The 144,179-nt window shown below is 41.5% G+C and overlaps 1 protein-coding gene and 7 non-coding genes across 9 annotated transcripts; all 8 read right to left on the reverse strand.

Moving 5' to 3' along the window:
* Positions 1-24,964: 24,964 nt before the first annotated feature.
* LOC146966800 (cadherin-20-like) lies at positions 24,965-111,936 on the reverse strand. Of its 2 annotated transcripts, none has more exons than XM_085763149.1 (12): positions 111,628-111,936; positions 56,593-56,882; positions 51,303-51,597; positions 49,807-49,926; positions 45,128-45,295; positions 43,475-43,662; positions 42,401-42,654; positions 37,202-37,338; positions 35,393-35,514; positions 34,802-34,919; positions 29,461-29,712; positions 24,965-27,014 (listed from the first exon to the last, which is right to left on the reverse strand). In XM_085763149.1, the coding sequence occupies exons 2-12, from the start codon at positions 56,809-56,811 to the stop codon at positions 26,494-26,496; spliced, it is 2,394 nt and encodes a 797-aa protein (XP_085619275.1). In that variant the 5' UTR covers positions 56,812-56,882; positions 111,628-111,936; the 3' UTR covers positions 24,965-26,493. The 2 variants fall into 2 exon arrangements, with proteins under 2 accessions (XP_085619275.1, XP_085619276.1); XM_085763150.1 differs by lacking the exon at positions 111,628-111,936 and adding an exon at positions 62,007-62,326.
* On the reverse strand, positions 31,226-31,297 carry trnae-uuc (transfer RNA glutamic acid (anticodon UUC)). The gene has a single exon. It is a non-coding gene; the product is annotated as a tRNA-Glu (tRNA).
* On the reverse strand, positions 31,583-31,654 carry trnae-uuc (transfer RNA glutamic acid (anticodon UUC)). Its single transcript has one exon. It is a non-coding gene; the product is annotated as a tRNA-Glu (tRNA).
* Positions 31,882-31,953, reverse strand: trnae-uuc (transfer RNA glutamic acid (anticodon UUC)). Its single transcript has one exon. It is a non-coding gene; the product is annotated as a tRNA-Glu (tRNA).
* trnae-uuc (transfer RNA glutamic acid (anticodon UUC)) lies at positions 32,252-32,323 on the reverse strand. Its single transcript has one exon. It is a non-coding gene; the product is annotated as a tRNA-Glu (tRNA).
* trnae-uuc (transfer RNA glutamic acid (anticodon UUC)) lies at positions 32,728-32,799 on the reverse strand. The gene has a single exon. It is a non-coding gene; the product is annotated as a tRNA-Glu (tRNA).
* trnae-uuc (transfer RNA glutamic acid (anticodon UUC)) lies at positions 34,013-34,084 on the reverse strand. Its single transcript has one exon. It is a non-coding gene; the product is annotated as a tRNA-Glu (tRNA).
* trnae-uuc (transfer RNA glutamic acid (anticodon UUC)) lies at positions 34,262-34,333 on the reverse strand. Its single transcript has one exon. It is a non-coding gene; the product is annotated as a tRNA-Glu (tRNA).
* Positions 111,937-144,179: the final 32,243 nt, after the last annotated feature.

Consider the following 144,179-nt stretch of genomic DNA (forward strand, 5'->3'; position numbering starts at 1 on the left):
AACAAGAGCATTATAGGCCTACCGGAATTGTTGTTTGGACAAGAGAGGAGTCACCCAGTCACCTTCCATCTGTCCTCCCTAATACTTTGCACTTTTTTTTTTTTTTTTTTCATTCATTAGGCCGAAAAAAATACCGAGGTCATGACCTCGGTGTCCTCAATGGTAGCTACGGCCTTGGTGACAAACTACTATGAGAAGTTGAGACGGATCTTGCCAACCACACAATTGTATTCAAGAGAACGCATGAAGGTTTGGAGAGGCAAACCGAGAGCTCATCAGGGGGACGGTAAAAGACGGAAAAAAATAGGGCCTTGTAATTGCATATACTGGCTCCCATGTGTTTGGCTCATTTTCTTCATGGAGGATGCCCACAAGGTAACGATGGGGTATAAACAACAGATGGCACGGTTTATCAACGGCGAGCACTCAGCTCCTCGACTCAGCCCCCTTTCAGAACATGCTATTCTTTGAATGTGAGTATTGTTTGCTTCGAGTGTAGCCCTGGACTGGCTTCCTTCCTCCCTGAGCTCCAGGACCTGAGGTGTGTACAGCCAGTCATTTCCCTGTCCCTTCCTCTCCTGCCTCGCTCTTGGAAATCCCTCTCTGACGCTGACAATACCCCAATTCCCTTGTGCAATTACACTTCAAGGACTTAATCAAACCGGTTGACACTCGCCGCATTTTGTGCCCCAGGATTCTCCTCTATTTTACTTCTCCGATTGACTCCACAGCTCTGACTTAATTACTGATTTAATAGACATGGGTTCTTTCTTTCTTTTTTTGTGGCTCATCTGTCTCTGTGTTGATCAGAGTCTTCTTATCTTCAAGGAGGGGTGTCAGGGATAGCAGGGATTCCCGTAAGAGAAGGTTTAATTAGGAGTTAAGACAGCCGAGAGCGTTCCCAGTGTAAGAGTAAGAGGTAGCCTTTTTCTTGGATGGTTCTGTCAGGCTTCACAGGGATGGTTGAGCTGGTTGGAGGTGAAGTTGGGGAGAGAGCAGATGAAATGGCTTCAGTGTGTAACCTGTCATTTTATCATTTCCACTGCTGGGCCTCGTTATGTTACCTCGTTTGTACGACAATATGCTCTCTGATTCTTAGATGTGCCACCTTCAACAAAAAGGTTTCTGTTGTGAAACAGCCAGTTACTATTATGGTTTAGAGCTGATATCTCAGAGAGCCCCACCGGTCCGGTTAAAGGCCATAGGATGGGATCTGACCTGCGGCCCTCTGCTGCCTGTCGACCCCTCCCTCTCTCCCTGACTTTCCAGTCTTGTTGTCATAATAAATGCTCCTGATCTTTCCCTAGTCCTAATGGCCAGTATTATACTGTAGTAACCATGGTAGTCGTCACGCAGTGGGGATGACTTGTGGTCCTCTCACTTATTGAAAAAAGAAAAGAAAATATTGTGTCCATCTAATCCTGAGAGGACGTCAAGAGTGAGGGGACCTGCTTTAAATGAGCTGCAGAATTATCATGATCATTTCCATAATTTATCTTAGGATGTCAGTGTGTAATAGCCTTGAAACACTGGTGTGAGTGGTCAGAATCCCTTTTATGCAGAAAATCGAACCTGTTCCCAAAACTTATTGACGGATTAAAGTTTTGGAGTCAGTGTATGAACATGATTGACACAATATGAGGTCTATTTATTTTTAAACATGCGGACAAAAAAAATGGACTTGGTGTGCAAAGGCCTTTAGTCCATGTGTTTGTTACTGTAACCATGACAGCCAAGGTCAAAGCCAATAAAATGAGATACAATGAGATAAGAAAAGATGGGATAATAGAGTTAAAACCGAAGAAAGTGTAAAGTAAAACAAAGAGCATCTGAGTATGTTACTATTATGTTGAATGTTGTTTGATATATAGAGACTAAATGATCACAAATCAAAAATCAAAATTGACATAGACAATCATTTGATGCATCAGGATTTCTGTGCAGACATTCATGATGCGCGCACACACACACACACACACACACATTACTACACACACTTGGACTTGGTCCATCAGACTGTTTTGATCTGCAGACCACAGCAGAGCTCAGAGGCTTGTTTCAGTCTGACCTCTGTGGCTTGGAGAGTAAACCATCCATGGGACCACTCATCCTTCATCGCTTCAACACCGTGTCTCTGCAGATGACAGCCAAGGTGCTAAACTAACAGTAAGCACTTTGTAGAGAACACGCCGATGCACTGCAGAACAAAGGGATCATTATTACGCTTTTTTCCCTTCTTTTTGCTAAATTCATCCAGTGATCTTTATTGATAGCTTGTGTTCAAGAAAACAAAGAGAGAATAGATGAAAAGGAGGAGGATGAAAAGTAGAGATACTACAGCATCAAAATCCACAGTGAACTCTTTGTTATCCTCATGTAATTGTTATTGTCACAAGGTCATGCAACCATCAGCAGGGACCACAATCAAATATTGTTGCCAAAATCTGAGCTGCTATTGTATATTGTATTGGCTTAGATATTAATGAAACCCAGTAGACAAACAATAGACCTTGGTTTTATTAGATTTTTTTGTTACATCTAAAGAGGTTGTTGCTGTTTGGCAGTCAACTTTAAAATGTCAGAGCATCCTTGAACACACCGTTATAGATCCTGCAGGTTTTGCTCAAAAATGCATGTTGTTGTTGAGCATTGACCGAAAAAAGGTAGAAAAATATGTATTAAAAATATGTTGGGCTAAACTGTGGAAGTTTTTTTATGAACAATCATTTTTATGAAAAAGTTAAGTTCCCTTAAGGTTGATACTTGTTTCGAGTGAAATTTCCCAACAATTTTTGATTGAAATTGGTGCAAAGTCCCCTTTTTATCACTCACCTGTGTTAGGGACCTATCCTGGATGTCTAAAACTGAAGAGGTTTATTAGGCTCGATCAAGGATAACAGAAGAGTCATCAACACAACATAAGTGCGTGATGCCACCTCAATTCTGAGGGCCAAACAGCAAAGCTCAGATTCTTATACGAGAAAGGTGGACTGAGCCTGAAAAAAGGGGAGATGCACTAACATCCTGTTGGCTATGGGGAATAAACATTAAGATAAAGATTCACACCAGCTAGGAGATGGCAGAGCAACAATAGTTTCTCTCCCCCCATGCAACAGTGTTATCCAGTGACAGGGACCGTTATCATCTGCACCCACGAGATTTCAGATGCCAGGAGGGACCATGGCCTTGGCATGTTCCTCAGAGAGAAAGTATAGGGCAGATAACTGTCTCCAGCAGTCATCTAACAGAAAATCCTCAAATTCATAGCTCTCCACCATAAACACAGAGGGATTTACCATTAACTAGACAAACAACATATAATATATACTGTATATATAATAGAGATGTGAAATTCTTCTCTAACAACCTGGAAAACAGAACAACTCAGTCCAAGGCTGACTTCACTCTCTTTGCCTCACTGTTCATATAGATCAGCTATAAACACTTTTGATTTCCAATGCTGATGGACAACACGTCATTGGAGCTATTTCTTTTCTTTTCCTCTTGTAAATACCTGCAATTTAGAAAAATGCAGCAATGCAAAAACACCCAATTGAAATCACCAACCTGACTCTTTAAATAACCTAACGAACCATTTCCACTTGGCTCAACCTCCTCTGACTGTTTTCTTGCTGATTGAGTTCCTGCAGGGGCTCAATTGTCCAAAACTAGCGCTCTCACTTGTTTCTGATGGACTGTTTTCTCCCCCCTCCCCCTCTCAGTCCTTTAAATGGCAGGTAACCTCCCCTGACACACGACATCCCAGCCGGCTTTTCATCCCTGCCCCGGGAAGCAGCCCACTCAGAATGGCGAGCCTGACGCACTCAGAAATCACTTGCTCCTCTGCTCTGACCTGAACAGACCCTCAGACGAGTCCACTTGTCCTCTTTGGTCTCTTACACCCAGGAGTCCCACTGGTTGGCAGATTTCATCCATTTTTCAACTCTTTCAAAGCCTGTGTATTGATGGAGAGACACAATGTGGCTCTTATCTCTTCTTATGTATTTATCTTCACCTACGAAACAGGTGCCATATCAATTTTCTTCTACTTCTCCTGAATTCAGCAAAGAAGTGACAAGCTCGATGAATTCAGTATTGATCCTCGCAGCTCCCAGGAGGGTATTTAAAGGAATTTGTCTACTGGCAAAACACTTCATTCTCAATTAGATTGTTTTCTTAATTAGATTTGTGGCACAGATTATTTGCTGTAACTTGTGACAGAGCTGTAAAAAAACACACACACACAAAAAGCCGATAGCACGTGGCAGGATCGATGCTGCTGGGAGCTGACCTTTGCTGCAGGTGGTGGAAATGAAGATTTGCATTTTCTTTTTCCTCCTAGAAATGTGGGCCTGCATTTAATTTGCACACTCTCCCACCCACACACACGTGCTTATGAGTATGTGCGTGGTGTTTTGATAGTTCATAGAGACGTAAACTGAGATTAATCCTGTCGGCGCAGATGGAGGAGCAAAGTGCTTGCTCTCTCCATTTCACTGACACTTTTGCCATTTGCCCATGCATTTTCCTCAACTGTCCCATCGCCGGTTTAATTTATTTACCCACTTATTGATTCGGATAGTTCCCAGCGATGCATGGCCCTGTGCAAATTATTGGACTATACTGAGGTATTGACTGTAGAAACCTTTATTGTGCCATCATCACACAGGCCCGCGAGCCAAATTCTGCTGGCAGTGCATTTTTTATGCTCACAATCATAAAGGCAGACAAGCAAAATTATGCAGGCGCACACACACACGCGCGCACTTGCAAGGCACGCAAACACCTGCACCCCTATACCCTCACACGCACAAACACACCAAATGCACAGCACACTTGTTTCTTTCATTCCCAGTTGAAATGAACCATGCAGTGAGGCTTGCTCAGTGTGAGACGGGGGCCGCTTTTCTTCGCAGCCCTGCTCCAGCTTGTCTAATCCATCAGTTGTGGAGAAAGCGCTAGGCCAGCCATTTTCACTAAATCCCCTACCGTCAAAGTCATCAGCCCGGCCCGTCTGTCTGTCCCCACCTCAGCCCCCAGGAAAGATTTCAACACTGCATATACAGTTGTTTTTTGCCACTTGTGAGGACATTGATTTTCAACTTGTACCCAACTTTTTAAGTGTCATTTCCCCTCAGAATCACAAAAGGCACGATTTAATATTACCCACTGATGTGTGTAGCCACCCTATTACATCCATCTATCAAGTACCCCCCTGCTTATTCCATGCAGGGCTGCAAAGTGGCTGGAGCCGATCCCAGACAAGCATCCAACCTCCCATCTGCATCCATGTGGAGCTTTTAGAGTCTCAAAGTCACCTAATCTGCATGTCTGAGGACCGTGGGAGGAAACTGGAGCGTCATGCAAAAAGAGTGGGTTAATGGTCGATTGGAAGCTATGATGTTTGTCCTGTTCACAGCGTTTCAAAAACATTGCAATAAAATATATAAAAGTCCCTTTTTCTTTGGATAATCCACACACAGCTTTTACTGGCACAGCTCTCAGGAAAAACAAAACAGTTCCAATGAAAATCGTACTGAGGTCTGTGTATTATCCAGAGTAGCCCACACAGTGTTTCTGGGAAAAACAAGTTGGATTTGTCATAGCTTTAGACACAACAAATTAAATTCCCTTCACCCATATTAGGAGAGGTGGAAACAAACTTTTCAGATCAGGATCTCTGAAAACATGGGCACAAACAAGACTATTGGTCTGTTCTCAGGCTTTAAACCACATTACACAAGGGCTTAAACGTCCCCTATAAGTAAATGTCCACCTCCTCTTTGATTATGAAAACGCTCTAGGTTCTCAAGCATCAAAGCCTCAGTCCACAGAGAAATACACACAACCTGTGTTCCAGAAAAACTCAGCCTTAAAACCAGCGGGCAGGACTTTTGTAACCTTGTGATGTCACAACAATGCAGTCGCTGCTCTCTGTCACATCCTTGACCCCGCCCACCTGGACCCGCCATTCAACATCACAAGATTTGGCTTGACAGAATGTTTGCCTGAAATCTGAAATGTATCTTTTCACTCAAACATATCTAGCCAATCAGAGGCTCAGGGTCTCTTATTTTATGATTTGAATATATGAACCATAACTGTCTCGCTTTAACCAGCGTTAACCAACCATGACCTTTGTGTACCTTTAATTAAAGCCAACTCAAAAAATAGAAACATAACCTTACATGCACACGATTTTTGTCCCCAGAAGGGACACATGGTCCACACATGCACTTAGATATTTATGCTACACACAGCAGGAAATGATATAGACACATATATACACTTAACACACCTGCTCACAGTCAGGAGGGCCCCGTCAGCTTTGATGTAATCAGACCTGACTGACTGGGAACGGCCTGCTCTGACATTTACACCTCACCTGAGCACATTGGTGCCAACTGTCAGTCTGTGTGTGTGTGTGTGTGTGTGTGAGTGTGTGTGTTCACAGCCTCAAAATAAATCATTTGGGAGCAGCTTCAATTCAATGAGCCCTCCTGTCGTTTTATATTTGTACGAGCGGCTCCAGTGGGAATAGAGCAGCTCAACCCTGTCACGTTCACATCAGGGCCCGGAAATAACTGGATTAGAATAAAGTTCCTGTTTTAAATATATGAATATAAGTGTATGGTTTATCCCCTATAGCACCAAAGCTATGCCATTTTAACTTTTCATGCATCCATTTAATGGCATTTGAGACATGTCAGAATTCATTAAAGGCCCTGGCTCCTCTTATTGAGCTACAAAACCCTCCAGGATAAAATGTGATATATGTGTATACGCATGAACTGATGTGGATGTCGCTGAAGAAAATGTTCAATATACTGCACCAACAATCACAAATGGCTCATCAGGCGTGTCCAGCTGTCATATTCACACTTTAAACATAATAAAAACAACATGTTACAAGGTGAAGAGACGAGTGTGTCAAGTGTCTCTGCTTTGCTCGGCTACAAGACAAAGTATGAGCTCTTCTTTCCACTGGAATGCAGGAAATGTGCATTTTATGAGTTTCCTCCTTTAAAAAGACACGATTGCTATTTCAAGACTGTGCCAGACAAAGCCTGTAATTATCCTTTGATCAGATGGCAGAACAGAAGAGAACACAGATATGGCTAATAGTCTGTATGCATGCCTTTAAAGATAAGAGAATGAGTATCAACTAAAAAAAAAGTCTCATGAGCTTTAGCTCAGATTTAATGTCCCCAGAAACAAAAACTGAATAATAATAATGATGAAATAATAAAAGAGTTGCTGCATCTCCTTTACTTTAAGACCACATTTACTGTATGAGAAGTACAAAAGAGGCAAAGTAGCTCATGACAGACAGAGTCATTTAAGGGTGCTTTGACACCTATCTCGTTTTATCTTTTCAGTTTGATCCAAACCTAAATTCCAGATGTGAAAGGTGCCGCGGGCTGTGGTCCGCACCAAAGGACCAAAATTTGGTCCGACCAAAAGAGGTGGTCTCGGTCTGGACCAAACAAACTGACCTTTTGCAATGTGAAAACAACTTTTTGTATAGTTTGGACCTTCGTATCAATGACCGGAAGTTTTTTTCTTGTCCTGCTCTTGATTTACGCTACAGGAAGTTACGTCACACTAACCAGCTGTCTCAGCAAAACAAAACTAGCCTAGCAGCGTAAATCAAAGACATTGCATATGACAAAATGAGCCGCGGGAGTAGTATTACAACTCTCTGTACTGACAAGATTTCAGGTTTCTTTAGCCCCACCCCCTATCCCTGTGACTGTACAGGATTGGTTCCTTAAGTTTGTGACCTATGAAACTCTGACTGTCTGAATCTGTTGTTGTGAGACTGGCACAGGTTAACTGCAACAGAAACTGTCATGGTGTTGACTGATTCATTCTCTCATAGCTCTTGTATTATATAATATAACAAAAGATTGAAAGTTGATTCAGACTGGAGGGAGGTTTTATCTGTGGCTTCTGACCACTAGAGAGCAGAACATCTCACTCTGAGTCTGTTCTGTCTTCCCAGCAGATTCTGGTTCTGGTTCATTTGTGGTTTGAAAGCAAAACAGAGCAACCACAGGATTTTATAGTGTGGTTTCAGCATGAATTCAAAAGCTTAACGACCAACCTGCTGTTTGCGAACTGTGCAGGAGCACTGCAGACAAAATACAAATAAATCGGAGCATAATTAATTCAATCAAAGGGGGGTTCCTTTCATTATAACATTTATTACAACTTCAAAGTACAAAATGTTTGTACTTTCATGTTGCAGGGATTTCATATAAATGTAATAAAACAAGACTTTGGCTTTGGTCACTTATTTAAAATAACAGCCCAAGAAACAGAGGGGCAATCTGTGTGTTTACATTATTATTCAAACGCAGCTTCAAGCTTATTCCAGAGATTCAGAATATTAACATGTTTCTCATGTGTAGCCTCAGATAAATCAGATTGTAATTTAATGTAAATGTCATCTCGGCTGTCGCACCATCAGCTCATATTTGTGTTCATTTCCAGTGTTTTCCCATGTATACAGCGACTGCATTTGACCCTATTTGCAGCTCCATTTCTAACTGTTCTCTGCCCATCGATCTGTTTACGCCTGTCGGCCTTAATAAATGCACCGGGGGAGGCTGGAGAGGCGGCATGACGGATTAAAGGAGGTCATACTCAACTCAAAACAAATGTGTCTAATCCTGGGAATATGCATCACTGCTGCTGGTGTGTGTGTGTGTGTGCGTGTGTGTGTGTTTGCTGTGCCCTGACAAGATGCTTTCTCACGATGCGCTGAACTGTGTCCTTCCAAATCCACCTTCATCCTGGCATCAACCTGACACATGCCTCAGACTGGATTATCAAGGTTATTCAGCTGTGGTGCCCTTGAGCAAGATCCTTGAAGGCAGAAGAAAACAAGTTCAGTGGAGAAATAAAACTCGATGCTCCTTGAATATGGAAACACGACGGCAGAGCTGTGTTGTACTTGACGACAGGATCTATAGCGGCTCCTCTTGTCCTTGTATCTGTCACTGGAGTTTGGTGGGAGAGGCCGTGACACCGCAGGACTGCTCTCTCCCTGCCTGGGTTTGGTTGGAGGGATGTGGAGTCAGAGGTGAGGCGAGACGCTTCGCTTCACTTGTCTCGCTGGGAGAAGGCGGTCTCAGGTCAGAGTAGAGTGTTGTGAGTCTGTGTGTTGGATTGTATACAAAGGGAGAGATGGAGGGCAGAGGGCAGAGTGAGGGGGCAAACTGTAGCAAAGTCACCGGGAGGAAACAGGAACACGTTACAATGACTTCTAATTCATAACCTCCCACAGTTTGTTCCAGCCACAGAGCCTCCACTTCAACACAGTGTCATTTGGTGCCTGTAACACGCACATACACACAAACACACTAGTATAATATATATATATATATATATATATATATATATATATATATATATATATAGCAATATCACAGCTCAGGACCAAAAGCTCATCAAAAAGACAATAAAAACCGCTTCAAAAATCATTGGTTCACCACTGCCAGAGGTAACAGATATCTACACCACCCACTGTAAGAACAAGGCTCTATTATCCTAAAGGAATCTACCACCCAGCCCCCAGCCTGTTTGCCAGCCACCCTTCAGGTGTCTGAGAAGCATCAAGGCAAGCACCAGTTGCCTCAAGGATAGCTTCTATCCACAGGCCGTCAGGCTGCTTAACAGTAGCTCTTAGTGCTATAGTGCAATTTTTTTGGACTTTTTTTTTATATTGAATGTTGTCTAACTATTCTATGATATGTATTTATTAATTGTCTTTTATTGTGTTGAGGGTTGAAGAGGTGTCTGGCACACTGCTTGTCATTGCATTGAACTGTACACAGTACCTTGAATGTATATGACAATAAACGAACTAACTAACTAATATAATTTTACAACATGGAATACTAATAGTAAAAATCATGTACATTAAAAATATCTATATCATGAATAATATAGCATGTTGTAAAATATGTATACTTGTGATTATTTATTATAATAACTATATATATTAATATGATAAAAAAACCATTATATGCTTATGTTTAATATTGATTTCTCATTGATTTGAAACATGTCTGGGGTAGTATGTCAATATACTGTTTACATGCTTCATATATGGTAATTCAATATTTGTATATTTGTGTATGGGGAAGTTTGAGTGTGTTATAATTCAAAAATTTCTTGAAAGTTTCCTGATCCAAAGACAAAAGGTTTTGATATATTTCTATAAAGAAAATCTCCAATTCTTCTTCTTCTTCTCTTTTTATTACTGTAAGTGATGGCAATACAAGACAGGTGAAAAAAAATAAAACAGAAACATACAAAGACAAAAAAAAATCAACCTAAAGGGTTAGATAAGACAGATAAACAAAGACAAATGCTATACTGGTACAAAATGTGCTGTACATACAGTATACAGATATGAAATGATGTTGTAGCGGAAGGTGGTCTGTGCGTATGTATGTGTATGTGCGTGTCTGTGAGCGTGTATGTGTTTGTCTGTGCGTGTGTATGAGTGTGGATATCTATGTGTTGGAAATAATGGGGATGAACTGGAACGATTGTAACATGAGAAAAGAAAGAGAAGGCAAAGAAATATATATGCAAGATGGGAGAGAGAGAAAAAAAAGTGACAAAGGAGAGAAAAAAGTGAAGACAAACAGCAACCCCCCCCAAAAAAACCAAAACAAAACAAAACAAAAAAAACAGAAAATCCCCATTTTAGACCAATATGAATATAAATTAGTCTTTGGTTGATTATTCATTTATGAAACTTCATTGAACATTTCTGTTGATCTGTTTTGTTGAAGCTTCATATTTTGCAGGCGTCCCTGTTGTCTAAGAGTTGTGTTGGCTTAGCACCAGCTAATCAATAATCTGTGTTTTACTTATAATTAGCACCAAATCACAGGCTTCTTTCCAGGAAACTTCTTGGGTGTATATGTGAAAATAATTGGAGTTCACAGATCCAAGACGTGTGTGCTCACACTCTGAGCTGGTGCTGGGCTTCAAATTTACACCTTTTCCAGACAGTATACACAGTGGATGAAGAAGCCGGCAGGTGGGACCACGGCCGAGGCAGCTGCTCCTCACTCACATGGCAGGATCTCCACAAAGTGTGTCTGTGAGTGATGTGCACTGGCAGCTCCTGTGACGTATCGAGCGCGGGCCGGGCTTTCTGAGGAGTAATCCCATACCCCCCCCCCCACCTCGCTCTCCATCCCCATCCTTCTCAGACGATGTACAGCCCGAGGCGTGCCCTTCTCTGCTCGCCCTTCAATGCCCCCGCCGGCTCCATCACCTGAGGATGTGGAAGTCAGCGCTGGTCATGGCTGACCTCTGTAGCTCTGCATCAGCTGCCCCTCAGCTGCCCTCCAGGCCTCCTCCTCCTCTGGTAGCTTGTAAAACCTTCTTGGCTGTCAGCAGTCTGATGATGTGACTGTATAATCAAATGAACGTTATGATTTATTCACCAGGTTTGTTTCTATTTATCACTGCTTTTGATGATACACCAACTTTAACACCTTGTCCAACTTTTTTTTTTTTGCTTATTATTTATTTTTTGAAGAAACTTAAAGATGGGTATATCTCTTATTGGACAGAACACCTGCTTGAGACTCAATGCAATGGATACGAAAAATGTGACACATCTACCTGATGGAACATATGACTGCTCTGCCTATGAGGAGATGGTCACCTACTTGATACCTCAGTTAAGGTATTTTTCACCCTCTGTGTGATAGATGGTGTCATTTTGACCTATCTATTCTATTTAATTTACATCTACTTTAAAGAGACCCCGAGGAGTTTGCTTTTGGTTATAAAAGAGTCTCATATTAATTTGGATGAATCTGCATTACCCACACTCGTTACTGGGTCCATTTTTGATAAATATATCGTTTTGTCTTTATAGTTATTTTGATATTATTATTTAGTGGTCAACTAGCCTGGCATTTCCTGGTTTCCTGGTTTCTCGGACGCAGGTCATGGGAACGCTGCCGGATCGCTAGTTGGCATCGTTTATGGTCGGAACTACGACGGTATCTGATCGTCTTCGAACCTCCGACTTTTAATGAAAACATTCTTGACAAATGATTTCGCTTATGTCTGTCTTGTGCCAGTCCAAGAATTTAATTTGAGAATTTTTAATTTAACCGTGCACGCGGAGGCTCATGGGAAATGTAGTGTGAAAACATTTCGTAGTCACTTTAAATATGTGTGGAATGAAGCCCAGTCTCAAAGTGATTTTACTCTGTTCTGTAATTAACATTGCCTGTTAACATTTGTGAATGGTAATAAATTAAATAAATTAAATAAAATAACTCAGGAGGAGGACCACTCATACTGTTGGTTCAGAGTCCAGTATGGAAGATTCAACCACACCACAACTATCATTGAGTGTTTTTGCGGAACATGATGTCACAGTGAAGTTGACCTTTTGGACCTATTAAAGTAAATGTTTGTGCCAAATTTGTATTCCCACAAAGTGTTGAGAAATTGTATTCAGAAAAATACACAACCTGAATATATTCCTGTTGCAGAGGCGTAAAAAGTCACTGCAGCATCACAACACTAAACATGGTTTGGTGTGGCATGTAGCTGATTATTTGCAGAGATTCTAGGAGGTCTCTCTTAGCAGAGACTGCTGTGTGTCATACTTGAACAGTATTTACCACACAGGTAGATAAAAAGCCTTTCTTCAATATAGCTATACAGCTGGACCCTTCACTCACACCAGCTCATTTTAACACATCAAACTTGCTGCTTCATCCACTTTTCTGCTCTGCTGTGATTTACTCGACACTCGAGTGCATCACAAGTGCGTGCACACAACAACCGCCATCGTTCTCTACACTTAAATGCACCAGATGTGCCTGCACAGCTGGGTTTTACATGTGTGCGTGATGGAGATGGCACACAAGCTGCATGTCCGCTGCCCTGTCTTCTAAGCCACGTGCGTGTTTGCTGGAGGTCCCTGGAGGACGGCCAATCATGCGCTGAGGAGGGTTGAGAAACCGCAGGATTTAATTCAGACCTAAAAAAAACACTCCACCTGCTGATTTCACTGACACACACAACTGCAGTAGAAATCAGCTTTGGCGGAGTCACCTGCTGAGGTGGAAACTGCAGGCTTGTTGGCACATGGTCACAGTGGGGACATGGCTGTTCCTCCCAGGCGGTTGAATGGGCCAAAGAAGATTATAAGGAAGAGCTGAAGAAGCTGCAAAGAAGCTGCTAACTTCTACGTTATTAGGATTAATTGTTGGCTTTGCTCTACACATGAGCAACCAGGCGTTAAAGGATTTGGTAGTTCCCAGTCCAGACTTTAATAAACTCATAATACTGCAGAACACAGCTTCTCTCAGTGCAATCCACCCTATAGGAGATTCACTTCTACTTTCACAATGTTGTTGTCTTGGTTACATCTGTTCTGGATTATGTGTTAATGGCTAAATTGAATTTTAACAGATGAGTTATATAAAATTTCACCACCACACAGTTGCCATGAAGAAGAAATTAGCCACAGAGACTAGCTGTGTTTCGGAGTGGGGGGGTTTCGGAACAGCAGTGTGTCGGAATGGAGGTGTGTCGGAATGGAGAGCCGTCCCCGGGGCCTTAAGGCTACGCTCAGACTGCAGGCAAAAGTGGCCCAAACCGGATTTTATTGGGGGTCAAGTGACCAAGTCAAATCTATTTTTAAGTAGTCTCAACAATCAGATTTTTTAAAATCAGATTTAGACCACTTCCATATGTGGTCCTGAATCAGACATCATTCAATGCGACCCCAGTGTGAACACCTGAAGCGGATTTGATGCAACTGTTATGTCGCTTTACAATGTTGCCTCTAGAATTGTTTTTAGCGCCGCCGGCGGCTGCCCACACGCACACAGAGCGATAAAAAATGGCTTGATAAAATATTGGATAATTTTACGTGCAGTGGCGGTTGCAAAATCATCTGTGTTTACCGACAACAGAACGGCGTGTAGTGAGAACATGAAAGCTGAAGGAGAGGAGATGACAAACAAAAAAGGACACGTGATGTTAAACAGGGCTATAATAACATTGTTGACGTTGTTAATTGATAAACCGAATGAGACACTTATTTAGGATACAAAGTAATGGCAGTAGATTATTATTGTGCATCTGCCCTGACCCGATTCTGAAGTGGGGAGAAAATTAAGGAGGGGTGGTGGCAAAAATACAAAGTTTGGCTCTCTTTTTCTTCATTAGTTTCCTCCTCAGCACCTGCTCATTTGTCAGCTTCCATTGCCACTTAGAAATGAAAGTGAAAATGCTTATTCCATCTATGTTTCCTGTACAACAGCGTGCTGCACCTGACGTCATTGTTATTGTCCTTTTGGGCCTGCTGGACCTGTACCATTCACCTCCATTGTATTTGCTGAGCAGCTCATGTCTCTGCCCCGTGGATCTCAAAACAACATGCACCGATGATTAAAGGTAATAATGAACCTACTGCTATGACTATAGGGATTATGGCGACAGGCCAATTTGCCAAAATGTTGAACTATCCCTTTAAGACTTGCAATCTATACATAGCCTAACACTACTTTTGTACCAGGCTCTTAACATTTCACCATTTTGGTTATAAAGGAACTGCAATTCCCTGCCCTTCTGCTGCTTCATTTATCAGCCCTGGACATTGCTGCTTTGGTTTAGTGGGTCTAACTATTTACTTTGGATAAAGCCAAACAGATTCTAAAGTGACTCACAACTACATTTATATTTGATAAAAACTTATCGAACTCCAGCCGTACTCAGCGGAATAACACTCCAGCCAGTATGTCAAGGATATATTTGTTATTTAAAAAGGGAAAGCAAGAGTAAACATGAGACATATAGGCCTATAGATTGGTTGATTTAACCCACACTGAAAAACTCGATCTCTGCGGTCTCACAAAATACAAAGCGCGCCGGTAAACACCCAGTGCTGCTGAGATTTCCTGGATCAGTAGCTCAATAAGAAGACCACCGTGGGGACAACAACACGGCGCTGTATAGCCGTCTCCCAATCCAACTCTGATTTAACAAACACTTCATATTTACCCGCTCTCAACCACAGGCCATCACTTCCCCCTCTGGTCCCCCTGCTCCTTTTCTATTTGTAGAAAGTGGCATTCATCGTAAGGGTCCCGGATTCCTAATACACTGTGTGCCAAGTCCAATTTGTCAGATGGAGTTTGTGCTATCATGCTTCACTTTTATTTATTTATTTATTTTTATCGAAGCAGGAGGAAGTGCTAGTTTCTCCTCCCGGGATAAAGGAAAACACCAAACAAATTGGTCATTGCAAAGAGGATGAGAGAGAGGGGGAAGTAGCAGGATGGAGAGGAGCAGCAGGGGGATGTTTTTCATTTAGCCCCCTCCCTCCCTTTAATCCACCGGCCCTGACAACTGTGGTTAACACCTCCCGGATTATGTCCCACCTCAGTCCGCCCGGCTGGTTCGTTTCAATAGGCTGAAGATGAAGGTGTCTGTCGCTGCCATTAATAATAAAATGTGCAAAACAGGCAGGAGTGAGCGTACATGGACAAGAAAGACAATTACGAGACAGGAAGTGAAACGTGCACAGAGTTTCTGCTGAAAAATACTTGATGTCCTCTGAACGTCTCCTGTGAGGATGCTTCAATGTTCTGTTTTATTCCTCGAAGTGGGAGGAATAACGGATGCTCTGGTTCAGCTTTTGATTTTCTCTGTTTTTGTGCTGCTCCAGGCAAACACTCGCCAGACGATGGGGATTCATGAGATATTTCAAGTAGCCTAATAATCAGAGGTATTTTAATCCAAATAAATATTGATTTTGCCGCTTAACACAGTTTGAGCATCAAAGTCTGGTGTGTGTCCTCTGGAAACTGATTATTCAAATAAAAAAACAGTGAAAAAGAGGAAGAAACAGACAGGAACACACTGCCTGTGGTTCACTGAACGGTTTGTGGTTTGCATTTGTGTGCGTGTTCACATCCCTGCCACTTCAGTCTACATCTCTACAGTTTGCAAGTAACTTCATGTTAGATTTGTTTTCATTATAAATTCATCTCTTCTCTCTATTTTTAAACTGCCACCATCTCCACATGCAACTGCTTAATAATACTTTCCTCTTGTCTATGTCAAATTCAGATTCAGACACTGACAAGAGTTATGGTGAAAGGTGTCACTTTTACAGGTGTGATGTGATGAAGAAATGTAATTCTAAATCACTTTGATGAAATAACAGAATTAAGGAATAATTGCAATTGCATGTGGATAACATAAGGTGAAGTTTATTCAAGTCTTATAAAATATATTTACATAGTATAAGAAAGAAAATGTCTAAAATGTTGAGATAAAAAAGGTAGAGAGTACACTTTCCCTTATTTCCCTCTTTTCCCTCTGAACCTGCTCTCAACCAGGTCCTGCATGTCACACAGGTGAGTGTTTGGCTGATTACACCTCCATCTACAGCCAGACTCCCTGTGGCTTGATTGTGCTGCTCCCACCACCTCATCAACCAGGTTTCAGAACAAATGTAGAAAAAAATCAACTCAATTTTCAGGAAATCAGAAACGAAAATGAAAGGAAAAGAAATAGATATGGAAATAACTTCACGTCTCGTTGTTAAGAGATCACTGTTTGGTTTGGATAAAGTTCCCAAAGCCTCATTGATGAGTGGGTGGGCCATCCCAGTTATCGTCCCAGGCTGTGTTCAATATTAACATGCATCTTAACCTTCTGAGACCCTGCGTCCTCATACGAGGACATTACATTTTTGCCTCTTAGCACCATGATACTCCATTTTTAAAAACTTTGACCTATTAGCCACATTTAGGGACACTGCCTGCACCAACTTGTGGTGATATCACAAATTACACCATTTTCTTTGGGGGAAAAAAATGGCGGGAATTTCAGCCGAAGCCTTCTATGGCAGTTCCCGGAAGATAAAAGACCAAGGCAAGAATTAAATCCAAATTTTATGAATGAAACCAGTGTATTTATGTACAACAATGTCTCTGTCTTCATATGGCATTAAACTTTGACACATTTTAGTAATAGTAGCAGACTAGGACATCAATAAATGCCACGTCCTCGTTTGAGGACATTGGGACTATGTTACGTTATTAAAGTACCATGTTGTTGCCTTTTTTTTGTGATATCACCACAAGGGGGCGCAGGCAGTGTCCCTAAATGTGGCTAATGGGTCAAAGTTTTTAAAAATGGAGTATCATGGTGCAAAGAGGCAAAAATAATGTCCTCGTATGAGGACGCAGGGTCTCAGGAGGATTCACATTTCTTAAAAACTACTCGTTATTACTTGACCGTTCCACTTTAGACTGATGGTACTTGACCTCAGGATGACACTCAGAAAAAATCAGGCCAATCTGATGTGGCATTTTAGAATAAAACCCCTCTGAACTTCCATATGTCACTGTATTCTATATACAGTAGGAGTCATTGTTTTTTGACCCAATGTCCTCGTATGAGGACACTGATTTTTGAGAGAACTACTTATTGTAGAAAGCTGAAATTTTGAATTTACACAAATTGGGCCCTTCTGGTCCCAAACAGCAAATACAGTTTTTTTATGTTGAGATAATCCCAGTGTCCTCATATGAGGACATCATTTTTTGCAAAAACTACTTCCTGTACAAAGACAAACTTTAGGTATTGTACTTATACTTATCCCAGATAGCAAGGAGAAATAAAAAATGCACACCAGAAAAAAGTTTGGGTCTCAGGAGGAGGTTCACACCTTCCACTCCATCCATCTCAATTGACCACTTCAACCTTTTCATGCAAATCATGCCTCCACTTATGTACAGTAGAGGTCATTGAGTAGGTCGTCCTTCAGTGTGGCCCGGAGTGTATTTGCATTCACACTGCTAAAATAACATGTCTACATTTCTGGTGCATCACTGTTCATGCTGGCCATCACAAACAGCAAATTTTTTAAAAAATCAAGGCGTAATGATGAACAGCAAATCACCAGCAGAAAGGCAAAGTGATCTTTTGTTTACATTTGAATCTCACTTTATACACGACTGTTATCACGTTAGCTAGTATAGTGCTCCGTGATATTGTGATTTCGGGTCTCCAGCTGCTCTGGATTCCAGAGACGAAGGGCAGATGCAAGACATTCAGCAGGTGAGTGTTTGATCTGTCAGTCGGAGCAAAACCGCAAGGGAGGCGATACAGAGTGGAGACTGAGGTGCTGGTGTCTGTAGAAGTAATGTAGCACAGAAAGTTGCCTGTATCCATGGGAAAGAAGACGATGCTGTTATCTTAATTGTGATTGGCCAAATGACGTCAATGCTTAGCTTGCAGACATTACTGAATGACGCGCATCAAGGCAAGGCAACTTTATTTGTATAGCCCATTTTTACAAACAGTGTGTATCAAAGGACTTTACATAGCATCATAACAACATCATCAGAAGGGAATGAGAAGTGGGTAAATATAATGCTGGCTGAAACATAAGTGGGTATATGCCATTATGCCCACGTATACCCTCCACTACATTACTGGTCGCAGACCAATCTGATCTCAGTGCATCTTGAGAGGGTTCACATCTGTACCTGAAGATGGATGTTAATACTGTGTAGGCAAAAACCAAAGGGAGCAACCAGTAAATAATAAACAATAACCATCAAAATAAAGACAGAGTCTTATTATTCAGCTGAATAGAGTGCAGCTTCTCTCAACCACAAAGGCCTCAAGAGTCTGAACACCCACTGTCAGAATGACTGAGCCTTAAATAAAAGATAGTTACAGGTAAACAAACAGTACAAAGTACATCATGTCTAGAAAGACAGTCCAAAGTGACTGACGACAGCAGCTGACCCTTATTGATTAAACAATCATTCCTCTGTTTCTGAGGTGATTAAACAGATTCAAACCAAAATGTCTCCTTACAAATACCAGGCCTGAGCTGAAGAAGAGTTTTGGATGAACCTCAAGGAGGTTCAGTGACCTTCATGTAACACAAAAGAAAACCAAACCGACAATTTAAACCCTCAACATGATCCTTTGGTATTGATCCTCTGGTTTTCATAAAGACAGCTAAAACAGACAGGACAATTACGATTTTTGAAATGTGTCCCACATGTCCATACTATTCAGGTTTGTTGTCATTGTTGTCTTGTCAATTGCCCCCTGGGGACAAATAAAGTTTTGTGATTGATTGATTGATTGATTCAGAATATGGAGCAGAACGTCCACTGATCAGTATTTCGTTGTTGATGCCCGGCTCCTTCGGTATGGGCGTGTTGTACAGTACTGTATGTGTGTATAAGTTACAGTAATAGGGCATGTTTTCTATAGTGCTGTGTAAGTGCAGTCTATCTATGTTCAGCAAATCAGGGTCTGATTTATATGTCAGTGTAATTTGTAATCAGGTTTTCCTAATTTTTAGAAAGGATATTTAGTTTGTTTAGTTTTGTGTCATATGACTGATATGTGATTCTCATCACATAAGAGTTAGGCTATCAAGTTTAACCCTGTAGAATTAACCACTTGGCGCCCAGGATTTAACTAGCAGAAGAAGAAAAAAAATCCAAAACAAAGCGAGAGAAAACAAAACAAATTAGCAGATTATTTCCATAGAGTAGAGCTGAGCACCATCGTCTTCAGCCGAGTGTGAAGTTACTGTAAACCTCTGAGAGACTCCGATGATGTGCCGCTCAGGAGACGCTCTGTTCTCAGCAGCAAAAGAGCCTGACGGCGAAAGCTCGTGTTCTGCTGCAGCTTAAAGAGATAAAGCGGAAATAACCCATCGCTGTGCTCATGAGCCGGGGCTGAGAGGAGGACGAGGAGGGAAAGACAAAGACGAGGAGGAGGAGGAGGAAAGAAACGGCCCAAAGTGAGGGAGAGAATTAAAAAGACATGGTGGTTTATTTGTGCAGGAGAAAAACGGAATGAAAAGGTGGAGAGAAGCAGAGGAAGTTAAAATACAAGGAGGAAGAAGGAGGTAGAGACAGACGGAGATGAGAGGAGGATCAGAGCGGGAAAGCCCTGCAGCGATCTGGGTCTGTATGTGTTTTCACTCTCTAACTCCACATGTCAAATGGGTTGGACCTGCTCCTCTCTCCCAGGGCCTGGAGTTTGCCTTTCTTTCCGCCCCTCAATTTCCAGCAGAGCAGAGTGTGTTTTTCCACTTCGCATTAGGGGATGATTCACTGGGTCTGCTGCGGTTTACCCTCAGCAGGATTAGAGCTGGAAGGCTTCTTATTATCTTCTACCGTTTGAGCTCCTTCGTCTGTTAGAAAGAGCAGCGGAGCTTAAGACAAATTGCCCCCTCAGTGGCTTTCGGATGGCACCGCTCCGGCCTGGAAATGGCCCTGGGAGAGGCTGGCAAAGGGGGCAAAATGGGGAGGAGGCGGAGTGGAAGGAGGCAGCGATGGGGGGTGGGGGTGGGGGTGTATGTGTGTGAGGAGTTGTTAGGATTTAATTTATGTGCAGAGAAGGGCGCTGAGGAGGAACAAGACTGCAGGACATGAGCTCCATACGCTGACAAATGCTCTTGACGAGAGATTTATGGTGATAGATGGGAATAAGGTCACAGCGAGCACATATCCTTCTTGTCTTTGAGATTGAAGGAGTGCTTGAAGAGTGTGCTAACCTAGAGAATAACATTCACAGAATAACAAAACAGCCTCTTGGAGAAAAAAAAAAAAAAAAAAAACTAGAAGCAGAAGCATGAAGTTTCCTTTCACACAAAGGCTTGTGTTGACTTTGGACCAAAAATGATAGTTCATTAATTTTTCAGTGGATCAACAGACAAGAGTAAACAATTTTAATAAGCAATTAATCCTTTCAGATCAAATAAAAACAGCAAAAGTTTGCATTGCCATTGTGAGGATTTGCAGCTTTGAAATGAAACCCTTTAGGTCTATAAAGTTTGTGTTAACAAAAATACAACACACTGCACAGAAAAGGATGCTGGATGGCATATGGCTTTTTTTTTGAGAGAGAGAGATTTTTCTCTGTGCCAGTCTCACTGCTTTGAAATGGTGCAGTCTCAGTTTGAGAAAGGCAATGTCATGAATTTCCTATTAAATAAAAATAGAAAACATTTGCAAGTTACAGCTTTTTCCAAGGTGAAGAATTTCCTGTATGAACTGAACACTATGAATGTTTTACTTAAATCACACTGGTACCCCTTTGGTGCAAATTATTTGGGCAGGTGTGAAAAAAAGTAATCGCACATGGGTGCAGATCAGAACATCTGCACTGAGACCCTTAAGGGGAGGTAGTCCTGGTCTGGTCCCAGAAAAAAAAAAAAAACAAACTCTGGAGTAGTTAGTCTGTGGTGGGAACATGATCTGACCTCAATTCCACTCAAACAGCAGGTGTACTCCAGACAGGTGTTATTTGTGCAGCACCAGAACCACAACAGAAGTTCTCTCAAGGCACTTTTCTAATAGAGGAGGTCTAGACCTTGGTTTTTTAAATAATATGTACAGAGTCCCTACAGTGTAGGTGGACTGGTTGGCACAAGTAACAAACAAGGTTAATAACAGAACTAGTTTTTGTCAATGCTGGCAAATTTAGCAGGTGTTAAACAGGGTCATGAAGAAGGTAGTTTGCACTTTCAGATCCAGACTCTGTAACTCTGAAGACAAGACGACCTGCTGCAGAGAGTAATGGGAGAGAGAAGGAAATGGATATAGGGAGTAGATAAAACCAGGTGCAGAGCCTAAAAAATGAAGTGATTTACAGTGATCTGAACAGCAGGACATTGACCTAACTGATTATTTGAGACTGGGGGCCACCAATAGGTGCTATACTGTAGGTGGTAACAGGAACAAACGCCTTGATTTGTAAAATAATAAGCTGCTAACTCAAAGAAGACAAAATTTAAATTTGGATTTGAAAGCCTGAGTCAGACAGTCTGATGTCAGCAGGGAGGTTGTTCAAAAGCGGAGGGACCTGCGGCCAGCAGGTGTCTTTAAAACTGTAATAGACAAGAGCGCTAAATTCTTGGAGCAGGGAGCAGGAAATAGAGTATAAGGTTTAAGCAGATCAAACAGGTATGAAAGGGCAAATCATGTCAAAGCACCTTGAGGTCTGATTCCAGTAGGAGGTGCTGGAAGGCTCAAATTGGAGTCATAGCTGCATCAGTTCGAATCATTTTAAGACTTTTACTTTGTCAGACAAGAAAACAAAGAGTTACATTAATGAAGCTTGGGTGAAACAAAGGCATGAATTAGGATTTCAGTGGCATTCTCAGCCAGGATTCTAGATGTTACTTGATCAAACTGGTTTGTGTTGGGTTGGGCCAAAAACCAGCATTTGAGTTGTGTAAATCCAAATTAAGGTACAAAACATTATAAGACTTGTAATCTTTTCACAGCAGACAAATACCCTCCAAATTAGTCATCTGATAATCACCAGCTTCTATAGGCACATACAGCTAAGTGTAACCTCAGTGGAACCACTGGGTTGAATTCCATGACTGTGAATGATTTGGCCAAAGGGTGAAATATGGAGAAAAGTAGAGGGACAAGGAGAGAGCCATGTGGTACTCCATATTCCCATAATGTTATTATAGGTGATAGATAAAATAATTTGATATCCATTTAAATCTTACCTTCAGAGAGTGTTTTCTGCAGTTTATCTTCCTTTCTGGCACTTCATGTTTTCACCTGCTTTGCACCACATTTTTCCTAGATGCAAACACACTAAAAATATTCCACAGCCACAGGTCAGCCAAGTGAATCATAAAATTGCGTATTAGTGCCCTTTTGATGCGACAGTAAAACACAGCTCTGTTATGCTGCTGGTTGGCTCTCCTATCTAGGAGCATAGTATATTGTCCAGATCATTACCTCAGTTATGAGCAAATGCCAACTCTGCACTTGCCCAGTGTATACTCCATGTACAGTATAATGCTCCTCTTGCAGACATACTATACACTGGTTCAAAATGAGACCTCTTCCGGTGTTTACATAATTGCCTTGTGGTTTGTAATGATTCACTGTGGTTTGTGTGGATTATTTTCTTGTGTGAACATAAACTGAACCAAGGGGAAACCCTTGAAGTTCACAAGCTGATATGGCCTGAAGCACATGAACTATAGGTGTTAAAACAGCTTTTGGTGTCACAAGCAAACTAAGACAAAAAAGAGGAGACCACATGTGAACTGGAATCTCATTTTACTTACTAAAAGACAACTTACGGATATCAAACCCCTGGGCTGAAAGCCTGAGGAGACAAACAAAGAGAGACTGTGTAACTGCCTCTGGCTTACCTGCAGTGACCTCCATGATCCTCCATGAGAGATCTGTCCACGGGGTTTTCACAACAGAAAAAAAACTGATAAATAAGATAATAATAACTTGCAACCACAAATGCATAATGCATCTATTTTTTGAATATTGCATAAGTTTATAATGACTCTGGACATGCAACAAAAAGGTTAAATGGATCTAACATGAAGCAACTTAGATGTGACACAACTACAACCTTAAAATGGTTTTCTTAACGTTTTTAATTCAATTACTGTTATGTTCTTTGTCACAACTCAGCATAATAATATATAATCAGTCATCTGGGGGTGATGGTGTTCCTTGTGTCCAGTCTACTCTGTAATCTCGTTTTGCTGCTGTCACTGCAGAAAACTCTGCTTCACAAAGATAATAATGTTTGTAATGGAAGCAGGTTTTCAGTGCTGTTGTGGCGATCTCAGGAAATTCTGCTATAATCCAGAACGTATGGAGATTTTAAGCAGAGCCGGTCGCCAGATTTTTTGCACATAAGTGTCAATGTTTTATTTAACTCTATAAATAGGGCATATACCCGTAAGTGTCATATTATTCCTTCATGCTGGGTATTTATTATTCTAATATTTTAATGTAATTTATGTGTTAGCTAGTGGCCTTTTTTTGTAAGTACAATTAGCTGCATAGAACCACCTGCGACAACTCAGTGGCAGAAATACAAAACAAAATGGCCGACACAGCTGGTCCTCACACAGACTTAACTTTATCGGTGAATTAAAGTTAGAAGGCGTTAAAGTAAAAGGCTGAGAAACGTTTAGATATTGTGGAGCCATTGGGGGGCAGTTAAGACAAAGAGACACAAATGAGAGAAAAACCTCCGGTGTGTAATTGAAGTGTGCTGCTTAGCATGCAGAGGGTGGAGAGGCGTTTAAGTGAAACTTTAAATCTGGGGAATATTATGAGATTGTCCTCTGTGCAATTTCACTGCTGAATGGGGCCCAGCAGGTACTGTAAGCCAAGACCACAGATCTCAGAGATATTTCTCGGGTTTTTGTTTTGGCAATGGTAATGGAAATTCAAAGTAGTAGAAAATATCACATGGGGTAGATTAACATTTTGATTCTCCATTTCTTTTTTTTTTTACATTTCCTAAACTCGTTCTCTTTTCATCTTCTTTTTTTTGCCTGTCCTTCTATTTCCTTTTATATCACCCCTGCTGTCCTTCATCACTTTGATTGACACAAGCAATTAAATGGAGGCTCCTGATTGATTGCCATTGGCAAATATATCAATCCTTCATATATACATATATAATGTTACGGTGAAAGCAATTGCATAGGGCAATTTTGTGAGGTGCTACAGAGAGGCTTGAGGCTCAGGTACTGCAGGCGTTGTGGGGGATGTGCCTTTAATCAATGATAAGCATAATCACTGCAAAACAAAATAAGTCATGCAAATTAAGTACTTTAAAGGGAAACTGTAATGAAAACTGAATCATCTGCAATAACACTTTGGAGGACAATTTAGCATGTGATTGCAGATTTAAATAACTACATCTTTTGAAGGACTGGTATTTCTGTCATGCTTCAGGGGATTGCATAATGTTCTCTACCGGCAAAAGAAGTAGTTTATTATTCCAGACCAGTCTGAAATCTTCACCATGGAGCTGCTCAGGATGGACGCTTTTCTCTTCTGGCATCAGTGCTGCGAATCTGACAATTTGCTCAATATGAAGACAGAGAAGCAATATCATCTTTTAACTTTTTATTACCAAGAATACAAAAAATATCTACATTCACATACCACTTACTGTAGCATGACTGACCACATAGATTTCAAGTAAAACTTCCACCCGGTCCAATTATCAAAATGTACCATCATCAATTCCCTTCAACTTCGTAAAATCCTTTTGTCTTTTGGTGTTTGTGTTTTGCGCATTTTCATTTATTGTTTTTCTTTTCTTTTTTTTTTACTTCCCAAAGTGTCTTTTTTTTGTCCTTTTTACATTTGGCACTTAATGCAGATTATCAGTGTCTCTGTAGTCCACAGGATTCATGGAGGATTAAGCCACGTCTGTGTGGTGGCAGGAAAAAAAAACAAACACAGTATCTCTAACAGGACAGATCAAGCCTCACTGCTGTCGGACTCTTGTTGGCACGGCGGTGGATCCGAAATGAAAGGCGACTCGGTCATGTGCTCATCCAGGTACAGGGATGCATCTTGGGTAAAATTTTGACCGCAAGGTCCATCTAAAGATCTTTTTTTCAAAAGGAAATGGCTTCCCACTCTCTCCTCTTGAATGGTTTAACTGCTTTGTGTTTTTGGGGACAAAAAAAGAACTGCTACAATACAGAGAGCTACGGATGATACAAAAACAATAATACAATAAACATCTCAACTCGGAAAACAGCCCACATGGGATTACAGCATCATCTCCCGCGCATGTTAGCGACATTCAGAGATGCTTTTTTTTCTCACATAGACTGAAAACAAGGGCAGTTACATCATGTATGTTACAACAAATATGTGATCTTTCAAAGATTTTCCTCATATAGCGGCAGTTTTTAAGTACAGGGTTGGTTTAAAGTACCCAAATAAGTTAGCAAAAAATATAAATACAGCACATGAAACAAAGAAATAAATTAAGACCTCCCACAGATGAAACAGAAAAAGAACAGCACGCCCCCCCCGATTGCATGCGATGACGCCTCACTTTTTTGTCCGTCTGCGTTGTGGCTAAAAAGCACCCTACTCAAAAACAGAGGCTCAGCATTTCAGAGTTTGTCTCCTGTGCTGCTGTGAGTAACGTAGCCCCCGCTCTCTTGTTTTTTCATCTCTGGCATAAATCGCTCAGCACTTTGAACCAAAGGGGCTCTGCCTGTGGCTGGGTCAGGCGGGGGAGTTAACATGTGCTTTGAAGCCGTTCCTTTTGCGGGGCCCCGTGAGGCTGCCAATCCAGCCCGTCTCTGAAGCCCCACCTCTGGGGGAGATTTAAAAACCAGCTCACAACTGCTGCTGCCGCCGCCGCCACCGTCGCCGCTGCTGCTGCTGCTGCTGCTGCTGCTGTGGGTATCTCAGGCCTCCAAAGCTGTAGAGAATTGAGGCTTCGGCAGGAATTCAAGTGCTAACAGTCATGGATGTGGACGTAAGCAGATCCTGGCTTTATTGTTTCTTCCTCACACACTGTTTGTCACCTCTCTGATTTGTTTTTGTCTCTCTTTTTCGTCTGGTTTTGTCGGTCTAGTTTGTTTGAGATTAAAAATGCAAAGGTTCGGGAGTCCTACCACATGGGAGGACTGTTTGTCTCCAGCACGCCGTACATCTCGGCGAGCTTTTTGAAACGAGGTCCCCACTCGTTGAGATAGTCGTACTCGTGGTCGGTGTTCGAGGTCCCCGACTGTAGCGAGCTGAGCGACTCGGCGACCGAGCCCTCGCCCTCGTAGGCGTAGGTCTGCAGGGAGTCGTAGGGCGGGGCGCACGGGTCCATGTCGGCCTCCAGGAGCTTGGCCAGCACGTACCCGTGGACGTTACTGTCCCCGCCGCCGCCGCCCATCACGCACGCCTGCGGGACGTAACGCGACAGGCTTTCGATCTCCGGCAGCATGTCCTGTCTCATCTTGCCCAGGTGGTGGTGCGCCTCGCGGGGGTTCCACATGGCGGCGATGTCGAAGGCCTCGGTGTCCTCCTCGCCGCCGCCCTCGTCGTCGTAGCGCACGATGTTCTCGTGGACGTTCTCCTCCTCGTCACACAGGTAGGGCTTTTTACGATGAGTCCGCAGGGAAAGCATCAGCAGGATCATCACTGTTGTAAAGAAAAAAATAAAACAATCAATGTACTGTAGTACTAGTCTTCTACAAAACAGCTTTATTGTGGAATAACAATATCTTATGAAGCTGTTTATATATTGTAATGAGTCTAATTTTTATATTAATACTGTGAAAGTGTTAAAGGCTCAGTCCACAGAGAAATACACACAGCTTGTATTAAAAAAAAACTGAGCTTTAAAACATGCCATCAGGACTTCTGTAACTTTGTGATGTCACAACAGTCTCAGCCACGCCCCCAAACCAGTCAATGGCCACCTGGACCCACCATCCAACATCGCAAGAAAAAATCTATATCATTCTAAACATGCCTTGTTTGTATTTAATGATTTGGACAAAATGCTTAATTGACAACATCAATGTAGAGTGTGTGTATATATATATATATATATATTTTTTCTTCTTCTTATAATTCATTAATCATACTCTATTACAAATACTGCTTTCTTTTTGCTGCTGTTGCTATTCGGTATTTATTTTCTGTGCTATACAGTTCTTTGCTATTGTCCCCACTGTCCCTACTGTAGGACGAATAAAGGATTAGCTCATCTTATCTTATCAAGATACATGAAAAATTAATACAGAATTTTCCTGGTCAGACTGTATTTTTAATTGTTGTAAAAAAAACAAAACAAAAAAAAAAACAGAGACCCGGGAGGAGGCGGCCTTGTTTTAAATCATCTTCAGTATATGTGATACTTCCTCGAAAGTGAAAAAAAAATCAACTTTGAGGTAGACTGTAAACATGAACTGTGCTGGACTGATGAGTATGAATGTTTTTAGGGCGTTTTTCTTTCTTTTTTTTTTTAGCATTTTATTAGATGAGAAGTTACTGGCTTATTGCTGCAAACTTGCTCACAACATAAGAACAAGATAGAAGAGGGATGTGAAACACAGGGAAGTAGAAGAGACACACCGCAGGAGCGTGAGAAGCAGAAGCAGCTATAAGGCATCTCCCAGTGTGACACGATTGGTGCAGGATTAAATACGGCTTTCTTTTTGCATCCTGGCAAAAGTCTAGCGTTCATTAGCACCGGCTGCCCTGTGGCATCACACTGTCTTTTCCCCTTTGGATGCTGATGTGAACCCACTTTATCTCTCCCTGCAGACTGGTGACTGTGAGCGGGACGGCTCAGCACGTTGACTCACTCTGCTCCGCTGGGAGGGAGGGAGCAATAAATTAACTTAAAACATCTTTGGCTGCTCCGAGTGTGAGCTCACTGTGTCGAAGAGACGTAATAATTCTGATTTCAGAGGAGGAGGGGATCCATCTACGTGTTATTTAGTGGTTTCACCTAAACTCTCACATATCACTGGTTGTGCTGCTGTTTGAGGGGAACCCGCCAAACATCTCACGGACATAGTCATATCAGACATTTTCATCATTACATCCACATCTGAATCTTTACAGTGACTTGTCAGTATTTCTTCTTCAAATATATAATGTTTTTCAATATGTGAGACTCAACCCAGTGAAAAAAAGGTAAAACTGTCAGAGTTGTCTGCCTACACTACTCAGACTAGTTTCAGGTTACATCCCTGTTCATCCAGAGTCTTAGCCAATAATAAGTGTTTGTCTCTGTGTGAAGTTTTGCAGTGACAGTGACCTTTGACCTGTGACAGCCAAATTCATATGAGTCCATCCTTGAATCCAAGTGAATGTTTGTGCCAATTTTATTACTGAGATAAGGCAGATAGATTAACAACCTAAAAACAAAATGTATCCAGCCCTGACATGACACACTTGTTCTTGGCCTTTGAGAAAATCTAATTAAAATCTGATAAAACCCAAATTGAGTTTAGTATGGAAGGTGACTGTTTTCACCTTTTTGAAAACAAAAACACAAAATCTAATATTGCAAAGGATGGATTAAAGCCAGGTCTGACAGTTGACTCATCTTGCTTTAGCTTCTGTTTTAGTTTTCTATTCTTCTCATGCAGCAGGTCCTTTGATCAGCTGAGTCTGGAAATAACTGGTCTTGGTCCTGATGTTTTCTGGCATTCTTTTCACATTCACCATTGAATTAACTTGTGACCACATCCCATTAACTCTTCTATTTTCAAATAAATCACTTATTTTTTGTCTTCATTCTGAGCCTCACTCACTTTTGTCATTGTTTGAAAGGCTGGTCCTGACAGTAGGGTTTCTGCAGGGGTCTAAGCTTTCTTACAAAGAATTAATTTTAATACATCCTTTTTGGTCATTCCACAAAGTAAGAAATGTAAAAAAAAAACAGAATTCTTAACAGCCTCTGGTTATTTCCTAAGTGTTTGAATCTTTTTCAGGCATTTTGAAACCTGCAGGAGCCGTGTTTGCTGTTTGAGGTTTTGTCTGACTCTGAATCAGATTAAATATCATTACATGACAAAAAGGCCGGTTGGCTCCTCTCTGCACACTGACACAGCGGCACATCACAACTCACCCAGCAGGACGAAGATACAGGCCAGGATGGCGATGAGGGCTCCTCTGCTGAGGCTGGCGGGCAGGCTGTAGGCCTCGGCGTTGCATGACATGACGTTGCCCTCGTGGTCGCAGCTGCATACTCGGATGGTCAGCGTGCTGGTGCTGGTCTGGACCGGCTGCTCGCCGTCGGAGATAAAGATGGGCAAGTAGAACACGGTCTGGTCCTGCTGTGACCAGCCTCCGCGTCGGGTCAAGATCCATGCTGTGTTGTCTAGAAAGAGACAAAGAGGTCAGGGAAAGGTTGAGTTAACACACTGAGACACTGAGACGTTTGGGAGTCTGCTGAGCTCAGATCACTGATGCTGCAATGGCTGCCTTTTACAGATAACAGGGTAGAAGCAGTATATGTCCACGATTACAGGTTGTGGTGGGATGAGCACGGTCATGGTAGATACATGTAAGGGATGCTGTGAACTGAACATTTGTACAGCTTCGAAGATGAGGTGATGACTGAAGTTGTTACATGGAGCATTTTAACAGCGATTCCTCACTGCTTGTTATTCTGACACATACTGTCAACTTATAAAACCAGCTGAGGAGTCTCTCACAATCAAAATCAACTTCATCTCTATTGTATGGCGTCACATAGAAAATGTATATTCTTCCTGGTTGATGCTGTGTTACAGGCTGTTAAAGGGATAGTTCAACATTTAGGCATTTCACCCATTGCCATAATCCCTAGTCATAGCAGTAGGTTTGTTACCTTTAATTTTTAGAACGGCGGAGCAGAGCCACTAGCTGCTCAGAGCTACGCTACGGATGGGATTTCTTGGTTTCCCTCATCAAACTCATCAAATACACAATCCAACAACTCCAACACGCTCTTGTGGACAAGTTGTGACCTGCAAATTCACCACGCTATGAGATAATAATGGAACGTTACAAGACAGAGTTGTTTTCGTGCAAAACCTCTGATGCACGTTCCCATCGGGGGCAGTTTCTTTGCAAGCAGTCTCTGCATTTGCCTCGAAAACAACTCTGTCTTGTAAAATTCTAAATATAGCTTGTACCAACAATTACAGGTAACAAACCTACTGCTATGAGTATAGGGATTATGGTGATGGGCCAATTTGCCAAAATGTTGAACTATCCCTTTAAAAATACTTTAGTTAGGTGACTAAATGCCTATGTGCAACATTTCTGATAACCCCCTGGGATTTAACTGTACTCTATATTACCTTCATTCCAGCTAATATTTATGTATTTTAAACTTCAACAACCATCTATTGTCTACACAGTTTATCTGTGCAGGAGTGCTTGGGAGCTGGAGCCAATCCCAGTTGACGTAGGGTGAGGGTGGGGTACATCCTGGACAGGTCGCCAGTCATTCAGAGACTACAACAACCATTTATTCATTATTTGTTGAATGTAAACAGGTCCTTAAATCTCCATTTTTAACCTTGATAACTATCATAACAGAGGGTTCCTGCAGAAGTCAGTCTCCCTGTGATGTATTTATAAAGCTTCAACAAGAGTTCCCACACTGGGAGTTGAACCCGGGCCACTGGGTGAAAACCAGGGATCCTATCTGCTAGAGTAGACCATATGGATAGTTAAGCTACAAGCCGATGCTCAAATGTAGAGTAAAGCCAAATGGATTATTGGTGCAGTTGCCATCTTCATATACAAGTATGCTGTATTGTAGCTGGCAATGCAAATGGCCTTTTTGAGTGGGTTGTGTGGTAATACAATCAATGGTTGAATGGAAGTCTTGCAAACAACAGTTCCCATACCGGGAGTTAAACCCGGGCCGCCTGGGTGAAAACCAGGAATCCTAACCGCTAGACCATATGGGATTACACACTGCCTCCATAGAGGTGCTCCTCTGCCAGAGCAACATGATTTGTGCACAAAGTTACAAGACTTGATGTGGAAGTCCTTTGAACTGCATTACTGGGAGGTGAACCATAATCACATGGATAAAGTTCACTATTCATAACCTGCAGAACACAGAAAATGTTCATTCATAGATTATGACCCACTGAAGTTGCTTTTATACAGTTACGCACACAGGTAAGGTGGAGTTGAAGAGAGGAACAAGTGATTTAACTTGTCCCTAATGAATGAGGTAATTTCATAACTTCCCATACCGGGAGTTGAACCCGGGCCACCTGGGTGAAAACCAGGAATCCTAACCGCTAGACCATATGGGACTACACACAACCTCCATAGAGGTGCTCCTCTGCCAGAGCAACAGCACTGAAGCTTTGATTCATCATAAGAGTCATGAGGAAAAATGTAAAAAATCACTGCAAAAAAAGTGACAAGAAGGTCTAAATGTGGAGGTATGGGAAAGATTAGACATGCCATTTCCAGAGCATATTGTGTTACATACGTTTTTAATCTGATGCCAAGAACACATACAGAGGTAAGACACAGATTCCCATACCGGGAGTTGAACCCGGGCCGCCTGGGTGAAAACCAGGAATCCTAACCGCTAGACCATATGGGACCATATACCAGTCTCTTGAGGTGCTCCTCTCGCAGAGCAACTTTGAAGCTATAGTCATGAGAAAAAACAAGATTTACATAAAGCCTTAATGTGCATGTAGCTACTTAGAATTTCTGTAATGTTGAAAGCCTGTTCCAATACTGGGAAGGGAACTATAGCCAAGTGGATAAAGTCTACTATTTATAACCTGCAGAGAACAGCACATGTTAATTGTACTTGAAATGGAGTAAGCTGGAACAGACACTGATTTGTAAACCTGACTCTGAGAGTATACAGTTACGCAGAGGTAAGACATAAGTTCCCATACCGGGAGTTGAACCCGGGCCGCCTGGGTGAAAACCAGGAATCCTAACCGCTAGACCATATGGGATGACATCACCCTTACTCTAGAGCAACTAGACAGAAGCTACAGCTTTGATTCATAGAAGTTGTGGAAGTTCTTTGAACTTTCTCACAATATTGGACAGTTGTTGGGAGGGAAGTGATTTTGGGTGTTCTGCAGAACATAGGATGTGTTCATCATACTTCAGACTATGACTTATTGAGGTGGATTTCAAGAGAACAACAATCTCAAAGTCAGAGTACTTAGAATTTTCTCAGTGTTGGAAGGCTGCCCCAATACTGAGAGGGGGGCTGGTCATTTGGGTCAAAACACTTTGTAGAACACATCATAGCTCAAGTGGATTTCAAGACAACAACCACTGTCTTGCTAACTTTTCTCTAAGACTTTTCTTAGACTGCATTGCTGTTATTCAGCAGAGGTAAATCAATAAGTTCCCATACCGGGAGTTGAACCCGGGCCGCCTGGGTGAAAACCAGGAATCCTAACCGCTAGACCATATGGGATGACAGGCTCTTGTCTTGAGGTGCTCCTCTTACTGAGCAACTGCACTGAAGCTGAGGAACACAACACTTGAGCTATTTAAGTGTATTTCAAGTGTAAGACAGTCTGACCCCCACCCTGAAATATTGTCTCTGAAACAATTTTATGCCTTTTGGTTATCAACCACCTAGGTTACCATTTGGGGACTGTATCTCATCACTCTAAAAAAAAAAAAAAAGTGTCTCCTTAACACCTCCTGTCTACCTGACTCCCCCTTGAAGCGTTGTATGTATGGTGGTCTCAGTGTGAGAAGTACAAAGGATTAAGTACTTCATTATCATGTGAAAAGACCCCTGATGATCGAAGGTCTTTAGATGTGAATGGTGTCTCTTTGCAAAATCTCATTTTATATTTAGAAGTGTCTTTGTTCTGGTTGGATATTTAAAGGAAAGAGCAAGAACCTCACCTTTGAGTTGATCTGCTTAGCTCCCACACATTGAGTGTGTTGCATTATCTGTTTCTTAAGTGTTGATACAATTGCCTATAGTTTGTTCACTTTGTGCATCACAATAAACTGGAATGTTAACCACTCAATTTCTAATATTGTCTTGTTGAGATTCTTATTCTAGTAGTTAAAGATCTGTTATCAGATACCTATTAGGTCTTTAGTTATATAGTAAGTTTCACTGGGTAACACTTACACCCTTAACCTCTGAGTGGAATAGAAAAGATTGAGTATCATGTTCTTTAACTATTGAGTTATGTTCTATAACCTCTGAATATCTCAACCCAGGTGTCAGGGCTGTTCTTCTATGTTAAGGTCACTGAATAGTTTAAGTCCATATCTGCCATCCCTGAACTAAGGTGAGGATTAGTTAAATACTGTATCCCCAAAGAGTCTTAGTTCTATGGTAAGTTTCACTGGGCGCTATGTTCTCTAACCTCTGAATACTTTATTCTTCCATGTTAAGAAGTAGTTAGTTGAATTCTTAAAATGATAATATCTCTAACTACTGGTTAACTATTAACTGGGTATTTACTTATTTTTAAATGGAGTCAGATCAAATAATTACTTTACTTTGAAAACCTCATTCCAACACCAAAGACAGAATACTGTTGGAGATGCTGTTACACGTCTCTAGATATTTCCTTCCCTACACAAGCAAACAACCACCGACTTGATAAATCAACCTAAGTTGTTTGCATTCAGTTACACATGGAGAAGAAAGGAATAAGTTCCCATACCGGGAGTTGAACCCGGGCCGCCTGGGTGAAAACCAGGAATCCTAACCGCTAGACCATATGGGACGACAAGTACCTACAGTACATAGAGGAGGTTTGATTCTGCACAGGAGTCATTAGAAAACACAAGCGTAGTGTATAAATTACAAGTAGCACTTAAAGGTGTGTGGAAGTATTTTGGTACTATTCAGAGAACAACTATTAACTTGACTCTGAGACTGCACACAAAGGTAAACCTATAAATTCCCATACCGGGAGTTGAACCCGGGCCGCCTGGGTGAAAACCAGGAATCCTAACCGCTAGACCATATGGGACTGTGTCACCTGGATTACATTTTTCACACACTAGCACACAGTAAAGACAAAAAAAACTGCTGCTATGATTTTTGTTTACATTACCTTGTGTTTCCTTTTTTTTTCTAACACCACTAAAATGGGTTTTATATCTGAACCCCTGTTGTGACCATGTGGGAACCCTCGCTGTTGCTGACATTAACTCTACACAGTAACTCGGAGGAACTCTGCTGTGTGGTTTACAGCGCAAAACAGAAAAGAAAGTGAACGGAGCCGAAGCTCAGAGGGAGCGTGGTGATAGAGGATGATGAAGGGACTCTGCTGCATCACCCCTCAGGCATCATCTTCCATATGGAGAAGTGCTGCGAAGACAGATGATGTTTTGATGCTACGTGTGGCTTCAGAGCTACGATCCCACAAAACACAGACACAATGCCAAACTTGAACTGCGTCACTGTCTGGAGCCGACTCGTCTGGACTGCTCTTTACCTTGGTTGTCTCTCAGGGTGAAGTTGGGGTTGTTGGCGGCCTCCGGAGCCAGGCTGTAGTCGAAGTGTTGTCCACCCAGCGGCTCATCTGGATCCACCGCTGTCACCGTCTGGATCAGCTGGATTACATCAACACACAGTCAGAGCCCGGTGGGAAAAAGTCACTGATTCATCTTCAGCTGCGGCCGTGTAAGCAATATATTACGTAACGTGGGCCTTTTCATCAGTGTGTAATATATTTACATCCCTCCTCTCACTATGATAAACATATTTCATTATATAGATTGGAGCAGCTGCAGCTCCCGTGAGGATTTACAGTCGTAGTGCTGTTTTACAATGCAGATTGTTGGCATTGAATAAACTCAAGCAATCAGTAAATCAGGAATGACTACAATGCAGCATGCTTTTAGAGACTAAAACATTCTGTGTGTCAAATCTATAACTGTAAAAATGTAGTGGAGTAAAAAAGAATGTATTTTCTCAAAGGATTTAGGTGGCGGAGAAGAATATATCACTAATTCTTCATTGTTTTCCCCATTTTTCAATCACTGTCCTTATCAAATTAATGAATAAGATGATTTTGTTTCCTTACCTGCCCTGCTTTGGCGTTTTCACACACATAAGCCTCCAAGTAGCGCGTCAGCATGGGAGGATTATCATTCACGTCCATGACCTTCACTGCTACAGACACACTTGCGATCTGACTTGGGTTGTCTGCGGGAACACACACACACACACACATACAGTAAACACAAATTGGTCAGAAGCTGTAAGATGCAGCGATGGACTCAGATAAATGACTCTTTGGGGAACCTGCTTAGCTCACTTTGCGCCTCTCTTAATCTCCCCCTCATTTACAGCGAGCCTGCGGCACATTAGGGGCCTCTCACGCTTAGATCACAATTCTATTATTCTCCATTACCAATCAGCAATTTGCATACCTTAACCAGCTGTGTAATAGGCAATAGAAGCGCAATTAGTGGCCAGTAACTACTTTCTCAGGTTTCATCACATGATCGATCCATCACCGGCGTGACTTTGGCTCTGGAGGTCGGAGCTCAAGCCGTCTCATGTTAACGTGTGTGTATGTGTGCGAGTTTGAGGGTCGGAGTGAAGTAGTTTAATGTCCAGGGTGAAAGCGCAGCAGTTACATCTGAGGTTTGACCCACATGAAGTGAAATCAGCACTTTTAAAAAATCTATTAGAAAAGTACAGAGCAAAGCAAATGTGAATATTGATTGATTGGGTTCATCAAAATAAAGCTTTGTTCTAAATGAAGCTGATAAAATCAAGTTTTAATCAATTTTTTCCAGATAGAGGGGGTTTTTCAGTGGATTTAAAAATTAAAATGAATGATGACTGAATTCCTTCTGGACTTATTTGGATGCACATGGACTGTGTTTCGTAAATGTCACATTAAACATCTGTTAATTCTATATTTTGCAAGTTATGAACTTTTTTCATGAAAGGTAATAACTCTGTTTCCTATTCTTTACATTTAAACAAAAATAATCTTTAATAAAATAACAACTATATTGTGGTGTGATGACTTTTCTCCTAAATTCTTAACTTTTTCCTCATAATGTTATGACATTTTAAAACTAAATTTTAACTTCCGCTCTGTAATATAACAAAAATAATTCTCATAGAGGCATTTTCTCATATAATTACAACTTCATATCAGAATATTATGAGTTTTTACCTCAAATCAGAACTTTAAATGTAATATATAAATATATATATATACACAGATATTTACTATTTTTGCCTAATCCATTGTTTCTAATCAGTTTTATTTTGTTCCAGCTACTTTAACTGCTTTGTTCTGACCTCCCTCAACCTCTTCATCTCCATCACATCTTTAATTAGCCACCACAGGAACTTATTTAATTAGTCATTAATTCAATTACTGTCTCCTTTTAGGTGTGTCTAACAAACAAAGAGACAAACAGACAAACAAAGCAAAAGGGAGGGAGCATGAAGGTGACTTTCGGTGCTGCCAGCTGTGCGTGGATCTGTAGGGCATCTCCTGCTCTACATTACATAACTCTGCAGGAGCCTGTTTTCCAAAATCACGGCTTCTGCATCTGTGCAAGTATATTCGCTCATCTGTGTATAAACACAGAATAAATCTCCATCTCATGATGCTGATGCTGTCTGGAGTTTAGTTCTTATAAATCAACTAACACCAGGGATTATTTTTGTTTCAAGAATTTCCTATAGTTCTCAATTTAAAATCACTGTAAATTGAGAATCTTTGGATTCCAAACTGTTGATTTAACAAAACAAGACATGTGAATCAAAATAAGGCTCTTCAGGTGCCAAAATAGAGACAACAACAACTTGATAAGGTCAAGATCATGTCTGTGTTTGTGTTTGTGTGTCTGTGCATGTGACGTACTCATCTCCATGGCGAGGACTGTGATGTTGTGCCAGCCGATCTCCTCTCGGTCCAGTGAACGTACCGTCATCAGTGACCCGGTAGTGATCTCCACGTAGAAGTACTTCTCAGGGTCGCTGGACTTCTCGATGGAATACCTGGTGGCACAGGATGTCACGTGAATATCAGCGCTGCATGAAGTGTAAAAATCTTTGTGTGTGTGTGTGTTTTTTTTTGGGATCTTGTAATCCTATCTGAGGGCGACCCATCTGCACACACACAATATAAGCATGCGACGCGCGTGTGTATCTGTGCGATAAGGCGACGGGCTGGCAGCTTCTGAGGGCACAATAAGAAGGAGCGGCTGCAGATAAGGCTTAATCAGAGTATCTGCCTCCTCTGCCAAACCGATGCTGGGGATACACAGACCTGCAGTGTGCCACCCTGGCTCATCTCCTGCCACCGCAGGCTGATTTCCAAAACACTCTTCTGAGAGTGACATGCAACAACAGCCACACAAACACACACACACACACACACAGAAGAGGAGAATGTAGAGCACATCCTCTTCCAGGCTGTGGAGCAGAAACCTGTTTACGCAACCATGATATGTTCCCACATGGACTGAGTTCACCTGAAGCTGCCCTCTCCTGGAAGAGGTGCAGGCGTGGATGTGAGTCAGAACTAAATCAGCTCCAAGAGGAGTTGATTAGTTAATTCACATCTTTAGTTGATTTAATGTTTTAAATTATTTTTCAAAACCAAAGTCAAGACCTGGTTTCTGCTTCTAAATCATTGACAGGAAAGTCAAAATCCAATTTATAACCTGCATAATCCTAGTACCAACCTACCAATAATCTGTATATCACCCATGATAATTATAATGATCTCAACTTCCATATTATATATTTTTTGCAGCATGATGATGTTGTGGGGTGCATCTGACTAAGCTGATTATAATAATAATAACTTTAATAATTATATAGCACCTTTCAGAAACAAGTTACAAGGTGCTGTACAACAGGAATAAAACATATCAAATCAACTGTCTGTAATAAAATAACAACAACATAATAAAACCGCAAAGTGAGAAAGATTCGGAATTAAAAGTTAAAATCATCCTCAACAAAATAATCATACAACAATAATAACTTCCATTACATGCATCGCACAGTGTTTTTCAACCTTGGGGTCGGGACCCCATGTGGGGTCGCCTGGAATACAAATGGGGTCGCCTGAAATGTCTAGTAATTGATAAAAAAATGACTAATGAAAATATTCTCTTAACTAATCATTATTCTTTTTAAATGTATGATTAAAACCATCACACACAATCTTAAACAACAGTATTCCATACTTGTGCTGTGAAATGCAGCATATAAAAATATCACATGACGTGATCGGGGGTCACCAGAAATTTGTGATGTCAAAATGGGGTTACGAGCCAAAAAAGGTTGGGAACCACTGCACTGAAATATCATTAACCAGCCTGTTCTGGGGTTTGCAACCAGCTCCTTAAGCTGCTGCCTTTAAATGACTCATTAACATATGTAACTCCATTCCATCTGCAGTGTTTAATAAACCACTGACACTGGTTTTGTCACACTGTTGTACTACAGTCACTCTAACAGTAGTGTGTGTATGCGCATGTTCATGTCTGTGGGGCCGTTATGCAGCGTGTGTGTGTGCGTTGGACCGAGCGGCGACAGACAGGGAACAGTTGTGACTGGCAAGGATCTCCCTGAAGGATCTCTATTAATATCACCCCCTCCCACAGTCAGCATGAGGAGGGGCTGCAGTCTATATATGTGTGTATGTGAGAAACAGCAGGTTAGAAAATGTGTATGTGTGTGTGTGTGTGTGTGTGTGTGGGCTCTGATATATCTGCCAGTCATGCTACAGTTGGTAAAGGATGAGAAGTATGTAAAATGGAAATGAGACAGACAGAGGCTGAAGGTCAGCTGCTGCTTTTTGTCCTTATTTGTCCTGTGCTGCTGCTGCTGCTGCTGCTGCTGCTGCTGCTGCTGCTGCTGCTGCTGCTGCTGCTGCTGCTGCAGTACCCGGCCTCGGCTCTTCACCTTCACCCTCAACTGATTCCTCAGCTCTTCTGCCACTTGTGCCGCAACTCTCCAAACTGGCTTTTTGAAAATCTCTTACTGATGCACCGCCAGAGCACGCTGCCAGCTCTGGGGATTTCAGTGAAACATGATATTCAGATTGGAGCTTTAGCTGCATCAGTGGTTCTCTCTCTCTCTCTCTCTCCCTCTCTCTCTTCCTCTCTCTCCAGGAGAGTTCCTCAGTAAATTGTCATCACTGGAGTTACTAAAACATCAAAGAGCGTACAGCAGCGGTTTCCACCCAGGAGCTGTGGACGGTGTGTGATAGGTTTGAAAAACATTTTCTATGGCTGGAAGTGAAGGGAAGGGAAATATATAAACTCCTGTCAGGGTTTTTGATAGAGTTTAGATTCCAAAACTGATATAAATACAATACATTTTATTAAACATTTTGTAGACTCAGTGACCAGACAGACATATCAGTTTTTGGCAGAACTTTTGGCAGAAGTCTCTCTCTCGCTCTCTTTTTTATTTATTTTTTTAATAAATGGCAGACTAAACAGCATCACTGGCAGACTATAGTAGCAGGGACATACTGTACTGGGAATACCAAACTTGTTATCGCATACAGGTTCACTTATCTCAATATTGCTAGGACATGTCTCTGCTCCGCCGTTCTAAAAATAGCTTGCACCGACAATTAAAGGTAACGAACCTACTCCTAAAACTATAGGGATTATGGCAATGGCCAATGCCAAAATGTTGAACTATCCCTTTAAATTGGATGCAGTTCATAAATGTAGTGTTTCATTTCACATAACGTTAATGTTTTCAGCATTCAATATGAAACATGGTTTAAAAAGGATCAGATCTGAGACTGTGATTTACAGATTAGGAAATAGCCGGGAATTGAACCTGACCCTTTGATCAGTTACTGTAACAACCCTGAGATTTCCTTACACCTATCTGATCAATCATCACACTCACGTTCTGTTCATAATCAGCTCAAATCTTTATGAACAGGATGAGGAGCTTGAAAAGGAGCCGGGTGCTGGCTCTTTTCTTTCTCTCTGGCTCTTTCCAAGCTTCATATTCATGTATTCAGCTGCCTCTTGTATGTCTCCTGGTGTCGTCCACACATGTCCAACTGAAGGGAGACTCTTGGTAAACCCAGAGCAAGTTGGAGGGATTAAACATTCTCACTCAGGATCCTTCCATGAGGAGCTGGAGGACTTGGCTGAGGAGACACTTCTAGGATACTTCGGTTGACCCGGAGCTAGCACAAGCAAACCAGCATGAATTTACATGTAGTTTCTACTATTTCATTTATCTAAGAGTGTTGCTCTCAAAGTTGCTCTCCAGTGAGGAAATAAACAACGCATTGTCCATAAAATCCCACAATTCAAATCTGAATTACTTTCTCAATATCAAGTGTTTGTGTCTGAGGAACAGTGAAGGACTGAATGAGGAAGAAATTCGGACACAGCACTTAAATAGCAGAGTGTAAACACACACTTAACACACACTCTACATCCATTTCCTGTGTGCTGCTTTTAGCCTGAACCGAGGTTGTGAAAGGTCCAGCTGGGACAGGGTGCAGCCTGTGCCGTGTGAAACACTCATTTGCTGCCGCAGTCGTTGATTCCTCCTGATGATTAATAGCCTAATTAAAGACTTTATGTCTAATTAGTTTATGAGAGGTGCAGTCTGGACAGTCGACCCACCATGCAACATCTGTTCTGCCAGAACACAAAACATACTCTCCAATTACAGGGAAAAGTGAAAGTCTCTGGCTTCTGGTCTCTATGTTGACCAACTGTTGGATGTTTTCTAATTCTCATTATTCTGTGATTTTCCCAATTCATCCTCAGCTCCATCAGTGGAGCTCTCAAACACACATCACATGTTGCTTCACCCTGGAGCCTTCAGTCGTATCCTGCTCTGGTTGTGATGTGTTGTGATGCTGCCCCCTGCTGGGGCTGATGTGACATTACATCAAGCCCCCACTATTCCTGTCTGAAAACAGACAATAAGCTTCTGAGTGTTATATTATAATACTAATAAGACTTCATTAAATCTTCCTCTGATTTAGTCAGTTTAGTTTAATTCATTTCTGATTTCTCCTGAACCTTGGCATTGTTTTCCTTTTATGTTTTTGGATAATGGTTTTGAACCCCTGTTTGTTTTCTTATTTCTTTGATGTGTTGATGATGTGCTCTGGTCCCGGTTTGTTTTCTTGGTGTTTTATAAGCCCATGCAGGCTGGGCATGACACAATAATAAAAGTCATTCATTCAGTCATTCATTCAGTCATTCATTCAGTCATTCATTCATTCATTCATTCATTCCATTTCTCAAAAGAATCATAAAAATCTGTTATGGATAGAAATGTCTTTAGAAGATTAAAGGGACAACGAGGAGTTTTGGAAAAGCGAAGCGTTTTCACACTACATTTATGAGCCTCCGCGCGCACCGTAAAATTCTTTGACCGGCGCAAGACGGACTCAAAGAGGTTCAGTTACCGTCGTAGTTCCGACCATAAACGGCGATTCAGCTGCATTATTCTCATTAAGGAAACGCTGGTCGGCTCGACCAGCATTTCCACCACCACTAATAATAATAAAATAATGATAGAGACAGATCGATATATTTATCGAAAATGGGCCCATTAACAAGTGTGGGTAGCGGAGATTCATCCACATTAACGTGAGACTTTTTTATAACCGAATAGAAACTCCTCGTTGTCCCTTTAAAGTCAATTGCAGTTTTCACATCATTGGCATTTTTTTAAAAACAGATAATAGGCTACTCTTGTGCTTTCACTTAATTAAAATGTAGAACGTCTTTTTCAAGGCACTGTACTGCTACTGAAGCGTTCTACCAGACAGAGGAAAAACATGTTCAGACATGTCTCAGTTTCACCTGACCTTTATGAAGTATGAATCACATTACTGACACTCATTTTATAGGCATGTACCTGTTTCATAATGATCTATTATTATAATGAAATTTAATAGTCCTGCTATTGGTATCTTATTGTGAAAGAGTTGTTATATCCATATGATCATTTTCTTATTAACTTAACTTTATTAACTTATTGTTTTTTCTTGGTTGGACTTCCTGACTTATGAACTCAGGACAGGTTGTTTCATCGTCTCACTCACCTCACAGAGTTGTTGGCAGCATCAGGATCCCTCGCTGACACCATCTTCACCAAGGTCCCAATCTCGGCGTTCTCCGGAAGCTCAATGTAGTACGCCGGCAAGTCAAACATTGGCGGCTCGTCCACATCCTCCACGCTCACATGCACGATGGTAACGTCCTTGAAGGGTCCGCGCTGGTGGTAGGCCGGGTCCAGGTTGGTGTTGGCACCCTCCACCTTCAGAGTGTAACTGGGCTTGACCTCGAAGTTCAGCGGCTGGAAGGTGAACACACGGAAAGCCATTAAACAGATGACAGCGTTAATGGATTTTTTTTTTGGCTTTTGATGCACTTTGGCTGAAGTTTTCATCGCAAGGTGACGAAGATTTAGAGCTCAGCCGGTAAGTTGTTCAAGAAGTAGGTGCCAGTTTGTCAAAGAAATAAACACTTAAGGTGTAATATACACACATTATGCCTCTGGGTACAAATGTCAAGTCAAAGATCACCAGAGGAGGTAACAGCAGGTTGCTGAGGAACAGCTGAAAGGTGAGGGGATGCATTTTCAAAGACCTGCTTAAAGTATTTACTTTAGTGCTGGATTTAGCAAAAGACGAATCAAATGTGGCTTGAAAGCACTTTACAAGGTGCATTACTGTAGAGAAAAGCAAAATTGCCAGATTTTTCAATGGATCGTTTTGTATGAAAAAGAAAGGGTTTAAAGGTTTGCATCAAAGTTGTACATAAGTTGTTTATTTTTCTTATATGAAATTTATTTTAAATAAGTGTTTGTATGAATGAATAAATTATTAAAGCTTAGGATCTTTAATTCAATTCAATTCAACTTTCCTCATTGAGCGATCAAGCACAACAGATTTAGGTGCATCTCTCCCTATCAATTTTAAAAAGATAAAAGATATAAGCATAATTTAATGAAAAAGAAAAAAGTAAGTAGAGTACACATATATAAATATGTTCTAACAAAGTAAGTGATCTAAAAGTGTGCTACAGATGTCTTCTAGATGGTTAACATGATCTATAACACCTATCACCAAAACTCTGTGATTAGATAAGAAATGATTGATCAGTTTGCAGCATACCCTTTTCACTGTGATGATGCCAAATAGGTTGGTTGGGTCGGTGCTGATGTCGAAGGTGTCTCTCCCGTCTCCATCGATGATGCTGTACTTCATCTCAGCGTTGACCCCGATGTCCCTGTCCTTCGCCCAGATACGACCCACCACTGAACCCACCGGAGCCGTCTCTGGGACGCTCATCTGGTACAACCCTGAGGGGATGCATGGACACAGTGATCATCCTGTCAGAATCTTTATGTTTTTTCCATTTGTTTTACTCTTCCGTCCTCTAGAGGGAGCCAAACATCTTCCATCACCTCCACCGCCGTCCTCCCTCCTCACAGCATCACATCTGAGGTATAGGCTGAAAATGAATGGCTTCATAAACACCTCACACTTGGGTTATAGACGGTCTCGAGGGTTGGCTTGAATTTCATCTACTGCTTAACCTCAAAGAAGAGGTGACAGCTGCCCAATTTGCGCTGCTCCCTGCAGTCCGAAGTGAAATGCCTGCACATTGTGCTTGACAGAGGGGAATCCCTGAAGCTCTTCACAACCGATCAAAGTTCCATCGAAGTGATGGCGTTAATTGGCGGGAGACCAGTGGTTGGAAGTGGAAGTGGGGCGGCAACAGCGGCGGGTGTTTTCTTTGTCTAGGAGTGAAGCCACCCGCCGACCAGGCTGGAATGACCATGGACAGCTAGACAACCCCTGACCTCAGGGGGAACGGTAATGAGAGGAGCAGGAATGGGGATAATCAAAGAGACAGCATGGGGCCGACTGGTGGCTGAGAGGAGGAGGTCGGAGGCCAAGGGGGTAAATGACTGGGGACTGGTGGCCAGAAGTGGACAGAGGGGCAGGGGGCAGAGGGGGCTAACGGCTCGGACGCCGGATGATGTGGACGGATGAGGAGATGTGCGGTTTTCTGAGCCGTCCATACAGAAACGGTCCCATGTTAATGCGCGCATACCACACGGCTGCTTTTTCTCACATTTAATGATGAACACTGGAAACTATAACTCATCCGCCCTGAAGCAAAACAGCAGGCTGCTTTTTTGAAACACAACTAAACCTCAGGGTCATCGCAGGGTTTTGCATTGAGCCACAAACATCTCCACACAGAAAATTGGTAGGACACTCAGTGCAAGCTCATGATCCTTCAACTATACTCAACATTTTTTCACGAAATTGGAAAACAAATACTGCAACTACTTGAATCTACCTGTTTTTAGATGTAGTAATGAAAAGAGAACTGATGTTTTTATTGCTAAACAAATAAACTAATTTATATATTTAACCAAACATCCAACAATTCCAACTCAACTAATGTGAAGATGTTGGTTTTCTTTGTCTTATATCATAATAGACTAAATATGAAGGGTCGATAATGTTTTCTAGTATTTTCTAATCTATAATAAATATGAAAAAATACTTTATTGCAGCCTCAGTGCAATACATGCAGTAGTTAGAAATTTGGGGGTCATACCTGATCATGTTTAGGTTTTCATTCAATCTACTTTATTACTGAACATGTTATATTATATATACTGTATATCTACATCAGGCTGCACTGTATTCTCGGTCTAACTGATTTCCATTCTGCTTGGATGAGAAAAGGTCGCTGTGATCTGAGGTGGAGGAAAAGACAGGAGAGTAGGACTGTGGACTGTTGCTTACTCTGGTCAAACATGGGCGGGTTGTCATTGACGTCGCCCAGCGTGATGTTGACGGTGGTGGTGCCGGCGAGCCCCCCCAGCTGGCCGCCCATGTCCTTGGCCTGGATGACCACGGTGTAGTTTTCCCTGGTCTCCCGGTCCATGTCTGCCAGGGACACACGGACCACGCCTGAGGAGGGTGGGGAAACCAAGAGAAAGGGAAAAGGGCAAAACGGAGAAACGGGAGGTGAATTAAAGGTTAGTGACAGAAAACTGGTGACACAGATTAGGGTCATGCGTCTAAGCAATGTTGGCCTGGAATGTCAACGCTCTCCACGGGCCAGACAAGAGCTTTACATTGGAGATCTGTGGAAAACTCATCCTTTTCCACAGGGTTCAGTTTCTTACTACTAGCCACAGATGGAACATTTTGTTCCCCATGACTGATTCTTTACTCACTTTTTAGTCTCTGAAACTCTTAATCAGACGTAATCATGTTTTTTTCAAGCTTGTTTTGCAACAGATATTTATTTCATTTAAAATTGCATTTTTAAAGCTGTACTGATAAATATACAGTATCTACTGTACTGTAACTTCTTGAAAAACAAATACATGTTCAACCTGCATTAAACATTTTCCACCTCTTGTTCCTTTGCTTTAAAGGGATAGATCAATAGTTTGGCAAATTGGCCCATTGCTATAATCCCTATAGTTTTAGGAGTAGGTGTGTTACCTTTAATTGTCAGTGCAAGCTATTTTTAGAATGGTGGAGCAGAGCCGCGAGCTGCTCAGAGCTACGCTATGGAGGCTATTGGGATTTCTTAGTTTCCCTCATCAAACTCATCATATACACAATCCAACAACTCCAAAACGCTCTGGTGAACAAGTTATGACCTGCACATTCACCACACTATGAGATAATAACGGAACGTTACGAGACAGAGTTGTTTTTGAGGTAAATTCATGCCTTGATATCAACTTTGTCTCGTTGTTGGATTGTGTATTTGATGAGTTTGATAAGGGAAACCAAGAAATCCCATGAGCCTCCGTAGCGTAGCTCTGAGCAGCTCCGCCGTTCTAAAAATAGCTTGCACCGACAGTTAAAGTTAACACACCTACTCCTAAGACTATAGGGATTATGGCAATGGGCCAATTTGCTAAAATGTTGAACTATCCCTTTAACTTTGGTTTACTGATTTCTTTAACATCATGCTTTAGACATTTTGGGACACTGTGCACATTTTTCCCTCACAGATGGATAGTCTTCTTGCTCAAAGGCACCTGGGATGGGGACTCAAACCACAGACCCTAAAATCAATGTTCTGCCCGAGCACCTCCATTTCTTTGAAGGGATTTGGAGATTTCTGCAGCCAACACCGTGCTCTCATACACTTATAATCAAGTTTTTAACCATAGATTTATGTTTGCATGTCAAAGAGCTAAGATGGGGGAAAGGATCACTGTGATGGCAGCATGACGGGATAAAAGGAAAGATCAATACTTGTGGCAGTGGGTGCATCCTTGCATCCACAATAAGCAAATCCAAACTTTGACTGTAGAGTGAAAGTGAGGTGAAGGACTGTTGCTTCCAGAAGTTAGCCTCCATGGCCAGGCATTTATAAAATTTAAGACTCTGATGGTTCGGAAAAATTGAAAAAATAATTGAACAAATTTGACAGAGCAGTGTCCGTTGTTACATGTAAGACTTACATCAACCAGCCATACTGGTTCAGCGGAGGCTGTGGGCAGAGGAGAAAGCTACTCCTTGATTTCCCTCAGGTAAAGGCAGGTTTCACAGTAACAAGTACAGCTGTACATATGACCCAGCACTCAACTTTCAAGGATGTCTGATTCTAACAGCTCAGTCTTTCTGTGGTCTGGATTCCATCGGTACATTACAGTACAACACAGGACATAATAGTGTACAATTACCAAAGACATCCATAAGCAGCAGAAACTGATCAATGTCAAAAATTCTTTTAGTCAGAAAAGAAATGCGATATAACAGCTGTGAGCTACTTGTATTTAAGTTTTACACTGTGTTCTGCAGCAATAAAAAGACCCTGACTGCTGTGCTTATAGCTGTGGATGGATATGTCTGATAGCTGTAGAGCCACTTGTGTTTCAGTGATGGATGAACCTACAGCAGCAGCGGTCTGACTGGCAGCTGATGGGCAGAGCAGCCTGAGAGGTTTGGCAACAGATTTCAGTGCTGACAAACAGGGAAATGAGGCAGCTGTAGTAAACAATGGCTAGCGACTGTCTGCTTTTAGGAAGCTAATGGATTTCTGGATGCGGTTGCTTGAGCTGTGACTGCGATTACCAGGTAATGCAATGTTATAGTTAAGTTATGTTGCATTGCACTCAATGTCAAAAAGCAGTTTTAGCAGTATTTTTGCACATTTTAAAGGGGAACTATGCAAGTCCGGTCGCTTTTCGCTATTTCTGCTAACCCTCACCATGGCCATGTGCATTTGTTTTCAGCAAAGCTGACGAGAAGGCAATCCATGAAACAGTAGATAATGTTTTATGATATATACAGTGACATGCAAATGTTTAGGCAGCCTGGTCAAAATTTCTGTTAATGTGAACAGTTCAGTAAGTGGAAGATGAAATGATCTCCAAAAGGCATAACATTAAACATGAAACACTCTTTTGAAATATTTGATCAGTGTACTGTTTTTGTTTTCTACAATTTCAGAGTGAAAAGGGGAAACAAAGCAGCAGCCTGCAAAAGAATGGGAAACCCAGGAGACTTGAGCTCTCAGATAACTATGACCAAGGTATCAGACAAGCTATTTACTATTTACACACTGTGATAGTTTCTAAAGGGGGGGCTACTAGGTATAACTATGCAGGGTGGCCAAACCTCTGCTGAGGGCCCTATTCCTTTTCTGTCATTTTGAAAATGTAAAAGAAAATAAAAAATAAATGTATAAAATGTAAAGGGAATGTGTTATCCGTAACTGTTCACATTAACAGAAATTTTGACCAGGGGTACCCAAACTTTTGCATGCCCCTGTACAGTATATGTAGTCTTATGCCATAAGCAAAAGATTATGGGGTGTGTTTGTGTCGTGGTGCCGCAGAGACGAGAGCTGGGACACCGGTTCAGAGGCGCTGATCTTGGTTTACGGGCCAAGAGACACTAGGTGGATATGGTCACATCACAATTACTCCTAAGGTGTTTCAAATTTTAAACCTAATACAGGTGAAAATCTTGCATAGTTCTTTAAATAAGTTGCTTTATCCCAACTGCTTTGCTTTTACATGTTATACGACACGTGCAAAAGCATCTGGACACCTGAGCAAGACATCCTATGCGATTGATTAACACCTTATTTGTAAACTACAGCCACTTATGTGCTGCTATATTAGCCTGCACTCCCGCTGATCTCAAGTCTTTCCTCCACATATTGAACCTGGCTGGGAGCATTTGTTCCTGTTCTGGCACAAAAGCGTTATAATGAGATGATATAAGCTGGCAGGGCCTGGCTCTCAGTCCACGTTCCAGTTCATCTCAAAGATGTTGGATGAGTTTGCGGTCATGGCAGCATGCGAGCCAGTCAAATTCTTCCACACCAAACTGTGAAGAAAGCCAATCTGCTTTTCTATTCCTTGACAATAAACCTGCTGTTTTGTTGATCTCCTCTGAATAAATAAAGGTTTCAGTCATTCAATCACTTTTTCAAGGAGCAGTATTATTGTACAGAGTTAGATGAGGAGAACAACACTACTCTTATGTCTGTACTAAGCATAGAGCTAGATCGATGAAGCAATGAGCCTATAGCACAAAGACTGGTGGAAACAAGTGGATCGTTCAAAAATAGAACCCCTTTTTATGAATCTAACAAAGAAGTCTTTATTCGAAGCTAAGCTAACTGCCTCCTGGCCATAGATACGATGCACAGACATGTGGTTGCTTGACCTTCTCTTCTAGATATCTTGAGGAGAGCAAATCTGCAAACTGTCATACTCTTTCTTGAATGACATTGTGACATAAACAGATTTAAAGTTCACCGTCTCTATATGTTTCATTAAAAAACAGACATGCGTGGAAATCAGCGCTGGCTGAAGGCTGTTCGTTGAATGATCGGCAGCAATGTAAAATGATGCCTGATGTACAATAAACAGGCCAAAATCGTTTGAAAAATCACAACCATAGCCCTTTAAATCCGGATGGTAACTGACGTAAATCTCTTTGAAGCTGTGAGAAAAAGTTTATACAACCAACTCGATTGCTTTCGGCGCGGGTGGGGGCCGCCTGTCTTATGGTGTCCTCGTTTTCAACAGAGAAGTCACACTTTGAGCTGAGTTTTTCTGGAGTGCCAGGAGTTTGAAATACTGCAAGTCGCAACATAAGAGCGCAGTGTTTCAGACAAGTGTTTGGCAGTCTCATAGCAACAACAGCAGCCACGCTGAGATTCCCACATTCAGCGCCGGCTGCTATACTCAAGAGCTTACAAAGTGTGGACAGCTAAAATCAGATTGTGGTGCTGTTACATTGTGTATCAGAAACAAAGGTGGGGAATTAATGGCAGCTGTCAGGTGTTCACAGATTCTATCCGAAAGTGTTGATTTTGTCAATGACATCACATCATCTGACATCATACTCTTTAGGAGCCAGTTTAGGAGTTTGAAATTCATCAGATTCTATATGTATAATGGATAAAAGCCCAATTTTAGAGAGTGCCGTCATACCAGTCTTGGCATCCACTGAAAAGTAAGGCTGGCCCTCCAGGATGCTGTAGACCACGCGAGCGCTGTTGCCATACGTGGGGTCGTCTGCGTCCGTGGCGGTCAGCTGAATCACAGATGTTCCTGGGTGCGAACGGAGCCAAGGGTGAGGAGGAGGAGCAGGCGGAAGGAGATCATCACATCACAATCAACATGTTAATCAAAGAAATCATTTTGTGTTGCTTTTTTTTCCCCCAACTGGAGCAGCTCCAGGAGCGGCTACGCTTATTTGCTTCAAAAGCAGGTTTATGAATAGTGAATGAAGCAGATGGAGACGAGCCTGTAAGAACAAGTGGCAGTGCTAACTCTGCAGGGCTGTTATGTACTTTGCTATTGTTCGCTCCCTTCAAAACAATCCCCACAAACATGCACAAGCAACAGTTGGGCCCATCTGTTTCGCCTCTCCGTCTCCTATACCAAAGATATTCAATTACTATCAATATACCCCATGACAAGCTGCTCCAATGATATGAAATGGTATACACTTCCTGTCTCCTAAGTGGGCGTGGTCACTCACCCCACCACCTCGTGTTGTGAACGTGAACGAAAGTGAGATATTTACGTATCTTTTCTGTAACACATTATTTGACACCTATCTCTATAACGCATTATAACCATACTTGAGTAATAATGCAGTTATAGCACTGTATAACTATAGTTATAAACACACATAAATGTTCATAATGCTTTATATCATAACACGCTATAAAGCATTTTATCGTGACTTATAAGGTCAGGTATTATACGTTAATTGTTAGTAACTTGCTGACAATGCTCACATCAATAATGCATTATAAATAGTTAGAATGTGTTATAATTGGCTTACAAATGTGTATAAGTATCATTATAAAAAATTATCATATCATAAATTATCATAGGACTAATAACAATAAGCATCAACACATCATATTCACATCATATCAGCATTTTTAATGGCTTATAAAGTCAGGTACTATAATAGAGCTATAATGCTCTATAATGTGTTATGCTTATTGTTATAAATGATAATTTATGAGTGTTTATAATTATAGTTATACACATTTATTAGACAATTATAACACATTATAACTATATTTATTATGCATTATCAATGTGGGCATTGTCAGCGAGTTACTAACAATTATAACGTCTTATAATACCTGACCTTAAGTCATGATAAAATGCTTTATAGTGTGTTATGATTATTATTATAAAGCATTATGATCATTTATGAGTGTTTATAACTATAGTTTTACAGTGCTATAACTGCATTATAACTCATTATACAGTATGTCTGGTTATAATGCATTATAGAGATAAAATAAAGTAAATAAAGTCTTACCATATTTTCTTATGATAACATTAAATATTTACACAGCTAACAGTCATATTTAGCATGGCGAAAATTAATAAAATAATTAGCGTGGGCATTTGCGAACATTTGTTTGACGTTGCCTAGGAGATATGTTGCCTATACTCACCAATTTTGGACATCTCGGGTACTGACGCCTGGTAGGGCCCGTCCAGAAACTTCGGCTCGTTGTCGTTGATGTCCTGGATTTTGACGATGAACTCGGACTCGGGCTCCAGAGGCCTGTCCGTCAGTCGGTTTCGGGCCTGAGCACGGAGGATGTACTGGGATTTCACTTCGCGGTCCAGCCTCTGGATGGCATGGATGTCCCCCGTGCTGTCGTCGATGGTGAAGGTGGTGCCCGCGCCGTCGCCCGTCAGTATGTACTTTATGGAGCCGTCACCTTTATCCATGTCAGAGTGAAGCTGTGGAGATGTTTATGAGTCAGTCAATGCACACAGGCTTTATATTCTATTTTGGGGACATCTCCTGGGTCTCAGACGTTAACATGGGACAGCTTAGTTGTCCCCATATGGTCAAATCTGTGCCCAGAATGCAATCAGTCTCGGAAATCACAAACACGCATATGCAACTGCATCAATAAAATGCGCTCATGAGTAGAAATGAACAGGAATCTAACCGACATATGGTGCTGTGACATGTTTTTGAGGACGTCTAATTAGGCCACAGTCCCCCAGTTTTTTAGAACAATGCAGCTGCGCATTGATCCTAAATATGCAAATAACACAAGGCCAAAACAGTGGAAAGTTCTTGTCCGTCCAAGTCAGCCACATGATCTGGGTCCAACTGAACATGTGCTTCACTTGCTGAGGAGCAGAGCAAAAAAGGCAAACGCGAAAAAAGGAATGAGAATGAGCCTAAATTCACCAAAGGTCGGGTAGAGCCTGATATCCAGTGATTAGAAAACAGAAAACTATTCTTCTTACTGCGTCACCAGTGTGAGAGTTCTCTTTTATGTTTTTGGATTGTTCTGACAAGTTAAACAATGTGAAGCCATCATATTCATCATTTTTTGACTGTTTATAGATCAAACAATGAATTAATGAATCAGAAAAAAAAGATTATATAAAAAATACATTTTCAGCCCCAAGCTGAGAGTTTGATTTGAAATCAAATATTAAACATGAAGTTTAGGTTTAATGGTCAAATTCCCAAGCTCAAACTCCCACTGTTTATTTGATGTGGATGTAAACATCTGAAAGTTAAAGCCAAGAGTCGGCAGTCGGCATCACAGACTTTGGTTCATTTTAAATTCCGTGTGCTGGGGTGCTGCATTAAAGTGACAAAAAGCATGTAACATTCAGCCCATATGCTATACTGCAATAAAGCACATACACATGACAATACTGGCAACGTATACTCGCTAACTGGAGCTGTAGGAACATTAACTATAGACCTCCAGGGAGGCAGGCGGGTATAAGCATACCTTAATACTGTAGCTGTGAGGAGGTCTCTAATCACAGCCTACAGCCTGTTTGTTGCCATGGGCCCCGCAGTGCAATCAGAGGTCTTCTGTGGCCCCTAAGTGTAAATGCAGCCTGTTGATGTGCAATCACTCTTTACTTTGTATTTAAAGGGTCCCTGCTGTATGACGAGTACCTTATTGCCATCACACTGACAGAGGCCAATTAAATGCCCCAATTGATGTCAGTCTTATATATAATCAACAGTGTGCACAAAACAGTACAGAAACACTCCCATCCACCTACTGAAAACGCACTCCTTTCAAAGAATACTTGCTTTGGCCTTTTTTCGTTGTCTGGGGTCACTAACTAGAATGATGCCGGCGCTGTTGAACTACTGGAAGTTTGCAGCTGCAGCACTTGTCGTTATTGTGGTGACAGTTAAGCAGCAATCTTCGCAACACCTACCATTCCCCGAGCAGCAGACAATACAGCTTTCCCCTATCTCTTTGGACAACGTGCCCACCTGAACTCTCGTCCTGCAAAGCAGTGTGCAGCCCAGCGTGGCCCAGAATAGATTTTTTAATCAACACCCCATTGTGGGCTTCAGCCCCGTGTCTCCTGGTGATATATCTCAGGCCGATGCGTTTCCCTCGCCTCGTCCGCCTTTCTCCTGCGCTGATCCCTTCTTTCCACCCAAACCTATGAAAGCAGGGAGTCTGACACTCAGGCTATCAATTACCACTTCCGTCTCAGCCCCAGCCTAAAGCCCGAATACCCTAACATCCCCACGGCTCTGAATACTAAGTTCCTCTACAGAGGAGAGGCAAAGTAGGCTGAAAAAACCTGAGGGGCAGGCTTTCAACAGGACATCTTTCTCCTGCTTTGTCATTTTCCACAATGCCTTTCTGCCTTGAGTGGCTCTCTAGGTAGTAGCCCGGCCTGTCAGAATCACTTTCAGCATCGGAAAAATTAGGCTGGGCGGCTTGAAAAGAATCAGAGAAGAAATGTTAAATGGGGAGATAAGATGGGAGTGAATATGCTACAGCTGCTGTAAGGAATTTTTCATATCATATAAGCAGATCCAGTTTTTTTTACTACAGCTCTCTCAGGACTTGTTACTCCTCTGCTCCGGTCAGACCATGTGACTTTTGAGAATCCAGCTATTTCCTGGGTATTCCTGAACAGTGAAATTATTCCAGAGTGCTAATTAGGCAGGTTTACATTATTCCCAGGGGGAAATTTCAGAGAAGTAGCAATTAGTACTGCTGTGTGTTTTTTTTCTAAAGGTTTTTACATCAGGGAAGCTTTCTTTTTGGAATTTGGAAAAATAAAGTATTACAATGGTTCACTGGAGACTTAAAAGAAAACACATGCAAAGACACACAATACGTTACAAAATTAGGAAACAGCTTCATTAAAGCAGAAGTAAGTGGTCCGGTCGTTTTCGCTAATGCTGCGTTCCAGGCAGGCTTTTGAAATCGTAAATTACAGCTTCAAGTCACAACTTACGACTTTGTAGCGTTCCAGGCAACCCACTCGTGTTTTTCCGACCTGTTTTACCGGTGAAAGTCACTATAACGGCCAGTCGTAACTTCTGACCCGTGAACTCGTACCAGATCGAACTGGTACGACTTCACAGGTCGGAAAAAACACGAGTTACGAGTTTCCTTGAACGCACCATAACAGTCCTCGTCCCTACGTCGACACATTCACGGCGTCCCTTGGCTGCACACACAGCCCTGCATGCCGTTCTCTCTCCTCATTGGATAAAAACTGTAGGATACGATAAATGTTTTCTCCTCGGCTCAGAGCAGAGCAGAGGGACTGACAGACCCGTGTTTCGGTCCAAACACTCTATAGAAGTGATTGCTGTCGGAAGATATAACTATTTAAGACTTATATTAACACAAATATATCACTTACTTCTGCTTTAATTTGAGAGTGCATGTGCTGCCAACACTCAACACCTGAAACCCCCCCCCAACACAACAGAAGTGTTGGACAGCCAGGTGACGGTGCCCACAGCGATGCATCCGATAATAAAGCTGTAAATGGAACATGGAACTGGGTTTATACTGGTCCAGAAGAGAACAAGCATGTGGCTTAAGTATGTGTTGGATTGATTTTGCTATCTGGCATGAAGAAGTGCTTTTTACCCACAATACCCAACTAGCTTCCATAGCTCCTTGAAGTGTCTTGTATTTCCTTTCCTATTCTGTGTTCTCCATCTACATCATATGACAGAAATATTGTTTCATCCAATCACCTGCTAAGTTTTGAAAGCATGTGCGCTTTTCCAAACAATTTCTGACAAAGTCTCCCCAGATGGTTGGATGTATAAACCATCTGGTCTGTCAGGTGAAAAATGTGCTACTGACAAATATTGTTACCTTTTTTTTCTCCTTGAAGTCAACAGCAAGACTATAAAATCTAATTAACTACTCACACTGAGTGACAACAGCTGGGGTTCCTTAAATTAGTCAATCGTTATTCTTAAAAAATAATTATTGCACTCAAATTGTCTATAATTAAGGCACTTCTGGTCATAACTGCTGGTGAGTCACCACTGAAAATCAAACCTGAAAATATCATCTTAATTGATCCTTCTGACAGCTAGCTGCTGAGCTAGCATTGTGCTTGCTAATGTTGCAGTTATACAGACTGATGGGACAAAATACTGCTCAGTCCCATGTAGTATGAAGATTTCTACCAGTGTCTGCAAACACAGAACTTTCTTCTCTATGGTTCTGTTTCACTGCTGAAGTGCTGATGATGTTGTTTTCCAATTGAATAAACCAAAGTTAAGAAAAAAACATGGAAATTTTAATTTCATGTAAAAAATTGGCAGACTTGTGTTTATTTGCTTAATAATGATAATGGCAGCAAAAAATGTACAGTTTTTGTTTCGACTGACAATAAATCCATCAGTTATTAAATCTTTGAGCAGCTATTGGCAGTAATTACAGCTAAAGACTAGGTAAGACTAGATATTAAGCCACTGTCACATTTCAATAGCAGTTGTGTAGCCCTGAATGAGCCAGCTCCTGAAGTTTTGCAACACACACTGAGGAGACAGGAAGTGTGTATGACTTCATACCACTGGTGTTGCTTTGCATCATTGTTATTGAGTATCTAGCAGTCAATTAGCAACTGCTAATAGTGGAAAATGGCATGGCCCTATCGCTAACGCTAGATTGTTTACGTACAGTAACAACTCCTATTTAATTGTTGTTTTTTTGAGCATCCTGCCTTCATTTCAAAGCCCACAGTGATACAGACTGACATTGGTGATTTTTTCTCTGGCTTGTACATATAAGAAGAAAGTTTGTCCTGAAAAAGTTCCACCAATAAATGTAATGGCAATTTTTGCTTGCAGTTTGCCAGATTGTTGTGTCTCTCTGCTGATGATGACTGGACCTTACAACTATTGATCAAATGTTCAATTCACTTCAGCAACCGAACGATCAAAGTGCTCCTTTGTGAGCATCCGTCGTCTGCTCTTTTCAGAGCATGTCAGCTGTGTTGCAGACGTGCCGTCCACCTCTGTGGAACGAAGCCGACTGAGTGAAGCCTTGGTTCAGGTCAATTAACTCAATCACTGCTGTCTGGCTCTGGTTCAAAGTGGACTGAGGAGAGGGTGTCCTGGTATGGATGCAGTGTATCCAGGGATTAAATTGGGTTTCTTTTTTATTTTTTTTTTATTTCTTCTTTTTTATTCCAGTTGCTGAAGCTTCCCTCTGCCCACCCATGGTCCTGCTCAGCTCTGACCTCCAGGCTTGCTGAGCCGCTCCACAGGTTCTTTAGCTTGCACAGTTTGCAACACCTACACTGAAAAAGCTGGTGTGTCAGGTGCAGCCGGTGCAAAGGTCACGCAGAAAGGTTTCTGCCATAGAGGCAGGAACTGCACACTTAGCATTTCCCCCAGGTTATACCTCCAACCTGTCTGCATAAATACAGAATGTTCATACAGTAACGCATTTAGTTAACACTGACCTTTCCAATATACAGTGGTTCCAGCCCGGTGTACTCCTCCAGGACAAAGAACTGGTTCCACACCCACCCTCGTTTCACCCTCTGGAGTGGTGCCGAGCCGCCTGCGTAGCCCTCCTCTGCCGGCTTACCCAGAAGGCTGTGAGGCAGGAGGGTCAAAATGCAGAGGGTCACAGGGAGCAAGATGCTGGCAACCGCTGGGAGATGCAACTGGGTTCCCATTGTGAAGTAGTGTGAGAAAAGCCTGTGCCGTTGTTCCCTGGTTCTTCTTCTTCTTTCTGGCTGCTGTTGTCCTGGAAAATAGAGGGAGAGAAAGAAAAAGACAGATGAGTCTCAGATTCATGTTCTTTCAGGACACCGTCATGCTTTTGTTGTACGCTGAGCCCCTGGTCCGTGTTGCACTGGAAACCTGTGGATGACACATATTCGGTTTCTTTTCTCCCGCCTGCAGCTTAGCCCGCCGCTACAGAGGTTTTGTTGGGTTGTAATGAGCTGTGTGTGCCTTCTCACGGCAGAATGAGGGGTTCCTCTCATGCTGCAGGAGAGGTCACACGGAGGAGGAAGAGGAGGAAGAGGAGAGGGCACAATAATGAGAGAAGAAGACAAGGACAATAGGTACATCAACCTGCTTTCATGCATGCGTCATACAATTCAGTCAAGAAAGACATTTCTTTCCCAAAATGTTGACACCCGGTCACATTTCTTCTATACTGAAATTCCAGGAATTTGCTTCAAAACCTTCACAGAAACTTTCTTTTTTTTCGGAGCCGGGAGCACAAAACCAAAATGATACCACCAGCATCCGTTCTTCTCCCTCCAGCTCAGGACAATCAGGCTTTTCACAAAAAAAAAAAAAAGTGTAAGAACACTTTTCCCCCTTCTTTCCTCCCTTCCTTCCTCCTCCTATCATGAGGACAGGTGAGCTCCTTCACACCTCCTGTAAAAGGCCCGGGGGTGTGATGTTCTGAGATTTTAGTGTTTCTGTTAACACCCCTGCTCAGCTTCACTCACACCATCTTCACTTCTCCTCAGCGCTGCACATCGCTCATTACAAGTGTAGGCTACTGTCTTTCTCTCCATATCTCGGCTTTTGAAGGCCCTCTATGGAATTGCAAGGAGGATGCTGGATTCCATGCTTCTAAATACCACCTCGATCTTGCTTTGCTCATTTTTTTTTTTGATTTGTGCATCATAGGAACCTTTAAGATCAGCGAGGTCAAATCTGTGAGTTTCATGCAGGAGATGCTTTTTAAGGTTATGCATCGATTTGAGCTAATCAATACCTTTTCGCATGCAGAGCATGGTACCCACGCTGCCTCTTTCCATCTGGATCTCGTTTCTATGTATTAGGAGGATGGCAGCATTTACCCGCTCTTCCTGCATTAACAAGCTTGAGGGGGGGTGGTGAGCAGATTTATGGTCAAAAGGCAGAGAGAAAGCAGAAAGGGAGGGAGGGGTAAGAAAAGAAAAGCGAAGAGGCTGTTAGCAGGGGGAGATGGAAAGTTTGAGGCCGCAGCGGAAGAAAGAGAGACTGTTTGACTCATGGGTTGACTCCATTATGTTTTGTAAGAGAGAGTGCATTGTGCTGCTGCAGACTCTCTGAATCACCAAACTCAGTTAATCATTGTTGAAGAGGCACAAAAGGCAGGCAAGGGTGGGGGGGCGTGGCTGCATTGTCAGCAGGGAGGCTGCACCCGAGTGTGTGTGTGTGTGGGTATGTGTACACGCTTTTGTGTGTGTGTTGTGTTTCTGCATAGACGGACCCCGCGAGGGCCGCTTGGCAGGACGGCTGACACTTGACCTCGCTGCCCCCCCACTCTTTTCAGCCTATTCAAGCAGCCTGGTTGCCATTATGAAGTAAAATTAGCTCCCTGTTCTTTTGCTCACAAGCTCCCCAGGCCTCCTCCTCCTCCTCCTCCTCCTCCTCCTCCTCTTCTTCAGCTCCTCCTCCTCCAGAGGTCACAGCTTGCACCCAAGCATTTTGCTCCATTTTGTCGTGCCTAATGAAGTGACATGCTACGTAATTGTGCTGGCAAAACATTTCACACATCGCTCTTCTGCTAATCTTATGGCATTCTGCTTGTTTAAAGGAAAAAAAGCAGCTGGTGTTTGCCACACAGGCTGGAGGAGAAGGGATGGGAGGATGAAGGGATGAGGGCGGAGGTGCAATCATATGAAAGAGCTTTGCCAGACTTAAGACGAGGAGGTAGGCTATATTTTCCCACCAGGCTCAAACTCACTTCCCATTTGAAAATCCGCCTTTTTGTAATAGGAAAAGAAAACAACACCATTTGGGGTTGTCGTCTAGATGAGGAAATTACATCAAAGATGGAAAAAAGACGTACGGAAACATCTGTTTTTTTTACGGTTTGTTTAGAAAAGCAAAAAAAAAAGAGGAGAGGTTCGCCGAGAGGGAGGGAGAGAGTGAGTGACAGTGGAGGAGACGGTGATTGTCAGGAGGAGCAGCTGGTGTGACAAAATGATGGGCCATATTGTTATATCATGTTACTCCGAGTCCACCTGCTGCTCCATTAACTGTGATCTGACAACAGGCTCTAACAAACTGCTCCCACATGAGAGAGGTTTCAGAGGAGGGAAAGATACGACCAACCGACCTCCACATCAGCACATGAACTAACTGTTCCTTTTATTAATGACTCACTAATGCCTTTTAAAATAATAAGAAAAAGCACCGTTCCTGCTAATCCACAACAAAAAAGGTAATATCTCAGGTAATAATTCTGCAGTGGTTTATTTAGTTGAAACCATAAATTCCTCACAGAAAACCTTGGTTTTGGAACAAAAGTGAAAAAAGCACCTGTTGCAACCAACAGCTACAAAAGGATTTGTTCTGATGATGTTTTCTTGATGATGAGTTGATGAAAACCTTCACTTTAGGTTATTTTACCAAATATTTTAACATTGGCTTGTGTGATGATTTTTAACCAGGGGTCCTTTAAAAGTTGAACTTCCCTTCATGTTTACTTGCTAAAATGATTTGTAAGAAAACATCTGTAACTTCTCCTTATCAGAAACTTTCCACCCTGCAAACTGCCATTCACTCAGGAGGTTACAGAGGGTGCGACTCAGTGTGTGGTACATTAGTATGGGTTTGCCCTGCGTTTAAGTGCTATGTGGAGCATTATTAAGTGTTAATTTCACAGTGGCCATGTCTGTGCTCACCTCTGCTCTTAAAAAAGGAGGCCTCCCAGACTGTGGAAAAGGTCTTTTAGGTTTTTAAAAACTGGGTGGACCCGTGAAAGAAGCGTTTCCACCCACCCCGGCAGGACAAGACGTCACGGCCAATTTGTTAACCACAATTGATTTTGCACGGTATAGGAGAAGCTCCGGCACCACCAGGAAGGCTCTGAGCATCTCCAAGTGTGGAACTCCAGCATCTCCAGGAGAAGGCTTTTTCTTAAACACAGCTGCTGAATCTAATATAATTTCACCGCCTGGGCCGAGCCGCACTCGTGGTTTTTTAAATTTCTGAATGCCAAAGTTTATTTACTTATTTACACATAATTAAATTCAGCCTCCGCCGCTACACTAACTTTTAATAAACAGGACCTGCCTGGAGTGTGGCCTCTGGTATGTTTTGAATCTGTGTGTGTGTGTGTATGTGAAATGACCAGGCCTGCACTCTAAAGCAAAAAGGGTCTACACCGACACCGCCTGCAGCAAGGACCCAGTTTCCTCAGCTGGCTCACAGGGAGGGATGGCAGCCTTCAAAGACAAAGTCGGGGCTAAGGGAGGTGTGTGTTCTGGCCAAACTCTCCCAACATCACACAGTTGTTTGTATGTGGGGTATGAATATGAGCTCTCTGTGGATGCACAGCATGTGTGTGTGTGTGTGTGTGTGTGTGTTGGGGCTTCTACCCTCTATTCGTCCTCATTCCTCTAACCCTGCCACCCCTCAGGACAGAGACGCTGGCATGGGGCGGGCTTTGAACCTGCCTTTGCCTTCGCTCTCTAATTGTGGGGAGCTCCCGGGGCCGTCGGCCTGTGCAGCTGCGTGCCGCCGCCACCGCCGCGCCGTCACACACACACACACACACACACACACACACACCCTCCCTCCCCGCAGGCTCGTTTACTGTAAGGTGCTTTTAATTAATCGTTTCTCTCTGCGCTCTCCCGTGCGCCGGCTGAGCTTTCATCAGAAGTTTTTTTGCTCTGCACCCCAACAATAACACGGATAAAGCAACGATTTCATTCCCCCCCATCCCCCCCTGTTTGCTTCTTGTCTTTTGAAACTCTCTGTGTAACGTCTGCGTTCGTTTATCATTTGAACTCTGCACTTCATTTCAGTTTTTTTTCTCCTTCTTCCCATTTCCCTTAATCCTCTCTCTGGTTTTGGACCCGCTCCCTTCTCCTCCTCCTCCCCGATGCACATTTAGTTCATTCATCGCTCAGCGGAGCCGTAAAAGGAGCCTTGTCATTTATGGAGAAATTAAATCACACAAACTGGCATTCATCCCAGGCACTGGTGCATGGAAATGATGTCACCATGCATAAGCGTCATCTGGAAAAGTTTGCAATCAGTGTCACTCCATCGCAAATTAAACAGCGGCGACTTGGAGACAGATCCTTTCAAATTAATATCGTGCTCATAATCTCTTTTGAATTTTGTGGTTTTGTCTGATGTGGACTTCTCCTCCGCCACATGGCTGTGGTTGGAAACATCCTCCCCCTCTTATTAGACCATTTCCAGCGCCGGAATGTCATGTAAGGCATCCAAAGCACAAACACCATCGCAGAAACCCGAAGGTGCTGTTAATAATTAAGGCCCGAGCACAATGCTCACCTTTCAGAGGATCCTTCATCGCCTCTCACTGACACTGATAATAGCAAGAAAAGTCTTTCTGTCCTGGCAGGAGCGCACACACACACCAATCTAGTGTCTTATTTGTCTGCCCGAGGTTACAAGACAGGCGATAGCTTAATGGGTTTGATAGAAAAAAAAAAAAAAAATGAAACTGTCCTCATCTTGAGAAACCTTGGCTCAGGCTGAGAAATGAGGTCTGAATGCCAAACAGAAGTCCGTAAAGCAGATAGGCATTCCTCTCCTTCAGCATGGCTTGTTTGAAGTAGCGACAGTGCGGACGTGCTGAGAATCGGAGCCACGCTTTGAGCCCCAGCTCCTGTTCACAAAAGTTTTTTAATGTGCCACCAAAAAACTCTCCCTATTGGCTGAGGCGAAGCTCTCCAAACGTTCACCGTGACCTACTTCTGACAGCCACACACACAGACAGACACACAATAGGTAACTGTCTCTACAAACATTGTTTATCAATTAACACATGGGCAAAAAGTGATGATCAAGTGCAGTGATGATACACCTCCACTGACAAATCCCCCGTTTGCAGTCAAGACTTATTCTGTTTTAGCACCAAAAAGAAATTCAACAGCCTTACCTTATTCCTTTTCAACTCTCCTCCTCTTTTTCTGTGAAAAACACTGTTTTTCTTCTCCTCTTATCTCTCTGTTCTTCTTCTTTCCTGCAAGCTCGCCAAATTTCCCTTGTAAAAGTTGTGAGAGCTCCTGCCTGCAGAGCATCAGTTTCCCTAAAGTCACCTTGAGTCCACGCTCTCGCTCACTGTCCTCTTTGTAAAGTTTCCTCTCTCTCCATTTATACATATACAGTATATAAATATCTTCTTGTGCTGCCTCCAGTCTGTCACCACTGCCTCTCACAGCCGTCTGCACGCTCTCATCCCTGGTGTTGCCTATCTGTGGACCCAATCAGACCACGAGACCAAATGTCCCTCTCTTTACAATCAGGGGGACGGCCTCCTCCCCGTGGCTCCAGTGTAATCCAGCAATCCACAACCTCGGGAATGGGAAGGAGGCAGTGGGACGGAGGGGTGAAATTATCTCAAGGGGAGGGGAGGAAAGGGGGGAGGAGAGGGGTGAAATCAGGGGAAGGGATGGCAGGAATGAGAAGAGGGAGATAGTGAACAGTGGAGGGAACTGCTCCTGCATCCGCCACAAAAGCAACTCATTTTCATTTTAAGGTGTATTTTGCAAGTGAATAAAATGACCAGTGTGGAGGGAGGGAAACCTTGGGAGTGTGTGTGCGTCTGTGTGTGTGTGTGTGATGATTGCCAGGGGGTCCAGGGTCCTTGGATCACTGACCAGCGAAGTAGAAAAGGCAAAAGATGAGGGAGGGTAAGGAAAAAAAAAAGGAAAAAAAAACACCTTCCCTGTCATGCCGGCGAACCTGCCCCAATGCATTTTAATGAGGCGGTGTTGTACACCACTGGATCTGTGGAGGGATTTATGGGCATAGAAGATGAAGCTTTAAACTGCATTATATTCCGCTGCTCGCCCAGTCAGAGTCAAAGCAATTAGTTTTCCAAATTGGCAAAAAGATCCTGAAAAATTAGGTGCACGCCAGTACGCACAAAAAGCGCGGCGGAAGATTAGACATGGTCACGGAGATCTGATCCCTGTTTAGCGCCGAGCAAGGAAATAGCAAGTGTTTCATTTAAGCAATCATGGAATTAATGCAGCAAAAAGAGGTTTTCAGAGTTGAGTCCTCAGGAGTAGAGGGACTGGGAAAATGAAATCATATTGGAGATGTACTCAAGCATGTTTAAACAGAAATGAGAATATATTACACAGAAACAAGGAGCGTTCTAGGCGGCTGCCTGGGTTGTTGGTTTGTGTTTCTTTTTTTTTCATTACATCATCTGAGCTGCTTCCATAATATATTTATAGTCAAAATAAGGTGATGGAGCTGCGAAAGTTTTCAAGTTTCTCCACTATTTGTAGGCAATTGGGGCGACTTTGCTCTTTTTTTTCCACTCCACAGCCCTTTGACTCTCCTTAATCTTCCTGACAGAGTAATTTGGTGTGTTGTACAGCTCTAAAAATACAGATGAAGGCTGTTGTCACCCACCGAGCCAGATGGTCAAAAGGTTGTACTTCTCTATCGGTTCAATATGTTTTTTCTTTCTCCCTCTCTGTCCCTTTCAATATGTCTTCTTTCTCATTTGGCAGGTCATTCTTCTTCACCACTGGCCCACCCACACCCCTCCTCCTCCTCCTCGCCGCTGCCCTCCCCGACGTCTTTGTCTCTTTGAAGACCTGACTGGTTAGCGCCCCAGCCAATCTGTCAGCGAATGCATGAGTGGACCCCCTAGAAAAAAAAAAAAGGCAGGGGTCCCTCTTTGTTGGGGCGGGCCACGGAGAGGGTGGCATTCAGCACCATTGAACAACACCTTCCATCAGTGGCAGAGCAGAGGATAATAATTGGCAGAACAAATTGAACCTATAGGGCTTATAGAAGGGCCTCTGTCTATTTTTAAAGTCTGTTATGGTAGTAGACGTCTGGAAAACAAGTCCCTCCGGGTCTCCTCACAAAGGCCCAGATCCGCCGTAGCAATAGATTGGATACAGTTATGTTCTGCATGTTGCCGGACTTTGGAAGTGTGGTGATATGCAGGATGTTGTAAGGACACGCTGCTTTCACGGATCAGACCAAGTACACCTCCTTTAAAAGTTTACATCTGTAGCTCTATGTAGCTCACTTAACCCTATTGTATTCAGAGAAGGGCCCTGAGTCCTCTTAATCACTTGACTTACGTTTACATAACCAGTAATAACATACACTTCTAATGACTAATAATGGATCTCCTTTATTACAACTAAGTTGAGATTTGTTTTAAAGTTTTATTCTTCTCCTTATTAACTCTTTCTTTTTATAGTTTCAAAAAAATAAACACACTTGCAGCATCTTCTAGGGCCTCAAGTAAGTAATGATGATGACTTTGAAAAATAAATTCTTATAAATCTGTGATGTTTTTTGATTAATTATTTAGTTTAGTTTCTAAAATGGCATAAATTAGTCACAATGCTGATCGCTGTCTCCCAGACACCAATGAGACGTCTTCAGATGTCTTGTTTTATCACTCAGACTACACTTTCACATACTGTTGTAAAGGTCCTGATGTAAGATGTCATCTGTTAAAGCAGAAGTAAGTGGAATATTTGTGTTTAGCCACTTACTACCTTAGTTACTTTCTTCCGAGAGCAAAGAGTAATCCAAGTGTTTGACTGAAACACGGGTCTGTCAGTCACTCTGCTCTGCTGTAAGCCGAGGAGAAAACTTTCCTTATTTCCTACAACCTTTAGCCAATGAGGAGAGAGAACGGCATAAAGGGGCGGTCCTCTCTGTGTGTGCAGCCAAGGGATGTGCGTGAATGTGGTGACGTAGGGACAAGGGCGGGGACTGCTAACTCCATCGGCTGACAGAAAGTTAGCCAAAACGACCGGATCGCTTACTTCTGCTTTAACGGATAAATACTGAGTGACTTGGTTAGTTCCAGATACATGGGGGCGAGTCCTACTTTTTTGAGGAATGAGTAATATAATGCAATAGTTACTTTTCCTTTCCTAAGTTATTTTTATAATGTTGTACCTCAGTTACTTTTTGGGGAAAGTCATGATTAACTATGATTAATTACATTTTAAAAGTAATGTGCCCAACACTGTTTTTTTTTTTGTTTTTTTACATACCTGTGTTGGCTTGCAGTTAGCTGTTAGCTAGCATATTACTTGTACTCCTCCCTCACTCCTTCCCTCCTGCTTCTTTTCATCTTCAATATCTCTTCATTGAACTATCAGAAGTAACACAAACTGTCCTGGTGGTATCAACAACACTCACAGAGCCCCCAACCTCTATCTCTGGGTCTTGTTTCAGAAGTAAGAAATCCTCATCCAGAAGCCCATTGACATTTGTAGATGTTCTTACAATAAACACTCCAGCCTTGGGACTGAGTCTCAACAAATGTGCTGTATGTTTACAGTAGGTTTTAGAAAAAAAGCATTGTTAACACTCTTTATCAAACACCATTTCCTGTGAGCCTGACATATTTACTGGCTAAACATCCCAGCTTGACATAAATTACACGACTCAGTGGGTGAGATGTGGCTCTGTTCACAGATACGTACATGTCTGTACAGTAATAGCTCTGAAAACACAGATCATAATTAAGTTTCTATATTTGCAGGTTGACCTGAAGTTTTTCTGCCAGTTGTTTCACTTTAATACCATTACAAAGTTTTCAGTGTCTTCAACTAAGTAGAACAGAGGCTAGGCCTGGACTTGATAACATCAGCTTTAGCACAGCTGTATCACTAAGTGAAGAGACAGCCATTCGCCAGAGTAATGGACCACATTTCAAGCGCCAGGAACCAGAGGAAGCAGAAAATCCTCCACTAAATAAATACTCCTGACCTGCACTCCCTGAGATTGAAAGTTAAATAAGCTCTTAATAGTGTGTTGCATCCAATAGGCAATTAAAAATAATGACAACAGTTAGCGTGCACCAGACTTGATGAAAAAACACAGCAGAGGAAGGTAATACCCTACCGCCTACCCCTTCTTCTCCACTCGCTAAGTAGCAGCCTTCATATGGAATAACCTAAACAAAATCCAGCCAGTCTCATTCAATGTATCACTTTGCCACCACATCCACCGCTAGGGGAAAGCATGAAAGAGGGTTAGGTTTCAGAAGGAACGAGATGAGAGAGCGCCACAGAGAGCGAGCAAAGCCTCCATGTCATCTAAGATAAGAGGAGCAGCTCTCTTCCCTTCTGCCTGAGATTAAAAATGGCATGGAGCAGAACAAGCCTGAGTACAAAGAGCTCTTCTGTGTCTTTGGGGTGCGCAGTCAAGCCTTTTCATGTCAGATTTTGGCTACAGGTCGAAACAAAGGGAAATTAGACGAGGAAGTCATTGTGTCTTTGTCGGGGAGTGGGGAGAAGAAGCACATGCGAGAGGCTGATTTTGAGTACACACCAGCCAAGTTCACAACTGAAGCGGCATAACCTTTACAGTAATTGGTGGAAAAGCCAAAAAATAAGATGTTTGGCCTTAATTGTGAGACATCAGAATTGGCACGGGGGTCGAAAGAGTGAACCGTGACATTAACTGCCTGCCTGGCATCATCTGGCTTCCTGCTTTTGCGCGCTCTTGTCTTAGACAAGCTGTGTCTTTCAAGATCCCATTTTCCTGGTGACCTTTTCACCGCCCCCCCCCACCACCTCCGCCTCCACCTCCCCCTCCCCTCCACCCCTCTCGCGTCTGAGCTACGCTATACCTCGGCAGGGTATTGACTTTCACTCCGCTGTGTTAAACTTTGCCATCCGCGCGCGCCTTGTTGCGGAGCCTCCGCTGTGACAAGAGGCGGCATTCAGTTTGTGATAAAAGGCTCCCCGGGCTGTTTGATGCGTATTCCAGCGGGGATAGGCAGGGACTTGGCCTTGATGAGCTGACAGAAGCCGAGGAGACGTGGGGCCTCAGAGCAGCAGGACCACAAACCTCAGGAAGAAGCGCGCCTTGCCCTGATATTTACCCCTCCCTGCTCTGTCATTCCCCATAACCCCTGCTCTTCTCCCCTGTCCCCGTGACCCTGTCTACGCTGCTGAATCTGACATGAAAGACTAAAGTAACTTTTGAAGTATAAATTAAGGGGGGGGGGGACGACACACGTTGTGACTGATGCAAGAAACAAACACAAATGCGCGTGGAACATGAAATGCCTGCATTATGAATGTTATCTGTCTGCTGTGTTATTCCTGCTAAATTATTTACATGAAGCCAACAAAAATGAGTGTAGAGAGACAAAAGAAAAACATGTTTCTCCAAATCAAAAATAACGTCCCAGTCCACAGTGTTTTAACTCACTGTGGCAGCATATGGGAAGTTGTTGTTTTTTTTCGTAAAGTCAAGCATTTTTCTTCTGAATTAACCCAAACTCACGGACACAATATCTCCGCTTCCAAAGGGATCGTAGCCTGGCAGCGAGTGCACGCGTCTCATATCAGCAGGTCTGACTGAGTCTATCTCCCTACCCCCCACTTTCTACAGTCAATAGAATAACAATTAGGGTGGGTGTAGGGGGGGAGTGCGCGCGCTCCATTACACGTTTGGTATGCGGGGGGTGTACGGCACAGGCAGCCACGTCGAAACAGAAACAAACACACACAGGATAAATGTCTCCTTTGTTGGTTTCTGTGTGTTTGTAGCTCCACAGTGATCCAGTGATCAGAGGAAGAAATAGTTCAGCAGGGGTTTAAGCAACACCATCCGCCACTCTCCCCGCACCTCGGAACAAACCTGGCTTATCGCAGTGGAGAAAAAAAAACTGTGATTCCTTTCAAACAGACGTGGGTGAAAAGTTTCTGTTTCCTTTTCTTTTTTTTATTTACGCCCCCCCCCCCACTCCCTTCCAGCTACATAAACATGATAGATCCACACACAGGAAAAGGAGAGGATGCTATTTGTTCCATTTTAATCACCATCTCTAAGAAGTCCAACTTGTGCAACATTGTAGATTAAGCTGTCGGCCCGATCTTGGCCCAACCATGCGTTGACCATTGGTGCGTGGGGAAAAAAAAAAAAAAATCAATTAATACGGCCATGAAGTCCTCCCTCCACCTGGAATTTTTGCTCCCAAAGTCTGTTAACAACATGCTCGGTCAAATTGTGCGAGGGAAAATACTTTTTTTCCCCCCCACTGTCACCTGGCAACTAAAAGCTTCAAAGGACCTGTGCATCTCAGGAGGTGTTAGAGCTATGAAACCTTTGCTTTGCCACAGGCTTTCTTCTTATAAACGCACAATCTGGGGGTCAGAGAATCTCGGACTGAAGCCGGTGAACCCTTTTACCAAAGAACACGACTCTCTCCTCTGTGTGCCTGCTGTGATAATTTTCAAGAACTGCATGTTGGCGCAAGAACTGCATGTTGGCGACTGTGTAAGGTGCATGTGTGCATGTGTGTGTGGCTATGTCAACCCATCGCTGTGCAAACTCATATGAGCATCCACCGGGACAAAGAGGAGGGCATTAAAAGGATACTTCACCCAAAATACTTAATGCATTTTGTTGTAACCCCTCATCCCTTATATTGTGATGCAAGATGTTTAATGTTAAAGGGATACTTCACCCAAAATTGTGAACCAATTTTTTACTCACCATCATACAGTACCAAGGAAGGGTTTGGAGAACTTTTGGAGTCATCAAAACGCTTTTGGAGTTCCAGGGGGGGTCCGGCTGGCAACAGAGTTTCATATAATGTACTCACTTTTGAATCGTCCAAAACACACACTATGAAACATCCAAATACCTCCATACTGCTCATCTGTACTGACCCAAGTGTCCTCAAGCTGCAACATGAAAAAGTTGTTCGGAAAAAATTAATTTGATCTCTGTTTTTAGCCTTGTTGTAGCAGTAGCTCCCAGTGGCTCTGTTGATGTTTGTGCATGCGCACAAACATTTGGATGTTCCATAGTGTGTGTTTTGGACCATTAAAAAATGAGCACTATCTTGATAACTCCGAAAGTTTTCCAAACGCTTCCTTGGCATGACGGTGAGTAGAAAATTGGTGAATTATTGATTTTGGGTGAAATATCCCTTTAACATTAAACATCTTGCATCACAATATAAAGGATAAGGGAGAGTGTAGGTTACAACATACAGTGAAATGCATCATAGGGCTGAGCGCTGACATCTCCAGCTACATCCCAGAGGTTGCAAATTTGATCTTCGTCACTTTAAAACCACATATATCAACTTCATGGTTCTGCTAGAGGAAAAGTCTGGGGACCACTAAAGTCATACGGGCTCATCCACTGGGGATCTCCAATGCCTGTATCAAATCTGAAGATAATCCATCAAATACTTGATGAGATATTTGAGTCTGGAATAAGAGAGTGAGCAACTGCAACTAGCCGTTAGCCATTAGCCCTGCTAACAAACAGCTTAAAATGTGGATTTTACAGGAACTCACTGACCTAGATATTATTCTCTGTTCATTTTATTTCCATGTAGGTACATGTACTAGTAACTAAAGATGCTGCATACTATATTATTTAATGTTTGCATATTGCATCCACCCCAGGAATCACATTAAAATCACATTTCCTGCACATGTACCCACTTGAAGAAGAATTTTAAAAAGGTTTTCGTGCAGCCACCGTTTGTTTTCATTCCAACTTAGTTAAAAATATCACATGTACTATTGATCTATGAACCCTATATCTCGTCTGTTATTGAATCATGAGCTGACTATATTGTTGCACCGCCTGGAGAGAGACACATCAAGAGAAAATGAAATAGAGAGAGAGAGAGAGAGAGGAAAAAACACAGAGCAGTGGTTTAAGTGGCTGCTTGATTCACAGTAAAAATCTGGCACCTGTTTTTCTAGCTGATATAATAATGTTCCCTTAGCGCTGTGCTGGGGTTACAACCCAGGGGTTGGTGACAGACTGATCTGAAATCATCTCTCTGTGACTGCTCTAATGACTCCGCTGCTGTGCTCGGTCCCACGGCGGAGCAGGATTCTTGGCTGCTGGATCCGGAGGCGCCGGAGAAACAGCATTGTCACTTATTTCTAAAAGAGAATCATTTGTGTGCCACGGAAAGCAAAGGAGAATTTTTAATACCTCATTTACAGAGCTGACAAAAACTATCCCGAGAATGTGGAAACATTTAGTACTGACGAAAGTAAAAGAAAAAACAGGCCGGCGCCCCAGAAGTTGGAATTAATTGCCATCATTGCTGCTTTCTGCTGCTAAGAATGAGCTTTTGAAGCTTTCACACTTCTGAGACTGATCGGGGCATTATGTGTGGGGAAATTAAACCAGAATTCATTCTGCCATGCACACAATGGGATACTATGACACCTCCATACTCACCAAATTGACATCTGCAAATTTGGCAGAGACGCTGTCACCAGGAAGTCAAGAGTTATGGGAAATACCAGGAGCAGAATATGACGGTGTTTCAAAAGTTCATGGATGGAAAAGGTGACCCAAGAACTTGTAGTGCATGATTCCAAGCAACAAACTGTCTCCTCTTCCTACTCCAGCATCAGTTAACTTCATTATGAATGAAGCAGCTATGTTACACTGATGAAAGAAACTTCACAGGCTGCAGATTAAATTTTAATTTGCACCTTTAGCATAAAGCGCTGCATAACAGAAGCTTGATTTTTGCCGACCTCCTGATGCTAAACACTCCTACAGTATGATCAGTGCAATGTAAACTCATTGTTAAAGGACAGTTCCTAAGCGTCACAACTTGGGTTTTATTTCTGCAGCTTCAATCATCATGTCATTGCGTTTAGATAAGAACTGGGAACCGTCTGATCTTCCAACTGTTTAATCAACTCCTTTTCAACATGTTCCACAATCGCAGCAATTAAAGGTGCCCTATGAAGTTTTTGACAACTAGTAGCAGACTAGCAATGTTTACACAAGCAGTTATCTTAACTCATCACACACTCCTACCATCATTTTCTCACTAATCAGTCTGGTGACAATGTTGTGATTATAAATCTAGATAGCAATGTCCCTTTAGAAGCCGTTAAGAAGAAAACTGTCAGCTCGTGGATATGGATCTAAGACTGCTTTGTGGTTGACTGCCTGTGCCACAGACTAGTTTTAGGTCACATCTTGTTTATCCAAAATCATAAAATATCAGCCACTTGTGTGAAACTTGACCTTGACCTTTACCTCATCGAAAGCAAGTGGACGTCTGTGCCTGTCTGTCTTACAAAACCAAGATAGTCGCCCTCATCTTGACCTTAAACCACTGAGTCCACTGAGACCTCCCATTGAATCCAAGTGTCTGCCAAATTTGAAGAAGTTCTATTAACGTGAGATATTGATATTGCGTTAATTGCGATGGCCAGATAGACCAATAAAAAAACTATTAAAAGTGAAATGTTTCTTCGTTGCCAATGTTTTATGAGGCTGACTTAATTCCTTCAACACTTTTAAAAGAAAAAAATAATATTTTAGATAAATAAAAAGATTTAAAAAAAGAAGGACAAAGTCGATGGTTCAATTTAACCTTGGCTAAAGACAGTTTAGAGTGACAGAGCATGAAATAAACAAGTATCTGTGATATGTCAAATAGCTATACGATATTTATGTAATAAGAGTTATGAGGAGGACATTGGATTTGCAGTAAAATACTGACTATCCATCAAAAATGTAAAAGTAGCTGAATAAATGTGGCACTGATGTCAATAGGCCTATGATGGTGAGGAAATCAAGCCTGAGCATAAATCCAAAATGTGTGAATATCCGATATAAACACCTTCGACTCAGTAAAGGTAAGAGCTGATGAGGCGACTTCTGAAGCCAAGTGCTCTGCTGCCAAGTGGAAAAAATGCAAGTTATCCCTAACAAATCACATTTTGACTGGAGCGTTGGGTGAGTTACCTGAACGGGCTCTTGAAACACTGAGGTTTCCTCTGCTCAGTCCACCGAGGTTTCGCCAAATCAATGAGATTATTTCCACCTCTGGCTCCGTCTCCGACAAATGTTTGCAGTGAAAACTCAAATCTCTCAGGTTAAGCAGCCAGCAAATGTCCATCAACGGCCGGCGTGTGCTTTCAAAGTGTCCTTGAGCGAGACTCCAAATCCCAAAACTGCTCTGAAGGATTTGATTATCTCCATCGCTGTTATTATGAGGCTTAAAACAAAAGAATAACACCAAACGCCTGAGTGTTTTCTCTCTCGGAGGGGGTGGGGGGGCAGAGTTTGTAGCTGAGTGGATGTGAGGACAGCTGAACCTTAGCTAGCAGACTTGTAAAAAGAGCATGCCAGACTAAGCTTTGTGCCATAATGCAAGGCGACGCGTTGGCGGAGATGTGAGGAGAAACAATTGACAGAGCTTTTGTTACATCTTTAATTACAGGCCTTGTATTTGTCTTGTTCATATGAGGGTCCTTTGGGAGAGGCAGCTCTCTTCAGTCTGATCTGTTCTTGTTTCTGTGAAATGAATGGCCTGACCTCTCCATATCCCCACGCGACTTATCCCCCTCTCCCAAAATCCATGGATGGAGAGTGGGGGGGACTGAATATTAGATGCAGTGTGTGCTGTAGCTGATGATAAGCGTGTGTGAACAACCTGCTCCGGTGCATTTTGCATGAAACAAACCTGCCATCCATCACGCGCGGGGAGTGAGAATGTCTTGGAAAAAGGCAGGAATCTGCGAGGCGTGAAGTGTATACCTGGGGAAGTGAGGATGGGAGAGACGATCTGCTCGCTGCCCGCTGCTTAAACATACCCACCCCCCCTCCTCACCCCCCCAATCTCTGCAGTGAGTACAGATATGCCTGGCAGGTACAGGTATGGGCTCCGCGATGCTGCCGACGCCGCCAGTGAGATCAACGGTTGTGTCAAAGGAGATGATCCACAGCTAATATGCAGCTGTCTGACCCTATTACCTTTAGTGGCAGGGCCAGGCTGTTGCATCCCAGGAGTGCTCCCCTCAGTCCTTCAGAAGAAATTTAGTCAGGCTTTTAACTGCTCTGCATCGCCGCAGACGCACGCTGCGTTTCTGCAGTCTGTTTGTTCGTACATGTGGACTTGACAGTCAGAAATCGAGAGCATGGATTTGATCTATGCGTTCAGTCAAGTTACTTTAATAAGCTGACATGTGCGTAACCCCTCGGCCTGTCAACCTCGATATGAGAAAATGAGCCCTTTTTTTTTTTTACTCTGCTATTTCATTGCTCGCAAGTGATTAGAAGAAAATGTCCAATCCAGCAGGTGAGAAAAAAGGGTTACTGTAGATGATCAGACAAGTTACCAAAAACCCTGAAGCACGAGTCTGACAGTGTCTGGTTTGCAGATGAAGTTGGTTTTCACCTGGTCCTGAGAGATTTTTGATTTTTGAAATGAACTTTTCTCGCGGACTTTAAAGGCCCAATAGTGTTGTATAAGTGAGTGAGATTTCCATGTTTTATTCTCTCATAAAGCAGCTCTGTGAATACTGTGAAAAGTATCAAAACCTCAGTCCACATAGAGTTGCAGGCAGCCTGTATTCAGAGACTGATCCCCCCAAATGAGCTGTCGGGACTTCTGTAACTTTGTGATGTAAGAACAAAGCAACCGCTCCCAGCCCCGCCCACATGAACCCATTAACCAGCCTTCATTTGGTTTCTTGTTTACCTGAAATCTGGTATATCTTGTTGGATCATTCAGAAAACTGTGAGCCAACCTGGTGCTAGAGCTCCAGAGAGAAGCCTGAGAGAGGAGATGTAAAACTACACTGAGATGGTTTTTGGTTTTTAAAACCACAAATATATATTTTCTTATGGATCAATACTTTGTCTTATGGATCAATACTTACAATGTATGGATCAATACATTTCATTTGGACTGCAACATGTATTTCTGCAAAGCATGGTCCTATTAATCTGCTTCAGAGCCCTGAGGCAAAAATGAGCTGTTGGTCCCACTGTCTGTCTCTGTCACTTATACCTTTCTCTTGTATACAACTCCGCTATGATGAATAACACTACAACCCAAGGTTGATAGCAATAGTCTTCAGATTAGATATTACTGTAAGTAGATCGGGTAACAGGACCGACATGAGTCTTTGTTTGCGGCCACTTGAGGGCAGCACAATCAACTGTGAACACATCACTTTCATATTATCGCCCAACAAAATCAATGAGTTGAAAGTTTTAGAAAATAGTTGGTTATTTTCACAATCAAATTAGCATTTAGTTGGAGCAGTGCCACTGGGCAACAGGAAACCCTAATATACAGCACTCACTCGGAGAACAGGCTGTGACCCAGTTACTGTGGGCAATCCACAGAACAAGTCATCAACAGTTTTCAGTGCAACTACTGAACTTTATTTATTTGGTAGAAAGTGGTGCCATTGCGTTTTCAATGCTGTGAGCAGCAAACAAACTCCATCCTCCTCTGTTGTACTGAGCTGGTGACAGAAATCCTATAGATGAAAACAAAAACCTAACACCAAAGTATCGCTATATCACAGGTTACAAGAGTACGAGTGCAAAAGTGTTGAGTGAAAAAAGTATTCTTTTGTAAACCAGCGCCAAGGGCTAGGTTTGTTTTCTTTGTTAGCCTGCAGATTGAAAAAATAATTCTAAACAATGTCTGAAGATGCAGTAAAAGGTATGAACTATCAAGAAGTGAGATTATTTTATAAAATGCAGTGGTGTTCTTGGAACTATCTGTCGCCCGTTGCCATGGTCAGCCGTCTCCTTTGGTTTCACACTTTCCATTGGGTCATTGTCTGCCTCGTCTCCTCTGCCGTCTGCTAGATCTCGTTACGTTGCCTTTTCACTGAGCCACGCTGAACATCCCCGATGTACAAAGGAGCATTGTCAAAAGTCCTGCCCTCAGTCCTTGTCAAGCCCTTATCCTTCCTGAAGGAACACGAGGTGTTTGTGGTGAGATCTTGTTACATGAGTTATGATCTATTCATAACCGCCTACGCTCTGATGTGCTTCTCAGGTAGATTTTGTGCTGGTGGTGACAGATAAGTGGGTTTCTGTCTTTGAGCACATGTAACCAGCCTCGAGTGAGGGCCACAACTAAGACTCGCCGCGCGACAGCCGCGTGGAGGCAGATAATGCTTCTTAAAAGAAAGAGGAGAGGGTTATAATGGATCACTACACTGCGTCATCAGTTGGTTTAGTACATGGTCCATATCAAACCCATTTCAGCTGTTTTTTGAACCGTTATCTACAGCTGTTGGTAACTGTAACCTGAAACGCACACTTCTGTGTCTCTGTGTATTAGAGGTGTGGGCTCTGTGAAAAGACCTTCTGCTCTGTCTGGACTTATCACTTAAAAGTTTACTGCTCGACAATATGGTGCGATAATTGGACTGTTGATATTTTCACCATTTTATATCACATTATGGAAAATGTTGAGTTACATTTTTGTGTCCCCACTTCTGTTGTGTTAGGAGGTTTTACAGTACAGCTGTGTACTTGCAGGTAGTGGGAATTTATTGCAGCGTGTGCATTGTCAAGATTGGTGAAATTGTTTTCTGAAGTTATAATGCTTTTGTGTCTTTGCACGTTTTTCCTGAGCTGGCGTGCGCTGAACTCTCATGGCCAATGTAGAGAAGTATTCATACCACTTTTTAAACTTTAACTTTCTTTCTTTTACTGTTTTGTATCTGTTGTGCAGCACTTTGGTAACATAGTTTTTTTTAATCTGCTATATAAATAAAGTGGATTGGATTGGATTGGATACGACGCTATAAGTAAAACTGCATTGAAAATCCTTTGTAAGACACTTATTAGTGTTATACTTAAATAAAATCATCAGTGGTGGTGTGTAATGTTGTATTGTACTGTTCCAGTTTGTTTAGGTAGAACTACTTCATACACAGTTACATGGGGAAAGGTCTGTGTTTTTTGTCCACTTAACATTTGTAAGATTAGCTCTTATTTACTCAGACTGATTAACAGGTTGCGCTTTCCAATGTTTTCATGCTCCAAGTCTTCATTTGATAATGCTTTGTTCCTGAATGGCTGCCTTGTGTTTAGTTGACATTTAATATTTCAAAACTTTGCCTTGTGTTTTATCTGAAGTAATTCTCTGTTTTATGACTCATTTACCTTGCTGCAGTAATACTGCAATCTTCAACAGGGATTAATAACATACTCTATATTTAGCTATCTAAACAAAAAAGAAAAACAAAAGATGGAAAGGAATGGATATGTCTATATTTGTCTTTGGTTAGTAGAACAAATTTTATCTGCAGGGAAAGTTTCAAATGTTAGAGATTTGCAACCATTAGAAGACTTAAGGCAAAATACAAGATGGACACTATTGGTAAATAGTATTGACGAGTTCATACAGTACAACTGGGCCAGTTGCACTGCATGAAATTCTCAAATAACACAAAGAATATATTTTTCTGCTCACTGATTATTCTGCTTTCAGTAATGAGAAAGATGTTGACAAGATTTCAGCCTGAATTAATTGGTGTGATGGGGGGAAAAAAATACAGCCACCCCTGAGTGTTGAGCTGTTAATAGTCCATAAAGTTATCTGAAGAATCAGGTGAATGTGTTGCTCATCTACTGTACCAACTTGGACAGATGTTGAAGAGGCAGTGTGGCCAGAAGGCTGCTGATATGAGTCTGTCTGGTTAATTCTCTGTATGTAACTGCTGATAAACAGCAGACACTCAGGTCCCCTTGAGCAAGGTATGTGCCTGTGCTCTTAGAGAGGGCTGCACACTGTTAAAAACACACACACAAAGGTGAAACAAGAAAAGAGCAGGAATACTCTTCTAACCATCCCAAAAATAGCACGGGTGAACAAAAGACTCCAGGCCTTGGGTGAGTTTGAAGACTCAAAGTACTCTTGTATGAGAATCAAAGTATTTTGTAAACACTTGTTTCTTGTGAAACAGCCCATTTGGAATTCATTTTAGAGATCTTATTATCAGGCAGTCTTGTATATAAAATAGAAGTGGAAGGAGGATGAAAACATGAAAAAAACTGAGAGAAGAAATGTAGCAGAGGTCCCAGCATTGATACCAGCTGATCCACAGGGGCAGTGTCCAGCACACAGTAAAAGATGTATAAAAGCAAGCAACAGCAATAAAATGAGCGGGTTTAGGATTTTAGCTATAGGTGATTGGATATTTTCTAATTCGTTGGCTTTAGTATAATCTAACGAAGGCTCTGAGAGTAATAAGCAATTACCGTGTGTTTATCCCCACAACTCAGAGAGAACTAATCTGCACTCAACAGCCAGGGCCAAAAATAATGAAATTAATTACAAGCATTAAGGCTATGCAACTGCCAGAGAAAGGTAAAAATGTAATTATCCACCTCTCTGTGTTTCCCCTCACTCTCTGTCTCATTGTGTGTGTGTCTGTCTAACTATTATGCTTCCTTTTCTTTGTTGCTCTTTTAGTCCTGTCATGATGGGCAACATCACCCACTGGTGCACAAAAAAGGAACAAGAACTTCCACTGCTGCTTTGGAAAACATCCATGTAATAATTTTAATTGTTTCTCAAAGAAATCCAAGGTGATTGCTGTGATGTGACCTGTGTCAGATTTGGTTATTACAGCTCATGTCAGCTAAAAGAACTTGGTATTCAGTGTGTCACTCCACAGGCAGATATTACTGACCTGGTTTTAGGAAAACAAGATTAAAAGACTCAATACAAACTAAATGGTTTATAATGAGATTATAATGTACTGTCCTGCCTGCACGCTATGCTACATTGCACTACAATGCGGTAATCCGTCATCAGGTGGCAAGCAAAGCCATTGAAAATCAGTTTACGTGTTGTTTGAGTTGAGCAACAAAAAATAAGGAAAAATATCCCCAACTTTTTTTTTGGTCAGTGTCTCTGTGTGAGTTTACTGATCTTCAGCTTTAATCAGTAGTGATACAAAATCAATCTGTTTAAGATGCAATGAATTTTTTATATTTTCTTTTTCTTCTGTGCTCAGTTATGTTTTGTTTGCTAATATTCTTTCATCAGGGCCATAGTTCCCTGCTGTTGGACCAATAAATGAGCTTTATCAGCTTTAGAAAGCAGCCATTAACTTAGAGTTAACGTTCTATTTCAGAACATGACAAAAGGTTTGGTATGTGAAATTATAGCAGAAAAGTCAAGTCATTATCTGTTGTGAGCTAAATATTGCTAGCAGGGTTAAAGGGATAGGTCAACATTTTGGCAAATTGGCCCATTGCCATAAGGAGTAGGTTTGTTACCTTTAATTGTTGGTGCAAGCACATTTTAGAATGGCGGAGCAGAGCAGTGAGCTGCTCAGAGCTACAGGCTAATAGGATTCTTGGTTTACCTCAGCATCAGGTTTTGCATGAATTTACCTCGAAAACAACTCAGAGATAGATTCATGCAAAACCACTGATGCGCGTTCCCATCTGTACAGTTTTTCGTCAAGCAGTTTCTGCATTTGCCTCGAAAACAACTCTGTCTCGTAACGTTTCGTTATTATCTCATAGCGTGGTGAATGTGCAGGTCACAACTTGTCCACCAGAGAGTTTTGGAGTTGTTGGTTTGTGTATTTGATGTGTTTGATGAGGGAAACGAAGAAATTCCATGAGCCTCCGTATTGTAGCTCTGAGCAGCTCACGGCTCTGCTCTGCCATTCTAAAAATAGCTTGCACCAACAATAAAAGGTAATGAACCTACTCCTAAAACTATAGGGATTATGACAATGGGCCAATTTGCCAAAATGTTGAACTATCCCTTTAAACTAATAGCTACATTTGTAAAAAGTTGCTGGTAGTCTAACAAGTTATGTCAAGACTACCCTGACAAGGTCATGACTGGTTAATAACCAGGCTATTAATTGGCTTAAAAACACTATACATTGTCATTTGTTAAAAAGAACAATGTTATGACATGTTGCTTGACAAATAGTGAGCCCCCATAGGCCTACAGTATTTATCTGTAGGCATAGCTAAGCCTCACATTAGTGACCTTAAAAATCTGTTGTTCTTTGTGAACTAAACACAACACAAAAGGTAGTCTACATTCAGCAGACTTAACAAACCCATTACAAATAATTTCAGCTTATGCATTTCTGTCCAGTAACTTCGCTTTGGTGTCAACCGACTTTTGAGAGAAATTGCCCCTTTGAAATGTTCACAGCTAGCTTGTTGTTAGCTTTATCTAACATTTAGTATACTGTTCAGGTTGCATACAGTGGGTTTATCTGAGCTGTTTGATGAGATAAACAGATAAATCAAAAGAATAAATATGAAGGCTAAAAAGCTCTGTGGAGGTGCAAAGCAGGTGATAGCCTGATTCATTGCATGTGTATCCGCTGCTAGCATTCCCCATTAGCTTTAAAATAGATCAAAAGATATGCAGCATTAGGCCTGTGGAAACTCAAACTGACTTAAATGTTATTGAAAGTACTGTCGGACTAATGGCAGCTATGTGATTAGAGTCTCGGGGAAAAGAGCTTAAATGAATGTCTTTTCTCGTTTTGTCGTGTTTGCCTTATTAACAGGAGCTTGTTGTTTTCCTCTTCTGGTACAAATCTACCTCAGCATCCCTGGTGGCGGCTGTCCACTGGTCAGGTTAACACCAGGGAGGACAAACCTTCTCCTGTGTTACCAACCAGTCCCCGGAGCGTAGGGTTTTGGTTGTCATGGGAGACAGGCTGTAGCGGCCTTGTATTACAGCGGGCAGGAATTGTGCTGAAACATGACTCTGCCTTCAACAGCCATTGTTCTCATTCCTCACACCTTGCGCTAGTGGGAGACGAGCGCCTCGGGGAAGTGGATTCTGCTTTCACCGGTGCACCAGTTCTCAGGGATATAGCTACTGCCTGCACAGCCTGAAAACGAACATCCGCTCTCCAGCTCGCACTTACTCATACACATTACCTGCTCACTTACTCATTTTGACTCGCGCGCAAGAAAAAAAGTGTGCACGCTGTCACAAATCACACACTTAGCTTTGATCCTTTCCACATCTACCTCCGGGGCCATCTTAACAGACAAACAACTAATTTTCTCAGCACATATTTCACACCAGTCTGACAAGAAATCTGATACTAATTCATTTTCAGAGGCGACACCCACCCCCAAAAAACCTCCTACCCCCCTGTCCCACCCCTTCCAGCCTGTCTCTCTCTCTCTCTCTTTATAGAGAGGAGCGTGGTGTGGCAGTGTAATCACGGCCTACTTGACCCTGACGGACGAAGACCGAGCCGGTCGAGGTGTTAATGGTCTCTCTGACAGCGTGAAGGCACTGAGCTGTGCTAATGGCGCTCTGTCACTGCTTTACTTTGCATCACGCTTTGCATGAGTGCACAATACAAACACACACACACACACAAATGCACAGACTAATTTTATATTTTACTCATCCGTCAGTCATTTATCATTTTGCAGGTCTTTCAGTTAATCACTAAAGGCAAAAAGTTTATAGAGGGACCAAACACGCATATGTATGAATAAGGATTTCTCTTTGTATCTGCCTGCACAGGTAATGGTGAGTGTGTATGGAGTGCATGAGTGTGTATTTAATGACACAGACTGTATTGTGAAGCCACACAGAGTCAGATGTAAGCTTGTTATTGAGCTCTGGATAAATAGAGAGACAGGGCAGGCTCCTTTGAAATAAACTGTGAATGCAGTTTCACCATTAACTTGCTTGTGTGAATGCATCTCCACAGGAGGAAAGGCTCACTGCTGGGTTTTTTTTCCCTCTTTGCTCTTCTCTCAGAGGACGGGGAGAGAGAGCAGAGAGAGAGAGGGTGAGTGGGTGATTGAATTAATTATGTTTTATCACCTTTTAGCTGATTGAAGTCTACCTTACTCCCTTTAGACAGCTTGTGTTTGTGTCTTCGCCGGCGCCAAATGGATCGGGCCTGTCACCCAGTGCAGGCGCTGCCATCGCTGTTGTCAGAGACTTGGACTTTCAGATCTGAGTGCTGAGGCTGTGTTGTCAGTTGGTGTCTCGGATGCTTTTGTGAGTTTTTTTTTCTTTCTGTCTTCTGTTCTTTTCTTTCCTTCTCAGTAATTCATCTCCATCATAACTGAGTCTTGGGCCTGCTGTTCATTACACACAATGATTTGTGGGAACAATTTCAGGTTTCTAAAGCCCTTGTATGTCTGTCATAACAGGTGAGTTGCATCTGGCATTGTCTACCGAATGAGGCTGCTGTCATATAACTGAAATACAGCAGCCCATTTATATACTCATGATTACTCTGGAAATAATTTTTTGTGTAATTGTTGACAGGCAGCGCCAGGAAATACATGAACAGAGCCAAAGTGCCATCAATCTTACCAACCGACCAAAATCCAAATATTTAGAATTAATATTGATGTAAAAATGAGAGGAGCAAAAAATCACCACAGTTAAGCTAAAACAAGTGAAAACTGATCATTTGGTTTGATCAGTGATCAATATAAAGGAATACTAACCAATTAATCATATTTGATTATTTCTGTTGTGTCAATTGGTTACTTTCTAGCACTTGACGCCACTATTGCAATTCTAACTTGTAGAATTGAACACTTCAGTTCAAGCTTGTACATAACAACACCCCAGTTTACAACATACTCATATTAATGAAAATTGTTTACAAAATAAAATGTTGATATGCTATCATGCAATATTGTGATGGTAGATATTTTTACCTTGTGAATCGTTTGTTTCCTTTTCGCTATCCATGAATTATAATTGTTCTTTTCACACAATAAATAAACTTAACTGAACTAACTTTTAGTATATTTCAAATTTTCTGTCAATATTCCAATAATACTGTCATGGTGAAATCTATAAGCCACAAAAAATGTGTCATGACCCAATTATATTGTGGCCACCCTAATGTTCAACTACACAGAATAAACTCTATATTGATAGTAGAATGACTTACAGTAATAGAGAGGCGCAACAATACAGAGCAGAACTTAATATTTAATTTCGGTCTTGAGTTTGGAAATTAGAAATTCCATTGTTTTTCACAGTAAGTGGACCTTGAGTGAAGACTACATACATAGAACTTTATCAAACTCAAACAACAGAAGACAGAAATAATCAATCCAGTAGATAATACACAACTTAAAAAAAAGACTGATTACTATTAATACAGTATAAAAAATAAACTTGTATTGAGTACAAACAATAATCATGTTGAGTTTTGGCTTTCCAGCACACTGTTCTATATTCATCAACATGACAAACATCCATCAGCCCCTCTCTGCATGTGTTCTCCACTCCACTGTGATAAACACATGTCGAGACGTGGAGACTCCTGCAAGTCAATACGATCGATCGGCTGATGGATTGCGCCCGGGGATGAATTACACACCGCTCACAATTGCCGACAATTAGCTAAACAGGCAGGAGGATTGATCTATGAACAGCTAACCAGAGAGACTGGGAGGATTCTCTGTCCAATGCGATCTTAGTAAAGAAAACGAGGTACGTGGCTGAGAGTCAAAGAAGGGAAGAAAAGAAGAAAAGTCAGCAAAAAAATGGAGTTATAGATGTATTGGGTGCAGTGGAGGGTGATGCGGAAGCAGGAAGCCACCTTCGTAGTTGACATATCCTTAACTCAGGATGACACTTCCCAGGTCCCAAACAACAGAATTTTTCTGTGCAGTCGTCACTTGTTCCGCATGCTAATGTTTGACATATAGGTTCCTGGGAGATACTGTTTACAAAAAGCTGCTGGGAGCTGCTTTCTGCAAGCTGCAGAATGCAAACTTAATTTCTCTCTTTGCATACAGCTCCTATGTTTTGCCTATTTCTCGTGTCACACAGCACTTAAGCAAATTCAGTAATTACCTATGGTCCGATTGCACAAGCTAATGCTGAGCAGAGAATTGTGCGATGAGGTACAGTAAGTGAGACATTTAGCAGATGATGCTGTATGCAAAATCTAGTATAAAACTGCTTTGGCTGTTGGGTGTGCTGTCGGTAGACAATAATGGGCCTCAACAGCAGCTGAAAAACACATACCAAGCTGTGGATGTGGATGGTGGCATTACAGCTAAAGGAAAGTCCAAAAAATGACAAAGACCAGAAGAGTCAGCTCCAGGAACAAAACCTGATGGCATCGTTGAACAGATACTGGACGTATGGTCTATCCCAAGAAGACAGCTTTATCTCCAATTTCCAGCCACTGAGGGAGACCATTTTTTAATCTTTAAATTACAATTTCCAACATCAAGTTATCATTGGGTTAACATCAATGAAAACTATTTTTGCAATAATAAGCATGTATTAGACATTGTATGGTCTATTCTTACTGTCTCAGAATTGAGACACTTCAACTTTTACCTCACATCTTACACATTTCTTTATAAGATAACATATTTCAAATTAAATGTACATGTTTAAAACTTAAAATACATGTAGGCGTATTAGGCTACATTCATTTAGATTCAAACCTGTAAACTGTCTTTTATTTGAATTTTGAGAACACAAGAAATTCACATAAAAGCACTCAAATATATCATAATGTAATCTCGGTATGATTTATACTGCTGCAATCTACTTATAAAATAAGACATGAGAAACAATGTAATAATAAGATAAAGACACATTAAGGTGCAGTATGTAGAAATGCATTCATACATTCACTCTATTTGTAATGTATCCACACTGTATGCAGGATGGACAGATCTACTGGCAACAACTCTGTCTGCTTCATTTGAGAAATCCCTCTCACTCAGGGCAGAGGCAGCAGGCACAGAGAGCCAACACTTTGCTAATATGGCAATATGAGGATATGTGGTCTCATTGTGGCTGAATGACTATTTAGTCTGAGTGAAGACAATGTGAACTGACCTGGACATTCTGTACCAAACAGTAGAGCATAAATACAAATGGGTTACATTACATTCCTAGTGTTAGTCGAACACTCAAAAAGCAACAAATCTGTTGATTGGGAATACATCAAACACGATTAAACAAATCTAGCAACTGTTAGATTTAGTTTCAAATCAGAAACCTCCAACAAAAACTGTTGTAACTTAAGACAAGATTGTGTCTCCATTAGGGATGTACAGCCTGTGCACTGTTTGTATTTGTGGTCAGGTTCCGACTTTTAAAAAACCTTCGGATTCGTTGTTTGTATTCGGGAAGAAACCGGAAGTGGTCGCACTAGAGACTTCCGCCAAGCTAGCCGGCTAACTTCCACTTTAGCTCTTGGCTAACTAGAACAGGAGTTAAATAATTTAATCATGGCGCTCTTCTAGACTTTCCAAATGTAATCGGACTGAATGGATCAAATTCTGGTAGTGAAACTAGTCGTTTCGCGGGGTTGTGACACTCAAAAAAATGTATCCACCGTTTTATTGTCGCTTCTTTTCCCGGTGCATTACCGCCACCTACTGTGTTGGAGTGTGAACCAGAGTCAGGTTATGTGCTGTTGCTCCTTTACAATAACGTAAGGGACTGAGCGTGAGGGCTCTATTCACCAAAACCAAACTGTGGCAGTGTCTCGTGCATGGATGGGATTGGCTCAAAACACGCACCAATGTCTTTTTTGTTCCGTTTTGTTTTATTGTAGTTGGCTCAAAATCATACTCAAAACATGCATCCAAACGCTTCTTTTTCTTTATAAAAAAGCTCCCAAATAATGAAGAGAAACTTCGGACAGAAATTATTCTGGATTAAAGCATTATTTGTGTATGTCCGAATAACATTCGGGTTCGGGTACATCCCTAGTCTCCATCCACTGCAATAAGAAACCTGCTGAGACTGCACTGTTTACACATTGAGGCATTTAATAGATGTAACCTCTGTGTTGTTGTTGTTGAGATTTCTCCTGTTTGTACTCAACTTTTTCACACTGAACTTTCCCCACAGAACACATGAGTCTTTAACTGCCATATAAAAGTCATCCTCCCCCTGAGGATGTTCTTCACGCAGATTATTCGGTGCTGCCCACCTAGCCGCATCAGCGTGGCACTCATAATCACAGTAAAGCGAACCCTCCCAGGTATTATTATGACAATGACATTTGCCAATAGAAGGGCAGGCAATCACAATAGATGTTTCCATAGCAGTAAAAATGATTTATGGCAGCTCTCATAGAAATGATGATTCAGAGAGGGCATGTTAGCGAAGGTGGATAATAGTACCCCTGTGCGCGGCTCTTTCCGCCCGGCGTGGAGAGAGTGATGCAACACAGCCTTGACTGGCTCACAAACCCTGCTCCCTCAGATGACTGAGCCTCCTGGCCTTCACAAAGTCTATTTCTCCCTCAGATAAACGCTGCTATAAATAAAAGAGTACAAAACCAATCACCTCTCTGTTTAAAGAGACATGCCACCTTCCCACACACGGGACCGTTTGTTTGATCTAATCTCCCTAGTTTGGTCTGGGGCCGCTTGGTCTGCTGTTGGGGCTGGCCTGCCTGACTGATTGTTGGAGCCTGCTGCCACTGTGTTTGTTAGGATACAGAGCCCAGCCTGTGGGTGGTATTTGCCATTTCGGGATTTTCAGTGCTGTAGACCAGATGGCCGTCAACCTCGTGTTGATCTTGGAGCACAGTCTTGCCAGGGCTGCCCCCCCACCCCCTCCCTCCAAGTGAAATAAGGAGAAGCGAGATGTTTAACATGCTCCCTGTCCTGAGCTCCTGGCTTCACTATACCAGAGAGGGATTATGTTTGTATCTGGCTGCGCAGGAGGAGTTCGTATAGGCTGTAATAGAGCCCAGAGGGAATGAGGACTGGCACAAAGCAGGGTTTGAACAAAATGACACAACTCAAACCCCAGAGGGTGCCTCCTACTTTTCTATTCCCATTTCTCCTTCCCACTGGTCCATGACTGGCTCTCTCATGTCTACGATATGACAGCATTTACTACATTAATGTAATCCCTTTGTCATTACATGTTTAACAAATTGTGCTATAATAATAATAAAGATAAAAAAAACTTAAAATAACAATAGGTCTGGCTTGATTTGTGCATTGTTGCTGGACTACACACTCCTTTTTTATGTATTTATTTTTTGCTGTTACTGTCTGTGAAGAAAAAAAAGAGGACTGGGCAGATACTGAAAAAGGACACAATTTATGTTTTTGTTATTCTGTAATAATGTAACAGATATTTGCTTGTATTTGTCTGACCAAAACATAATAATAATAAAAAAAAAAAAAAACAATAGACAAAATTCTCCACTGTAAATGGGTCGCTGTTGACAAATCACCCCTCCCCCAGAGTTTGTTTTTGGTCGTCATGTTGTTTAAATAATCCATGGAATTTAAACTATGAATAGAAATTAGAAAAAATAAACATAATGTGACTCAATTCATTCTGAAAAAAAAAAAAATCAGTATTTTGACAAAAACTTAAATGATCGAGTTAAATCATTCACTTTAAAAACAAAAAAAGTCAATGTCGATCAGTCAGACTGATCATTAGCGCACGTTCAAAGCTCACTCTTGTTTCTGTCTGGCTGCTTAGTTATGCAACTGAGCTGCTGCTTCTCTGGCTTCACAGAGTTGACCCACTGAGCCACATTCAAGCCCTTTTTACTAAGAAACACTGGCACTGGCAAAGAGTTAAGGTCTAACTGAAATGTCTGAAACTGAAAGTATACGTCTTGGGATAAAAAGGTCTTAAAAGTTACAGATTCTAGCGTGTAAATTATTAATCTGGCGTTGTTGGAGGATGAATGACCAGCAGTTACTGTACAGTACAGGCTATTGTCTCCGTTTGGCAAATGGAAGTGTTTGCTGCTATGATGGACATCCATTTTGAATGGAGAGCGCACCATTGCTGTGTAAAGTGTCCTTGGGAATGATCCGTACAAATAAAATGTGTTTTTATTATTTAACATCAGTGTTAAATTCAGTTTCTTTAAGCTCCAATGCTGCAATGCTAGCGAGTGTGTTCAGTCTGTTTATAGCGACTCTTTCAGAGTCATCCAGCCCTAAAAGTATTTTGTCATCCTGATTGAACCTGCAGGAGTTTCTGAAGGCTTGTGTAACGTGTTTTTTTATTTTTTTCTTCTGCCACACAAAATAAATTCATGATGGCTGAAAACGAGTTCACAGTGTCTCACGTTGTCTTCGCTGCCGTAATGAACCGAGGAGAAAATCTGTCAAACAGCCCAGAATTACAACTCCTACAGATGATGAGCCCGGAAAGACTGAAGTCTGAAAAACGCTAACTGACGGCTTCAAAAGCTTTGACAGGGGAATGTGAGTCTGTGACTGATAGATAAGCTACACAAATGTGGGTTTTACGCAGGTTATTAAGTGTATTTCATGTTTGACTTAAACAAGAGATGATGAGGACTCTCTTATCCTTGGATTAACAAGCCTAATGTGGAAGTATTTACTTTACTCAAAAGTCTTTATCTCAAAAGCAGCTGTTGGACGAGGAGTCTGCCTTATATTCGGGGCAATGTGGTATTTATATAGATGGTGTTCTGCTCAATTAAAAGTGTATTGACCTGTCTTCAACCAGTACAGAAGACTGCATAATAATATGAGGAGTACAGCTTTCAGTATGAACTCCTGTTGCATTTACATCAATAACACCTGTCGAGGCATGGTGCAGGACACCTGTTACATCTATGAACCAATCATACAGAAGCTGAGCTCATCCAATAGCCCAGTTAAACTTCTGGCCGAACCTCTGGCCCATTACTTAAGCCTTTAAAGCCCCACTGTGTAACTTTTTATATTCTCTATTAACAAAAATCGATTATTTCATTCAAAAGTATGTGTTTCAGGGTCCCTAAGTGCAGGCGCCCCATATACAGAGGCTACAGTCTTTGCTGCAGGACTTACCCCCGTCAACAAACCACAGTGTTCTGGTAGGCTTTGAATTTGCCATTCATATATACATAGAGCTGCTAAGCTCAGTGCTGTCTGCCATGTTGTGCTGCCATCTTTTACGTTCAGTGGCAGCATGACCCTAAGGTAAACACAGAAACACTGACTCACAGAGAGAGAGACTGGAGCGGTCTGCTCTGGGAATAACGACCAAGGTGGGCGTCTATTTGAAAACCATCACCGCTGTGTAGTGTGAGAAAAGATGGAGGGTCACACTGATGCTGCATTAATGTGGAATCAGGCAGACGGCGGTCAACAAACACCGGATGTCATTTTAGTTGACAAGAGAAGGCCAGTAAAACGTGGGTGAGGTAAACAATACAACATTGCCATAACAATATATTGTTACGTGTGTATCGTTTCCATTATCGCTTATATTCCACCAGAACATCCAATGGTTTACAACGACGAACAGACATCTCACAGAAAATCTCGCACAACAGAGCCACTGGGAGCTACTACAACAACAAGGCTAAAAACAGAGATCAAATGAATTTTTTCCGAACAACTTTTTCACGTGGCGTCTTCAGGACCCTTGGGTCAGTATGGATGAGCAGTATGGAGGTATTTGGATGTTTCATAGTGTGTGTTTTGGATGATTCAAGAGGGCACTCCGAAAGTTCTCCAAACCCTTCCCTGGCATGACAGAGAGTAGAAAATAGGTGAATTATTGATTGTGGGTGAAGTATCCCTTTAAATATCTGGAATCTCACCGCTAGATGGGAGACTTTTTTACACAGTATGTCTTTAACCTTCAGTTTTTATTGACAGCCAGATGATTTTCTATGTGTGCACCAGAACAGGTCCGGATGTGGAAGTAGGATCTGATGGTCAGGCCGTATAGGACTTTGTACGTGGCCCAAGTATGGGATGGATTTACTGTGCTATCTGGGCACTCCATGACACCAGGGATACAGTAACAGCCCATTACGTGAAAACTTTGGTTCCCTCCATAAAAAAGAAGTGATTTCTGCCTCCCTGAGCGGCTCTGTCTCTGAGAGAAAGTTGTTAAACTAACAATCTGTAACTAAACACCTTAAACATAAAACAAGGAAGATACTGAGGTGCCCTGTAGTATCATCTACCTCTTTTGCCCACCTCCCATGCTGCACACCACAAGCTGCATTCTTCATGTTGAAAAGAACAGGACACCGTCTCCCCATTAGAAGTTTGCTGTTTCACCGGGTCTCTAAATTAGACATGAGTACACTGGCCTGCTCTCTGTCTTCACCTTAACCCCTGTCCAGCCTGTACTTCTCATCCCTCATTATGTGCAATAACACATGTCATCTGCCACTGACAACAAGGCCCACATACAGCCGTGACTCTAGGATGCACTCTGATGTTGACCCGTACCTCTTCACACCGGTATTTCCGATCGCTGAGAGGGTTGTTGTGCCCCTCCAATGCTGGTCCTAATCTATCTGGTAATTTGAGGCCTGTACTCTGTTGCGGGGGAGCGGAATCTTCCATCTCCTGCCTCCTGTCATGTCTCATGTTAGCCCATGTGAGTAGAAGAAAGGGAAGGTGGGGTGAAAGAATATTGGGTCTCAATCCCCTCTCAGCACGTCTGGAATTGAGTATGGCTGCAGGGAGAGCAAATGAATAAAAGAAAGTTCTGGACCAAAATGTCACGATAAGTTCTGTGATCCTAGTCTGCAGCGTGTGGTACAACCAGACGTGACTTGTCTGGGCTGTGAGAGGAAAACTGTTCAGTTAGTGATGCAGTCATCCCAGTAAGACAACTGTACAAATGGAATATGACACACAGAGAATATACAGTGCCATTACATGAGGCCATATAGGCTGTAGCTATATGCATTCGGAAAATATAAATATACATATCTAGGCTACATAATGTAGAATGTAGACATGACACTAGAAAAAAAAATCTTATGAAGCAATAAGGTAGAAAATCCAAAATAAAGTTATATAGAAAAACTAAAATTATACATAAAAAGTACATCTAAGCAAAGCTGAATGGAAACATAAATTAGCAGATGGAAAAAAAACCCCCAGTAAAAATAGAGAATAATAATAAATAAAAGTAATAAATGATAGAATAAATATAGAGCCAAAAAATATACTCTGATATTTTGAAAGACGGAATAATGAAAGGAATAAGATTAAGCAAAATGAACAGATCAAAATAAAAGCATAAAAGCAATACAAATCAAAAACAATACCACTTGTGTGTGTGTGTGTGTGTGCCTCACAGTGAGATTTGCAAACTTTGCAGCCCGGACTTTGAGCGCCTCAGATCTACACCGCTTCTCAACACCGCTTTGGGTGAAATTAGCATAATATAAAATGAGTGTTCCCCAGCCTGCCAATTTAACCCCAAACTTCTACAATATTTATCTTCCTCCCATATTTGAACTACCCCCATTTCGCCCCCAATCCCACATCTGTGTGCGTACACACAAAACACAGTGTTACCGAGGCTTGTTTTTCCTTGTTGTTGTGCTCCGTGGAGGAAAAAGATGAAGAGGAGGCAGAGCAGATGTCAGGACTGATAGCGAGCTTATCTGAACATCATCGATTTTCACACGTTCTTACTGGGGCCAGCGCAGGGTTGGTTTCCTCCTCGGATGCCAAAACATCTGACAGAATAGCCAGGAAACTTGTCAGAATGGATAAAACACAAAAAACTGTCCACCCACACCTTTCCAGGTTGCTAACAGACATCCACACTCCCTTCAGCGTGTTTTAAAAGCTTTTAACAAGAGAGGGTTGCTTTTCACTTTGACGCGGGACTTATCAGCGTGATTGAACATGTGAGAAAGGAAAGGAAAAGGAGCCGGCATGGAGCAGAGGTAAAATAATTGGCCACACCGCCTGTGCGTCCAACTCTAAGCCCTGTGTCGACTACTCTCCTGGTTCTCTTAGTGTTTGACCTATCTTCCCATTTAAGAAGCTCTATCTAGGAGGCTTCTACTGAAGCATGAAAGCCCTCTGAGGCAGAGTGTTAGACGGACAAAATAGAGAGCGGTGCAAAGGGGGCATAAGAATAGGATACCAGACGGAGACCTGCAGAAAAAAAACAATACCCATCTCAACTAACAGTTCAGTCTAACAGATACACCTTTTTCTCAAAACAAGTGAAATATACATCAAGTATAATGAGATAATGACATGGATCAATAGACACTGCCACGGCAATCTTGCTCCAGATGGATAATTTCATGTTTTATACATACCGTACACACACACATAGGTCTTTGAAGTTGAACCTTGTGTGATGATGCATGATGCATTAAAGGTGCCATATTGTATCATATATTAACACTGTGTGAACGTATCAAAGCATCAGTCTACAGAGAAATGCATACAGTCTGTACCCAGGAACTATAAGCATTAAAGGACTTTGGTGACTTTGTGATGTCACAACAAAGCAGTCGTGTGCTGATAAACCATGTCATCGCACTGACACAGATGCCAGATTAGAAAATGACACAGACTACCAAGGAACCTGTTTCCTCATTGAGGTTTTCATGTTTTCATGCATTTTTCAAACATACTTATATTTTACATGAGTAAAACTTAACCATAATGATCCCTGAGATATTTTCTTTATTTATATTACTTCTACATTGTAGATCCAAACTGAAGACATCAAAACTATGACGGAACGCATATGGAATTATGTAATAAACAACAAAACTGTTAATGCAGAATATGTTTTATATTTAATATTTTTCAAAGTAGTCACCTTTTGATTTGATGACAGCTTTTTGCACACTGATTATGTCTTCATCTGGAATGGTTTTCCAACAGTCTTGAAGGAGTTCCCAAAGGTGCTGAGCACTTGTTGGCTGTTTTGCCTTCACTCTGTGGTCCAACTCATCCCAAACCATCTCAGTTGGCTTTAGGTCAGGTGACAGATAACACTTTTGTTTTCACTATATAATTCCATATTTACTCCATATTTTACTATATAATTCCACATGTGTTTTTTCATAGTTTTGATGTGTTAAGTATGAATCTACAATGTAGAAAGTAATACAAATAAAGAAAGACCATTGAATGAGAAGGTGTGTCCAAACTTTTCATCAGTACTGTGTTTTTTTATATATAGAATTCAAATAAAACAAAATTAAAAGATTGCTGTGGACCAGTGCTTCAGAACATAACAAAAGATGAAGTTAGCTGCTTTGGTTCTGCTTGGATCAAAGTCAGGTGGACTCAGCTCCTCACCTGAACCCAGTGACTCCTCCCCCCCAGGTGGTCCGGCTTACGCTTCCCCCCTCCTCGCCCATCAGGATATTTATCATTCCCCTGCTCGGATGATGCATTCAGCAGCAGTTAAGACAAGCGCTCTTAGCGAAATGTCAAGGATTGTTGCTGCCGCCTGTTGTGTTTACTTCCCCCTCCCGTCCTTCTGTTTCCAACTGTTTGTCCGTGTTGCCTCCAGGCGAGCGGGGCTTCTCGCCTGCCCCCTGTGACACGTCTCATCTTTAAGATGCAGCTTTGACGGCACATTTGTTCGAGTTGACAATGAGGGTTTCCCGACCCGAGGCGAGCTGAGAAAAATGCTTGTGTACAGTTCACACAGTGCGGGCGCTCCAGTGTTTGTACACATTTGTTTGCATTTGTGCCTGAATATATGAATTTATTATTATATATCTTTATGTTTTCCCTTTGCCAAGCTGTTGTTTACTTTACTCATCCATGGGTTTTTAATATAGAGGCACATAAAAGAGTCGCTTCATGTGCCCTCCTCAAAGGTTTTTCCACACATTGTGAATGAAAGGGATAAAGATCATATAACATATGATGACACTCACCTGCTCTTTTACAGAGCCGATAGAACTGGGTTTTCATGTTGTACAGCATTCTCTGCTTATATAGAGTTACAGCAAGATTCACCGACCAGTCCCCCCTCACAAAGACAAGCTCCACAGAGAAAATCAGTCGGCCACATTGCGCCGACTAAATCAGAACCCACTGCCACCTCATCCATCTCTCAGCTGGCACTAGAGGTGGTGATACTCCTGAGTGTGATTGTGTGTTTGTTTTGTGTGGTGCTGGACAGAAGGAGTTTGGGGGGTGAGGTCGGGGACACTGAGGGGTCTTAAAAGCTTTAGGCTTTGCCTCCTGTTTCCTTAAATCACAGCTCCCATGAATCACCATCGCTGCTGTTTTTAGTCTGATTGCCTTTTTTTTCTCTTTCCAGCGCCCCACGTTATTTAATTCCTACTCGAGACCTCTGTAGGCACAAGTGAGCTTCCATGTGTTTTTTCAACATGAAAAAAACACTGTGAATTTTCTCAAATAGCATCTTGTTGTTTCAGTTTGACTGTATTTGCAGGTGGATCAAGAGCGATGGGAAATAAAACTCATGTTATCTTCAGTGTAATGAACAGTGGAATTACTTTTCACTCCTACCACTTATGTCCTCCTCGGTAATTCTGTTTGCAGTACTGGTTTCGCAGAAATCTGGCACAGGAATCTGTTTTTCTTCTGGCACATCAAAGGTTCTGGTCTTGAATTTATAACCTGCCTCTTCCAGGAAAGAGATCATTTGGGCGGTCGAATTGTTTTATTATCCTTTCCTGATTCAATCGCCTCAAACATAAAGTTCTCTAATAGGACTTTCATTCTTTCAAAAGGAGAAGTCTGGATGAATTTAAACCAACACATAATTTGTTTGAATTGATTCAAATGAAAGCCGTATAGCATAGGCTAACACGTCATCCATTCTAGCTAACTTTGCTGAAAGGTCAACAGGACAGAAATATCTGAACGCTAAGATAAAATAAATTTAACTTAACATTTTCTATTTGAATTTCTTTGTGTTTTAATTCAAGTTGTTTGTAAATGTGATGGTGCTGTCTGCTGAAAATTCTCAGTGAGTAATCACTTGCTGCAGCTGTTAAGGTTGCCAGGGCAATGGAAGCCATGGTTTGGGTCGGCCTGGAAACGCAGCAGGCTCTCCTCCTAGGCCAGCCCGTCTCATTTACCGGTGCTCTGTTCTGGTTCACACAGTCCATGTAGACCTCACCTAACCCCCGTCCTCAGTCAACACAGTCACTAAACTGAATCACAGCTGATTCTCAAGCCTTTCCCTGGTTTGCCTCATATGAAAAATACCTCCAAATGCTACTTAATGCTAATGTCAGTGGCAACAGCAAAACATACAAGTCGTTTTTTATGGAACACCTGAGCTGAATGAAGAGGTGAAATGGGTGGTATTTGCATTTAACTAACAAATTTGTTGATGCGGGTTTGTTTTGAAACCCTTCAGTTCTCATAATTTTCCTCTGATTTTATTCCCACAAACTGAAAAGTGTCACTTCTATGTATATTTTGGTGGATGCTTGTTTAGTTTTTTACTATTTCAAATACCAAAACTAACTTCATTTGATTTTAAATGGCAGTTTTTTAAGTGATGATTGCACAATTCAATGTTTGACACTACTGTCTATAGAGAGACAGAATATCTGATGATGCATTGCTGTTGAAAATGCCTTAGCCTAATTGTCTATTTTCTGGTACATGCTTGTTTCTTTTTGGATCCACAACTTTGAAAATTTACATTTCCATTACTTTGCTAACTAACATTTCTCAGTTTGGTGCAACTACTTCCAGATACCAATTACGTAGGATTCCTGATGTGTCGACTTGGTTCTGCGTTAAAACCCCTTTGGTTTGTTGACATTTCACTCACATGTTGACCACTTTAAAGGCTCTAGATGTACACACTGGCCACTGCATGAGTCAGACCTGCTGCTGCCTTTTTACTTTCCCCCCAACCTTTCAGCCACCTTGCCACTGGCAGTTAATTTCCCTTAATCTGCAGGCAGGTCAGGGCAACAAAGTTCCTGGATAAAGATACGGCTGACTGCTCACTGGACCCTCATTTCCTTTTAGTGGTGGTGGAGAGGAGTCAATTATGAACTTAAACAGCCAAACTTTAAAAAGTTACCACCACTTACGGTGATTGCATGAGCTTTCTATTGTTTTTAGAAGAGTTTGCCGGCATATTATAATTGCCTCAGTAATATGCAGAGCCTTTTATCCTGCTCATAAAAGCCAGTCGCATTAATCACGCTGTATTGGTGGTGGTGAGCTGTATGAGATATTTGGGACAATAAGTGATGCATGTCTTTGAGAGATGCAAGACTCTGAACGTGTCATCTAAACCAAGTTCCCCACCATTAAACGTTATGACTCTATACCTCTATTAAAACTTTGGATATTACTCATATCAGAGTGTCGGAGGAAGGCAAATAAAAAAAAAAGACTTGCCAGAGCATTCTGTGAAGTTCATTCCTTGGTGTCAATCTTCCATCTCTGGTAATTGTTGAGCAGGTCATATATGGAGAAAGGAGAAGGGAGGAAAAAATAGCTTCCTCAAAAACATGGCAGATTTAATTTGTCAGCTCGGATGAAAATTGGCCAGTGTAGAAAACAAACGACAGTTACATGGGCCGATGGTACCAATTCGTCAGGAGAAGATTGAGGAGCCAGTCTAGAGATAGCTCACATCTCCATAAATCATGTTGACAATTGACTTGAACTGCAAGAGGAGGAGGTCTCCCATAAAGCGGGCCTGAACAGGCGCTGATATAGGACGTCTCTCTCCCACTGCCCAGAAATAGAATGACAGCTTGATGCATTGAGGATGGCCAGTGATGGCTGACTGAAACACTGTCTGCACACTCATTTAAAGTGCTAATCTGTGAATTGTTTTTGTTTAACTTTGGGCACCATCTTTCGTGGCATGTTGCCATCTTTGCTGCTGCTGCGCTGAGAATATCAACAGTAACTTAACTCTGTATAGGTGGAGGCGTGCAATCTATTTCCTGTTGATGGAGGCTTATAGTGTCTGTAGATAGCACTCTGCTTTTTCAGCCATGGTGGATGTCACTGCTCAGGCTCATTATGCAGCTACTTCTAACAAATGGCTGCCATTGCTGCCAGAAATGTAAATTACCTCCTGTAACCAGCCTGACTTGAGCCAATATGACTAAGAACTAAACTCAATTATCTTTTAGTTTAATTGTTATTGTTTCTCTATTCTGATTTACAATAGATATATGCAAATTACTGTACTCCTTGATAGTGACAGGATATGATATGTAAGTAAGGAGAAGCATATATGCACAATTCACCACAGTTTGTTGAGAGAGAGCATGAAATAATTAAATTGCTTTTGTACCTTTTCATGATTGAGAACCTTTGTTGAACCTGTTATCATGAATAATTAAATAAAATAAAAAAAATAAAAAATCTTGCCTGCTGTAGTTTACACTAGTGCATCAGTTATTGCAGGTTTTTGAAGTGGTTACAGGTGCACACTGTAGGTTATTTGGTCTTGCTGCATATTTTAATGCACTAAGGAACTCATTATCTACCTTATTGTCCCTATTGGGTTTTTTTGACCAACAGGTATTATTAAAGGGGCTATTTGTAAGTTATTGAACATGGTTTCTTTGTATCCCCACCTTTGTATCCCCACCTACAGGAGTAGGTGGGGATGGTGGTTGCTTCAGCTTTGGCCATCGTACATACTAGGTGTTGTAGGTAACAACGCATCAGTATTGGAGACTGTAGAGCTGATTAGCTTGCAAACCTTAGTTGGACACAAGACATGGCAGAGACAAATAGTTCGCACTGGCCTACTGTCTGGACACAGCTCTCAGTGAGTAGAAAGGAATGAAGTTGTAACATTTCTTCTAAACTGGTACTGGTAAACAGATTTGAATTCCAACACGTAGCCTAGCTATAGCAAAACTCACAAACAGCTCCATTACATTTCACCGTGTGGCCTTACGTAAAAGGTCTAAAAACTTTTAAATTTAATTTGGCGAACACTGAAGAATCCATGTGAAGTGTTTTAGAGGCAACTACTTTGATGCACTCAAATTTCCTTTCCTCACTAGCACCTGTAGCGGCGCCCACAGCCCCATTGATCCATGAGTCTTGTTTACTTCCAATGCAATGTTCATTAGCAGGGAAAGGGGACATTTACCGTGCTTCCGACTTCTAACAAATGAGCCCAGTATGAAAACAGTCTCACTTTTTCGTGTGATCAGGATTTAACTAATTACTACAAAGTAATTTTGGTCCGCTCACAACACGCCCAACCCCTGCACATGCCCAGAAAGCCTTTTAAGCTTTACCAGATGAAGCTAAATCTCATCGTCCAGCTAATAGAAGTTCCTCTCTCCTCCTCTTTCACGTCTGATGTCTTTCTCTTTCTCCCCGACTCTCATCTTAATCACATGCATCCTCTACATAAACAAGAATTAAACATGTATGATATTTCAGAATTACTTTTAATTCTGTATACTGTAATACGAGTTATGACCTGTTGATAAGATCAGTAGATGTAATGTGACTAAAATTAGAGCTTTAATATCCAGCTGTACTCTATGACAGGAAACAGTGATGTGATTACAGTAAGGCATCTGCTTTGTAATGCATTACTTCCAACAGAATGGGCTCGGTGCATGTGCTCTATCGCTGGCTTCTGTGTTTTTCTCTATATGTGCATTACGACTGTGACACCCAGTCGAGTGGATGAGCTTCTCCCCCCCTTCCCTGGCTGCCTCTCTGTCGGTGGCTCGCATGAGCTGTGTTTATGTGGGTTTCACCAGATGTTGATTCAACCATTGAACAGATGACAGACTTAGCCAGCAGCTGAGGAGACAAATCCACAGTCCAACACTCAGCAGGCTTCCACATTGCTTTTTCCTCTGCCTGCTTTGTTTACATACATCTTTTTTTCTGTCGCTTCTATACTCTTTTCTTACTCACACCTCATTAATGGTCCGATATATTCTTTGCATACAGTATTTCTTCCTCTACTGCAAGGCGTTCTCATGTGTTTGAATACCAATCATCAATAACAGATTGCGACTGTGTAAAGTTGCAGATTATAATTTCAGAGCTACAAACAAAAACAAAAAAAAGTGCATTGAACGTTATGTATTGAGCTGTGTAATTAGCAGTAAACAGGCTGAGCTGTAGCGTTTTCCTCAAGAGAAGTAATTTACAGTTGCTCTAATAAACATTCAGCCATAAAAACAAATCCACGCAGCGACGCCAAATGTGTAAAGCTGTCAGTGTCGAAATGACAGATTAGAGTGTCCACTAAGCAAATAAAGCAGGACTCTGAAGGTCTGAACTGAGGAAGAGGACGTTTTTGTGGTTATATGTGCAATTCCCGTCACAAAACAAACTAATGGCAGTAGAAAAAAAAGGAAAATCATTATTATTGTAATTATTATTTGCAGTTTTGATCGCTTTGCCCACCAGAGAATGAACAGGAAGAGATTGTTTTGTGGAAGTGTAGGTGAGAATCTTAAATCATAAAACCGACTGCGCCGAAGCTATTTCCCTGATTATATCTAATCTTTGAAATAATATGTTGTCATCTACAGAAAAATGTCCATCCTAAAACACTTCAACCTCTGCTGAATTACTGTCTCTCCATTCTTTTTTTGTTACCATTTTTTTATTCATGTATTGCAGATAAGTGGTGATGATGTGATCCGTGAAAATATCCCAACCACAGTGGCGACTGATAGCAAGACAACATTTTCAGCCATGTGAAGCATCAAACTGAGAAAAATCCATTGTGAGACAGAGACCAATTTCTCAAACAGTGGGTTCAGTCGACCGTGCTGCCATACAGCTACGGGACATGAGCGCGCTACATGACTCCCATTTTTTCTTTGACTGTTACTCTCATGTAACCTGCAGCTCCCGGCAGCATGCTGTCTGGCACTTCTCAAAAAACATATTCCGGTAAATGTCAGAAATGACAAACTCAAGTTGACATGAGGGAGGCGGGAGGAGACGGAAAGCAGATATCTGAAAAATAAACAGCTGAACTCCACAGCTGGATTGTTTTTTCTTACTTCCTTAATTGATGTCTGATGCATAAAATGTGTAAGTTCCCCTCAAATAACCTTCAGCCTAGGTCTGAACTCAAAAACAATTGCCATTCGCATCACGTGTTAAGTGTGTAAATCAAGTTAATTTCGCTCTCGCTCACCGTGATCATTCGCCTTGAAATAAATCTAGAGGTGCATTCATTATGAATGCATTCCTATTATTGCATGTGTTCTGCACGGCCTCCTTGTTCTTAATTCGTGTCTGGCTCTTCAAATATTTAAAGTTAGGACTTAGGAATGGAAGTGACTACAAACACAGATCCCAGGGCCCACTTTACAAGGCTGAGTAGGTTGTTGTACAAGGAAGGTCCTTACTCACACATACAGCCACAAGGCATTGCCATACAGGTTTAGAAGGGAAACCAAGCCATTATTAGCCTCGTAAACCAGCCTCTCGCGGAAATGCATTTCATTTCATTTCTCGGGAGAGTCTGGCCTCATCCCCCCTCTAAGCTCTTTGGGGTGGGCGGGAGCTGGGCGGGAGTAGTAGCAAAGACGGTTTAATATCTTTGGTTGTAGCGTTGACAAACAACCCCATTCTGCCAATCAGCAAGATGGTGTAGTGACGGGGCTTTGCACCAGTCGGTCCCTGATTGGCCAACGTGCTGTGTCAATCACAGCGGGCGACGCTGATTGGCTCGGCCTTCTGAGGGTTTCAGTCCAAACGCTTAGAATGGGAATGAGGCCAGACTCTCCCTCGGAATGAAATGAAATGCACTTTCGCGAGAGGCTGGTTTACGAGGCTAAGCCATTATGCCTTCCCCTCACTGATACTACTTAAGTCATCTATACAGTGTTCAGCTGCACTCTTGAAGACAATTTCAGATATTATTTTCATAAGGTTCAAAATTCTTTGTTCGTTTGTACAATTGTCAAATTGAATTGTCAAAACCATGGTAAGCAATCATGCTAGCTTATTATCGTCATTTCACAAAATAAACTTGTCATTTTTTGTCACAATTTTTACAAAAAAGAAGAAAAAAATCAAAATATTTGAAAGCTGATTTAAAAACAGGTGAACTGATATGCCATTGGCTTCTATGTGCATGAGAGATTATGACACGATGCTGATATTATATTATATTATATTATTATTATAGTTTTCAAGACAACTGACATGAGGCTGAAACAGAGAGTAGTTAAGTGCTTCAGTTGACCAAAATAACCAAACAAATCAAGATATCTGCCTCTTGTCCCTGGAGCTCGATCTGTTCTTTAATTTTAAAAAAGGACAGATCCGAGGGACAGCTACAGCCGTGGACCGCCCACTAAAATTGTGGACTGTCTACTTTATGCCAAGTCATTACATGGCTGTTCTGCCATTGATTTTCTTTTACGTAACATACATCAATTCAGTTCAGTTTCAGATGTCTAGACATTTTTCAACCTGCTAGTAATCAAAACCATGACTGACTGGGAAGTGTCTCCAAGTTTTTCCATGACTTTGATTTCATTCCACATGAGACACGTAAACCTCCTCGGGAGACACTTGTCTCCTGAATACAGTAGGAAGAGGAACTGATCCTCCCACCTGATCGGGGATTCCTGCAGATAGACGAGACTGAACTCTTGCTGTGGTTACTTCCTCACTTCACTCCTCCTCTACATATCCAATTCTGTCTCATCTACTACTGTTCAATCGTCAGCTTAAAAAGAGGACACAGGTAAAGTGATTTCAAAGGGAAGAATAATGATACGGTGAAGAGGGAAGGGAGGGAGGGCGGGTATTGAAGTGAGTGTGTTTTTCAGGCTTGTGACTGTGGTTGAGGGATACATTGAGATCAAACGGCTCATGATTGTGTGTGTGTGTGTGTGTGTGGGGGGGTGTCCCGCCCCAACACTCCCACCCATCACTGCAACAAGGCATCGGTGATGTCAGCCCCATCAAACAGCGTCAATGAACGCAAGGGACTTTGCCTCAGCATGAGCAAAGAAACATGTTCTGACTGGAGCTCTTTCACTGGAGCTGGGCAACATCTTGCTTTCACTGCAAGGAAATATAAATATATAATATCTCTTCTGATGATATATTGCTTATTTATTTCAAACAAAAGGTTGAAAAATGAAAACCCAGGTAAATAATGATTTAATAAAACACAATAGAGTCAGTGATGAGAATAAATACGTATCTATCCTCCCTCCCATGAACCTTTTTATGTGGCCTACAGTAGAGTGAATATGGTTCGTGACCATGAAGATCAACAAAATAATGCTGCAAGGCCCTTTTCATAGACGCATGTTACATGAAATAAATGCTGAATGAGACCTGTGTGTAAAAGTCATAATAGGAGTGGCACTAGTTTTATTTTGAAAGGGTACGGTGTGCACAAGGTGAAACAGCTCAAGGTCCTATTTGCAGTTGGTTTTGTTGGAAAAGTGCTGTAATTCAACTTTATTGAGCCAATGTTAAGCTGTAAAATGGATGTTCTCATGTCAGATGAGGATACAGTGTAAACATTTTTTCTCTATGTCGTGCTGAAAAGATGACTAGAAAAATATACTGAAGCTCAGCTAACTATGAATGCAAGCATAACACAAATGGCTAAATCCAACTCTTTATAACGGATGTAATGGCAAAAGGGGACAAACTCAATGAATATCATTAAACCTGTGTTCAATTCTGTGTACTAGCTAGTTTCTAACTTACATTGAAGTCACATGTCTGAAACCAAAACAAATTTAAAGATGCTAAAATGCTGAGAACTGTGAGTTGGGGTGATAATTACCAATGGGTTCCTCACTATGAGTGACCCCTGTCGCATCACCCACAGTCATTTGAACTTTTGCTAATGAAAAATATCGATCGGGGCGGCGTTTTGCTACAGTTTGACTGTTCAAAAGTGGCAGCAGAACTCCACATGAAAGGTAATCAATCATGAAACTGATGCAAAATTTAATTGGGGAATGTGCAGAGCAGACGGTGAGAAGGAAAAGGGATACGAACCAGGTACCAAGTATTGGGCAAGCAGAGGCTCTGTTTGTAACTATACAGAGCTGGGGTCTTTGACTTACGAACCTGCTGTGTGTTTGAAAGCTGTTTTGACTTTGACCGATTGAGACAAATTAAGCATCTGATGGAGGTCATGATATGAAGTTGTATTTCATCATAGTATAGTATTGTGTTGCAAGAGCTGATGAGTCTCAACTATTTAAGTTCACTTCCAGTTCTGTGAGGCAAAAAAAAAGTGCAGGCAAAGATTTATTTCTTCCAAGACAAACAACCAGCAGTTCTTGCTTGTCTCAGCAAACAGCGGGAAGGAAACAGATGTGAGGTTCTTCTTTTCTGACGTTGTCTTCTTTGTCTTGTCTCTGGCGGTATCGATCGGATGCTTCAGGATATGGTAGAAAAATTATGTTTGAGGAAGGCTCAAATAAAAGCCTCCGAGCCAATCAGAGAGCAAACTGTATCTTACAGTGTAACATGTCTTCAAAAGTTGAGTCACTTCTCTTCCAAGATGGGAAAAAAAAACAAAAAAAAATTCCATCAAGCGGCTGGCACAGCGCAACACTCTCACTTCCCTTACAGCTGCAGATGATGCAGGTGATAACTGCAGTATGGGGCCCCTGTGAAATGCGTAAAGGTATGTGGGCATATATATATATATATATATATATATGTGTGTGTGTGTGTGTGTGTGTGTTTGTGTGTATAAGCAGAGCCAGTGGTCGGCACCTGATCTCGAGCTTCTCTTTCATCCCTGCATCTGTGGCAGGCTGCCACGGGCCCATATCATTTAACACACTACACCTGTTGGGATGAATTTGATACCTGAAGATAATGGATTTGAGTTCAAAGAGGAGAATGTGGACAGGAAACTTTTCCAGAGGTCATATTTCATGAGCAATCTGCGCTGATGCAAACACACTGACCCATCCACCCACGTGAGTATTCGTAGGTTATGGACAAAGAAACACACACGCACAAAAAAATACACAAACATGTGCACAAATACATTACTGTAAAAGCAGGTTTCACATCAAGCCTGGACATGAAAAGGGGAAACAAACCACTTCAGTTATTTCAGATAATGCATGATCTTTTCTTCTTTTACTTGTGTTCAGTATGAAGTTAGATTGTAGGAGTGGCCTATTTTGCATCGGCTGCTAAAGACTTTGAATGTAATCCCAAGTTCAGACCACATCACAAGGACATTTGGACGCATTGGACACATTTTGAGCACTTGCAGAAGTTGATGCAATTACTACCACAGGGAGCACTACAGCAAATTCATAAATGTCGGACTGCTCTGAAAATTTTATGTGGTTCTTATTTGTAAAAAGCTAATATGTTTTCTCAAAAGGATTCAGTTTCTCCCTTCCCCTCAAAAAAAAAGAAAAATCACAGCCATCCAAAGCAAGATTTGCTGGTTTGATCCGCATTCAGATCTCAATGCTTATTCAACATTTCAAAAACATTTTCTGGTATTAAAATTACAAATTAAACTGAAGAGTACAGGCTGCTGACTTGGAATCCAATTCATACTGGGTGTAAATTATACTGAGTCTAATTGGATTTGGAAATACCCATTTCTACCGCTGCTGTGTGTCAACATTTTTGTAAACACTGTCGGACCGTGGTAAACACTAACTGCAACTGCAACTGCAACGGAAGTCATGGAAATAATCCACCTATCACTATCAGTTTAGGTGGTGTTCTTTTTTTTTTTTAATTGGCTTTCTTTGGGTCCACTGCTACTGTGCTTGAATTGGGACTAGTTATTGGATGAGTTTTGACTCTCCTTGGATTCCTTTCACTGAGTCATTCTTTGAAAAGTCATTTATGCACAACAGGTTTGGTTAGTTTACCACAGGTCTGTTTCAAGTCCATGGTTTCAGATCCTTGAATACCTCCACTGTGGTACTGTGGTTTGACACAGTGCCTAGTATGAATTACTATTATCTGACATCAAAGTAATTAAACTCTTTCTCAAACCAACATTTCATTATAAATAATCAACAAAACTGACACGCATTAAACTCACAACAAGCTGCATGAAAGAAAGCACACAAATCATAACTTATTACAGATGTTATATCTGTTCTAGCTGGCCCAAAGAGCAGTGTGGACTGAGTCAGAAAAGGAGAGAGTAGCCTAATGCTGGGAGCTGCAGAGTACAGAAACCTAATGGATCTGCGGGTCAGATTTATTGCAACTCATCCCCTCCACTGCCATAGGAGAAAAAGTTGACTGGACCTCTCAGACTCCAGAGACTATAATTCATTCCACACCATGCTCCATTTTATCCAGCCAGAGTACATTGGTGAGTATTGGGCTCCATTTCTTTGGCCAATGAAACATAATCAGTGTCTGCCAGGACTAAAGTCGCACTGTATTCTTTATGCAATGTGATGATAATTTTGGCCTTCCCAGAAGGTCGATTAGCTGTTTGTTTTTCGCCTATGGCTGGGAGATTGTTAAAATCATAGAGGATGTTTGGTTTTGATGTAATTAGGGATCATAGTTTGCTGTTATATTTTAGGTGTATTTCCCTTTGCTCTAATCCGGAGCGCGATGACCGGGTAGGCATGATGTTTGAACAGGTTGACAGTGAGCACACTTGCTGTTGCGTGAAATAAGCTGGTGACATTTCAGCGGGGGAACAGCCTCCTCAGCTACTCAGTCTTGTCGATTGGCAGAGAGCTAAAACAGTTTGACATCATGCTGTTTACTTTCTGTCCTCCAGTGATGTGGTTGCCCGGAGGTCCAGCTCTTGACACTTTATTAATATTACAGTGACTTTCATAAAAAAAACTTGGCCAGCAGTAAATCTTGCAACTTTTTAGGCAGATCTACTTGCCAATATTTTTCTTCTCCCGATTGGTTTTTAAAATGAAAAATGTGTTATGGAAAAAGAAATCAATTTACAAGCATGTCTAGGAGTTGCATTTCAAAAATAAAGATAAAAATATATAGCCCTGACAGTAAATAACAAATGTTTACCTTATCAATCAATCTACCCCTAATCACTTTCTTTTTTGGATTGTTTAACTGTACCTACCGTTTCCACAGCCCACCAACACCAATTAATGAGCCTAAATAACAGTAGGCTACTAGCTAGACCCAGTTGAAAAAGCTACGATTTCTAGCCAATTTCTAATATAAAACACTTACAATGTGCTTCTCAACCACTTATAAATATTTGATTTTGTCACTTAATGAAATAAAAATGGCTGAAATGCTAACCAATCTTTGGTTAACAAGTAAGTCTGATCATTTAAGTTTTGCTTCAGTCAATTACAGTAATGTCTGTAAGAGCTGTGAAATAGAGCTGTTTGTCCATTCCAACAAGAGAAAAGCTTTCCTCCATCACATTGTATTCTTGAATTACCACACCAGAAGATTAGTATGGTGACATTAGCTAACATTAACGTGCTAGCCTGCTTGAATCACATTGCAAAAACCTATCTCTGCTGACATCTTGGAGATTATATGTTTGGTAATTGTACAGAAACTTGATTTGATCATGTTTGGGTTAGTGGTGTGACTGAGAGTTATTGATCTGAATGCTAATGTTGGTATAAATTTGATAAAATGCAAACCAAAACCAAACACAACATGGAGGGTGACAGTTTGTGGCACTAATACGCCTCAGTTAAGCTAATGTTTATAGACCAAAACACATCTCTGTTTGTCTGCTCTTAATGTCTCCGTAAAGGTTCTCAGTCATCCAGGTCATCTTATTCTTGTGGAGTTTTAGTAAAAAAGCAACAGTTGCTTTTTTACTAAAACTCCACAAGAATGCTCCTAATGTCATTGAGCTTTCAGTCAGTCTCCTATAATAAAGAGCACCTACCCTTATCTTTAACCTCTCTGTGGGTTGCGGGTGTTAGTGGTTTTGGAGGGGTCGTCATCTTCATCATTACAACCGGCTGTATGTATACGATGATGATGATCTTTGCTTTTATGGGCTTTGGGTATAGGGTGGCCATATCCGGCTTTAGGCCGAACAGTCCAGAATTTAAATGCTCTGTCTTTTCCAGAAAGAATTCCAAGAAAAAGATTGTCTGAAAAGCGGGGTCAAGTGATTATCTGATATTATTGATTGAAAACGTAAACAAGCCTCCGTGTGCTATCTACGTCATATAGTCACATTAACAAAACGTTAAAATGCCAAAAAGGCAGGCCTCATTCAATCAGTAATGTTTTTTTTACTAAAAGCAGCAAAGAAGACTTAGGTACATGCGTATTGTACTCTTTGTCGATGTGATGTAGACGTTACTGAAGTAAAAGGGACCATTGATAGGCATGCTAAGAGCATACAAGCAAACATAAAAGCAGCAGACGAGCTGGTATTCCTTCCCTGAAGTCATTTTTGCAACTGAAGTGCATATTTTTTATCTATGTGAACTTAATTTGCACATTCTAAGACCCTTAATGTTCTGCTATGGGACACTGTATACTTTGCAAGACAGGTTCATCTCACTTGTCAGTTTTTGAAACAGACACCGCAGTGTATTGAATAAATACAAATACTGTGACTGAATGCTTTATGCCTTGTCAGGAACATTATTCCTCTTCTGTTACACACATCATAAAATGCCATAGATTAAAGTGTCCTTGCAATGAATAGTGTATCTCAGAATCACTGTATCATGACACCATCATTATCATTGACAAAATTGTATTGCAGTGGCACTAGAGAACACAGAGTAGAGTCCTATGTTGTTGCAAATAGCCTTACTTCATGCTGCAAAGTACCCTCCTTAGGTGTTGTGGAAAAGCCCAATGCTTGATGAACGTAAACATTGAAGCTGTGTTTTTGTAGAAAACAGCCAGTTGTTCAGTAGAAATAATTGGGCTCTACAACATAGTACCATGCAACAGTTGAGGCACGCTTGGTATGTCTTCCGTCCACGGTGTGGACTACTGAGAGAGACAGCACATCTGAGCCTCATTTAGAAATTGATTTTTACATGTGGCCTTGAACGTTCGAAATGTCCGTCTCAAAACCTTGTCGGAGCAGGGGGAGAGGTAGTAGGGAGAATCAATTCAAATTAATTTCAGAGATGAGGTGTTTCTGTCTATTACTTTAAGCAACTCTCATTTTAAACAGATCCTCTGCCTGTGAGGCAGTCCTGGAAAAAAAAAGTGAAAACATGATTGCTTTCTTCAGCCTAAGAGGGGGATGGAATAATTCACTATCCGAATTTAGAGAGAGTTGCAGGAGCAGCTTAATGAAATGAAAACCTGCACCTTCTTGTGCGTGATCAAGCTCTGGCACTGAGAAATCTGTTCCGGTTAGCACACAAACAATGGCCCGTGCACACACAAAGATGAACATCATTGTGCTGTTGGGAGATGGTGTTGCTGCTCGTGCTTACATCTCAGCAGGCACCAGGAATGAACTTATTTCTTGCTGTAGGTGTTATTTGAGGTGGTGGAGTTATACTAGCTGTGTTGGTGCTGACAGCTTAAATTACAGTTGTGCTTTTCCTTGCCATAGTCCATTTATCTGCCAGGTGAAGAGATGATTCTGGACAAGTGCTGGGTTGTGACTCTGTAATGATTGTTACCAGTAAACTATTATTTTTATGATTTGTTCAATAGTATATGCACCAATGAAAGGTTAGGACTTCACAAAGTCCTTAGGTATTAATTATCCAGTTAGGTCTGATCAAGAATGCAGATTCTGACTCTTCAAACTGTGTGGTAAAAACTCAGGAGCTATGGTTCCTCCTGAGGATTTGAAATGGAAGCTAACTAATGCCACAAAGCACAGGAGGCTTTCGAAAGCTACAGTATCAGCTCACACTGTGCCATTTCCACTGTTGGAAATGTCACTCAGAGATGACTGTTAAAGGCAGCCGAGAAAGTAAAAATAAGTAAAAACCCTCACATGAGACCGCACGCGTGTTTTTCTTGCTGGTTTACTTCTTTCATTCAGCTCGACTTTTTGAATACTACCGTTCAGTCTCACCAGAGCTGATTGCTCTCAGGCTGCATGGCCACAACAAAGGACATCTCCACAGAAACCAGGAGGACACGTGGAGAAGGAGGAGGAGGAGGAGGAGGACAGGCACAGGGACGAGGGAAGAACATGGATCCTGACAAGAAAGACTGATGAAGGAGATCATATTTCTCTTTTGTCATCATGAGCATTGTGAGATCAATGTCAAACAAGATCAACATGTTAGAAGCACTAGCCCAAAATCTGTGGGACTTCCTTGCATGCTTCATAGAGACGTGGCTTTCAGACAAATCAGGAAAAGGGATCTGCAGTCCAGACGCTGACTGTTCTCCATCCATTCAAACATTTCTGGGAGTTCTGACACATCCACCCACCAGTGACTTCATCCACTCTGTTACAATGAGACCTTGCACCCCTCCAAATCATTTCCACTTGTACATTTTCCTATTCAATTACCCTGCACTTAGAACCGTGTATGATTTTGTAGTCATTTTTACTTTTTTTTTCCACTTTCATAACTGTGAGTTGTGCAGCTCTGCAATACAGCAATTTCCCTGCAGGGATCATTAGAATTTCTCAGATTTTTATTCATTCTAATCCTGATTCAAGAAACACAAGCTGAAGCTTTCGGAGGGACCCTCGTGATCTGATCCCCCTGACTTGAGCATTATTGAAAATTTGTGGATAATTCTTAAACATGCAGTGTGTGAGGGAGTAAAAGTGTAAAAAAAAATATCTCAGAACTTGAAGTGATCAGCAAAGAAGGAGCTGGTGAACATTCATCATACAAGAGCAGAAAGAACACACTTTCACATGCCACAATCCAGTTATCTTTCCTGATTTATTTCGGTGATTAAATATCAAGTTAAAAAGAAATGCAAGATACCCATGCCTTTTTTTCTGTGCTTATTTTATCTTCAGAAATAAATAAAATATGGCATTTGCCCACAAGATGCCCAGTTTTTTCTATTATGCCGGAAGAAGCTTTCACACCCTTAAGAAAATCAAAACTGTTTTACTCAGAGAACATTTATTGAAATTCTGTAAACCTTTGTTTCCTTCCAATTAATTTGTGGAAATCTGTGACGGGGCATCACCTGGTGATCATCAAGCAGAAACAAGACTTTTATTAGATAATAGGAAGAAAATATGTGAGGAAAATATTTGGGCTTTGTTTGTTCAGCTACGCTGTCAACACAACAATGACCTCTCATGTCAAAGCAAGGGGACTGGAAAAGCAAACAACACGTTATCCAGAGGCTCCGCTGAGGATGAACTGGTTAACAGAGTCATTCTGCAGCGTGGAACAAGCATGGCACTCAACAAATGGGCCAGAAGTATGCACTGTAGTCTTTCCCTCTGTTGAAGTGGCAACAAGAGCCCCGAGGTCAGTCAATCCATCAACAGCCCAGACAGATGACTTACAGCCCCGACAAAGGATTCAATCTGCTCCAAAATACTATGAGGGTGTTTGGTATACAGAAAACATACATCTCGTTTTGACACCCTGTGTCTGTTTTTACCCCGACTCCAGGAGGCTGTTATTTTTTCCATCTTCGATCATTGTGATAACATCTATGGACCCGCTCCCTGGTGTCAAATAACACCGGAGGGAGACCTGCTGCATAAACATCAAATGAGCCAAAAAAAATGTGTTTCAGAGGAACAAAAGCTAATTGGAGGTAATATGACACCGGCAACGGCTCAAGCGTAGCATGGCAGGTGTACAAGCGCTAACACACTCCCACCGCCACTGTCGCCTGCCAGGCGCTGGTGATTGACATTACGTTGTTTCCCAGACCACAACAATGCCAGCAGGGTCCTTACTATTCCGTGCGCTCTCAAAGGCTCAAAGGCGCCTTCTGGTAGCCCATAAAACCCCATCAGGCTCCAGGCCCTGCAGTCATTCAATTAAGAATTTACTGGGCTATTGATTTCACCACAAGCGAAGTGTCTCACATCTTGGAAACAATAAGGAGCCTTTTACCAGCCTCTTACCTAAAGGGCTGATGGCTCGCTCTTCAATGCAGAAAAAAGGCACAAAAAGGCTAATACACTATATTACTGTATGTCCTGTGTACACACAGAAAAAAACAGTTGAATCAAGCTTTCATCATCCATCCGTCATTTGCTTTTGTAACATAATGGTACATTTGTACTCACTATGACCTGGTAAACAGAGGTTATTTTAAGAAAAGTGGAAAAAACAAGTCCCGTGTTTCTTTTTCTGTGATTCTGTCGCTGCAGTTATAAAAGGTTTTATAAGATACATTATATTAGAGGACTGCTCCCACACATTAGGCCTAAATGTGATAACTGTAACCACAAAACCGGACATCAAACAATATAGTACAGACTCTCACAATTTGATAAGAAACATCTCCCAAACTTTTGTTGACACACAAGTAGCAGCAAGTAATGCAATAATGAATGACTACATGACTTTTTAGTTTGGGCACTTACAACTGAACAAGTCAGATTATTGTTGGTTTGAGTTTAGTAACATTTTGGTCAATGTTAGGAAATTTCCTATAAGTAGCTACAGGACATATAGATGTGATCACCAAGTAGCAGCACTATTTGTCGCATGATGGCGTTAGGTTAGACGGATGAACAGCTCAGCTAGCTTCAGCTAGTGACATTTTGTACAAGTTTTGGCCACAGAAGTGTGATTTGCATCTCGAAGGTAAGTCTGTGACTATTGAAAAACTGCATGAACGTAAACCGCATATGTAAAAACACAACATTTAGACCCCATAATTGATACATGTGGCCACTTGAGGGCAGAAGAAACAAGCTGCCTGTGAAGTTTCTATTGCAAATTCATTAGTTTTCCGTCTCTGTTGAGCTCTGGTTTTATCACCACGTATAAAGTATTTCTGAAAGGAGAAATCTGCATTTTCATGCACGGTTTTACTATCTCACAGCGACAACACACTGACAGGATTTGGCAAACACTTCCTGGCTTAAAATTCCCACAATGTCGGAGAAGTTGGCAAGTTGCCACCTGCTAAATCTTCGGCAGCCCCCTGCTGCGTTTAGAGCGACCCCATGTGGCATCGCGAAACCGAGACTGACAAAGTTTTGTGTCGTGGCTCGGCTTTTGCCAAAACTGGTTTCCTTTTGGTAGAAATCCTTCCCCGGAGGGGTCGTACAGTACGCGTACATCATCCAGCGCAGAGCTTGACAAAATACAACTGTTGATGCAACACGAGTTGAGCAGATTATAGGGGGCCAATTGAGACTATAATGAAAGCGAGAGGGGAGGAGCAGACGGGCAGAGCGAGCATCAGCCGGGGGAGCGCGGGCGGAGAGGGAGTGAGTTCGGAGAGAGAGAAAAGAGGCGTAAGAGAGTAAGTGCAGCCAGGGGAGAGTACATGTAGATGCTTAATGAATTCGGTCACACCGCCGCACAATGAAATCTTTATCCATAGGGGATGAGGCAGGGGACTTGGCAGAGCCCTGGCGTATCTCGGCAAGGGTGAAAAATAGAAATCCCACTGTCCCCTGTTGGCTCTCCCTCATGTCAGCTGCCTTGGTTACTGAGTTGCCTGCCAGCGAGCCCCCACCACTCCAGTCCTCCATCACCCCCTCCTCCTCCTCCTCCTCTTTTACTCTTTCTCTCTATCTGTCCCTCTCGGTCCAACTCTCCTTCACGCCCTCCAACCTTCCCCCTCTGCTCATTCTCACTCTCCATTTCTCCCACTGTCCTGTGATCTTTTTTCCCCCCCTCTGGTTTCCCTCTTTCCAGCTTAATATTGCACAACAATACGGCTCTTTTTTGCATCAGTGTGTAACTTTACCTTCATGTCGCACCCAGATCACCGCATGTGGTTTAGTTAAATAAAACAAGTGCACGTTGCTGCTGCTTATCAAAGTCAATAAACTGTATTCATGATTGCACAAAACACACACACAGCACAGCAGGGACGCTCCGGCTTTTAAATGAAGACTTACCTTGTAACAGGTTGTTGTACTCATTATGCACAATAAATCAAAATGGCATGGTTTTTCAAATTAAGCCACAACCAGATGATATGTAGTTTTATCACATGCACATCAACACAGAGCTGTTAATTTAAATATAAAAAGTCAAGTCAAGTCTTACCTTTTAGAAGTAGATCTTCAGTGAAACTTCTTTTCCTGCACAGCCGGTACCATGTAATGCAGTTTTCTCACTTTTTCAGTCTTTCCTCCGTGATGTGCTGGTTTTCTGTTTCATACATCAGTCTTTTCCCGTGGAGTCTGATCGCTGGGCTTTTTTTTTTTTTTTTTTGCACAGAAGTCCAACTGACCCCCCGTACAGAAGAAGAAGAAGAAGAAGAAAAGAAAAAGACCAGAGTGCAAGGAGCTGGCACCTCCTGATCCACTCCTTCCTCCTCGCTGCTCCTTCGAGCGCTCAGGGTGAGTGAAGTGTGAGACAAAGTAATCTTCAGGTGAAAAGATAGACTTCCTCCCTCCCTCCCTGCTGCACTCTGTCTCTCTCTCTCTCTCAGCGCCTCTCCCTCTGTTGCCTGCACTCACTCTACCTGCTCAGAGCGTTGCGGACGAGCTCACGCAAGCAGCTGCCTCTCCGGCTCTCCCTCTTGTGTCTGAGCGCTGTGCTGTTGCTCCATCCATTCCCTTCGTTCCTCTGCCTCTTCCTCCTTCCCTCCCTCCCTCCCTCCCTCCCTCCTTCCCTCCCTCTCTCCCTCTCTCCATCCCTCTATGGCTCATGAATGTTTAGACATGGCAATTGTAGCTGAAAGGCACCGAATTAACCCACGGGACTCAAAATACACTCCTTCGCTCCACTCACTTTTCCCCAGTTTTTCTTTTGTGCTCGCTTTTGCTGCGACCCTTTTCATTGTGTATGTGACCCTCCTGAATAGTACAATCAGTTCTTTTTAGGGGGAGTGATAGTCTATTAACTTTGTGGTCCCTGCTCTCCATTGGATTTTTATCAACAGACTGTCTGAAGCAGGAATAAAAGATTATGGTCTAACATCCATGATGAATGTGCAATCAGGGACGCCAAGCCCGTTAGATTAGAGTGCTGCACACATGGGCACACAGTATAAGAAAATTGGCTCATAAAACAATCATGAGCAAAATAAGAAATACGTATAATGAATAAGTAAATATTTACCACCGGCCTCCCCTGGTTAATCAATGATTAATTGTCCCTAGACAAGTCTAATTGGACTTAATTGGAGATATTGAGTCATTGGTAAACAGATAAAAAATCATCTGGCAGTTTGAGTCCCCACAGGCGGAGGAGCGTTTCCGGTGAGCTCATCGACGCACGCCTCGTGAATCCAGAACCAATCCCGTCCTACGTCAGCAAAATCCAAGGTAAAGTCAGGGCTCACGTCTCTGAGTTAAAGTCTGAAGTGATGTCAAGCCTCTGAAGACAGTGGAAATGTGACTTTAAGTCCTAATTACGCATTAAAGGGACAATTACATCCTTCCTTCAGTATTCTGAATCAACTTTAGTGGCTCAGCTTGTCAACACATTCAAGGGGTTCTGCTTTTTCAATAAAGATAAAAAAGATTAATTTAAAAAAAAAAGGGAACTTTATGACATGTAGCCAGTGTCTCAGCAGGTGATGCTGATGCTACATTCAAGTCATATTAGAGATAATATAATCAGCCATTTGCCACATGTAGATAGCATTCACAGTGGCAGTGATGGGTTGTTATTACTGTGTGACAAGGAAACTGAAAATCCTTTAAACATGAATCAATCTGTTGTTTACAGTAATTAAATTCACACTGATGGCTATAATTACTGTATAATTCCATACTGTCAGTGTGTGATGTTTTACATTTGTTGAGATGCATTGAGGCAGCAAAACAGCCTGTAAGCACAACATTTGCCCATTTTCACATATAGAAGAGCCACCTGAAAAAATATATAACACCATATTTTTTTCAGTCTTATCTTGCTGTTGGAGCTACATTTGGTGGGTTATTGATCTATTGTGGTATGGCTTTCACCGTATTACTCCACAGATCAGATAGCCTACACTTCAGATCACAACTGATCTAATTCTACTGCAGACACTGATAATAGACACGTCCACCACACAAGCCCATGTCAAACAACCCCAGCTATCACTGCTGCCAAACTATTGTAGAAAGACAGAATAAAGTGCAGTGGAAGTTGAACCTATAGAGAAGATATGAGCTGGAAAAAACAAAACGATGAGCTGAAAGTTGCTATAACTTATTAACTAACATACTAATCACCAATATCACAAACAAGTAGTTACTATGGCCATCACCTGTTTTTGTAAAACCACACTGACCAGAGCAGCTTTAAAGAGAAACCATGCAAGATTTGTAGTTTAATTGAACAGTTTCGGAGTATGGTTAAATGACTTGTCACGAGGGAGACTGGACTGATACACAGTTGAATGATTCATTTTCCAGTTCATGGCTCAGCCCTGAGGTTCAAATTCAGTTCAGTGAACGTACAACACAGTTCGCAAGCGACACAACGTGGTAATACTTGCGAACATGTCATTGTGTTGCTTGTAGTACATTCAGTGAACGTACTACACAGAGTACGTTCAGCCCTTTACAGTACAAGTAATAGTACGTTCACTAAACATACTGATAAACGGCACGTTCATAAGTGCACTATACAGACATTGCATTGAGTGGTACCTTAAATTAAAGTGAGCCCTCATCCCTGAGTGTAGGTCAACCTACAGACCCTGGATGTTGATAACAGCTAACCCCAGACTCAGGGGGGAATAGCACGAGCGTATCATAACAAAATATTGGTGAAATGTACGAGTTTTATGGAAGATAATGTGTTATTTAGAGGCTGCATTCCAGTGCCCTATAGACTCACATTATATGGATATACGCGGCTCTCGGCTGGATCTAATTTCGTCGGAATGACTTGTAATGACACCAAAGTTATCTGGGTGAGTAAATGATCGCATTCTATGCTAGAAATAAGGTCCAGATTGTAAAAAAACAGAAATTGCCCTTTAAGTTTGTTCACTCAAACAATTTGTTCTTTTGATCTAAACATTGGCGAACGATACAACACTAGTTCCCCTTTAAAATTTGTCTTAGGTGGTTTGGTTCTTATAACGCACATTATGAGTGATATATGAAATCAGAGATCAGAAAAACCAGCAATAAGGTTTTTACAACTTTTCAAATACATGTTGTTTTTCTGAAAAACAAATATCTGACCTTTCTGGGTTTACATTCTATACTGATTAGGATGGAGATGCCTCAGGGTGTTTAACATGCGTCACATTTCTTCTCTTTTTGGCCCAGAGCCTCATTCTGAATGCTGGAGTATACGGTATCGATCATGTGGAAGTCACAGTGCGACCGACACAGCCTGCAGTATGTTGATCTGATGTCACCCACCTGTCTGTGCGGGTGCACCGTGTGATGCATCATGAAGGTAAAAGGAGAGGTTTTGAACATCAGCAAATCTTTAATCCCATTTAGTCTACGTACAAGAGGCTTCTTGTCCCTAAGCCTGTATCAGTCACATATGAAATCAAATCATCTACATCAAGTGTGTTGTTTCTCACTCTTTCTTGTCTAAAGATTCCAAATGTCTTAAAAAAATACAAATCTTTGAGGAAATGAAAATGGCAGCAATTACCATCAAATCTTGGTGGGAATTATCTCCACAGCTATAAGAGTTCCTGCTGTCCTCAAGAGGATCAACGTGATTACGTTAACAAGGAGGCCATCTGCATTATGGCAAATTACAGCACAGTGGTATGGCATAAACAAAGTAATCAGCGGAACTGTAGTGAAAGGCGCAAACCAGTAATTCAAATGAGAGAGAAAAAAAAACTGTATATTTTTTAGCAGATGCATGTGTATTAAAAATATTCCTGAGGTATGAAGATGAAATCGAAAATTTCAGAGGTAAAAAAAAAAAAAAGAACGAAGACATAGTAGCTCAGTTTGAAGAGTGATGCTGCTCCGATGATGGTCTTGGGAGAAAGTAGTTTTCAGGTCTGGATTGGCCCACACACACACACACACACACACACACAAGCAAGTGTGTGTGATTGATTTCTTCGGTTTATCCCCAGGAGATGAGAAAGTTTGCATGTCTCGCTCCCTAAACCTATAAATCACATCGATCAGTCAGGATAATAAGGCCATGCCTACACATCCCCGGAGAGTGAGATGAGAAAACAATTAGAGCGGCGTGGTAAACCCACACAGACACAGAGACAGAGATGAAACTAAAGTAAGACCTAGAAAGATAGACAGATAGATAGGCAGTAAAAAATGAAGGCAAAGAGAGAGAAAAAATGAGGATGATGGTGGTGTAAACCTGTCAAAGAAAAAGAAACACAGAGAGAGAAATCGTGGAATATAGGGCAGTGCATGTTATAACTCACATGTATGTTCCCTACACTGTTGCTTACATTTTATTGACCTTGTATCCTTTAGTTTGACCTGTGCAGTCTGTTGCATTAGGATGGCACAACCACCCACACATGCACACAGAGAGAAAAAAACAACAAATGTCTCCTTTACTACCAAGCACTGTGTGTGTATCCACAACCTGACATATCTTATTCCTCTGAGCCACAGAGCTCCATTGTTTCCGAAAACTATTAAAAACACATCAGTGAGCTTCACTTCCTTCATTACCATAAATACACAATGTCATTCATTTTGACTAAGTCCTGCATGCACCATCCTGGGAGAAATATAAACTAAAGCATGAAATGTGGATTAATCCGCATCTGAAAATAGTCCCCGACAAACGTACCATTTCTTCCAGTTGGAGTGATGTCTGCTAAAAACTGCATAACTCAGCTGTTTTAGGAAATTACTGGGTCAGGTTTAAAAAATTAAGATGTGTCTTTTTTTTATTATTATTATTACTAATTTATTTCCCAATGAAGATTTACATCTTCACTGGGAATTGCTTGTGACAGAATAGGAAATTCTGAAAGAACTGAAGTGCACTGATAGATTTTTTGTTTTTTTCATGGGAGTTGTTGACAGTGAGAAACATAGAAGAGAACAGAAAATCATCTATTTTATCATGTATTTAGGGGAACCAAATCTGGCCCAGTTTTAATAAAGTCATCAAAACCTCTTGGCATGTAGCCAGAGAGGTGTTAAAAAAGTCTTGGTACTCTTGGTAAATGAAGGAAAACAAGAACAATTTCTAATTTTTGTATGTTATATTTGGTTTACAATATGTTGGGTTAAACTCTTTTTTTTCATACACCTATTCCATCTGATTGCTCATGCGAATCAAACTGGTCTCAAGTCCAGTGCTCGCTGATTGCTGTTTCGTCCAAGAACAACAAGCCAATCAGAGCTTTGTAGGTATTAAGAATGAGGATGTTATCGCCTGTGCCAGAGCCCGACTTGGTTCCAAAAATGGAGGAAAATGGAGATGAGCACAGATGAGACATACACAGCTATACAGACGGCTGCGAGTCGAAGAGCAGAAATAACAACTGTTAAAGCGGCATGTTTCTTTGATTGACATGAAAAACGTTCAGTGAGTCGCTCAGAGCAACTGCCAGGGCAGCTTCTGTGTCAGCTGAAGATGATGTCTACAGGATGGATACGGCTGACTTGAACATGATGTCAGACTGAATAATGGAGTGAAAATCAGATTGCGAGGCCACTCTGGGCCTGTTTTTAGCTGACTCCATTGTAAAGTTTGTTCTCTGGTGGTGCACAGCTGCCCAGACCCTGGATAAATATATCCCAACATGAACAAAAACAAAGTTAAAATACACAATTTCCTTTGAGGCAGTCCACAGTCACATCTTTAACTTTTTTTTATTTTTTATTTTTTTTACTTTCATCTCATTCGTGTTTAAAAGCATCTGAGTATGACGAACAGCCATCAATATCAGACATCTTCAGAGCTGTTCATTTAAATTCTCTGTTTTTTGTTTGATTTAATGCAGACATGCAAAGGCCAAGTGGTTATTTAATCATATCCCAGCACAGTCTCTTTCTTTTTGTTTCATGCACTGTACAGCAGTTTCCTGGAAGTCATGTCTAGGGAGACCTTGGGGTTGTGGTTGATGGCCAAATCTCTAGGGAGAATTGACAGGTGGCTAAAATCTCTGTGAAGCATCAACAAGAGATAATGAAAGAAAACAGTGGATGTAAAAAAAGAAAAAGAAAAGGCAGGAAAAACACTAGTTGAGGTCTACATCCTCCCTCCCTGGACGGAGGCTCAATTTCACATGTGAATGACTGGGAGTGAATGACAACGGCTGCTTCCCTAATTGTCAGCCCTATCTCCTCCTTGTGACAGTTGCCAGTTTTGTGACTAGCAGGCGCTCTGACAGTGGCCTTTGGACTGCAGTCATGCAAACTGCCATTTGCCTCGTGATGGGCATGTGCAGTGGCTGCTGGTCCTGGCTGTCTGAATCATGATTCAGCTCCTTGTTACTGTAGGAAGCATCCATGGACTGGACCTGTCAAACCAAGCTCTGCACTGGCTGAGATGACTTGGGTCCCCAGTCTGGCAGAGTTAAACCAAAACTATGAAAATAAAGTCACTAGAAGTAAAAACAATGCATATTAATAAATGGTAATCATTATGAAGGGGAACATATACTACAATTAGTGCAATAATAATAAGAGTAACATTGAGTTTGATAGTAATGAGAGCAAAAGTAGAAAAGTTTGAGAAGTGCAAGGGTCACAATAAAACATTTCTCTCACTGTAGAATTCTAATTATCTCAGCAATTTATGAAATAAACCTCTTATTTTAACCCACATCTAAAGGGAAATTAGGTAAAAGAGAGTCAATGCCATGTACTTTTATCGAAGTATATCAAAATAGTTGTGTAGAGCAAAAAACAAGTGAGCCCACCAGGGTATCATACAGTATACGGCAAATTAGGTTTGGGGAGCCTTGGACTTTTTAGTATTGGATCAGTGTTTCACTGCAAACACAACTGTCACATAAAGTTTGTCATAATTTGAAATACCAAACAAGGCGCCTCCGCCCACAAGAGACCGCACATCTGCTGTAAATTGTTGATAGGGTCCGGCAGTGAAACAGCAATGGCACAAATTATTCAAATGACAAACTGAATCTCGCCGAACAGGTGTCTGAAATCTGTCAACAGCCACATGCAAGATTGATGTGTTTTTCGCCATCTTGAACCGGCAGAGGAGGGAAGAGAAGGGGCTCGACCAATTTCTTTCTCGACAGTTAGTTACCATTCTCTCAGTTCCCATTTTCCAGCAGATTGTCTGCTCTTGACTTGATGAATAATTTGGATGGAGAACCATCCACGTGCACCCTGGGAAAACAGTATAGGCCGCTGTCGGAGAGGAGTTCTGCGTCATTCCCAAGGGTCATGGGTTCGGCGACTCCACTTGATGCGATTGGAGCTGATGTTTGCCAGGTTTGATCATGACCTGATTCTACAGTCAGCCAGCTGATGTTCATCCTTCTGTCTCACAAAACCTGACATGCAATAACCTGTCAGTCAACAAGCAAATAAGTCGGATTGCCGTTTTTTTTTTCCCCAGCAAAACCCTGTCAGTCTGCTACAAAATATCTCAGCGTGACAGAGCGAACGTGTGTGTTGGTGTGTTTTGTATTTATTTATATGATGCGAGTGTGTGGACCCCCGGCAGAAGCCCCCTGTGGGGGCCGTCGCTCTCCTCCGCGATGATGACATGTGTGAAATGCAAGATGCCATGCGTACTGATCCATACATGCTGTGCCCACGAGGATCCGAATCAAATCCAATATCTTAACTTTTATTAGAATAAATGTTACACGGTGGATCAAATATATTGAGTATCACAGTCGACCACAGCAGATGCGGAGACGTCTGGAGGAAGAGATTTACCCATAAAAGCACAGCCTTGGTTTCATTAGTCTAATTCACAGGAAGAGACAGAACATATAGATCTTCTCTGTGGTTTCCTATGGTACAGTAAGTGTACTTCCAGATGGGTATTAAGAGCTCTCTACTCTAATCTACTGCTATCTAGGCCCATGAACATGCAAACACATCTTTAAGCTTAAATTATTCAAACCCTTTGCATGGAGCCATCATTTCACCCATATTAGCCTTTTTAACCCTGTATTACAATGCAGTCAATGTGATTCATTCCACTTAATGGAACATTTCACACAATTTGAAGCCTTATTTCCAAAAGACATCTATTTTTTTGACAATATAATTCTTTATCGCTGTAGACTTGAGGTTTTCGCAGAAGAACAAAAGGTTATAGAAAAAAAAACATGAATTTATAAAAAATCCATAAGAAAGTTGTGATTTGCCCTTTGCAGCTCTGTACCTGCAGTTTGTTCCAGCACTCATATTTGTGATACAGCTTGAAAATCTGTTATTCAAAGGAGCTTTGTAAAAGTTTCCTTGTATGCGGTTGGTGGTGGTGATTGTGAGCAACGCTACATCCTGGTAGATTAGAGGCCACTGTGAGTCGCTAAGGCTAATGCTGGCTGGCTAGCATGCTAATTTAAAGAGGAACTAAGCAGGATTTCTCCCATGGCTATGCTATATTTTTTTATATTTTTGCTTAATTAAAAGGCTACGGACAAATTGTGATAGTTAACTACCTGACATGTGAATTGTTACGAGTGAGAATGGAGGCTCTCTGCCTTCCACCTGGCGTCTGAAAACCAACCTTGCAACATCAGTGTAGTGCTCAGTCGCCGCCCAGCTCTCCTCTCTGCACACCGCGACACAAACGTGCTTTGTAACCAGCAATCTTTTGTTTATGATGGTTAAGACTACACAAATACACACGTCGTAACATCTATATATTATAACGTTATCCACTGCTCCATGTATTGATTTTTCACCGGCTTCTTTGTAAACAAATGCACATGGACGAGAGGAGCGTTAGCAAAACAGCGGAAAAGTGGCCAGACTTGCATACCGTATTTCCTCAAATCGATTCAATTAATAGCCGGGTCTCATATAATGGCCGGGGGCATTGTTTACACTAACAAATAAAGGCCAGCCCCAAATTCAGGCCGGGTCAAAAAAAAAAAAAAACTCTGCCGCCTGGAACAAACTGACAAGGATATCAGAATCAACCTGTTTTAAATGTGACACCGTATGCATGGCAGTACGCGCACAGCATGCCCGACTCTGTGGGGGCCTCTCTCTCTTTTCTCTCTTTATCTCTCTTGTCCATCATCAAGCGGGCATGATTGTCTCATAAACTATTCGATTTTTTTTAACTGAACAACTATTTGACTATTCCAAAATCATTGCCCATCTCTATAATGTGTAAAAGTAAACGGAGGAGTTTAGAAATAAAGGCCTCCCTCAAATAAAAGCCTGCCTCCAAAGGCCGGGTATCCTTGGCAGTTGTGTAAATAAAGGCCACGGCTACTATTTGAGGAAATACGGTAGTTCCCCTTTAAGTAGAGGATAAGACAATCACTCTGGCACTCGCTGGAGTCAGCCCCTGGTGAATAAAGGAATGAAGTTCAATGCTAAACGTGCCAGAGTGTCTCCTTGGCTGGTAAGTAAACAACCTTTAATGCTAATAGCTAATAGGAAGGCAACCAAACCCATAATCAAAGAGGCTTCTTCAGGTGTCCTATGTCAATTCATGCACAGAGCTCTATCCAGCCTCTGATTCTGACTGTACCTGTTCTCTGAAGCATCAGTTTTATTTTCAACATCCAATTTAATCGTCTTTCTAAAAATGTATCTTTTTTTTTTTTTTTACCATTGAACAAGATTTTTTTCAATTTGCTCTTTTCTTGGTGCTGACAATTCAATATAAGGAGAATTTAATTTCCATCCTACCTTTGGAAGTGCCTCCACTGCCAGTCACCTGTCATCATCAACGGGGACATTTAACAGGAGTTTGACTACTGTAATCTGGGAGTGGAGGCCCAAAAATAACTCCCTCCACTTCTCACTCTTCAATACTCATCATCCACCTGCCTGTAACTGCTCTAATGGAAACTCATGCGTTGTCAGTTCTTCCTCTGCCTATTCCCTTTATTGTATTTGTCAGTGCGTAGAGCAAATTGTGTGTTACTGCAAAAGACCCTGCAGGCTCAGTCGGTTTACCCGGTTAAATAACACCGAATACAATATTGGGTATTGATATAAAGAGTGCAGAAATGGATTTGACTGCAGTTACTGAAGTTGTGTGAGAGATTTCTATCGATTTTCTTTTTGTGCCATAAAAAACTGAAACAAAACAAATAAAGTATAAAATTACACATCAGATTTCCTGGTTGCTCCGATTCCAACCTACAATATCAGCTCCCCTAAGGATTTAATGCTGAACATACAGTACATGCTGTGAGGAGGTGCACACATCCGTCGATACGTTTGAGCTCCTGTTGCACACTCATTAGCATATTTCCTGCCAATATATCCCCACATTGTTATCATCTGGATTCATTTCCATTCATTTGCCAAACAGAGCAAATAAAGTGACTGAGATTCAGATTGTGATTGCCAATTAATGACACCCACCCCCTACCCCCAGCCATCCTCTGCCACCCAGTGTTTTCCAAACTGGCGAGAGCAGATGTTGACCTTTGGTTGCTTTGCACAGAAGGGGTGATGGGAAATGGGGTGTTATTAGACCTCTCCGCCGTTCACAGATTGTATGTGGTTATTAGATGTAAATATTTAATGACTGTGAGTCATATACGCATGCTGTTCAAATGCATCCCCAAAGTTGATTGACATGTGCATTTGGATGCTAGGAGATACATGTAAAATCTGCACAGATTTTTATTCTGAATATCACTGTCAGGTACTTTTTAATCACCACCACTGCACGGTTGGCCATTTCAAGAATACTGCCCTTTGAGTGCCCTTTATTATAACTCAAATACATATTTTAATTAAAAATGATCAGATACTGTACACAATAAAACGGAGTGCAGCCCCAGTCAATATCAATAAATGTTAAGTAATTATAAATCCTGTCTGTTTAATAAAAATTTGTTTAGCCTGGGAAGAATAAAGGCAATTAAATTGAAAAACTGAAAATGTTGGACTAATTAAACTGTAATGAAAGTCCCATATTAAAGAAGCAAGCAACAAAAGTCAGCGCACCGTTCATTAGTGAGATTTCATTCTTTCTTCTTCTTCTTTTTCATATTTCAAACATCTGCCTATATTTTTGATGCCAGGTTTGGATCTCCTCAGCGTGGATGATACCAGTCTGACACAAAGAGATGGTCTGTTCATTCTTCACACAATTCTTTTAAGCTGCTCTTTGCTGGAGGGGTTGTTGCTCTACCTTCTGCTTTCAAATACTTCAAAGGTTTTCTATTGGATTCAAGTCAGGGGACAGAGTGGGCTGGGTCATTGGCTTCACTTTTTTTTCTTCCTTCACAAACTCCTTTTTGATTTCTGCGATGTGTTGGGAACATTGTGATGCAAGAAAATTCCTCATTAGCCAAGCTTCTTCAGACTTGTTTAATATTTTAGCAAACCAAACATGCATATACAGCTCCATCCATATACTATATATACAATATGTATCAACGCACATCATCAAGTCCAGGGCTGGATCAAAAATATTGGACTTCATCCAGAGGTGATTGCTCTAAGACTACAAAACTGTCCAAAAAAAAGGAACTGTTGTGTGTTTGAACACTTTCAACTCTGAGACGAGTTTGTTCAGAATCAGCTACTAATTGCAGGTCAACTGCAGTGAAACTAGACCATCATTGGACTAATACTGCAATTTGATCTCTCCGATGGAGGCTCAGCATTTCTGAATGGAGCAGTGGGTGGGGCCTGGATGCTGAGCTTCTGCATGATGATTGGAGGATTTGTCTAAAGGCTGGATCCCTTTTTGATTGACAGCTATTTTAAAACATACACCAGCACCGGAGGATTGTTGAGCTTGGTCCCATCGTGGATTTTTCAAGTGAGACAGCAGCTCATTACTTGGTATTTGCTTGGCGATATAGCCCATTTCCATTGTACATAATATCATAGACTGTAAATAAAACCATATTATAGCATTTCCTTGTTTCAGTTAAACATAATTCTCACATTTCCTTGTTCAAATTTAATATTGTTGCGTTAGATCGTTTGTTCATTCGTACATCCAGCCACTGACATCATCTGACCCAGACAGGTGTATTGCTCTCATCTCTTTCATGGGCACTCTTCATCTTCTTCTTCTGCAAAGTTTAATTTAGCTGTTTCATGAGCCATGGATTTCCTCGGATGACGCTCATTGTTTGACTTCATACAATGTCCTTTAGACTGTCTGATGAATCACTCAGTCCACAGATGATCCTTTTGCAAGGTCAGTTGCTGTATAGAGTATCATGTTATGTTTAGAAGATGGCCACTGTGTCCTCTCCATCTTAATGAAAGCACAGAATCTAGTTTCCTACTTGTTCAGGAGGGTTTGTTGGAAAAAAAAAATTCATGGCCCACTTGAAAAATTGTTCATTTGACACCATAACAATACAGAGGCTATATCATACCTTCTTGCTTTACTGGCACTATTAGATGAATAAATTCTACCATGCACGTTATCTTTTAAAAGGTCCCTATCATTGTGTTGTCTCTGCTATTCCGCCTTAAAGGTTGAATAGGAGAATGAGCATAATACCACCATCTATTCATCAAGATAGGAATTGCAGCAACAGAAAAATAATTCCAGCAGTTGGTTGCCAGATCTGTAACACACCGTTGCTAATCAGAGGGCACAGAGGAGAAGAACTATGCAGGATATTTACCTTATGTTTAATTTTTACCTTCAATAAACAGCTTCGGACTAATTGTGATGTTAGATAAATTACTTGTAATTTGTTACAAGGAGCATGGAGGTTCACTTCCACATTGTGGCTAAAAACCTAACCTGCATGGTCAGAGCCTCTGACCCGTGTCACAGCCCGTGTCATACTGTAAGACTACACAAATACACACACCATAACATGTATATGATAATCCATCGATCCGCCGATTGATTATAAAAGGCACAAATGCACACAACCGGGAGGAGGGTTAGCAAGACAGAGAAGTAGCGGAGAAGTGACCCCCAATGTATGCTATTGGCTAGAGTCGTCAAATTTTCTTAAATTATTTAATTCAGACTAAATATGATTTTTTTAAATGGAAAAGCAATAGGTACTTGCATACTTAACCTTTAAAAATATTTCTATTTAAATCTTTTTAATCAAATTAAATCTGTATTTTCAAACAGTCTGTCGGCCCTGTTGCAATATCCTTGTACCCCACAGGCTGGGGGCCGCTACACTAAACACAACCTGTGACAACACTCTGGGCAGGCCTTTCTCTCTGCAGGAGTGTGATGGATGGAGTCTGCATGGTCGTCAAAAAGACACAACCCAAACCAGTGGATCTGCATCCACTGAGCTTCTATTTCTTTTTTTTCTGTGTGCTCAAAATAAGTCTCAAAAATATAAATAAAATTCCCACACGTCAGTGTCATATCAGTATAGAGCTGTGTCATCTTTAGTTGATGTATCTTCTCATTTACCAGCCTGTTCTTGGGTGTTTTTGAGTCTGGTTTTCTGATCTTCCACACCAGCGCTGCCGTCCAGCGTGATGCCACTGTGCCTTGATTAAAGGCGAAACCATGTGGCATTGCTCCTGATTAGCTGACCACAGATTTTTGGTCAGATTAGTCTGAGAATGACTGTTGTGCTTCCAAGGATGTTTTGAGTGATGAAGCTGTTTCTTTGTTGGTTTTGTGTCCACCTTTTACTTGACATAAAGGTGGCTGATGAAACTTGTTACTGTTTTGTGATGTGACCCCATGAGTGATAAGCTAGAGTATATACAGTATGTGTATATACGTATATATACTGTATATATATATATATATATATATATATATATATACACATGTGTGTGTGTTTTCACAGTGTTTTGGAGCATGCTCTCAGCCAGCCAGGCTCAGCTGGGGCCTCGTCACAGAAAAAAAACAATAAAAAAACATGAATCGCCCATGTATCTGAGTTGCTCCCTCTGCTTTCCTCACTTCCTCCACAGGGACAACACTACTGTACAGGACTGTGAACAAAACAAGCGCCCCTCCCCTCCCATCCTCCAGTGGTGCAGCAGCTTCTCTCTGGATTTTCTGACCCAACAGGATTTGAGAGGAGAGCCGGTGGTAGAGTTGAGCTCCCTCGGGATTACCCCAGCTTGGGTTTTTGGCTCGGCTTGAGACAGAACCCTGGAGAGCTTTTGGGTTGTGTGTGTCTGTAAGTGTGTGTGTGTGTGTGTGTGTGTGTGTGTGTGTGTGTGTGTGTGTGTGTGTGTGTGTATGTGTGTGTGTGCGCATGTGTGTGTTGTATATGTACTGGGGAGGGCAACTATGGTTCTGTGCATCTGCCACTTCATCCCAAGGGAAGCAGCCAGGATGGTTAGCCTAGTTTTCACCTCGATCAGGACACTGTGGGAGTCAGGAGGGTGAATTTATTCTCACCAACTGGGACAGGAGAGTATGTATATAGTGTAAAAAAGTCCCATTCAGATATTATGTATTTCCCTAGAGGTCAATTTTAATATTGCTGTTCATCAGTTCTTTTCAGTCCCATCAGAGCCCCACGTGTGGGACTTTCCCCTTCCCATCAATTATGGCCCCACCTACTGTTTTTTCAATGTGCTTGTTGGACCACATTAAATTTAAAGTGGTTATATATTTTACACCCACCATGTAAAGGATTTGAAAACTTTGACCCAACCCAAGACAAATACAAATTACCGTATTTATATAAAATCCCCTCTTAACATCCCAAAATTCTACCATTAGAATAACCAAATAAGAACAATAAAAATAACAATCTGAATCTATATTTAAAGTCCTATGGCTCGTTTCTAGACCCACCTACGGAGCAAATATATTTTCTGCCGCTAGGGTATGTTTAGATTTCTAGGCTACTCAAACGTAAGTTTCTTCTAGAATCTCTTTAGTGTATTTTTAATTATTTAATTGGAATATGGGAAGTGGTTAGAGAAGAATATTTGAAGTATTGATTCTACTCAACTGATCAGGTAATGCAAAGAAAAGTTAATAAATCAGTGAAGACAAAAAGTCATTGCAGCCCTGGTAAAAACCAGCCTTTGTTCACTGTGTGTGCTATAAATGACATGGATATTGGCATGTTTGGTAAACTGAACGATATGCAACACACTGAGTGCGGATGGGCAGTGGAGAAGTGAACCACACTGCTGTGGTAGTCTGGGAGGTTTTTGACTTTTTTTCTCCCTTATTTCTGTGAAACTGAGTCGCAGTCTATTGTAACTGACATGAATTCAAACGCCAGCTGCTGTTCTCTTATGAAAGACAGAACTGCCAACTCTTAAAAACCAGTTTTTTAAGCCTGAAGAGGGCTGATTGTTTGAAACTCAAGATAATTTTAATGGTGTTTTGTTTTTAGGACAAACACATGACAGTGCTGTATATCAGTCTTCACTAGAAATCTGATGCTTTGGTGGAGGATATAAGAAAAAGAAAAAAAAAACTAGGTAATTGTAAAGCGAGGTGGTGTGAATGCTGCAAATGTCCTGAAAAACAACTATAATTCTACAATTGTACTGTGTCAGTATTGACTGTAATTACTCCCTGAGAGGAATACGTGTGTGTTTTTTTTCTGACAAAGGCGAAAAATTAATGTTTTTCTTCCAGTAATTATTTGTAAACTCCCTCTCACTTCTCCTCTCCATTGTAGAAGATTGACAGAGGAAAATAAAGCGCCTCTTATTGTGATGCCCTGCAACATTTCCAAGCAAAGCCTGAATCTTTAGCAATTAGAACGAATGTCAGGAGGAAGAGAGGGGGGGAGAGAAAAAGCAGTTAATTGAAAACATAAAAAGATTCCTCAATTATTTCTGGAAGGAAACACATGAAACAGGTTGTGGAGGGAAATCATTTTAATAATTTGCATCATTAGGCACAAGGAAAGGCGTGCTGTGCTGCGTTCACTGTCACAGTTGCAATGGAAATGCGTGCCCTCCTCAGCAGGGGGCCACATGAAACACCATCGGTGTTGTTCCCACCCAGGTCCTTGCATTGTGCTTTATATTACCAACAATTTACAGTAAATCATCAAAAGACACGCTGCGCAGCGTTACCCCACTTCTTGCAATTTTCTCACAAAGATAAATGTGTCTGCTGCTTGAAATTACCGCGGCCATCAGAGGAGAAACCTTTTCAAGAGCTGCTGCACCGATGCACAATGCAAGCCGTCTCCGACACCCACTATGTTTTTGTAAAGAGCACCCCAAGCCAGCCCCAACCGGAGAAAAGCATCACTCGCAACTTTTAAGAATGCGATCCATAAAAAGCAATCTTCTTACATCTTCCACTGCTTGTGTGTGAGCGAACAAGGCGCTCACCTGTGGAAGAAAAACAAAATGACTGCAAGGCTTCACAATCAGCCTGATGGAGACATCAGATTTGGTACAGTGTGTGGATGTGACACCGCTGTCGCTGTGGAGGCGCAACAAAAAGTCCCGTGATGAGCTGCTGCAGTCACATGGAGATGATCAGAAAACCTATACATCTCATAAACAAACAGAAAACATGCGAGTCAGTGGCTTTTGCTGAGCGTGTCTCCAGCCAATTGTTTCTTTTTTTAGAGACGGACGCAGGTGACCGACTCGGGCCTAAGATGGGTACACCTAATGTTGTACAGATACGTCTTACATTTTCGAGATACCGTGTCACAGGTGACCTTTCATGGAACGGAATAATCAGGTTTTTTTTTTTTTTACTTGTGGATTCGGCTGACATTTCCTACTATCAGTTAGATAGCTTGTGACATAAAAGCAAAGGGAACATCTGCAGGGACCTTTTTCACTGTTGTCGAGGAGAGGGGAAAAAATGCATAATAATAAGCAAAGGAAACTGAAGCTTTTTAATGTACAAATACAAGGAGAGCTGTGACCTGTCTTCACCAGACTTTCGCAATTCACAGCAGAGACATCAAAATAACAATGTTTTTCTAACACAAGCAAAAAGGGAGAAAGGGAAACAGTGTCTGGTACCCAGTCGCTTGTCTTATGTGCTAACACAAACTTCAAGTGCAAGACAGAAAAAAAAACACATTTATTTAAGACCTAGATAAATACGTCCTTTTGGAGCGTTGTCTCTTTGGCTTTGCTGAAATATGAAAAGTGAGGAAAAAAGGAAGAAACAAAACGGTGCAGCAGAAAGTAAAGGTGATTCAGTGTAAGTGTGGTCAGGTCTATTTTTTATTACCGTATAAATTCTCAAATAATGGCAGTCTTCAATAGACGCCGATCTCCTGTACTGGCCAGTTCTGGCTACAGGTTTGAGCAAATAAAAGCCAGTCTCAATTAGATGCCGGGTCTATATGTCTATTCCATCTTTGCTGAGCATAAGATTTGTTCTAAATTAAATAAAAGCCTGCTCCACATAGATGCCTGTCTCAAATATAAGCCAGGTCAGTTCTGCAGGTGAAGCAAGTAAAAGCCTGGGCTTCTATTTGCGAATTTACACTACTATAACAAAGTGAAACATAATCACAATGAGCCATTTTATATAATAAATGTGTGAGGCCCTTCTCACTCAAGATATAAATGTGCAACTAGGGCTGTTCGATTAATCGATTTAAAATCGTAATCGCGAATATTTGGCTAGGACGATGTTAAAAACGTGAAATCCTAAAAATCGATTTTTTACTCTAACTAGGGTAATTACGGTAAGCCCCCGTTCATGAATCTGCGCTGCGCTGAATTACCGTAATGACTGCCGCCTCCTTCCTCCCATCACACTCTCCCACTGCTCTCCCCACACACTGTAAACAAGCATGTCGGCATTCTGCTATGACCAGCGAGGATTTCATTGCCGAAAAGACCAACAGCCCTTTTCCACTACACAGTTACAGGTCTGCTCGGTTCGGCTCGGCTCGACTCGGCCGTCATATCACAGCGGACCGCATGGTTTTCCACACAGCAGACATTTACTGTAACTCAGGTGACAGAATAACAACAGATAGATAGATAGATAGATAGATAGATAGATAGATAGATAGATAGATAGATAGATAGATAGATAGATAGATAGATAGATAGATTTTTTTTTTAAATTAGACTCTAGGTCCATTTAAAAATAGCACACAAAATAGTTTGTCATTTAACAAAAAAATCGTAATCGTAATCGGAAATCGATTTTTGAGAGAAGAAAATCGAGATTTAACTTTTGGGCAAAATCGAACAGCCCTATGTGCAACCATTTATGATAGAATCTCCTTTCCCTTTTCAGTTCAATTAGAAACTATTGTTGGACCGATTAGAGGATGTCAGTTCAGTAAGTGTCCTCTGTGTGTTCACACCTGACTTTGGAGCTGACCACTTGTGATCACATCAGCTGGGACAGATGTTAATACCAGGTCTGAGCTAGGCCACAGTTTCAGGCCTGTTTATACAAAACAACCTCAAGGACCTGTTCAGACTGGTAACAACATCCATCTCATCTGATGCATGGAGGACACTTTTGAAACCTGATCCCTCAGACCACGTTCAGAGGAGGTCTGGGCCTCATTCTTTTGGCAGTGTGAATGCAAACACGTCCTGCGCCACATTCAAGGACCCACTACTTCACTGGCATGTTTATTTGCATATAAAGCAGGGTCACGGCCACGGGAGACACATGATGTCAGGTGTGAACTGATGTGTTTTCATCAGTGAGGACACATGGGAATGCCAGGCCGGTGATGCAATGAATATCTGGACGGTCGTGGACCCCTTAATGTGGTTGTAAAGTTCCCAACAGTGACGAAAACCCGATTTTAACCTCGACCCTTGGAGAAATGAGAACTGGTCAGAATGTCCTTACTTTAAAAAGTCTCAAACAGTTGGTCCTCACAGATATAGATGTACATCACTACCTACACACTGCAAGTTATTCTCTACTTAGATTTTGACCATTTTTGAAGATAAGAAATTGTCATGGAAATAATAGATTCCCGGGGAAAAATAACCTTCGAACTGTGAGATAAATTTCAAAGAGACTTCTTGAAAAGGGAGTTGTCTGAAACATAACTCTTCTTCAGGGATTCAAGAAGAATCACAGAGCAGATAAAAATCAACAGAAACCCAGACACAGACCGTTACAACAATATTTATTGAAACAAAGCTGCCTCTTCCTTAAAAAAAAAAGAAAAAACACTTTTTCATATGAAATTAAATCATATCTGTGTCATCCTGTTTCTTTTATGGATCCAAGATGTTGATGTTTTCATGTTATTCCGTCAGGGAGCACGAGACGTCCACCATCTGCTTGTTATGGTCTGGCCTGTGTCAAATGTCTATTGTATCTTTATCAGTCTCTTGTAAGTGGTTGCCATGTTCATGTTCGTGTTCATGTCAGAGTAACCATAACAGTATCTGTAAACAGAGTGCACAGCAGCCTCCAAGTTGTAATTTTACAACCTAGAGTTTCTCTTAAAGCTGCTATCTGACTGCTTGAGGTCATCCTTACTCATCAACTGGCCATTTTCCTGTCATCTGAAAAGACTACTTTCTGCAAGTTTGGATTCTGCTTTGTGAGTGTGTATTTTTCGGAGTGAGAAATGTGTTAAAGAGACACTAAGCAAAGACTCTGTGCAGTTTGTCGTATCACACTCGCCAGATTCTGTGAAACTAACACCACAATAAAGAGAATAAACACATAATTCCTGTTTTTTGCCTCATTAGGGGCATTGTTCATCTACACATAAACAGATATTGTCATTTATTGTAGTTACTTGTCAACAACTTGACAGAATCTCACCTGCAGATCCTTCCTCATACCTGAGTCAGCTGCAATACATGTCAGTATTGAAGAATACAAGGTCAGGAGTGCGTCATCCATCCCTGCCTCCATTGTGGTGAAGCAAGAATGAAACCCTATTAATAGTGATAAAAAATGAGAGGTGAAGTATAATGTGGACCTTGTTGGGGTGAAGAGAAAACAGCCAAATTAGGATGCAACTTCAAAGAGAGCTTAAGATAATTATTTTCTAATCTAAATGTAGAGACAGCCATCATTTCATGCCGCACTCCAATTGGTTGGTGAGTGGATGAATTATGTCCGAGGATATTATTGATTTCAGAACCATGATGAGGGCTATTTTTGATCAGTGTGATATCGGAGCCATAAGAAAAGAAAATATAACCACCGTCTGGTCCTTCTTTGTCTGGGATGGCCCATAATCCAGCAGTGTAGACCCATTTCAAGGATGATGCAACCCCGACCCTTGGATAAACACTTTTCCAAACAGGCCATGTTGGAGTGTGTTGCTTCAGGTAACAGCAAGAGGATGAAATACATTTCCCTAAAAAAAAAAAAATGTCCATAAATTAGAAGGCTGCGGTGTTTTACTGCTCAAAACACTGCACGGCTCAATATTTCAAAACCCTGGAAAGTTACCAGAGAGGCAATCCTCTTCTCCTCCATCTGTATCCTGAAGCACAACTGTTCCAGTTGCAGGGTGCAACTAATGGATTCAGTTTTTTTTCATCAATGATTAATTTTGTGATTATTTTCCTGGTTAATCAATTATTCTTTGGACTGTACAATATCAGAAAAAAAAAGACGAAAAAATAAAAACTTTTCTAAAGCAAAACATGACATCTTCATTCATTGTCTTGATTGAATCAGCTTTATCTTCAATCATAAGATGCTGCTGACCTGTGCTGCATTTGGTTGAATGAATGGGGCTGTATATTACCTTTTTACATTCAACAGTAATGTCTGTCTAATGTCACAGCCTCACCTCTTCTATTGAGAGGCTTCTTTATTCCCCGTAGAGCTACTCTGTTCATGCTGTTAGTGCAACCTAATCTGCCCGTGAAGATCAATAAACCCTCAGTCGATTTCTAAAGCAGCTTTTACACTTTACAGAACGGCAAAAAAAAAAAATGCAGCACAATAAATCCACATGTAGACCAAAATAGGTGATTTTCCATCTGTGACTCACACTGTTAAATAAATTTGCAGCCTGAGTACTCCTTAAATCAGGTTTTTAAAAAAATATCATGTCGAGGCCTGTAAATTCAGCATGATTCAAACAGCGTATAAAGTGATAACATGAAAGGCTTGTTAGCAGATCTCTGGAGTGACATCGGCTGTTCTGAAGCAGTTTGAGCATCTAACAAAGTAATTTTCGAGGAGATACAGTATTTGCCTGAGGTGCTGCTGAGGTTCGGAGTCATGATACCGCCAATGAAAGCTCTCTTCAAATGAATCCAGTGCTGGTGGGATGCACACACACACACACAACCCCAAGACGTGTGGGGGTGCGGAGTTTAAGCTATTCAAGTCTAACTACAGTGAAAATGGGAATGGCTCATTAAATCAGTTATGGTTCCTTTGATCGCTCTCATGTTACTTGGATAACTGTGGCAATTCTGGAGCTAATACATGCAAACGACCGTTGACCCCTGGGGATGCGTGAATTCATCAGATCCAGAATCCATGTGGGGTGTCGTGCTTTGGCGACCCAAGGCGATGTAACTGGAACCGGTGGATGTGACTGAGGAGCGTAGGTTGGTAGGAAAGGTCCCTATGAAGTGTACATAGGGACAATAGATAGAAAAAAAGTGCTGTATGGGTGAACAGAGCGTGCAGTGTGAGACACTTAAAGCCGTTAATAAGACCAGCAGAGGTGCCAGGATGCAAGAGAGGGAGGGTTTCAGGTTATGAGTGGTCTTTTTGGTGATGATTGGTTCTGTCAGCTTTGCAGGCTACCTTGTTGTAAACATCCAGGAGGGAGCTGGGTAACACTGATTGGCTCAGACTTTTCAGCCTGTTATCTCTCTCTCTCTCCCTCTCTAAGAACCATGTGAAAATACACTTTGAATGCATTTGTAAAGAGATGGGAAATTGGAGAGGATGATGTTTATTGTATGACGAGAGGAAGAAATGAGCTGTGTAATGTGCCCATAAGTGGGAAGTATTTTTACCTGTTGTCATGACAATGCAATGTGTAATGTATGTAATGGAATTCATGTTTTGGTCAGCAATACATTTAAAAAAGTAATATTAAAAAAAAGAAAAAGAATAAATGGCTTTGAAATGTAAATGTTAAATACGTTCTGCTGTTGGTCACTGAGCAGATTTCACTTCTAAAAATGTTAATTCTGATACCAGTTATTTACCAATTGCACTGTTCCAAAGATATTAAAGCAGCATGTCTTCATTTTTGCTTTCTTTTTTGTAACCTTTTTCCTTTTTTTTGTGGGACCAGCAGAATTATCTTGACACACAAACTGAATTGAAGAAAAGAAAAAGTAACCTTAAATACACAACACTCCACCACAAACACAATGACCTGGTGAACATGGAAATGGTCACCTCTTTTCTCAGGGAAAAGACACTGTAAACAAATCTGTCAACAGCCCATGCCTTGAATTAAAAAAAATAATGATAATAATCTTTATTTAACACTATGTAAAACTTTATTATAAAGTTCTCCTACAATACCAAATACTTTGTGTTTTTCTGTCTTTTTTTATTTTTATTGTGCTTTTATTGCGATATGGATCCCCTTGGGTCTGAAATAAAGAAATTAATGAATATAAAATGTGCAGTTCAAAGTAAAAAGAGACTGATGAAAAAAAGAGCATAGAATAATTTTTACTGAGACACTTTAAGAGATATAAAACACTTAAAGGAATCTATTCCACCAGCCTGGTTTCCAACAACCAGGATCTCAGTTATTTGACATCCATGTTGTTTTAACCTCACAAGGGGGGCATTCAGAGAGCTGAAAATCCCGGGCTCAGTGAATCGAACTGGTGGGTACATGTGTGTTGCATGTGGGAAAGACTAAGTTTCTGGTTGTTTCCTTGCTGACCCCGAGTCAGTCTTGTACAGGTATGTAAGTAGGTACATGAACAGTCAAGTCTATTATTCTTCTCCTGGTCACTGTTCAAAATGTTCGGTTCAAATATTCTCAAATACAGGTTTTGAAGCTCTGGGTCTTGTCTGTGTGTCAGGATTCCTTATCTGATATTGGTCTAATGATTTGTTACTATGTTTTCTTTTTTTTTTTTTTTTTTGGTGGGGTGGGTTGTTATTTCATATCTTCTGGTCTGCCTTAATTCATGGGATCAGCTACGGTGTCTATATAATTTTCTTGACTGCATATTTGGGTTTGATTTATGATGTTTGTCATCCGTTTAGGTCCATCAAACAATGACCTGACTTTAGTTTCATAGGCTTTTACCGTTTTCTGCAGCAATCCATACAGTACTGTCAAGTGTACAATAACTTTGGAATTATAATATAAAGTACACCTGACACAATTTTTGGCTTGTATTGTTGTTTTTGTATAATCATTGTGATTGGGAGCAGGCGCGCAGTGACCTCCCTATTAAAGACGGTTTCTCCTCAGATTAAACTGTTTGCCTGAAGAAGCTCACAATATCGAAACATTAAAAGTTTTTGTGCAAGTGTAACAGTGTGTGGGAGTCTGTATATTGGGTACAAAAAAAATGAAAAGCAACTGCATGTTTGCGTGTGGTGTTTCTAAGGTAAACATGTTGAACAACAATAACAGTGGTCCTTGAACTGGCCCATGACGAACACTGTACTGCAGAAGAGAATGAACAGAAAGAGTTGTTCACTGAGACATAGAAACTTTCTATTTTACAGAAATGACAGAAAGAAAAAAGCAAACATTATAAAGTTGTGCTACATACTCAGTCAGTCTGTTTGTGCTCTATGCTGTGGTCAGCTGTGTCAAAGGCTGCACTGAGGTCCAAGAGTACAAGTACTGAACACATACCATCATCAACAGCCATTAAAAGGTCATTAATAACTTTGGGCACAGCAGGTTCAGTTGTGTGGGACTTCCTAAGGTCTCACTGACATGAAATGTTCCAAAGATGTTGTTAATTTGAGATATAAAAGGCAACGCAGATATCGATCTGAAGTTTTCAGGGCGAGAGGGCTCCAGTCCAGGTTCTTCTGACCATTTTCTGTTTTTGTTTGTTTGTTTGTTTTAGCATCAAGGCAGTTTTTAGATTTGTGATATCTTAAAGTTCAGACAGGGTAATGGGATAAAAATGGTTCATAATAATACAGTTATTTTCAGACGGTAACACTGTGATGAGCACATTGGCTACACAAAGTAAGAACCTAGAAACTTTTACTAGAAACTTAATATAGTGACATTACAGCAAATTCTCCAAATCTGCCAATTCCAATGTTTTTGGTATTTGAAAATCATTTTTATTGAGCCATATTCAGTACACAGTTATGCTATATAAGCAGATTCACAATCATACAGCTATTTTCAGTTGGCAGCACAAGGAACCCACTCAACACAGACAAACTCCCAAAACAACATGAAGAATCTTTTCAAGTACAAATATTGGAATTGGATGTTTATTTGGATGTTGAAAAGTTCTCTCAGCTCAGCCTGAATGAAGATGTGTCGGGCGCATGCAGTACTTTAAAGCACAATTTTCTCTTTAAAAGCATTAGCCAAAAATAATGAGAATTTACTACAATTAAGCTCAATTTGGGCTCCCTGTGGTAAAAATCCCCTGCTAAACAGTAGGGTGGTAAATTATGAATCACAGCTAAGAGGAGGTGGGTGGGTTTTCATTATTTTTCCCACTGTATATACTTTCCCTCTTACACTCAAGAGGTCACAAGTCAGATGGCCACCACCCCCAGTGTTTTAATAAGAAATTCTAATTCTATTGTTTCATTGAAAACAAATAAGGAGAGGAGGAAAAAAACATAATTGGTGTCCCTTTCTCTTGCCGCTTTTAAGTGAAGCTCAGGCGCCGCAGACCTTGAAGCTGTGATCAAAATGCCAGAGGCGGTGTTGTTGGGAAGACAAAAGGAAAGAGGAGTGCAGTGGTATGGGGAATCCAGCAGACTGTGAGTTCATAAAAAAAAAGCAATGAGGAAAAAAAAAACACCTTTGCATACCTCAGAGTAAGACAATAAAGTAAGCAAGACATGGAATTAAACGTGACACAATAGTGTTTTTTTTTTTAAGCCTGATTTCCAGCGAGAGCTCATGAAGAATAAAAAGATTCTCTTGGCTGCTGTTATTTAGCTCATGGACTAATAAAGAAAGCAGCTACATTTTTTCCATGGAGAGAACATGGTGATGATGAGGATCTTCACAGCTAAGGATAAGGATGTTCTCACATGGGCTAACACTAACATAACACTAATTAGAGGATTACATTCAAAATATATAATGATTTTACTTCTATGGTTTGCTTCAGGTGTGGATGACCCCAAAGACGTGAACATTTCTTGTAAGACCTTGACTACTGCAGCCCTAAAGCTATTGGGTTACCGGCTGAAAGCGGAAATCATTTTTTTTTAAAAAGGCTTTTTTTTTTTTTTTAATCAACTGTCAGCAGGCAAATTTTCTTAGACATCTGGGCACAGTAGGTTTTAACATCTGTCTGACTATTTCTAGCTGTGGTGTATGGGGTTATGTTTGTATCATTAATACCTGTAAACACACAGAGGGTGATCTACAAAATGTTCCTTTGTTTGCACAAGTATTTTGCTATCCACAAGTACGAATTTGACGACGCAGGTCAGCCGGCCGACCACCTTGGCAACCTGGCTGCTGAGCTTCACTGCTCGGAAAAACGTCGGAGCAAACTTCCAAACAGGCGTCATTTGAATAAACTAGCCGCATATTGGGGATCTAAACAGTTACTTACTCACATGAAAACATTTTAAAATTGAATAAAGTGATGTATTAACAATACAAATACACAATATATTTACAAATACACATGTATTTGTAAAAACCAAAATACAAGTTACAAATTATAAATTTGTATTAGCAAAACACGTGTGCAAACCAAGGAATATTTGTAGATCACTCTCTGTGCGTTTACAGGTATTAATGAGACAAAAATAACCTCATAGTGGTGCTCTAGTGTGTATTTCTTGCAGCAAGATAATGCAAGCTGGTATTGAGTCAAAATCAACTGGAATATATAGTATGTGCAGTGCAACAGTGTGTCAGTTTTTGCACAACAATGGAGCCCCCATGGCTCGGAGGAACAGCATACATCAGGCTTTGTATTGACAGACAAAAGTCAAGTCATTCGCCATGAACTCATGTAGTTTCTCTGGCTACATGGCACAATACTCAAGTTGGTTTTTACATTCTGAGCTTTAAAAAGACACAATCAGCCTCATGCAAGAACATTTTCGTGTATGGGTTTGTTTATACAAAAGTCAGCGGTCACATATAGGATGATTGGAAAATATCCCCCAATGATGTGTCATCACAGCAGCTACTTCTTGCGAGAGGAATAAAGAGCGGATGGTGCAGGCTGTATGGAGTCATACAGTATGCAGGAAAAAAAAGTTTTTCTCCAGCAAAGTAGTTTGTGACTTTTTGTGCGTGAGGTGCTCAAGGGGGTGACAATCACTGTGATATTAGACTGAAGGCTATGACAGCTTACAGCAGGTGAGGCAATTTACGACCGTAAGTGAATGTGTCACAGCCCTTTTCACGTACACATGAGTCGGAAGCAAATTTCCCAAAAGACTGCACCATTAAATCAGATAAGCACGTATCCCCCCCAAAAAAACAGTATTCCTCCAGGTGGGTATTTCAGTAATGTATCATAAATCAGAATTTATTTTAAAAGTGAGGGAAATGGCATGCCATCCACTGCACCCCCTGCCTGTTGTAATGACTTCTCCCCAGGGTTGTGTCAATTTTAAGGTGGTACTCACGTCAAGTCTAACCGTACATTAGGCCTACATGAAAGATTACAATATGACCGCCTTCCCAGATATCTTATATGCGTCGCTACACATCTGGTCTCATGAAAAAAACATGCAGGCAGGTTGGTAATCATATTTTTTCCCATTAAAAAAGATTTCTGACTCTGTTTGCCAGTATGGGATGTTTTCCAAAGTGAAGCTTTAAACTGAGTGATAGCTGTTTGATGACTATGGAATAAAGTGCCATTGCATCAGACAGATGGTTACAGGCTGCACAGTTGAAAAGATAAAGCTTAACGACTCATTAAGTTAGACTTATGTCTAACAATAATGCTTTATTAATTTTCTCCTGAGCCAGAAGAAACAGGCTGTTTCCATGTGTTTGTAACCTCTCCATCAATTAATTCTCTCAAACTAAACTATGAAAAAAAATTAAAATAACTTTATAGATTTAATTTTTCTATATTTAAATATCAATTGGAGCTGAAGGAGAAGTTGCTCAGAGCATTTGTCAGTTCCACCTAACTGCTCTCTGCAAAACTTTCTGAGGAAATGTTAGACAGCCCATTTGTGCCACATGATTCAAAGTCACTTAAATGTCACCTTAACTGAGAGGAAAGCCTCAATTTAAAACATTAGGTGGTCTGAGGAGTCATTCTGACACGTCTTTCAGCAGAGAAGCTATTTACTATCCTCTTTGCAGTAAGTCTGACCACAGCAGAGGCGAATTTTCATCAGCCAGTCGCCCTACCAAAACTGTGAAGGATAATTTCCCCTAATTACACACAAAGGAAGCTTTGAATCTCACCGTTCATTTCTCTCGTCTGTCTAATGACAGCCTTTGGTGAGTCTCTTCCATCCCCACTGGGGTGTTCAGAGGACTGTCATAAGTTCAGAGGAGCTGCCTGATAAAACATCAGTTTGACAAATGTGCGTGTCGCTCTCTCATTGCGGACTAAAACTTCTGTTTTGATTTCGTCATGCTGTCAGTATGCACAGCCTGCGACTCCTCACAAACGGAAGGCTGGGAAGACGGTGAACTGGGTTACAGTGAAGTTTAACAGAGACATAATCAATTTATGATGTGACAACTTTTATTTCCCTAAATCCCTGTCAGTGTTTGTCCGTGCCATGAAAAAAATGATAATAATAAAAGTAAAACTGCGTGTATTTCCTCCGTCTGGAGATTGTAAACTGCACTGAGGAAGAGGAAGAAAAAAATGTATTCAGAGAATAAACATTTCCCATTCAACGCAAAAATAGACCATGTCCAGAAAAGCAAAGAGCACTGGCTGAATGTACTTGTGATTGCCTTAAAAACGGGGATGGGAATTTGCATATTGAGTGGAATTCTATTATAACATCCACTATTTGAGGACCTGTTTCTAATGCTTTGTACCCACAGCACTTCCCCTCACATATGCATAATTCAAACATACATTTTATTTCATTGCCTTGTTTTGCAGCATTCCCTTACAAAATGAGGCCTATAAAAGTAAAAATGCACTCCATCCTGGACCCACAACAAACAACACGGTTAGAGTCTGAACTGTGTTTTGCAGGCACCACTGAGGTTTTTAGCACCTGTTACCATGTGAAGCTTTTATTTTGAAGGGAAATCAGGTGTGGGAATACTGTACGCTCCCAGGATAATGATGAGTGGATACACAAACTTGCATGTTGAATTTCTGCCTTCTACCTGATTTTGTAGAACATTTTTTTCCGCTTTTTTTGGTTTTGCTGCGTTTTTAGCCAGGTAGCTCACACAAACCCCTCATGTGCTCCGCGTTATACTGTTATTGTGTATCAGTGGTCAGTGGATAATAATGTTGGCTGTCCTGTCCACCACTTTGGTCCAGACTTAAATGTGTAGATCTGATCCAAAACGTGGCAAATCGAAACGGATACCAACAGATAGAGAAAACACAGTCACCAGCAGCATACAGTAGTATGATGCTCTGTCCATTAAACCCATCAGTTAACAAGCAGCCACAGTGGAAAAGAACAGCAGCATACAATAATACTGATAATAAGTCAACTTTATATAAACAATGTAAAGCCCTATTTTGCAGCTCATCTTGCTGCAAGCAAGAGATCTGTTGACAAAAGACAAAAACACTCTGAAGTGTTTCATCTTTGAATCAGACTAAAGATATTTGTCAAAAATCTAGGCAACTGATCTTCCTACAAGAAACTCAACTACATTTCTCTCATGCTCAGGTTAGTTTGTATCCACTGGGGTCCGAGGCACGTGGACACATAATACCTCCCGTTATTGGACTGTATAGAGTTTAGACATGGTCCTTGTACTGGAGCGACTATATTGATCTTTGTAGCTGTTTGTTGCTGCTGCTTACCTCATTCATCCTCTCTTTAACCTGGGCAGTGAGACACAGTTTCAAGGGTACCCCAGGTCAAAATCAGAAGAAGCATCACTGTGATGCCAAAGTCATTTAAGAATGCGCTTAAAGGTTAAACCGTTGTTATCTTTTTTAGACTTTGACAAGTTGTCCATGCTTTTATCACTACACGACTTGAATACTGTAACAGACTGTATCTAGCCATCTGTTGATCATGTTCCCGCCTACAGCTGGTCTGAAATGCCTCAGCCCAACTCTTGAAGAGTCAGGCAGGAAATGGGGAGGCAGAGAGAGGGAATGACACCCGGCAAAGGGCCACCAGATTTGGGATTCGAACCAGGGCTGGCTGCAGCGAGGACTGTAGCCTCTGCACATGGGGCGCCTGCACGACCCACTGAGCTATACAGCATCCGGACAACTCGATTCTTGACTGCAACGTAAACAGGAATATCTCTACAGTCCTTGTGTTGCTGCATTGGGATGTTAATGTTTTTAAAGCTCTCAGTGGGCTTGCCCCATTTTATCTGACTGACCTTTTAAAGTATACTTTCATTACTTGGCTTTTAACACAGTTTGAGACCCAAATACTTCAGCTTTCATGTTCTTATTGTTGTTTTCTCTTTTAATTGGTTTTATTTAGTGTGTTTTTATATTTTACTTTATGTTGATTTTACTTATTTTGATGTTTGTGTAAATTGCTTTGGTCAACTTCATTGTTTTTAAATGTAGGATACTCTACAGTGGCGGCTGGTGGTCAAATTAGTTGGGTGGGCTAATAAATAAATTATACCCATAGAGGGCCGGATTTACTAAGATCCCAGATAGCGGGCGCTATATTGTTTGCTCCCGCTATAATATTGCGTGTTTGGTTAGTGCACGCAAAACAGGTGATCTACTAAGAGTAACCCGCTAAATGAAAACACGTGCAAATCGCAATATGTAAATGAGGGTTTTGCGCGTGGTAATCGTTTCCGCCATGGAGAGAGTGGACAGAGAGCTGGACGGACGAAGGGACAGAATGACATTTGATCCGATGCATACAATGACAGCATGTGTGTTCATCTCTCTCGCGCTCTGTTTAGATAAATAAACACAAATCGCTACAGGGCCCAACTCGTCATATAGTGACGAACAGGCAGCAGCTGCAGCGACAATCACGCACCTATAATGTGTGTGTGTGCCGCCCATGATCGAGTGGATTAATAGAGAGCTCAGGTGGGACACACGGATCTAAACGCTCTGACCACTGACCAGAGGGATCAAACACGGGTGAAGGCAGCGGTGACGTGTCTCAGTCCGGGACCGGACAGGTGTCACTGAGAGTCGGAGCTGAGCAGTCAGGTACTGGAGAGGAGAGGAGAGGAGAGGAGAGGAGAGGAGCGCACTGCAGGACAGACGTGCCCCGTGCGTAACGGCGCGTAAATGACTTTTAACACGGCTGAAAAACTGTTAGAGAATTACCCAGACGTGAGGAAATGCAGAGATGTAAGATCATGGGGCTCTGACAGGTATCAAATCAATAAACGCATACGTTTTCACAAAGTTGTATCAGTTAGTACATGGTTTTCAGACGTGGTGAATAAAGACGCAAAAACAGCCACCGCAATCTCTTCCTGGTTTGGTAAATCACATTGCGTGTGCTAAATAAATCTATTTGCATCTACTCCTCCCAGTATTTTGCGCGTTCTGGTTGAAACGCCCATATTTACATATTCATCAAGGCAAACACGCTAAATGGATCGCACGTGCTATTCTGCCCGTGTGAGAGACGCAATCCTCGGTGCGTCCGGTTAGTAGATCAGGTTCCACATGTGTTTGCGCGTGCAATCACGTTTGCACACGTTTTAATACACGCAAACCTTTAGTAAATCCGGCCCTAAATAGTTAACACAGCAGTAGCTCAAAGTGAGGGTTATCCCATCTCACAAAAGTAGGCCTATAGCAACTAACTAGGCCTACACACTGCATTAAATATAAGGGTCTAGTCAAAAAAAAAAACAGTCTCTCTCTCTCACCCACACACACACACACACACACACAGTCTCTCTCTCTCTCTCTCTTTCTCTCACGCACGCACGCGCACACACCCGACGATATTGCTCAATTAAAAAAAAAAAAAAAAAAAAAAAAAAAAAGGAGACGATATATGCAGCTCATATCGACGGCCTTTCTGGTCTGTTATCGCCATGTCATTAAGTCTGGTGCTCCAAGTGAGTTTAGAAACTAAATTCTCCACTTCATTCATGTTAGCAAAGACAGTTTAGAGCAGTAAAGTAGGCTGCTACCTGTGATGCTAGCGCCTAGCGCCGCTGATTTCTCTCTTCTCCCTCCCACAACAACACAACTTTTCCTCTGGTTGCTGTCATTGGTCTGAAAACAGCGCTGTTGGGCTAAATGAAATTAGCCCCAATGACAAGTAAACCAAGGGGGCGGGACATGACGCCTGTCAATCACTGACCCTGCGTTAGCCCGCTGCTGATTGGTCAGTACCGATCGGCCTGTGGGCTGAATGAAATTAGCCCCAACAGTCGGTCAATGGCGAGGGCGGGACATGGCACCTGTCAATCATCCACAGTCGGAAAATGAATGAGAGCAGACTCGGTGAGCTGGGGCTGATTAAAATTAGCCCATTTAGAGATATCCTGTGTTTTTCTTGAAACTATTTAATATTGTTGCCAGTTCCGATTTTACTAAGACTTAGAACAATCTTTTGTATGTTATTTAGAGAATATTTTTTCCTCATCTTTTGTTGTGTAATGCAGGGAGGGCTTAGCCCCACTAGCCCATTGATACCAGCGGTCACTGATACTCTATAAATAAAATGGATTGGATTGGAAATCTCAGAAACATGTTCGATATCAGGTTGCATACTTCTTGAAATGAGTCTTTGTAATCCATACAATAAAATCAACCTTTTATATCTAATAAATCAGGATACACTCTGTTACATAATGGGTTACAATATGACAACAATGTCCTTTCATACCTGATTATCATCTATTCTTCTCTCATGGATGAGCATGTGAGAGCATCAGGGTGATGTTTCTCTCATGTATCGTTACCAAGTTATAGTATGGGCAAGAATGTGTGTGTGTGTGCCCAGACAGATGCCACCATTACTGCATACCATGTGTCCTAGTGACGGCACGCCACCAGCTTCTCATCATGACTCTCTCCAGGAATAAACAAAATGAAAAACTGTTTTTCACAGAGCAAAAGTATAAGGTTGTGGCAGAGTTTATCCTCTCTGCAATATTATGGAAGATACATGAATGAGAATGTCCAAAGTAGTTTTCTTTTTTCTCCCCTCACATTAACCTTAACGTAGGGATATATACCGAACCCGAATACGTTATTCGGAAGTACACAAATAATGCTTTGATTCTGTCCGAAGTTTATCCTCATTATTCAGGAGCTTTTTTCTGAAGAAAAAGAAACGTTTGGATGTGTGTTTTGAGCTTGGTTTTGAGCCAACTACAAGAGATTAAGGGCGCATTCACACTGTCCTCCTTTGGTCCGCTTTAAACGGACCAGAGTTCGTTTGCTCGGATAGTCCGGTTCGTTTGGGCAGGTGTGAAAGCTCATACGAACTCTGGTGCGGATCAAACAAACGAACTCTGGTCCGCTTGAAAA

This window comes from Trachurus japonicus, chromosome 20 (assembly GCF_045865225.1).
Source record: "Trachurus japonicus isolate A0001 chromosome 20, Traja_1.0".
NCBI lineage: Eukaryota > Metazoa > Chordata > Actinopteri > Carangiformes > Carangidae > Trachurus > Trachurus japonicus.

Bases quoted from the DNA above. Each gene is read 5' to 3' on its own strand.
- LOC146966800 (XM_085763149.1), bottom strand. From the start codon at position 56,811: ATGGGAACCCAGTTGCATCTCCCAGCGGTTGCCAGCATCTTGCTCCCT. The intron at 37,339-42,400 runs GTGAGTGAGACG...CTGTGCCACCAG, and splicing joins GCTGCCAACAACTCTGTGAG to GTATTCCATCGAGAAGTCCA. The intron at 29,713-34,801 runs GTAAAGAGCAGT...GTCTCTTTCTAG, and splicing joins CACCCTGAGAGACAACCAAG to ACAACACAGCATGGATCTTG.